This window comes from Haemaphysalis longicornis, unplaced genomic scaffold (genome assembly GCF_048455015.1).
Source record: "Haemaphysalis longicornis isolate Haplotype H1 unplaced genomic scaffold, Haemaphysalis longicornis Haplotype H1 scaffold_4, whole genome shotgun sequence".
NCBI classification, from domain to species: Eukaryota; Metazoa; Arthropoda; class Arachnida; order Ixodida; family Ixodidae; genus Haemaphysalis; species Haemaphysalis longicornis.
The window spans coordinates 168411250-168555428 of record NW_027526361.1 but is presented as its reverse complement, the minus strand read 5'-3'; the positions used below and the strand labels follow the sequence as shown (position 1 = coordinate 168555428).

The 144179-nt window shown below is 48.8% G+C and overlaps 1 protein-coding gene across 1 annotated transcript; it reads left to right on the top strand.

The window, feature by feature from the left end:
- The first annotated feature begins 44943 nt into the window (after window positions 1-44943).
- On the top strand, window positions 44944-138439 carry LOC144179508 (uncharacterized). The gene is made up of 3 exons (XM_077707890.1): window positions 44944-45249; window positions 131719-132683; window positions 135612-138439. Exons 1-3 carry the CDS (start codon window positions 45176-45178, stop codon window positions 136181-136183), a joined length of 1611 nt encoding a protein of 536 aa, XP_077564016.1. The 5' UTR covers window positions 44944-45175; the 3' UTR covers window positions 136184-138439.
- The last annotated feature ends 5740 nt before the right edge of the window (window positions 138440-144179 follow it).

The window sequence follows — 144179 nt, the reverse complement described above, 5'->3', positions numbered from 1 at the left end:
AGAAGGTAAGATAAAGAAGATAAAGAACGTAAGAAAGTAAGAATTCGATAAAGGCAACTGTTTCGTAAAATATTCATATCTCGGAGCGTTTGCTCCACCACTTTTCTTGCTGTTGTAACGTGAGCCTGGGTAGACGAACTCTGACCAAAATTTAACACCACTGCTTAATATTGTTACGGGAAGCGCGAGTCGACGCTGGCGCATAGCTTCATGGGACCCACCGCTGACGACGACGAAACAGTAGGAGACACGGGCTCGTTGCTCGAGCGATCATGCCTGCTTGTAAATAGATCACTCGCCCTGTGGCAACATCTTGTAAATACATCACTTCACCATCGCCCGTGGTTCGTGGCGCCACGTAACATTTTGGTTGGAGGTGCTGGGTTCGTCCCCACTTGGCCCCAGCATTGCAGCATTGCCTCTTCTTAGCTTCTGAAGAAATCGCCTCGAAGCTCTTGGGTCACGTCGGCCGCTCCTGCCTCGGTGAGTCACGAAGGCGCCCATTCCCCAGCCCCGTGTCTGCAGCCACGAGCCGCCGAGACCAGACGAGACGTGATCATCCGCGACCACACATTACGACGATGCCGTTGCCCTGCCCCGTTCTCTGGCGTGTCCCCGGGGGCTTCGGACGTTCCTTCATTCTGTAGGCGGGCACAGCTGTTCAGGGGCCAATGTTCATCAAGCTCACCATTACCCATGGCGGCAAGGACTTCAGTGTATATTGTCATCTCATCTCATCACTGCACCCGTCCAAGTACCTCGACCGGGACGGTCGCCTTACACGAGGGGGTAATGTTACGGGAAGCGCGAGTCGACGCCGGCGCATAGCTCCATGGGACCCACCGCTGACGACGGCGAAACAGTAGGAGACACGGCCTCGTTGCTCGAGTGATCATGCCTGTTTGTAAATAGATCACATCGCTCTATGGCAACATCTTGTAAATACATCACTTCCCCGTCGCCCATGCTTCGTCTCGTCATTGTCCTGGCGCCACGTAACAACATTTTACGCAACTTTTGTTCCCAACAAAACAAACGCAGGGTAAAAGAAGCATATCAAGAGCAAAATTTCAGCCCTTTGAAATCTAGGCACAGGTTTTCCTAGGACCGCAATGCTATGAATTTTGTCAGACACTGAAACTAGCATCAAAGCAAAAAATAAAAACCTTCATGAGAGCCACAGGGCCACGGAGTAAGCGAGGAAAATTAATTTGTATTTTTTTTCCTATCCTTTCAAGATCATGAAATTATGCCGCCCAGAACAGGCAAAGGAATAACAATTGGAACTTCATGTTTTTACAGCAGGGGAATTTTCATCTTTACTGCATATTGACTTCACAATAAGATACCTAACGCCTTAATACCTTATTTAAAACTAGTGAAGCGTCGGTAAAGCCGAAAATGGGGTGAAATAACATACGTCTTTTCTGATACCAGAAGTCGTCTTTTTTTTTTCTTACTGAGGGAACTTCAGCAATTACCCCTGAGCATAATTTTATGTCATGCCCGGCGGGTGAGCTTATACTCTGAAGTTTCATACGTCATTCTCGTGCACCGCGTTAGGTATACAGGGTCTGCCAACTATCATAAACCAAGAGTTAAAAAAGCAACGGCGTTACTAAAAAACGTTGCACAATGTTTCTGGTATAGTGGAGTAGCGGCCAGTAATTTTATTGTTATTGAGATTTTATTAGGTAATTGTAATTAATTATTCAAATTGAGAAGTACTATTCCAGCCGATGAATACATCTACGCCCTTGTAGGTACAAGAGACATCCAACTGTGGTAATTTCAGCGATGTACTACTTGCGTACTAATTTTTTCTGACTCATAAAAAAAATCCCGCGATACACGAAAACTACCACGTGACAGCGTTCCCACCCGCCTCTCAAAGCGGCACCTTCAAATGAGCTGATTGAAAGCAGCTGCTTCGCCTGTCCCACGCCCGAAGAGACATCGCATCACCTTGATAATGGCATGGAAGGACGCAGATTCGATGGCCGCGTGTGGCAGCTAGGGCATAAACTTGGCCGTGATTTCTTCTTTCTTTCGCTTATTTCATTCCGGCTAACTCAGAGGAAGCTTGTTTGATGGCACTGGTTTATGATACGGGATAGAGTTCTTGTATACCTTTCCTAGGAGAGCGGTAAAGAACGCCGTCACGTGGTACTTTTCATAGTTTGCGGGGTTGCTGTGCCAGTCAGAAAAGATGAGTACGCAAATAATGCGCCGCTGGAAATACCGCAGCTAGATGTTCCTTGTGGATACTTACGAGTGCATCATTGTCGCTTTATTGATTGGGGGAGTACTTCTTGGGTTGCATAATTATTATAATTGCCTAAACCTCATTAAAGAAAACGTGGCCACTACTCCATTGTACCAGAAACATTACGACTACGCTTTTTTTGACCAACGTCATTGCTCTTTTTTAAAACCTTGGTGCATGATAGTTGGCACACCCTGTATTTATTGGCTCGCAAGAGGGTGGCATGCGGGCGCACGTATGACATTCTTGACGGCGTTGGACACCTATCGCCTAATCCATCGTCAAATTAGTTACGTTTCTGCTTGAACTGCACCCTAAAATGGCCGTAACTGGGCACAGTCGTGTACCTGGGCACCTTAGTCTATTGAGGCCCCACCCCACTAAACCCCAACTCGTTTCATTTCAGCTCGGGCGGAATCCTTTGCTTTTTCTGGTGCGTAATCCCTACACTGTTAAAACTTTTCCCGTAAATTTATGGTAACAATGACCGCTAACTCTTGATGCCGGTATGTAGTCATCAAACGAAGAAACGCTACTGAAGCTGTAGTTCCAAGTGACGGCACACTTACCGTAACGCCAGTGCAACGGTGAGAAGCCGTACCACACAAGTATAATCTGAAGCCGTACTTGAACCTCACGGCAAAAGTTCCGTACTAGCATTTACAGGCGCCATGCCGTAGCACTAGCCTACGGAAACACCAACGCGGATGGACATGTACGGTTTTAGAGGCGTTAGTTTTAGTTACGTCAATGTTCTGGTATCAAAATGTAATGGCTGTTTTTACCATAAATTTAAGTGGATTGTCAGGTGGAGAAAAATAAAGAACAATCGCAACATGAAAAGAAAATACGGTACGCAAGTGCTAATGAGCAACCCATTTCTGTTACTGCCAGCCAATTCGTACCACCACATCCGCAGCAAAATAAACGAGTTGGTAGTCTACACTTGTACCCACGTTTTCTTTTCACATTGCTATGGTTTTTGTGCTATATCACACCACAATGCTCAGAAAACTTACCTGGCATCCAGCTTATCGGACTTTTGTGTATTTGCGTGCTTGAAAAGAGTGCACAAGACGAAATTATTTTCTATGACTATATTGTAACAGACCAAATATCAAATACAATTCTCATCTTCGAACTATGCGGATGGCTGCAAAAAATAACATTTAGTTGACACACCACAAATTATAAAATAGAATAACCCTCCAGGAATTTTATGTGACTCCCTTTGTCTGATGTAATTGCTGCCATTTTTCTTTAAAGTGAAAAAGGAAAACCTGTAAAGCACAAAACATTTATTCATGATTAGGAGAACTACTACTGGGGGTCCATACTAAGGCACGCATTTATGCCATATACTAAATTAGCGAACCGACATATAATGGAATGTAAAATTTAGCAGTGGCATAGCTAGGTTGTGCAAGAAAATAAACAATGTTCGGTTGCAATGCCCACCATGCAAGTCAAATGATTAAGCAGCCGTGTAAATACTGTTCAAAATCTGACCATAAAAAGAGCAATAAACTGGTCTACTGGAAAAAAGGGCTGAATCAAACAGCACTTCACGCTATCTAGAACAGTAAATAGAAGACTCAATAAGCTATAAAGAATAAGTTGCCGCACAACGTTGCAACAGAAAGTTCGCTTGTCAACAGTTTTGCAAACAACTTTGCCCTGGTACAGGGGTCCATCAGCGAAACACCGCCAATCTTGTGTTTGCAAGATGTCCAGTTTGCATTACAAAGTCTTACAAACCAAGCTACTCACTTCTAGCACAAGGTACATTTTTCTTTCAAATTAAGCAGCAGGGCTATATATTTCAGAGAATATTTTTTTGTTGTTGGGCAGGATTGCATATTACTCTCCATTATGCACCCCAACTACCCTCCAACTACTTTTCGATGGCCTGCGTAGAAAAAAAGGCTAAAAGTATGATAAGTAGCGAAACGGGACCACAAATATTATTCATTTGCTGCTAATCGAAAAAAATCCCGGGCCATCTCCCCTCACGTGAAAACTGAGGAGGGGGAAGCATGCAATGTATAGGTGTATTCAAAGCGTGTAGCTCGCGCGCTGATTGGGTGCTGGAGCAGCGTCGGTGGGAGGAACAACCGCAGGCTTTCTGAGGGGGTGGCGCCTTCTCTTGCTTTGAACCGGATTTAAGCAATTAAATGAGAGACAGACTGGCCGTAAGTTGTCTTCGTGTCACACGCCGCAGCATGCTACGAAGTATGCTACACAGAAGGAAACCAGGCGTTAGAAACAAATTTCGAGGCAAGATTTAACAAATTTCTGTTTTAATGCAATTAAATCCTGATTATTCCTGTATATGAAATTAGTTTAAATTAACTTAGTTTATTTTGAACTGGTTTTATTCAGTATAGACTTGTTTTTTGACCATTGTTTGCCGTCACGCACAACACGAGCTAAACGCCTTCATGCTTTGCTATAGGTATGTCATAGCGTTTGAACCCTTGTTTGTTTTCTAAATCTTTGCCGTGGCTGCTGATCCCCATCTTTGTTGTTATCCGCTTGACATTTGTGTGGTTTATTGAGCCATGGGGATCGACGTAGTTACGTATAGGATCCGCATTGGTGCCTTCAGTAGTAGTCGCAGGATCAAGACTGCTCTTGCTGAGCGCTGTTCTGCAGGGGCCGCCTTACTTTGCGTTCTCTGCCCAAAACCCTCTCTGGCACTGTCAATTTGCTTCGCGCTGCTTCTGCTCTGTTCTGGGGACATCGAGGCCAATCCTGGTCCCAAGATAGATGACGTATGTGCGCTTCTCAGGGAATTCATGGAAACCAGCAAAAAGGAATTTGAGGCCACTGCAATCATTCTTCAAGAAATCAAGAAAGATGTTACCGATATTAGGACCCGAGTCTGCGCTGTTGAAAAAAATCTACCAATCGTACCAGAAATCGGCACTGATGTTAAGGCTGTTAATGATTCCCTGGAAGAAGTTAAAATGACTTTATCACGCACGAATGAAGATCTGGAAGACGTGGTCGATGATTTGAATAACCGGTCACGCCGAAATAACCTACTAATCAAAGGCTTAGCGGAAGTCCAGAAGGAGGACTATGAGGCCAGCGAAACGTTAGTTAAATATTTCTGTTCCACTCACCTAAACATAACCTTGCAACCTGGGGACATTGAACGGGCGCACCGAATCGGGCAGGCCCTTCCTGATTTCACACGTCCGATAATCATTAAGTTCCTCAATTTTAAGACGAAAGACACAATCCGTCGAAATTTGCATCAGCTTAAAGATGTTGAACCGAAAGTATGGCTCAAGGAAGATTTCTCTCCCAAAATACAGTTTGCACGCAAAATGCTGCGCGACTTCGCTAAGCAAAACAAAGGAAAGGATGACCGCTATTCCATACGCTATAACAAACTCAAACTTAAAGGGCACATGTACTACTATGACACTGTTTCCGCACGTGTTTTCCAAGCAGACGAGCCCAAATTTCGTACTCCACAATGACAAAAGGACCGAATTGAACCGGCTAAAAGCACAGTGCATACCCTATCTGTTCTTATCGCAAACTTTCGCAGCATTATAAATAAAGTTGATACTTTGCTGTCAATTACACACACTTGTTCTGCTGATATTATACTAGGAACCGAAACTTGGCTCAGAGATGACATACACAATAGTGAATTATTGCTCCCAGATTACTTTGCAGTTTTCCGTAAAGATAGAACTTCCCGAGGGGGTGGTGTTCTGATAGCAATAAGAGCTGTTTATCAACCTTCACTTGTAAAAATTGATTCCCCCCTTGAATTACTGTGCGTTAGAACCCAGTTCGAGGGCAGCGCGTGTATTATTGCGGTGTGTTATCGTCCTCCTGACAGTAATACGGACTTTGTAAATCACCTGACCGACGTACTTGAAATGATTTACAATAAATTCCCTCAGTGTGGGCTGGTGCTAGGCGGCGATTTCAACTACCCCACCATAAACTGGACCACACCACCTTCACTATCAACACCTGCCCGACCAGAGGTGTCTCGCTTTCTTCACGCGCTAAGATTGTTTCACTTAACCCAGCTGGTAAAAGAACCGACGCGAGGCGAACGCATCCTCGACTTACTTCTAACGAACACTCCCGATAATGCTGTCACACGTGTTATTGATGAGATTAGCGACCATAGAGTGATACATTGTTTACACCCACTTCCTCTTCCTAATAAGAAAACAAAGCTTAAACGTATACTCAATTATAACAAGGTCGATCGCGAGAAAATGAACTGCATGTTAACTGATTTTTCCGCCTCCTTTGAAAACGAGTTTGACTCTCGCACAACTAATGAAAATTGGGTAATCTTCCGTGACTTCCTTAAGAAGGTTGGAAATACGTGTATACCAGAGATTTCCTTCAAATCAAAAGCTAGTGCTCCCTGGTTTACAAAGAAGGTAAAGCAGTGCTTAAACAAAAAGAAAAGAGCATATAAAAAGGCCTCTCAAAGCAACAATGACGATGCTTGGAAAAGATATAAAGAATTAGCTCGTGAATCAGAAAGAACAATCCAAGAAGCAAAAAGTTATTATTTTAATGATACGCTGCCTAATTTGTTGAAATCTGACCCCAAAAAGTTTTGTCGTACAATTAACCCGAAAGATGTCGATGGTGTAGTTACTCTGAAGGATTCAAATGGTCTCACTGTGCCAAATGAATTATGTCCTGATATTCTGAACAAAACATTTAGTGACGTTTTTGTCGAAGAACCACCACTTGATGAGCCCTGCACAGTTTCTAGTTGCACAATAACGCACCCAAGCGAGCCTATAACCGTCACTGTTGCAGGCGTACTCCGCGCTATTGACAGGCTCCCTCTAAACTCCAGTCCTGGACCGGATGGTATCAGTACAAAACTGCTGCAACTAACTTCCCATGTGTCATCGTTCTTGTTGTCCTTAATATTTCAACAATCACTGGATACCGGCTGCCTTCCGGATGATTGGAAGTTTGGTCATGTTATACCCATATTTAAATCTGGTGAGCCATCCTGTCCAAGCAATTACCGCCCGATATCACTCACATCAGTTTGTTGTAAGCTTCTAGAGCATATAATTTACTCTCACTTAATGTGCCACCTTAATGCAAATAATTGTCTTTTCGAAAATCAGCATGGTTTCAGGTACAAGCACTCCTGCCAAACGCAGTTGTTCGAACTAACCACAGATTTGCACGATTTTTTGCACAGATCACTTTACACCGACGCAATATTTATCGACCTGTCTAAAGCATTCGATCGTGTATCCCATAAACGGCTAATTAAGAAAATAAAGAGACTCAAGTTAGATAAAAAAACCAGCCAATGGATTAATGAGTTTCTATGCGGTCGTACTCAGTCAGTACGTATAAATGATAACCTATCTAATTCCTGTCCAGTTATATCAGGGGTTCCGCAAGGATCGGGGTTGGGCTCCTTATTATTTCTTATAGATATTAATGACATAGCCAATAATATTAATTCAACAATACGGCTGTTCGCCGATGACTGTGTGATTTATAGACAAATCTGCGCTGCGGGTGATGTAGCGATTCTGCAAAAAGATTTGAATACCCTCGCGGAATGGTGTCGCGTATGGACAATGGAAATAAATGCAGAAAAAACCAAACTCATGACTTTTTCTTCCCTGTTAAACCCTCCGTCTAACATATATACGCTGCGCAGTAGCATAATTGAACGAAGCCCTGTTTTCAAATACCTCGGTGTCATTTTCACATCTGATTTAAAGTGGAATATGCACATAGACCATATCACTAATAAGGCACTGAAAAAGCTTGGTTTTCTTAAGCACCGTTTATATCTAGCTAATAGTGACACAAGGCTTCAGGCGTACATTTCCATTATCCGAGCTACACTCGACTACGCCTCAGTTATTTGGCACCCTCACACCACCTCCCTTACAGATTGTATCGAATCCATCCAAAATAAGGCGGCCCGTTTCATTTTGCGCACCTACTCTCCTTATGAAAGCGTTTCGGCATTAAAACAGTCACTTAACCTTCCGGATCTGAGCACGCGCCGAAAATTTTTCCGGTTGTCCCTTTTTCATTCTCTCTACTATTGCAGTTCATCTTTTTCAACAACTCAGATTCTTCCCGCCCCTTATGTGTCCACCCGCAATGACCATACATGCAAAGTTGCTCCCATATTTGCCAGGACAAAAAAACATCAAAACTCCCCTCTGGTGTTGGCTATACAGGAGTGGAACGTTCTTCCTCAAAATATTGTCTCTCTCACTAACACTTCTGCTTTCCAATCTGCGTTGGGTGCGTTTTTAAAAATATAAGATATTTTCACATCTATTAGATGTACAAACGTCACTTTTGTCAGCCCTTTGATTTCTTTGCTTTGTTTTTTTTGTTGTTGGTGATGGTGGTGTTGTTTTGAACAGCGAATTTTCTCTAAAACTGACCCCCGCGAGTGCCTGGTTCAGTGGTGTCATGCACTGAAGATGTTAATTGCCATCTTACTCTCTCTCTTTCTCTAATTTGTTTTTGTAAATTGAACCTTTTACACAGATATGTGTCTGACTGCCGTTAGTAGTTTGTATTCCTATGTGTTGAGTTGCGTTGTTTGAATTGCATCCCCCCCTATGTAATGCCCTTTTGGGCCTTTAGGGTATTCAAAATAAAATAAATAAAATAAATAAACTTCATTTACCGTGACGACATGGTACGACGAAAGGAGGCGCCGACAGCCCGAGCCCCTAAGGTGCTCCCCCCCCCTAAAACAACGGTTTTTCGTCAGTGTTTACAAAGGAAGTTACAAATTGTAAGTTTATTTAGAGTATTCAAGGGAACTGAATGATCATAAAACGTGTATTCGTTGAACACAGTTTGCTGCACACACATTCCCGGGCGCATTAAAAACCGTCATACATGCTTGCCACCCCTGTGCATTTACTCTCAAGGGACCCTCGAGCTGCATAGCCATCACGAGCTAAACTGACAGTATAGCTTAAAGTCTTGGACGCGTTTTTTTAAGGCAGGTGACCGATATTTAATAAAGCAACACAAATAATTCAGGTAAGCTTACACTTACGCGCAAGACTTGAATGGCAAAGCTGTTGTAGGTGAGCATTGCCGAACTTATAGTTCGGCGATGCTTATAGTTCGGCAATGCCGAACTTATAGTTCGGCAAGTGTCCGTATCATTGTTTATTTGCGTAATTGCAGTGCTAGTAATCGTCGTCATATGCGTCGAAGAGGTCGTCATCTTCTTCGCGGCGAGTGGTGGATGCAAAGTCATCCTCAGCATTGTAGACTGTGGGGATCCTGGCGCCCGAGCCATTGCGCGGCTCTTTTCCCCCTTTCTCCTTCGTCTCCTTCGAGTTGCTGGCTCGTCTCGGCGCCGCTGTGTAGAGCCGAGCCGTCTTCTAAAACTCCTGCAACCGTTGCGGCGATAGAACACTGTCACGCAGCTGGGGCTCCGCCCTGGTGTTGGAGCTAACCTCACCTCATTGGCCCGTTTGAACGATGCCCGAACACCACCCTCGCCAGGACGCGAACGCGCGCCCTGCGCGGGGGTCCGTTCGGGGAGACGCTCAGGAGGACAGCCGAAGGTGCGTAACTATTTCCTCACCGCCCGGTCGCAGCTCTTTTGCGCCGGCTCTAAGCCCGCTAGCCCTTCCGGCTGCCGGCCCGTGCCTTCGGTTGATCCTCAGTCCGTTCACTCACATAGTAGCCGTACCTGACACTCGACGATCGCGCCGTGCGGTACGCGCCTGGGAACGAAAGGACAGTGTCTTTCTATTGCGAGCCCATCGGCCAGCACCCCAGATTTTGCCCTTATTGCTGAGCCCACCGGTTCAGCGCGCCGAGGACGCGCACACTTGCGCGTGGCGCCAGATCGCCCATCGCCCCTTTTCACCCACGGGGATGTTCAAATGTAACGGAAGGGGTTGGCGCGAATAAACGCCTTCTGATGTACTACACTGGGCTTATTCCTTCGTCGCCCCCTACTACACCTGCCCAACAGAGGCGGTGTTGAGCTGGCGCGACGGCGTCTCAGTTCCGTGAGCGTTCTCAAATAGCTCGAACCCGCGGTGGCTCCTCGCAATGTGCATGAGTGCATGCCTTATGCAATGCTAGGGTGGTGCATATTGTGAGGTAGAGACCACAAGACTTACCCAAGCTCAACTGGCGCAGCTTGCCCTAAGTCGCCCGAGGCTTGAACCATAGCGAAGCTGCAGGATTTCTTTCTACGTCAGCACTGAAGGACACATGACCACGCATTTGTACAAGTTTTCCATTGTTTATTTACACGTTACGTCATTGCTTTGCACTGTTCTGGTAGTAGCCATTGTAATATGCATCGATATCATCGTGTTGCTCATGTCAAGCATTACATGCGCGGTAACACTTGACGAGACAGCTATAGTTTTTTTCGCTAGCGAAACTACGCGAGCCCGGTACACGGCAGTCGCCGCGAGGCACGCGCTCACGAGCGCTCGGAATTTTGTCGCTCCTCGTTCTTTTGCCAATTTTTTTGCTCAAGCCACTGCACGTGACGGGAACTTTCCCCGGTCGCCGCGAGGCACGCGCTTACGAGCACTGGGCATTTCCTTGGTATTTTTTCCTGTTACGGCGAGCTTGGGGCTTGTACAACAGCTCCGCTGTTAAAAGTTGCGTATTGTGCCGGTAAGTAGCGGTGTCCCCTGATGTGTTTTGGGTGTCACTGACTTCTTGGGCCCTATTCTCGACTTTGCCATAGTGTCCCCATATCTTCTTTTGGTTGACTTGGACTCCTGGATCTCTGAATAGCAGTGAATGACCAAATAGGGCCCTTTTTTCTTGAATTTAAGGTGTCGGAAAAACCTGGGAATATAAAAGCGATAACCAGCGCGCACAGTCGCCAGAAAATAGCCAAGTCGCCACACTAGAATTCTAGTCACCACGAGCCTCTCATAGTCGCGATTTTGGCGACTATGAGAGGCAACAGTGTTGCCCGACGTGGCAACACTGTTGCCTGGTTATGTTTTAGTTCCGAAGTTTCTTCCTAGGATTACCGGTATGTTATTAGTAAAATATCTTTTTTGCAGTGCAGTTACACTATACCAATTCGAAAGCGCTTGCCATCAAGGGATAAACGGCATGCCTGCAAAAAAATGCTGGTTAGGTGCAATGAAGCTTTGGTGCCCACCGTAGCTGTATCGTGAATATTTTAGTTCCATGATTAGTGTGCATGCTATGGATATGATGCCATCCAAGGGCGTCCGCAGAAATTTTTGCAAGGGGGGGCATCCATAACTGGGGGGGGGGTACGGTTGGGTAGCACCAAAAATGTGCTATTTGTGGTTTAAAGTACGCATATGAAACAAAAATGATAAACAGCGAATTAGAACCAAACTTGGAGAATATACATTGGATTTTATTACCGAACAAAGAACTAAAGTTAATAACGAAAATGCGAAAAGTTACTGTCCCTTCGTAAATAAAAGTGGTAAGTCTTGCTGCGTGAGGGTGCTCGACTCACGCCAACAGATCACCAGCACACAGCACAATACGTTCACAAACATACAACTGCACTCCGTCAATCTTCCTTGAACAGCAGCTGCAGACGCCTCGGGTTTTTCTGGGCAAATTGCGAGATGACATGTGTGATGAAGTCATTCTTATGTTTCATTACACGCTCTCGGTGCACACTCATCGTACAAAGGCCGTCCAGCCTGTCATTTGTCATTGTAGATCGTAGCCAAGTTTTTACCCTTCTCATTGTGCTGAAGGAGCGTTCGACAGTGCAGGTCGTTACTGGCAAGGCAAGTGCAACCTCAATTGCTTTTGCTACAGCTGGAAAGAATGGCTTGGCCTGAAGCAAAAGTTCGGCGTAAGTTATTTGTGAGGGGTCCCCCGTTTTGTTGCGCCACATTTCGTACCAAGAGATGCCTTCTTCCTTGAAGTTTTCAATGCTGTAAAAGCCTTGGAGTTTTTCAGCGATAGCATGAAATTCAACGCAGCTCAAACACTTCATTTTTGCTGGATGCAGTTGGAGGAGTTTAAAACTCTTCGCATTGCTTTCAGAGAAGCGGCGAGCCAAAGAAGCAGTAAGCGAGTCCAAGTATGGCACATATATTGCCACGCGGTAGTATTCCTCCGGTGACTGAATCCTGTAGTTTTGTCGGTGGGCCTGACGAGAGACTTGTCTTGGCACAGATATCAACACGTTTAGGTGATCGGCTGCCTCACTTGCTGTTTTCATGATGTCAGAAAACTGCTCTTCAGCGTTAGTCCGGTGGCCACCAAAAATATTCTGCAACTCAGTGATGTGGTCGTGTACAGAATGGATGTCCATGGATACGCTCTGCAGAACGTTCGTAACCGGTTCCAGCCGTGCGCTATACTTCGCTACAATGTGCAAGCAGACAATAAAAGATGAACTTCTTGTTGCACAGTAGAGGATGTGAGCGTTTTGCCTAGTTGCAGCGTTCGATGTTGATTCCTTTGACGCGAGCTCTTCGAGTGCTTCGACTATGGCCACGTAATGATGAGAGAAGATCCTAATTGACTTGTATTTTGCAGACCACCTTGTTTCACAGAGCATCGGAATGTTGGGCACTAATTTACTTCGAAGCACGCTCTCACGGAAGAAGTTTATGGTTTGTTTGATAACCCCTATTGTGTTACGTATTTCAGACACTTCATTCAAATCGTTGATAACGAGATTCAGCTTGTGACTTGCGCAATGGAAGAACAGTGCCTTTGGAAGCTCGTTCTGTATTAATCTGTTGACTCCAGCTTCTCTTGCAGCCATTGTAGAGCATCCATCGTACCTTTGTCCAACGAGATTTGAAAGAATCAGCCCGGTGTCCTTTAAAAACTTCACGATCGTAGCAGCGATGCAAGCAGAGTTCAATTGCTCCAGCTCAACAAATCCCATAAACTGCTCTCGAACGTATACGTTAGTTCCCGTCTTGTCAATGAAGCGAATACCTATAGACATCTGCTCTGTTCCTGCAATATCTGCGGTTTCGTCCGCGAGGACGGAAAAAGCAAACGCTGTGTTAGCTTCGGCCACTATGTGCTCTCTCAGGATGTCGCCACAGATTGTGATGATCTCGTTCTGGACTCGTACGGATGTGTACTTAGCATTGCCAGCACCGGATGCGAAGTGTTCCTGAAGACAAATATCTCCAGCTTCTACTCGAAAGTCAAGGAGATCATTGAAGACTCCATTGCCAGACTGCTTCCCGCGAATTGGCATGTCATGCGTTGCGCAAAAGATGATGGTAGACACAATCGGAAATAGTTTCTGGCGGTTCCTTTCAACTTGATCTTGGAGTGCTCTGTTGAGCTGCTGAACAACGGGTAGCTGCTTGCCTGTCATCACATCCATAAAGTTCTGTGAGGCTGCCATTGCCTCCTGGTGCCATTGGGATTTTACGTGATCCCTGCACGCCTCGTGCATTTTTTTTGTAGTTGGTGGAAGCGCGCACGATAAAACTACCTTGGGTACCCCGGTGAACATTCGGCGGAAAAATGACGCAGAAACGACAAAGGGCGCCTTTCAACGTCGCTGAATACGCAAGCCAAGGGGCGTAATCTGCCAGCCATTGGTAGCGAAATGTCCTCTTGTCAGACGTTACATCTTGCTTAAAGTCGTATGTAACATTTGGCGACCATGGGTTAGTCAGAAGGCGTAACTTCAAACAGTCCGAAATGCCCGTGTGTTTACCTTTGCCCAGAAAGTCTCCTAAATCGTGTTCTTGAGACAAGTTAGTTGCTTTCTGGCTACTCTCACCGCAATTCAATCCCAAGGAAGGACAAAGGGAATCATCATGACTTACTACGTCACGGGAGCTCACTGATGACGGAGTCCCTTCCATGGAGTCGACGACCTCAGCTTCTGTCCGCTCATGAAAGTCTCCATCACTCTGGTCAAGTGGTGCAACGCTGTCACATGTCACACTAGATTCTTCGGCTGGGCTGCTGGATAACCCTTCGTCAGACACCCGCTGACGCTTGAAGAAGTGTCGGATATCCGTCACTTAGGCCCGCACAAGGCAAATCTCGCTAGAGAGTTCCTGGTGGTTTATAATATTAGAAAATATACGCTAATTGAGTGGATGAATAAATAGTTATGCGGGAGTTGAAAACAGAAAAGCGCCTCATTTACAGGGAAAACGTATTTACAGGCTAAAGTACACGCTCACAGCTTCGTACATGTCGCTCGATCTCGCTCGCGCACCCACACAGTCGAGCAACCGCACACACACTGCTGGCCACTGTCGTTCTCTCGTCAGCTGTCCTGGTTGTTCCAAGCTCCGTTGACAGCTGGACACTTAAAAACACCGAATCACACAAACACACACAGAGACGCACGTGCAGGGGCTTACTATCGAAGAAACGCCACAATGTGCAGCTCAGAAACACGTTTCCGTGTCGGCTCTTGTAAACGGGTGTTAGAGATGAGGGCCCTTGGGTTGTCTGACTCGTCCAGGCCCGCAGGTCCCGGTTCGGCGTGGTGTCGGACTAGAGACTCGAGATGACTGCTTAGCAGGAAAATGTACAGTAGGTTTATTCACATGGTGACAGTCGAGGCAGGAGTACCAGAATAGCACAAATACAGTCGTTTAAACAGAGTTCGTATTCCCCAGATCCCTAGCTGGGGAATTTAGCTTGACACAAGAATTGTCCAATCAGTTGAGCAGTTGACGGCACTTGATGTACCGCCCACGACATGAGGTGGCGCTGATGCACACGGGCCACTTGGTCGATGGAAAGGGTGAATGTCCACGTCACCGATCATGCCTTGTGCCGGAGTTGCACCACTTTGCGCAAGTCTTGATTTTGGAGGCCCCGTGAGAACGGAATCTCAACTCGCCTCCCAGCATGTGAAGAGGAGTGACCTCCTGCTCTCGCCGACGGTTGGAAACCGAAGAGCTTGGGCACTTGAAACCGCAGCTTTCTTTCGGTGGACCCTTCTATCGTCCGGGTATGAAGGAAAGAAGTGGCCCGCAGCGTCCGGTGAACCGAGGGTAGAAGCCGCAACTTGAAACCGTCGCCGCCGCCGTTGGCGCCAGCGGTTCTTGCCGCCTCGTGCCTCTGGGTGATTCATCCACGTACACCTTGCTAGAGAGCTTGCGAGGAATTTTTCCCAGGCCCGCGTTGGCCGATCTTAACACGGGGTATTGCCCGCCGCAAAGTGGGTGGATGGTCGGAACCGTTTACGCGCAGCCGCCGCTGTGGCGAGGTTCCCCGCTACGGAGAGGCGGCATAAATCTAGAGTTTAGAAAAAGAAAACGTAAAACCTTTCACAACTGTTCGCTATCTTCAATAGCCAGCACAGGCAGTCTGTTTCACTCCCGTGACATGACCTGCAATATTAGTCAGTGTTTAATGAGCAATGTTGACTCGCAGTCCTGAATGGCGTTTCATACGGATACGCTGGACTTGAGTGTGCTATCATTTGAATAGCGTGGATTGTTGGGCTGGTTGGTTCACGTACATAATTTTAAAAACTTTGCGCTAAAGGACCGGACACAGGGGAGAACGTCGGTGTTCTTCTCTCCTCTCCTCTCTTTCGTCCTTCAGGGCAAAGTTATTTTTTACGGGCCAACAAAGATGTGCAGCTTTTTTGTAGTGCATGAAAATATCCGAAACTCCAGGGGGGGCAGTTGCCCCCCCTTGCCCCCCCTTCCGGACGCCCATGATGCCATCCACCATCCCGCCACGTGCCGAACACAGACAGGTGTCAGAACCTGGTGATAGATGACACGCAACCAAAAACTGGCGGGTGCATTTATGAGTATGCCGCCGAGAGTTTTTCCAGTGGACATAAACATTTCTTGGGGCACTAGCCACATAGTTTCCCTGAATGATTTTTTCTTATGCGGCAATAAGGATGTAAAGCTACATTTCGCCTTTTACATGCATGAAAATTAAGAGGAGACAATGGAGCTTGTGCTTTGAAGGTGCGTTAATTGAGGTATAAATTTGTCATTTGTATTTAGCTTCACATTAAACCGTGCCTTTTTTGCAGGATCAAAAAATCTGTGCACATTGAATCTGGATTAGAGAATATGAAGCAAACATCTGATCTCAAGTTTCCTCTTCGGGAACTTTCCTATTATTTCTGGTAACTTCCTGTCATTCGCTGATAAGAGCGCGGTCGCAATAATACAAAATGAAGTGTCGGTTATGTTTTCTCTACGGCATGTAGCTTGTGTTCCGAAATCTGAACGATTGAATACGATAAATGCGCAACTGAAGGTGTAAAAACTGTACCACTGAACAAGCCGAGCCGTCAAAACGAGTAGATATGCCGCAACTATTTTTTGCATAAAATGTCGTATACAGTCACGGTCAATTTCAAGGTGATCGCGGGAGAATCTAATGGCGGGCCTTTGAAGCTGCATAGCGGCCGATTTCAGAATTTGAGGTTAAGGTGGCGCTGCCTTGTTCCCTTCGTGGTCTGTTTCCTGGTGCAGCCATGATGCAACCCGTAACTTCTGCATCTGCTTCTTGGTGCTGCATCTGCGATGGCGCTGCTTGTTTGTTATTCCCATTTGACCGATCACCTTCAAATTGATCGCGACTATGCCACACTAACGAGCTATGGGGCGTTTTGACAAAAAAGGGTTGTATTCTCGGATACGCCAAGATTTCGATGACGTCATATCCGTCACAAAAATGACGCCAGCGCAACGAACACAGGAGAAACGCCAGGAAAAGTTTCATTGACGCGGATGGTGCTGCCCTCTGGGTGAGGTGAAGCGAAGTAGTGCATCATGATGCTAACAAGCGCAACTAAGTAGCAACACCGATGGCCGAATGGCGCGAACGCGGACTGATTTGATGCGAACACAAACGCCAGCGGGGAGCGGAACGCGTTGGCGTGTGCACGGTTCAAGCTACAAATTCTACCTCTCGCGTTGCACAAGCTGAGCTCGTCACAACGCAACCGTCTGCCGTATACGCCACGGAGCAGCCCCGAAATGGTCGCACCTTTCCTGAAGCGACCAGCTAGCAGGACGTCACTGCAGATTTCACGGCGCATCTCCGTTTCGTGCTGTACCGATTACTATGACAGAGGAACCAACCACAGTTTTTATTGCTTTTAGCGACGAGGAAAAATGTAGAACAGGTAATATTTGCACGATTGGCTGCCGAGAGCATCCTTTAGAAAGCATCTTTATTACCCACTGCTGAAATATTTAAAAAATTTATTTCGGAGCCGCAATGATCTTCTTACACGAAGACACCTTCTCACCATGCGGATCTGAGATGTATCCGGTAGGAGAAGGAACGCTACAACTTGATGGAGTTCCTCAAGAAAAAGCTTTCCACTCGAAGATCACCTCATACAAGGCTGGCCAATGAAACTCAGTGCGCACTCGACGCCGGAAACGTAAACACTGCTAAACTCAACGGTCGGCACGGCCGACTCAATACCAGCAGCACGACATCGCATAAATCAACGATGAGCTTACCAACACTATTTCGGCGGATAGATATGATACCGAATTTGGAGCTTCTGCCTTACCAGCAGCAGGCCACCACGACGCTGACCGAAATTCGCTGCAAGTTATTGCCGCTCTGGTGCAAGTTCTCCAAACGTCCTGCAAGCGCCAGTCTTCAGGGAAGTCGTCTCACTCAGACAAGAAAAAAGACAGAGGACACCCACCCTTGCAGGGCGGGAATGAAGACAAAGTACACTTCATTCAACTTGAGAGAACTTGCCTTTCGTAACTCAAATGGCTTAACGGCAGCCACGAAATACGCTGTCTTAACCGAAATGAGCAAGCAATATTGAAAAACTTTCAAATCTTGCGCTACAGGATGCGTTGGGGGCAGTAGCGGCGTAAAAGAGTCAGCACTAAAAACATAGTTTCCAGTGCACGTTAGCATGTTAGCATTCAAGGTATACGATCAAACAGAATGCGCACCCGTGTATACAATCGCCCACCCATGTTTATTTGTGGTGGCCAAGGTCTGTGGCCGCCAGTCGAACGAACAATATTCCCTGACCTCCTCAGCTTCTTTTCTTCTTCCGTATCTTGATTGGAAATAAATTTCCCGCGCAACAGCAGCCACCCTAGGGCTCGGAATCGGCCCCTTTCCCCCGTTAGCGGGGCGCGTTTGCCGCTATGGCCAACGCCGCTGCACACATAGACGGCATTGAGTTCAGCACAACTACGAAATAGAATTTACGACAGCTGATAATCTCAACTTTCAGCAGGCTGCCCTAATTACGGAGACTCCTCTTAGTTAAGCAAACCTAAAGAGGCCCGCAGACGTAGCAGTAGTATTCACAGGTCCAATGTATTATACTTTTCAAGGTTCTAGTAATTTGGTAGGAGCAACTGCAGACATAAAATATTTAACGCAGTATTATCCAAGTAGAACACCAGTATCGGTGTTCGACAGTATCCCTACGGGGTGATAATATACAGCGACAGCTGTTTACGTGCGTATGGAATTCAAACAGAAAGCCCGCAATTGTACTTTGTTTTCGGAAAACTGCTAAATAAGCCACCTTCCAGTGATCAAGTGCACTTCTAGTTCTTTGAGCTCTTGTGTGGGCTCATACAGGATCGGCGCCCGTTCTTAAAGGGACCCTGCAACACTCTTCGTGCAGTGCAAGTAAACCTGCGTGACGTTTAGATTAGACTTTCAGGAACACCCTAGCCAAATATTACACCTGCACGTGAAGCGGTAAGCACGCAAATCGCCGTGAAAGACGCGGAAAAACCAACCGCTCTCTCTCTAATTCTCCTCATTATGCACCCCTGGCATGGCCTCTGCGACGTCAATCGCGCCATGGCAGTACTGGCTGCCTTATTGGCTCTCGCTGGTCAACTTCGCGGTTAAATTCAGGCATTTCCTGTGACGATCAGCCGTCTTCGGCGCTGTGTATGAACCTCTTCTATGTCTGAACCTGTCCGCATGCTTTTGGTGTATCTTTTAAGTGCAATGCACTTCTTAAGCGACCCTGAACCTGCGTCCACCGGCGATGTCCACGCACGTGGAGATGGGCGCGCGCAGCCTGGCCGCTGACATGGCACATACCCACGTGGGGGATTGGCCAGGAATCTCCTCGTCTTCCTTGGCAACGGGGGGAGATGGACGCGCGCTGCCTGGCCGCTGACATGGCACATACCCACGTGGGGGATTGGCCAAGAATCGGGCGTGAGAAGGGCTAATGCACCTGCTTACAGGTGTACTGACACGAAATTTCAAAGCTGAGATCCGCTCTAGCAATCAAGTACAACGACAACACAAATAGGTGTCTGTGAATAAATGCATCTTTCTTTCTTTGTAGTTGTGTGTGTGTGTGTGTGATCTCTCTTTCGCGAACATTACCGAACCGCGCAAATTCAACTCGTGCATTCGCACTTTCACATTCTTCCCCTCGGGGAAATGCGGGGAATTTTTGTTTTGAGTGCGCGCGGAGTTTGAGTGACGAACTAAATATCCCACTTTCAACGAGCCCACTCGACAACAAACGTTTATTGCTCCAAAAACGCTCTACCAGCCTGAGCACTTGCTTGCCAGCAGGCAACCATGCCTGCTTTTTTGTGGCACCAGACCGGAAATAGACCCGTCCACGTTGCGGGGGAAAAGGCGAAACTCCCCGGCCTGTGACATATCAAAGGCCGCCGAACAGAACGCCGCGCGCCGCCCCCCTCTCCGGGAGAGAGCGCGCAGCTTTCGTCGCGTTGTCCGCGGTTGAGTTGAGATGGAAAATTTATGCGTGATTTTTCATCGCGCGTAGTTTCGGTGATAATGAACGGATTTTTATAATTCTTGCGGGAGGAGATTGCTGGGACAATACAAAATACATTATGAGTAGTCGATGGTAAGTGTTGCAGGGTCCCTTTAATTGTAACTGAGGAGGATCTTCGTTCTTGTCCAGCTTGTGTGCCACATAACCTAGGAATAGTAGATAATTGTAACTGAGGAGGATCTTCGTTCTTGTCCAGCTTGTGTGCCACATAACCTAGGAATAGTAGATAGGGCAGTGAAGGCAATATGTTTGATGCGAAAGCATAAACGGCGCCTAAACAGGAAATGTGATGCTTAGCCCTGGCGTGACCTAAAAATACCCCGAAAAATGGCCGACAGAGGGAACAGAATAAAAGCAAAGAAAAGAAAATTAAGCCTGCGTGGGACTCCAACCCGGATCCAACAGAATGCAAGTTCAACGCACATCACCGGCGCCGCCAGCGAGCCTGGGTTTCAGAAGCCAAAAGGCGGCCCTAGTGAACGCTTCAATTTATTGCCTTAAAGACCTCCATGTAGGAGGTATTACCAGAGTCCTCCAATGTTTTACTGGTCACGAAACTGCTCCGTAACTCAAAGGGAGAGCTCACGGCCTCCGCGATGGGCTGCCGGCGGCGCGCCTCCGCGATCAGTTGCCGGCGGCGCGCCGGCGCGCCGCCGGCAGCCCATCGCGGAGCCCGTGGGAGAGCTTCATATGCTGCGTTTGGCCACCGCGCGGTGGCGCCACCCGCTCACTGAGGTGAGAGGGTGGCGCCTCGGGCGGCGTTGCGCTGGCTCGAACGGCGGAGCCGCGGCGAGTAGTGCTTGTTTTCTGCGGGGAAAAGAACGTAACGTGCATCTCGCGCTCTTGTGCTGCGACTTAAGTAGTGCAACGACGATGCCGAACATGTGTTGCGTCCCGGGATGTCGTTCCTTGTACAACGGTACCATAGAAAATGTTTCCTTGTTCTGTTGACCGAGCGACGGGGAGCTGCGTGAGAAATGGAGGCGCGCCATTCCAAACCAAGCAACGGCCGGGAGATTTTAGCTTCGATTATAAGTGTATGACAGTGCGTGGAAATACACTGTGTGTGAGAATGGAAAAAGCAATGTACCCTTTTGAGAGCATCGTGGGCCTAGAATTGTAAAAGGCGAACTTAAAGCCGGTTTTTTGTCATATCAGTCAGGTTGTAGCGGTGCTTTATTACCGGTTTGCAAACTTGTATTATGTGGAGCTCAGGCTCGCGTGTAAAAGAGCTGTGGGACGTCCTGGTGCTTTTACTTTCCATATTTCCGCGAATTGTTTTGTTTGTTTTCATTTGTTTTGTTTTGTTTGTTTTATTTCGTTTGTTTTGTAACCGCGCGTGGCCGATTCGGGTTTCTTATCTGGCGTTTCAACCGTAGCGCCCGTTTCCTCTTTTACAGACGATAGTCTTTCTTGGGCTACTTAAACCCAGAAATTTTGGTCTGTCTGTATGTCTGTCTGTCTGTCCGTCTGTCTGTCTGTGACTCGATTCAGCCACCCGGCCAAAGTAACCCAATACCTACGCAATAGTCTTATATAGTCACAGCTAAATCTACCCGTCTAAGCCCGGTGTAATGTTCATACTTGTCAACATTGTTGAAGAAGAACAAGACATTACGCAAATATAAGACAACAAATTAATATAGAAGTGATATTTGCAGTGTTCCTTTATAAAAAATTATACATGCTTGACTTCTGCAAAATGAAATACTTCATCAACTGCAGAAAAAAAAACTCCCCCGCACCTCCCCGAAGGGAATCGTGCAGAAATGCGAATGCATTGGGTGCACCGATGAGTGTGTTGCGAGTAATGGCGTAATTAATGACGAGAGTGTGAACGTAATCATTTATTCATCAGCACCTGTTTCTGTTATCGTTGTACCTGACGGCCACAATCACTGCCTTGCGATCGCTAAAGTGCACCGTCAAAGCGTCTTTGAGAAGCATACGCGCGTCACAGTTTCGCGTAAAGACCAGATCAATGCAACTCCCGTGAATGGTAGTGGGGCACGTGTCGAAGCCGGCAGAGAGACAATGCATAGAGTGCCTGGTCTGCATGTACTCGACCAGCCACTCGCCACTCTTCTTGCGCACGTCAACGTTGAAGTCGCCAACCAAGACTATGGGGTCAGAGGGTTTGGAGCGCACGCGCACACTTTCCATAGCCGCGTCCAGCTGCGCGGCAACGGCGTCTCGAGCGAGGTTGGGCGCGAGGTACACTGTCACCACAAAGACTCCGTCTCCCGTGCAGGCAAGGGTGTACAAGTCCTTGTACGGAGACGTGTCTCGAACGGGAGACGTGGCAACGGCGTGCGATATCAAGTTCCCTGGGGCGTCTCCTCTCCCCTTGCCCTCCGCTACTCCCGCCCGAGCTACCACCTGCTCCGGTTGCTAGGCGCGCCACAGCTGTTGCTAGGGGCGAGGAGGAGCGCAGAGAGATAACACCTGCGGGCGCACGCCGACGGAGCACGACAACCCCCGACTAAGAAATGCATTCGCATTTACGACGACGACGACGACGAAGGCAGAACTACGAGGCGCGCGCTCACGTGCGCTCACGCTGGGGGAATGCAGGCGCACGCCGGCCAACGGAGCAAGACAACCCCCGGCTAATAAATGCATTCGCATTTAAAAAAATTCACCCCGCCGTCGCCTGCTGTCGCCCGCGCCACTATAGCTTCTGCCGCCATTTTAAGAAATCAACCGGCAACAGTTTCGAAAGGTTCCACTAGATAGGTTCCACGTTCTGCTTGCAACGCACGTGGAGTAGGGAAACGCGGTTCTATAAACGTTGATGTAGGGCCCCTCGATTCACGCGCGTCTTGGCAGCGTTCGCATCGAGACACCCGGTTTGGAGCTGTGGAACGCGGAAAATTTAAAATTATTTAAGCAAACCTTTGGCGTCTTTACCTCGGGAGGAGCGCGACGCAAGAGGAACAACATGAGAGGTGAGCGGGAAAGCGAACGGAGGCATTTACTTGGCAAAAGTGGATAAAGACTATCGCCTTTTGACAACATTTGCTATGAAAGTAGCAGATACGCGGCCAATTTTTTGTCGTACGTCCCGTCGGACAATATTGTTTGATATGGAAAGGGTGCCACCTTGTCGCTAACTTGAATTTTGTTTCTTCGACAATGTTCTCGATCCTATTTCCATGGATCTGAAATTAATAACGTTCCCAGAGTAATGCATGCATAGCAAACGCCGCGGAACTCACTTATCTGTGCACGTCATACTGCGGACTGCTTCTTCGACGTTTGTGTTTCATTCTAGTCTTTTGTAGAGCAGGAACTCGCTAGCTCGCTCCGTTCAGAAAAGCTTGGCGTCGTTCTTGGCTACGTGGCAATATTCTGTTTCCTCCGTGTGCTGCTGATCGCAGCGAAACAAAATAAATTTTTATACGATGGACCACGCTCTTTTGTCTCCCGTCGTAACATTGAAACTGTTTTATTGTTATTTTTTTCGCTTCCTGTTTTTGCAAGGATTGCAAAGCGTGGAATCGGAAAGACACATGGTGCAACATATATCTCTTCGTGTTTTGATCCTTCGCGTTTCTGCAGCGTTTTTAGATGCTCTGAAGTTGTATCCACTCATCGAAAAGACAATACTATTGGGCTATCTCTTTTAACGTTCTGTGCATTCCAGAGCAATCAACAGATTCATAAGCGTAGTCAGAGCGACGCGTACTTCGTTTCTTTCAGTTTTTTTTTATTGTATTATCGATAGGCCCGCAGCAGTCCGTGACTACGCAGCTACCGTATTTGTAGTACTTACAAATTTTGCTTTAAGAAAAGAAGCAATAGAGGTTTAAAAATCCGTAAACACGACGGCGCAGCGCTTGTGCCAGAGCACGCAGAAGCCGTTGCCGTTCGCGGCCGAAGTCTACGGTAATTTACTTCGAAAAATACAACGCCATTCAAGGCAGGTGATATACGCAATGTCTGGACTATTCATCGCTAACTTCTACGAAAAAACAAACACACTTAATCAGCGCGCAGACACCAAAAGCAGCGAGCGTTTGCACGCCAAGAGCTGGCCAATACGACGCACGTGGGGCGGCTGCATGCCCTTCGTGCGGCGGTGACGCCTGGAGTGGCGCCCGCGGTCCCTATATGAAACGAGCGAAGAAGTTTCGTGACCAGTAAAGCATTGAAGGACTCTGGTATTACGTAATGCGCAGATTTTGTAGCAACAAAAGAAGACATAATAATGAGGCACTCTAGGCCAACACTCTAGACACTCTAGGCAGACAAACTACAGAGGCGACACAACTGCGTTTAAATGAACCCTGCAACAATGTTTCCAGTTTTTTTTTTTGAAATCCTAAATCCTTGCAGAACGTAGTCACCCCCCAACACACCGAGTACTTAGATTAGGGGGTCGCAAAGTATCTCAGCCAACAATTACTGCAATATGCTCCTCAGATAACTTGAAAACTTGCTCAAGAGATGTTTTTGTCCTGGTCTTGACGTTCTTCGAGGGCCCGAATTACGTCAGTGGGGCCATCTTTCCTTTTTCCTTCAATGAAAGGGGCACCGTCCAGCCGCTACAGCGCACGCGTGCACTTCGTTAAAGGGACACTGAAGTGAATTTGTCAAGCTTCCGTTTTTGCTTGCACTGCGTAGACTGGCTCAAATTATCACACTTTTCATCGTTTATCCGGTTTACAAATCGGTAATTATTTTACAAAGCGCGAAAGAAGAAAAACTACCATGCGCGGTTTGCGGCGGCCCCACCAACTAAGGCTGTGACGTTGGGAGGAGGGTGCACCATGATTAGACGGTACCCAAGGTTAGCAATCAAACAAGTTTCGGTTTCGGTTTCGGTTCTGTAAAACACAACCGATGGCGTTGTTGGATGGGCATTCTCAATATCTAAGTAATCATCGTACCGCGCTTCTGCCATGTTGTCGGCTGTAAAATGCATAAGATAAGCCTCCCAGAACGGCTTGGAATCGTAGTATTTACTAGCCGAGGCCTACGCAGTGCATGAACGCCCTCCGCGTCTCCGCAGACGCTCAAATGCCATGGGCTTTTCCCCCATATTTGGAGCTTGCCTCACTCATGCCTGTATCGTAAAAAGCGTGTTCGCACCAGGCCAAGGCTCTGTTGATTCTGGCCTGTGCCCACTGCCCGCAAGCAGTCGGTGCTTATGGCAACAGCACGCCAACGCGAACTCGCTAGCGCGCCAGTGCCAGCCTGCGCGTGTTCTGTGAACTAGTTCGTGGAGCAATGAAAATTGCGGCCCAAAAAAAGGTGAACTCAGCATAGAAAACATCGGCCGAAAACGAAAAAGTTAACTTATAAAAAAAATAAGCACGTAACCGCGGAGATTCGAATGTGTGACTTGCAAAACATTTGCAATGACATAGCTAGCGCTCCAAACGACTAGGTCACAGGCGAGCGCTACCGTTTGTGGAAATATAAGGTATATAATGTATAACCAGTTTACACTTTTATTTATAATGTATCACCAGTTTACACTTCTATTTAGTTTTAGCATTCTAAGCAGCTTAGGTGACTATTTGTTGTTTTGCACTAGTGCAGTAAGCATCCCCCAAGTTTCCACAATATCTCACGTCTAGCAATTGCATTTCTTAGACGGCAAAGCGTTCACAGATGCGTAGTCGTGCTGCTGGCCGCTTTGCTTGTTCGCCCAGCGCAAAAGAGGGCTTTTTGCACCCTAGTTTTACGCTGTACGGTACAAATATCAGTTGATTTTATTTCCTTAGTACCTTAGTACCTATATTGACTTCGCTCCCTCTTCTCGCCCTTCAAGAGGCCTTATATTTTCCTACTGGTGTACCAGTCAACGAAGCGTCGCATGTGCGCTTGTGCAGCGCTTGTGTGAAGCGACCTTGACTTGGAGCTAGATACAGTGCAGAAACTAACCAAGTAAAGAAAGGCACATTCTTCCATTCACAAACGTGTCCTGGCCTCGTTTCAACTCAGCGAACGAATTGCGACGACCCGTCGGCGGCCGGCGGACGAAGCGTAGGGCCGACTGACTCGCTCTGAAGGCCGGGGAGCCGTGCTGTAGCGCAGCCAATTGCGAGCTCGGCTCCTCCCGACGTCACACGAAAACGCCACAGAAAATGGGCGAGCGTAAAGAGAGGAGACAGCATTTTCGAATTAATTTTTCTACTAAATAAAATCGCGTAAACGCGCCCAGAGGGGTCGAAACATGGCCTGGGGACTCCGGACTACAATTAGCGCTAGTAATCCCGCAATGTTTACGTATCACTTCAGTGTCCCTTTAACTGGGCGGCACAGCAACTCGGCAGCTGGCCTTTAACCGCGAGAGCCGTCAAAGCGCTGGTGGGTGGTCAACACCGGCGGTGGCCTGTGACGACCAAAGCTGACCGAGCGACCGGTCACCGCTGATTCACCTGCACGAGAAGGAAGCGCTGAGTGAGAGGATAAAGCGTGCAAAAGACCGGGAGGGTACTATGCACCGCTCTCTCGCACGTGTGGGAACCACCGGTGGTCGCTCCGCAAGCGAAAGCCCAACGATAAGTACGGGTGATACCTTGCCAGTCAGCGTGACTGTAGCAGCGCTGTCCGCGGGCTGTACCTGTGAAGTCGCCGGGTCGTGGCAGCGATGAAGACCGCGATGTGCCACCGCAGGCGCCACCAGCAAGAGGTATGCTACGTTGTTTCGGCGGCCAGCGGCCAGCATCGAACTGCAGTAACCAAAAATAGGGGGTTTTACTCCACGAAGCTATGCCTGGGAGGTGAGCCGCCGCAGTGCAGCTCCCCGGATTAATTTTGACCACATGGGGATCTATAAGGAGGCCGCCGTAAAGCTGGCATGTTATCGAACTAGTCCTTGCTGCGAATGCGGAACAGTTCTCAAGGTTGTTTTCACAACATGCACGCTTTGATATTGTTACGTGGTGGCAGTACAAACGACCGAAGTAACGACTGAATACGAAGCGCTAACGTTACATGATGTCGGCTATGACGGTACCAAGCAACACATCGCATCAATGCCCGTAAGTGCAGCTGAGGTACGTCGAAGGCCTTAGGAGATGCGTGATGTACTGGGCGGGGGAGCGCCGTCATCATCTTTAGTTCCGGTCACTGCGGGTAACTTCCCGGCTGGTCGCGGCGGGTCATCGGCTGGAGAAACGGGGCTTGGGACATGGACGTGTCCATGAAGTACTGGGGCTGGGGCGAGCCGACGCAATCCAGGAACACTCAGGAAACGCCCCAGGAGCCAGGAGGAGGAAGACGAGTGAAACTTTATTTTTGTTAAGAAGAAAAGAGAGTTAGGGGCTGCGGCCCTCCGCCCAGGTGGAGTCCCTATTCCGGGACCCCATTGGTCAAGGCCGCCGCTCTCGCCCATCGAACTAGAGCCCTTTGAGACTCCAGCCCCGAGCAATTGAGCAGGGCTGCCTCCCATGCCTCTCTGGTAGTGGAAGGGTTGGGGGAAAACACAGGTTGCTCTAGCATGCCCACATCATGTGGAATGTGTCGGACACCTCCCCACAGTGCAGCCACCGCCCATCTGTTTTAGGGTCGAAGTGCTTTGCTACTGCAGGGCACATAAATGTGTTCGTCTGCAGGCGCCACAGTGTTCGCTCATCGACCTTGTTGAGACCGTTTGCAGGGGCTGGGTAAAGCCGGCGGATACCGCAGTAATGTTTTACAATTTCTCTAAATCGCAGAAGTGGTTTGCTAATCTCCGAGCCGGGAGAGCATGGGTGACACGCCCGGTAGGTAAGCGCTCGGGCAGCCGCGTGCGCGGCCTCGTTACCTCTCAGACCCTGATGCCCCTGAGAACACACAATTTCTTTAGGTGTGGGGTCTACGAACCACAGCACTCGTTTTAAAAATACTGCAGGCCAAGGGTGGTACCGTGCCCGCTAAATAGCTTTCGCAGGCTCGGCGAGAGTCCGTGATTATTGTCCTTGACTTCGGGTCCGAGGCGACGAGAGCTATGGCAATCGCCTCGGCTTGTGTGGAGTTAGGAGCCCGGTAAGAGAGCTCATAGGCTTGCTGGTCCCTGTGAATTACAGCAGCAGTGAAGAACCCTAGAGGCGACGGTCCTGCCACATCAACATAGAACACGCCTACTTCCGTATTTCCTTTCTAGGGTCTTAGCACGTGCTTTTCTCCGGCCTTCGTGAGTGTGTTTTTCCATGTTACGCGGAAATGGATGCACCCAGAGCCTGTGCCGCCACAACTGTGCGAGTTTGCGCGTCTCCTCTGGGGTGCACTCGTGTTTTATTTGTAGGCGATTAAGCAAGTAGCGCCCTGACGCCGTCTGTGCGAGTCTCGTATACTGATTTGTGAGATGAGCCTTTTTCAGCTGTTGATACGAATTGAGCACTCCCAGCGCCGATAACCTGGTGTTGGAGGTAGCAACCAGGAGTACAAGGGCTCGTTTTGTGTCCTTCCTAATGATGACGTGAATGCTATTCTGGTGTTGCTTGGTCGTACGTAGGTAGGGTGCGGAGAAAAGGATCCTACTGGTCACAAAGGCATGGGCGAGCGGGAGCGCGTCCCTGCCCCGCAACCCGCCGCGCTTGATGGATACGCGTTGTATCATCCGTCCGACCTGTTCACCTGTTCGCTTCAGTTTGGAAATGGTGGTCTCTGGGATAAGTTTGTTGTGAAAAAGCAGACCCAGTATCTTGATTTCTTCCACTTCTCTGTTAGAACCACCTGGTAAAGAGATGCAAAGCCTTGTGTTCTCTTTAGGATTGGGTTTGATGTGCAAAAGTTCTGATTTTGTTGGGGCACATTAGAGGCCGCAGTCATTAGCATAGCTTTCGACAATGCTGGCAGCCCTTTGAAGGTGGTCCTCCATTTCCCCGAGGCTGCCTGCTATGCTCCAGATTGTTATGTCATCGGCGTAAAGGGCATGTTGTATGCCCTCTACCCGAGCTTATTTGTGTGGCAGCTACATTATAGCGATGTTAAAGAGTAGCGGAAATAAAACCGCTCCTTGTGGAATACCCTTGTACCCATGTAATATGGACCGTACTCCTCATCTTCGATCCTCAGAAATGCTTGACGTTGGGAGAGGAAATCCCATATAGGCATCAGATGGTTGTCCAATGTTGGGTTCTTTTCAGTGATGCTGTTGGGTTCTTTTCAGTGATGCTGTTGTAAGGCGGTGATCTGTTTTGCCCACTCCGTATAGCTGTCTGTAAAGAGAACAGGTGGAACTTCTTGCAGCCTTAATTCATTCCAGTTGTTTAGTTTGACCTGGCCCCACTTTCTTCTTGCAGCCTTCGCCAAGAGGGTGATCCTAAGGAGGCAGTGATCGCTACCGAGTGTCTCCCCCAGGTTTTCCCATGTAGCGTCTCTACTATTCCTAACTAGGGATAGGTCGGAACACGTGTCGCGAGTTACGGAGTTTCCCGTACGCGTGGGACATGCCGGGTCCGTGAGCAGCGTAAGAAACGTGGAGATTAACTCCGCTAACATGCGTCCCAATGGCCAGCTCGAAGTGGTATCCCCAATGAAGGCTGGGGCGTCAAAATCCCCAACTATCACGAGGGGTGCTTTGTCGGCCGATTTAAGTGTTCGATAGAAGACTTCGTTAAAAGTTATTCGGGGATTGTGTGTGGGCCTGTAAATGTTGAGCACATGTATTGGAGCATCAGGACGTCTAAGTGGAAGGACCTTTACCATACTGTATTCCTGATCGGTTTCCAGATCTATATCGACTTGGACCGCCGTATACGCCTTGTTCACCAGGATGCAAGTCGAAGGGCCCCCCTGGAATGAGCTATACCCTGGAAGTTTAGCATCTGCTCCAGGCTCTTGAAGAGCCATAATACCTGGTGCGGGGGCGAGGGACTGGAGATGTAATTGGAGATGCGACCTTTTTTCCTATTCCGAAATCCTCTACAGTTCCATTAAATGATCGATCACGAATTTCTCATCTGGAGTTTTGCTTCGGGCTTTCCCCTGCGGTCGTTTAGCCATGATTGAAGATTATTGAGATTTAAAGGAGCCATGAAGAGAAAACACAAGTTTGGTTCATTCAAAAAATTGCCTCGTTAGAACCATACTGACGCCACTTTCAACGCAAACTTCGCTCAAATAAGCTACATAATTAGGAAAGAAGGGAATGACCATGCGACCCACTAGCTCATTTCCCGCAACAGAACCTATGATGTCATACTAGAATGCTCTGCAATTGGCGGAGGCCGGCAAAAGTAAACGCAAGTTAGGCAGGTCTTACCAGTATGCATAGTGATATATATTCAATTCAATCCAATTCGAGTTTATTTTTCCGGACGCTGGTGTGGTTTCCGGGTATAAGCTGCCTTAGCAGCTTGACAAAGCCCTGGAAACCACATACAAGGCAATAGCAGCAAGCACAGGAAAGCGTAATGAAATTCTGATTACTTAATCATGTAGAGTAACACAAGAAGCATATCATACACACTGTAGGAAAGTACCACGGACAATGAAGAATGAGGTATGTAAGTTAAAAAGATGTGCAAAGATAACAGTGCATCTACATTCTTCCTACAGGTACAGTATAAGAAGTAACAAATACTAGTAACGCTTTATACCAATCACGAAGAAAAAAATGAAACCTGAACATAAACATTATGAGCAAACACACAAGACATTCCTAAATTACGATGTAACAATTACAAGCACAGGATAGCAAAACCATCAATAGGACCAAAAAAACAACCATGTACTTAAAATACCAGTCCACCTGTGTGAAAAAGCTCAAAAATTATTTTTTGTTATCTATGTTTGTATGTCGATATTTATTGAGTACTAATGGGAGATTATGAGATAACGACTGCTACTTATAATCTGTTCGAAAATGAGGTATATGCCATAAAGCCGGATTACGTGTGTTTATTATGGTGCTGTGATATGTCAGCCCTGCTAGTGATGTTAAGAAGGAAATCGAGGATGTTGATGACAACAGCATTTTCTGCAGTAGACAGAAACAATAAAGACGGTCAATTCTGATAATATTGTATATTGTGAAAAGATGCTGTGTGCTCTGGGTACGTTCAATATTTTTAATATAACACATCATCTTCTTTCGAAGAACGAGAAGCCTGTTTATGTTACGGTGCGTCGTGGTCAAATAAACTAAGCTGCAATAACGTATCGGTGAAAAGAAAAGGGCGTAATATATTTGTAGCTTAGCCTTCAGCGGAAGAAGACCCCTACAGCGAGAGACCACGCCAGTAACCGCGGAAAGTTTCTTAGTTAGATGGTCGATATGTGTATCCCAAGTCAAATGAGAGGACAAGTATCCGCCCAGCACCTTGTGGTCACTAAAAATTTCTATTGGTTGATTATCAAGGAAAACATGTTGGGTTAGGTTATATGTTTTATTCCTTGCTAAAAATATAATTGCTTTAGTTTTTGCAGGATTAATTTTATTCCGTTATTATTTGACCAATCAGAGATATCATTCAGTCCATTGTTGCATTTGTCGAACATGTTATTGATATCCCTTCCGGAGAAAAGTGTGCTATCGTCAGTATATATAACGTAGCGAACATCGGATCCAACGCACACAATGTCATTGATGTAGGTGCCAAATAATAAAGTCTCCAGGATACTCCCTTGCGGAACACCGCAAGTTTTTGGTAAAACAGAGGAAATATGGTTGTTAATGTACACACATTGGTATCTTTCGGTCAGGTCGGATTGAAGTAATGTTAATTGAAGACCTCGAATTCCATAACATGGTAGCTTTTTAAAGAGAATACTGTGATTTAAAGAATCAAAGGCTTTTTTAAAATCAATAAAAACACCAAGTGTAAACAGATTGTTTTGGATATTTCGTAAAATGGTTTCTTTCAAGGTCAATAATGCAGTTTCTGTAAAACGGTATTTCCTAAACCCAAATTGGCATTCCGTTATAATGTTTTTCTTGTCAAAGTACTTTGATATTCGTGCAAAAATAATCTTTTTTAATCCCTTTGAAAATACTGGAAGCATTGATATGGGCCTGTAATTCGATACACTATTCCGGTCACCACCCTTACGGATTACTGACACTCTGGCCCGTTTCATTGTTTTCAGAAAGATTCCTGCTTGCAGTGCCAAGTTAAATATGTGTGATAGCGGGAACGATGAATTATAAGGTGTATTTAACTGGTTTAATTTGAAGACCGACTATATCTATAGCTCTACTATTCCGAACCCCATAAAAGTGGTAAATACTTCTTGTTCATTCGTCGGCTGAATGACAATGCCTTCAACAGAACCGTAATTCAATGTATTAATAGAAAATTAGTCTCCCGAAGAAGCTATGCTTAAGAAGAATTTATTGAAATAGCCTGCGAGCGCTGTGCCACTAAGCTGAAGGTTGTTAGTGTTATGTGCGCTATGTGCGCTATGTTTCACGGGCATGCCCGTGAAACGTAGCGCACATTCCTTTTATGACACTAAACACGGCGGAGTAAACAGTTGCAGTTCCGAACGAACACGCAAACATGTACGCCAATGCGTACGAAACTACCGCCGGCCGAGCTGGACATCTCACCGTCGCGCAGACCAATTTTCGGGTTCGAGGCTCTTCGGAGTCAACGAACCATTCGAGCACGCACAGCCGCGACTTTGCTTGGTATCTTAATCCCTTGACAAGAAGTTGGTGTCATATAGCCAACCAGCAAAGGTAAAAATAGAAACGAGGGGAGTCAGGAACAGCAAGCAGCGACGAGATAGTGCCACTCGTCGCAGAAGTTTCGGAATGGTGGTCGTGCTGGCTTGCTGCTGTCGTTACGAGCTCGTTTTCAGTTTACAACCACTGAAAACTTCAGTTTATTCGAGTACTTTACAATGAAACTTCATTGCTGCGTCCTGAAATGTCCATGTAGTACGAAAAAATTGTCGAGGGAGTGCGACATCCCCGCTTGTGAAGAGATCTCCTTTCAAGCATGGCCCAACGACGAGCTTCAACGAAGCAAGTGGCTACATTTTATGAACTTTGCAAACGGAGAAGACAGGGAGCCAAATGAAGTACAAGTGTGCTCGCTTCATTTCCGACGAAGTGATTACGGCAGGGACCCTTACGTTAGCTCACTCCTGAGAGTCATGCCGCCGCTCGTCGCCGACTCCGCAAATCCCCGTCAAAGTGCTCTGAGCTTGTAAAAAATACCGTATACACCGCGCGTTGGCGCTCGTATCTTTCTGGTCGGAGCAGAGAGCTCGCGCGAATGGCTTTCCATACCCCATATCCGCCAACTGGCATGAGCGATACTGCTACTGAAACTGAACTATTATTAGGCATAATAAAAATACGGCACATACGTACCAGTCTGTTTTCGTCAGTCGCAACGGGGCTGACGAGGCAGCGGGGCCGACGGCTTGGCGTTCGTCTGTTGTGAATAACGTGGAATGCTCGCTTTCCGGTTCATCCGTGTATCCCACAACTCCTGCCGCTCGTGCACTCAGAAGCATTGAGCGTTCAAGTGGTGTGAGGTTGTTCAATGCAAGTCCGAGCTCCTCGAAGAGAGTTTTGTTCTCCGGATCAGGCGATTCCATGACTAGGGCTGCGGGTGTACTAGGTTTTACTAGTATTTTTAAAATGGCCGCCGTCTCGGTTTCGGCACGAGTTCCGGTTCATGTTTGATTCCCGCGTGTGGGTGCTATATGGAGTCGACATACTAAGTATCTGTTTCATGTGCCGGCTCATATGACGCCATTGTGCGTGTCACGAAATGTACAATTTAGCGGGAGATTTAAAAATTTGACTTAAATTGCCTTATACCTCAGTGAATAAAGCATCTTTTGCTTCCGGTAAAGCGCTTGGGGTACCAGCAAACACCTAATCGTTCGAAAAAAACGAACTTTTGTTTTGTCTTCGTGGCTCCTTTAAGAAAAATGGCCTCCTGCCAGGATTAACGCTGTCTCTAACGGAGGCACCAGTAGTTCCGTCGGGGTAGTGGCCGAACTGAATTCCTGCGAGCGTATGGCCGGGCGAGGCACCACCTTACGCCTACGCGAATTCGATCGCGGGGATCATGAGCGGGAGCGATTATCTGAGTTGTGTGCTGACCCAATCCTGAACTGTGCCCATGATTGAGTCAGTTACCGCTAGAATACTGGCGGAGAGACGGCTGGACGAGCGCGACAGAACGCGTTTGGTGCCGCATTACAACAGAAACCGTGATTCCTATTTCGTATGTACTAGCCAGTAGGCGTGAAGCACCGTCAGGACTGATGGAAGAAGGAGACCGAAACTTTGAGGTAGTAAGTACCTCCTGGGAATGTCGTTTAGAATCAGTTTTTTGAGCGGACCTTGGAGAAAAGGACTGGCAACGTTCTTGAGATTCCTCGAGACCACCCGCAACGAACAGAACATTTAGTGAATAGAATATTTCCCGCTAGCTACATTACAGAATCTTCACAAAAATAGGTGAAATCGAAACATGCCCAAATAAAAGCGTTTGCGTCGAATCTCCTTAATTCGAACTTGCTTAAGTCGAAGTTCCTGTTTATTCAAATCGACGCTGCGGTCCCGGCAAAGTTATGTGAATTAAATAGCTTTCGCTAATTAGAACTTATTTTAATTCGAACAAATCGTTGTTCGACTGCACATACCCAATCAATAAATATACCAACCAACAGAAAACAGTGAAAATGAAAAAAAAAATCTTCTTTAATATGGAGGTGTTTTGAAAAGATAATTTAGAATGGTTGGAAAATGTTTTAAATGCAGAGCATTTCTTTTACTCACGATGTTATGCGTCCGTAACTCGGCGTCCGCACCACGGCCGATGCGCCCTCTCCCCCACTCCTCCTCGCTCTCAACAACAGGTGCGGGCGCGCATGCGCGTGCTACGGCGCTGAAAGAGGCGTTGCAGCAGCAGGTGCTATCTCCTCTCCGTCTACTGCGCGCGCTACGAATATACTCGTTGCCCGAGCGAAGGATCCGCGGCCCGAAGTTGACGTTTGGCCGCGGTTTCTCGTGCACGAAGTTCGGCGTCGGCAGCGCGCTTCAGACGCTTGCGTTCGGCGTCGGCATCGCGCCGTCTCGCCGCCTTGTCTTCTCGCCGCCTTGTCTTCTGCCGCCGTCGATGAAGAGGATGGCACGATGTCTTGAACTGGTACTGCAACGCTGACGTTGCCTCGCGTCGCGGTACTGGTTGAAGGTGTTGGTTCCATCGCTTATGAACTTCGACGATGCGCACTGCCCTCCAGAGAGGGATAATAAGAAAGAAAAGAAAAGAAGGAAAAGAATAATAATAATAATAAAGATGCAACCGATTGCCCCGCAGAGAGGTAGGGGTGCAAACGATGGCAATAAATAACACGTTACGTACTTACGTCTCTCGTATCTCTCTCTCCCTCTCTCTCTCTCTCTCTCTCTCTCTCTCTCTCTCTCTCTCTCTCTCTCTCTCTCTCTCTCTATATCTCGTCTCTCTCTCTCTCTCTTTCTATCTCTCTCGTCACGCAACCCAACTACCCAACCCCTACGACAACAACAACTACAACTTCCACCGCCAACTACCACAACCTACGCCACGTGACCACCCCCAACGCTCTGCATTTACTCGTGTCCCTGGCGCTGGGGCATGCGACGGAGGATTTTTTTTATCCATAAATCACAGAAAAAAAAGGAAAAGGAAAAATTTAAGGCGACAGTAACCACTTTTTAAAGAACTGAATTTATATCCGCTCCCTGACATTTATAAAAACACACTAACGAAACGTTTTGAAATCGACGTTAAAAGAAAAAAAAAAACGATTTTCTTACAACTACATCCAGGTTGACCCTAAATAATAGTACACGTGACACACGCTTTCGGGAAAATTAGAACGTACCACACAGCCGAACAAACTACGGGGATCAAATGTTACGCTTTCAATGGCCCCATGTTCTAAATGAATAACCATTTTATTCTTTCCACCTTTTATCTGTAAGTTTGCAGTGCGCGTATCTTTCCAAGGGTTGTGTTTTTTCGCTCGGAAAATCATCCCATAGGCTATTTCGGAAGTTTCCGTTCGATTTTTTTTGCTATCTTCTAGTGCCTCCTGCACAAGTTATACATAATTGCTTTTTGTGTTTGACCTGTATTTTTGACACAGCTACTGGGAACTTTGCAGTGCGCGTATTTTTCGTTTATTTATGCCTATGCCCCAAGTTACTATTTTTCCTTCGTGTTTTCACGGGTATTGTGACGAGCACAGTTGTTCAAGATGTTTTTAATTACTGTTTTCTTTTTCCGTGCTTTCACGTGTATTTTTGTGACGAGTCAAATTTTTCAAAGATGTTTTCAGCATGTTAACGCAGCAGCAGTTTATCAACGATAAGGCAAGACCATTGAAGAGGACGCACCAGCACCGGACTGCGAATCGAATAAGCTCCCGCCAGAACGACATCAACGTACCGGGCGTCACCATGGACCGTTTGAAACGTAAACGTAGTACGCTCCGCGCATCAACCACAAAGGTCATCAACGAGATGAAGTCCATGATGGATGTTAACCCACTACATATCGGTGAGCTCAATGAACAACTCAATATGCTCAAACAGAAAGAGACTGTTCTACCCGACTTGGACAAAGAGATAGAGCAGCATGTGGGAGATGAGGAACTAGCTGAGGAATTTTCCACATCTGAACATTACCGGGACTCAATCGCTCGCATGAACTATCGCTCGGAGGGACAACTTGCGGCCACGTGCCCTTCGGCGATTAGTACAAGGCAGGAGGTCGCTCCATCCTGCGCAATAGTTCACGTTCGACTACCGAAATTGGAGATACAGCCTTTCGACGGAGAATTTATTCACTGGCCGCAATTTTGGAACCAGTTCGAATGTACAATACACAAGAAACCATCGCTTGCCACCGTTGATAAATTCAAGTACGTGAGCAGCTATCTGAAGGGGAAAGCCGGATCCCTCGTTGGCGGCTTTCCGACAACCAACCATGAGCTACCCCATAGCAATCGAACTGCGCTTTGGTGACAAAACCTTGTTAATCAATGCGCATATGAGCAACTTGTTAAATCTATCTAAAGTGGCCTCCTGCGACGACTTCACTGGCCAGATAGAGACCAACATGAAATAACTGAAGAATCTCGGTGTGGACGTAGCGGTCTACGGAATAATGTTGAGGACTCCACTTTTGCAGACTTTGCCCCGTGACCTCGTGCTAAAGCTCAACGAACAAACGTTAAAGGAAGGAAGTACCAGCACGAGAACCGGGTGTTGCACGAGTACCAGCACGAGCTCTCGATGTTGCTTGACCTGTTGGAGCTAGAAGTACGGAGTCTGGAAATTACTTCCATTATTACTGGAGCCGAATTGGACACGCTAGTCGAAACTCAGTCACTCAAGAGGCAAGTCAACGACAGTCTTCAAGGTTCTGCCTCCACGCTGACAAAAAGGTTGTATAGCCATAGATATCTGTTCTGCAACTCGAATGAGCATAACACGAACGACTGTATGGGTCAACTTTCTTTAGAAGAAAAGAAGGCCTTGTTAAAAAAACAGGGTTGTTGCTTTCGCTGCGCTGCTCCCTTTCACCGCGCCAAGGAGTGCAAGAATGCCAGAAGTCTTACATGCCAAAATCGCAAGGGCCGACATATCTCTTCCATGTGCGACCCAACATGGAAACGTCCATTACTAAAAAAAATGACCACTGGGGCTAGTTCATCGGCGGAATCGACAACTACAAAGAGAACAGTTTTTCTTCAGCCGGCTCCCGTATGGGCTAAAGGCACAGCTAATAAACACCTGGTGAGACTGTTGCTCGACGGAGGTAGCCAGCATACCTAAGGGTTTTCGAGGAAGCTTCGGCCGAATGTACTCGCGGAGGAGGAGGGTAGGATATCTTGTTTTGGAAACCCGTCCTTTACTCGCAAACACCGCAAAAGAGTACAGCTGACCCTCCACAGCCAGCACGACCATCGTAGCTTTCAAATTCAGGCAATTGAAGTGCCGGAAATATGCAACGACCTACTTCGGTTGACGGAGCCAACGGCTCTGCACGAACTTGAAGCCAACGAGATGTCCTTCGCTGACGCCTCCTGCTTCGATGTTCACCCTGAACCAGGCCTCAACCTTCTCATTGGCGCGGACTGTTATTGGAAACTCGTGACAGGGAACATTCAGCGGCCTAACGAAAACCTCAATGCTGTGGAAACGGTCTTCGGGTGGACTGTACAAGGCAATGCGACATCCATGTCGCCGACCATCGACTCAGGAAATGTGAAAAGCTTTCACGTGGCAGTTGAAGGCCGCGTATTTACGCAGACGAATGCCTTTTCGTCTGCCTTTTCGTTGACCACAAAAAATTTAAGTGAAGCGAGAACTTTCCAAAGGTCCAACCCTCTTAAAGGCCTTTGACCGTGAAGACATTGACAACTCGGGAGCGGAAAATGCGTCTCAAACAGAAAACGCCAACGGCCTCGGACGAATGACGGCTTGATGCGAGAGGTTCACAGATTGCAGCAACAATCCGAAACCTAGACGCAATGGTTACTTAGTGAAGAAAGCAACTGGAACAGCCGATGTGAATTGGATCCCATGGACGCCAGAAATGCAAGGTTAGTTCTTAAACAACTCCAGCCACTTGATTTTCATAGCTGAGCAGGCTCCCTGGTGGGTAGGCTGTTGGAAAAGATTGATTCAGGCAATCGTGAAAGTTCCGTAAGTCATGATGGACACGTCAACTTATGCATAGTGCCTACATTTACCGGAATGACTTGGAGACGGCCAATTCAGCTACTTTGTTATCTCCAGGCTACAGACGCAAGTGCACAGCGCATTGCAAGCCTAAAGAATTAGCCATGTGAAGCCAACCACATTCCTTATATTTGGCCGGCCGGAGCCTGTTAGAAAATGTGGTCTGGTTGGGAAGACAACGAAATAGAAACAAGAAGCGAGTAGCCACCTAACGGGTAGCACAGCTCGTGACATCATCATCATCCTCAGAATTGGAGAGAATCAACCGTTGGAACATCGCCAATAAACTGCTGCTCCTTTAACCGCCTCTGCCTCCTGGTCTTCAACAGCACCATTCAGATTTCCACGGGAATTTTAGACAATAACAGTTCCTGAAAGACCATAAAACTGCCTCTTGCTGTCCCTGAACTTCAAAAAAACTACGGTACCTAGCAGGGGTTATTAAATGTTTTGGTTCAACGACGTCTACAACAGGCCCGGAGAGTGCAATCCTTGCGAGAGAGTCTGCGGTCCGGCGTTTCACGAACCTCAGTATAACAGTATAAAGAAAAGAAATCACAGTAAACGGCAGGATTCGAACCAGCGTATGGTAGATCAACGGAGTTAGAGTCAGTCATCTTACCCACTCGGCCACGACGGAAAATCAGCGCCCGACAGTCAAACGGCTTACTCACTCGGCTGTGACTGGGAAGAAAAATCGGGGCACCTACTCGGTACAGATCACGTAAAAGGGTACAGGTTGCACCTTCGGCCGCCAAGTTTAAGTGTGCGCGTTTCGTTCGTTCGTTCTGATTTTTCGATTTGTTTTTCGCCGTTCTAACAACAAAGATGGAGTAAGCGTAGTTGCGGCAGCGAAGAATCAAATCGGCTACTATTGTAGACTACAACCGTCGTGATCGTCATGAAGGTTGCGTACAGCATCGGTACCTTCAAGTCTTAAGCAAGCTTATTTCGTTTTTCCCAGTAGCATTGCAGTTCAGCTAACGTTCAGCTAACGGTTATACCAAGCTTCCACTTCAAGCTTTTTTGCAAGGCTTCCTCATCGTGCGGAAAAACTAACCACTAGGTTAAAAACCATACAGTGAAGCTTGAAAGTTTGAATGTCTTGCAGCAAATGTCTTGGATATATAGGTTATGCGGCGCGACAACATGAGGAAAGAATAAGGAAAAGAAAAAGGACCACCATCAACTAAGCTTTATTTATCTGATGCCAATTATAATGTAAAAAACGCACCATGGGAGACCAGTTTAACACCCCATGTAAAAAGCCATGACAGCTGCGGCACGCTTCACGCTTCTAATGTACATAATCAATCTCGGTAGAAAATAGGTCCACTGAGAGCTTGGCACTACATCTGTCTGTTATATTTTGCAATTACATGACATCAAAGACTTGTCGTTCTTGTTTTTCGCCGTACAATTTCAGTATTAAGGTAATGTCAAAAACTGGCATGCATCCAGCCACCTGTCGTGCATTGAGTCTTGCAGTCGAGCTCCAGATTGCCCCCAGTCTAAAAACATTAGATTAGATTAGTTAACTGAAATTAGATAACTTCGATATTCAAATTATTCCTACTCTGAAATGCCTTGGTGTACTGTTCGAGCAACACATGCAGTGAAATGTTCAGGTTGGTTTAGTATTACCGGAAATTTGTCACGTTACTGGTGTTTACTTGAAACTGCGGTTTTGTCGACCAAAAAGTCCAGAGCTCCTAGTATTATCGGCACATGTTTTTATCACATTTACAGTACTGTCAATTGGTATGGGGCATCACCACATAGGAGAATATTGCAAAGTTTTATACGCCCGTTCAAATATCGAACTAGCTTTTGCTGATAGTAGTTCCTAGCAATATACAAATATAGCTTTACCGGTTTTCCCTTCTTTAGTTACGTATTTATGCGGGTCCCTGTATATGCGGTTAGCATGTTTATTGGCTATTTGGCGAATAGTTCTTGCTTTCAAGTGTCACCAATTCATATTCCCATAACCGTCTTTCAGGTGGTTTCTGATAATCGACCTGCAAAATGGCGAGTCGGATTTATGAAATTTTATGACTATTTAATGAACCAAAACCGCTGAGATGTGACAACACACAGCCGGAATACATGGATACTACAAAATTCAGGAATGCACCTTTAATACAAAGTAAACCCCACAATCAACCAGTGAATGAACCAATGAATCAAACAATCAATGAAAGAATCAATCTATCTACCAGTCAGTCAATCAATCAATCAATCAATCAATCTATCCATCAATCAATCAGCACCACGCCAGCTTAGTCGGGCAAATGCAAATGCTGTCCGAAATCACTCTAGCCATGGCTGCAGCACTGAGCGCCGTTGTACGGCGCTCTACACACTGCGTAACCAGTACCATACCTGGAAGAAGAAGAGCACTCGTGACCAAGTGGTCGACTCAGGCCAGACCCACAGGGGTAATTACTTAAATCGTTGCGGCCCATTACCCGATCCTCAGATTTTTCTGAGAATTCTTTTACGTTTGTTTGTAAATAGGAGTGCAGAACACTTGAGGCACAACCACGTGCACTCGAAATTCGGCGTACTCGCGCAACGACGAACGCGTGCGCCAACATGCGCCGCTGCCTTTACGCCGACCCAGGACGCCGCAGAGGACGAGTAACCACGTAGGCGCCGCAACGCGCGCGTGAGCCCAGCGTAATATTATACTGTTTCAGTGGTTTAACAGTATCCCAGCGTGCTCCAATGCGGAGCGCAGTATGGTTAGACCACCCCGGACTCGGCTTTGCGGCGACCAGCTCAACTACGGTTTAATTGAAATGAAACAAATAATGTCCATTCTCCCAAAAGTGCGTATACAGTTAAAACAGAAACAACTAGAACAGTTCGTGGAACATCGAAAAACGTTAAGAATTAGTGTACGCATTACGAGGCACGAGCAGTGGAAGGCCGCGCTGCTTAGCTCCCAACCCGAAGTCCAAACAGCAGTCGTCCGGCTGTCGGGAGACACCGCCAGGGCCCATGGGTTCCTGACCGCCGTGTGAAGGGACAAGAAAACTGCCACTCCCAAACATCTGAATCCGTCTGAACCGAGACGACAAAGTGTTTCATCATCATCAAGAATTCGTATGCTTACATGGCAGGCACAACACTCTCCCGTACATCTGGCGTCAACTTCCTTGCTGCCATAGTTGCTCGTTGCTTCGCGTGCTTCTCCCGTTGTCTGCTCCTCGTATTTTACAAATTACTCAAGTTAGCTTATATATCGAGTAGCCTACTTGTTCCTGACCGCCAGATAACATCACTACGACTGGTCGACGTCAACGGCGTGCGCCCGAACGTTTCTGTGGTTGTCTGGCTGGCTCTCAGTAGGGCGTAACAGGCTCGTAGCAATGTATTCGGCTTACGCCGGGGTTCGCCGGTTTTCTACGAGCTTACGCCGGTTTACGTCATTGCGCGAGTACGTCGGTTTTTCGCGTGCATGTGATTTGGCCTTTAAACGAGGCGCGGCAGCGTTAAACGGCAATTGTGGCCGATAATGTCGTTGTCTTTTATTGTCGTCTGTGGCAGCAAGACAAACGAGACTCCTATTGTTTCCTTAAATTTACATTCCCTAGAAGCAGTCACGCCGCCAACGATGTTCGAGCTGGCGGCTTCCTGGACATTACCTGAGCAGTGTAACGGCGCTGCGGGGCCTTTCTCAGCCGAATAAGAGTACGAAGCCGGAGATCTGCAGAGCTGTGCGGGTCCGCCATCATCAGTCGATGCGGTAGGCATCGCTCATCGCGCAGCGCTGATTGCCTCCATCCAGGGCATGCAATCGGAGCAATGCAAAACCTGTCGATAAACAAGTGTTTTATTGCTTGCAAGGTGGCATCATTCGTGTCTTTAATCCGAACGCTGCGTAGTAAAGGCAACTGCTGACACATGGCCCAGAACAGGCGTTTCCATTTCCGCGGCGCGTGCCCCGAACAATTCATTGCGCTTCGCACCGCGCTGCAGGTGCGCTTTTTTCGGAGCAAAGTAGGCCGCTCTGCGGGGAACGCGTACACGTCTAGCACACATTCGTTCACCCTTCAACTGGTGCATAACTAGCGCATGAAAGATGATGCGGATCCGAAGTGCCGTTCCTGTTTAAACCGAGCGAGCGCTGAAACCTCACACGGCGTGAGCCCCGAGCAGGACGCGAACTCAGAAGACGTGTTTCTGTGTTGTCAGTCTTTATGGCCAGCGCCTCTGCGGGAGATGGCCGCCAAAGTGCCCAAGTCAGCTCTGCTGCTTCAGCAGTTTTCACGGGCGGGGAATCGGCTTTAATGGTTAGAATGGAGACGGATAACGTATACGGCATAAATGCAAATGGTAAGCACTTCAGGCACAGCCACTGATGGTGGGGACAAGGCTGGCACTGTACTGCCCGCTGATTATAATTCGTATCCATGGGAAAACGAGGCAGGCAATGCGCCGCGAGCGAGAAACTGTAGTTAGTGAAGCATCCTGACCGAAAGAGTGCCGAGCCAGAAACTAAGAGGCGGGCGGGCCTTTCTTGACGGCGCTGGCCCTGCGTCCCCTCGTCCAGCGGTGTCTGCTTGCTGATGTATGAGCAGTGCATAGGTGCGGTAGTGTTGGTAGTGTCAAGCTCGAGTGGTGACGTGAGGCGCAACGCCCGTTCCGCGCGCCGCACGGCGGATAAGCGGCCGAACTAAGCGTCCTTTGAAAAGCGTGTGACGCGGAAGACAAAGTTATACAGGCGGCGTTCGTCTGGCCAATCGTCCATTAACCGGCACTGGGGCTGTCAGCGAACACAGTAATTATAATACAGTGCCTCCTTTTCTGGTTTTACTTGTCCACCTCATTTTGCCCGTCTTGCAGCTTGGGTACTTTCGGGCCCAACTATTCATAGATCTTAATACTAATACAGTCGAGTCCACTTATAACGATACCGTTCATAACAATCGGATATAACGATAAACAGCTATGGCCCCGTCAACCTTTGTAATCTTTCTATGGTAAAATAAACCGTTTATTACAATGCTCCAGTGCCACGATATCGGATATAACGATTGAATCCGGTTATATTGTGCACCAAAAGTGCAACAGTGACGACTCTAATGACGCGGTTGCGCAGCCGACTCAGGCAGTGTCTTCGTAGGAGGCCAAAGCGTGACACAGTCCCTCGGGGACTTTGTTTCCGCGAAGGACGTTTACCTCAACTAGGTGAAGCACCTATAGATGCTCTTGGAAAAGATTTGCGGTAGCTTCACACTGGGCAAACAAAGGTGATTGAGTGTAGCTTTTTTTCCGCAAATTTGTAGTAGTACGACCTTGCTGGTATGCGAATAAAATGTATTGAGCTCTGTTCTGCCTTTTTATTTCGGATCCCGCTTATAACAATTATCGGTTATAAGCGGGTTTTCTTTGGCACTTAGCACCTTATAAAATGGGATTTCATTGGCACTTGGATATTGTTATAAGTGGACTAGAATGTATACACTACAGGAAAATCTGGATCTGGAGTCGTGGGCCGCCGTGGGCGCCGCCATTGTAGCTAGCCATGTTCCTCGCCTACTTGGCTTGGTTAGCCACATGCCTTGTTTTTTGTCTCGAAGCAAAAATTAAAAAAAAAAAGGTAACATGTTTGTCTTTTTGAGCCTCTAAATAATCCTTGACAAATACATATTTTCGGAGCTTCAATTTTAAAATGACGAAACAAATTTAAATAATTACCTTCAACAGTAATAGTGTTGCTTTTTTTTGCAGCCAGAGGCAACATCTAAGCCCGACTATAAACCATGCCAAGGACAAGTGGAACGTGCCTACCTGGTACAAGGCGGACCGCTCGCTGAAGCACGGCTCCCCTATACGGTGGCGTCAGATTTCCCTCTAGTACATATTAGTATGAAACTCTATGCAACTGCCAGAGCGCACCGCACATCTGAGTTCAGATAGAATCAAGGCTGCAAAAACTTCGCATCTCCCTACTCCGTCCCGCTTTGAGGGTCAACTACGCCTCTACTTAGCACGCGCACGGAGAGAGAGAAAAATTTGTTTGCCCTTTTGGCAAGGCTTCCTCAATCCAGCGGACACTGGATTTCCTCATTTTTCCAGGGGCCTTGTCAGGCCGGGGGGGTCCCTATGGTGTTCTGGGCAAAGCCTGCCATCGATGACGGCCGCTCTTTCTCTTTGCCGATGTGGCAGCTGTAGTGGCTGCAATGGCACGTGCAGCGGCGGCGAGCGGTGAAAGCGGCGGCGCGACGACCGTAGTGCCGCGCCCCGGTCGTTCGGCCGCTCCGATCCACTCGCCGCATCCCGCGCGGCGGCAGTCTGCGGATAGCGCGACTCGGCGTGGATCGGCCCGTTGCGCCACCGGCAGCACCTCCTCGCCTCCGGCTCGCGGATTACGCCGTCTCGTGGGGCCCGGAACTTGCTCTCTCGCGGGAAACTTGCGGCACGTTGCGCCGCTCGCTCCGGCTGTGCGCGCGGCTTTGTGTGCTCCTCGGAGAGAAGGCTGTGCTCCGCCGGTGTCCGCCAGACAGCGATGCCCCTCCCCTGGCCGGCGCCCAGCAAGAGGCAGACGATGACACCGCGTAGCTTGCTCCCGACAGTGTTCAGGTGAGCGACGCGCTGGGAGTGTCCGGCTTGTCGTGCCGTCTTGTGGCACGCTTCACTTGCAGCTGCACGGGAGCCCACACTTGCGGCTGCCGCTGCACCTTCTGTTTTTCTGGGAAACAACTGGCGGGAAGGAAACTTGTTTCGTGTAATTCCGTGACCGAAGAGCGACGGAAAATGAAGGTGCGGACCACGCGTTTTCGAAACAGAAAACAAAAAACCCTTGCGGAAACGCTGGGGCTCACTTGTTCTGGCATTGCGAAGGAATCGCGATGTGTGCCTCTGCACAAGTAAGGAAATTGAAAAGTTGAGCCTCTCGTGTCGTGATAATACATTTGGCGGTTTACCGGTAGTGTAAAGCACAACACACAGGGCTTTAACGTCGCTTGCATCACGTGGCGATTGTAATGTTGCTGAAGCTTAAATAGTTTTATAGGTCTTTTATCGGTTTCGCGAGCGCACACCCGACAACCATTTGTCCAGTTGGGCCGGTTCGAGTAGCAGTGCTGGGGCCGTGGGGTGAGACGTTCGTCGTGTGGGAAGTGGATACTCCCTGTATTTTTTTTTTGTTCAACCATTCTTTTTCAGCAGGTATGATGGGTAATACAATACGTCCTTCTTCACGAGTACTTCACTCCAGATGTGTCAGGGCAAGTAGCAAGCAGCGCCAATTTTCGGTCATTAACTTTGAAAGGGTCTTTGCCGTTGTGATTGATTGATTGATTGATTGATTGATTGATTGATTGATTGATTGATTGATTGATTGATTGATTGATTGATTGATTGATTGATTGTAGGGTTTAACGCGCCGACGGAACGCAGGTGATGCGCGCCGTAGTGGAGGGCTCAGGATTAATTTTGACCACCTGGGGATATTTGACGTCCGCCAAAATCTCGAACACACGCGCGTTTTTGCTTTTCGCCACCATCATAAAAGCGGCCGCCGCGGCCGGGAATCGAACCCGCATCCTTGTGCTCAGCAGCGCAACGCCTTGACCACTGAGCCACGAAGGCGGGTCTACCGCTGTGATCGACCTCAGCGAAAGGCTGAAAGCAATGCAGGTCTGTGTACTACTGTCTAGCTACTATGGCGGGGATCGTGACCCCTTTTACGAGGACACCGAATCGGCCCTTGACCAGCCAGTACACGACAGTGATTGTGGGTGTTTAATTTGATAACAAAATTGCAGGGGACCTTCTCCCGTGGAGTCTAGCTCTTTCCGCATCCAAGAATGCCTGTAAGAGGGATAGATATACTCCCCTCATGGTTCAAATTATTTCTCAGCTCCCACCTCACCTCTTCCCCGCCACGGCGCGCAAAACCGAACTTTGGACTTCTAAAGGAATAGTGTTGGAATGCTGCCAGCATTGCACCCCGTTTCGGTAGGAAACGATTAGCGTCTTCAAGACGCCCTGGCGAATAACGCCCTTCCCATGTCAGCCGTAACGGCATCGCGACCGTGCGGCTAATGAGGGCGTTACGTTTCGCCAAGGCTCGCAAGCTCACTTATCATCTGCGACGCCCGGCATAAGTCGAATAACTCTTGTAGCCGAATAGGTAGCCGAAAAAGTCGGCTGACATTTCAAAGAAACTGCGGTACGGCGTCCTAGACTTCCGGGCGCACCAGCACGTGCTACCGATATAGAGGGGGCTGCGGTAGTTTATAGTGGCAGCAGTGACAGAGAAAGTTACTGGTACAGAAAAGGTGGAGCAGTGACAGGGAGCGGTCCACGCTGGACGTTTTTTTTTTTCGGTACTCGCAAATAGTGCAACCCTGTGCGTTCCCTTGCCAAAATGGCTACAAATCAACCCGAAAACAGGCCACAAAGTCACAGCATAAATGTAGGCTAGTTGGTTTTAACTGTGTAACATTGCTAAGTAGCGCAGTAACGCGGGACAACAAAGAAGAGACCACACAGGACTAGCGCTGGTACCAGCGGTGGTCCTGTATGGTCCCTTTGTTGTCCCGTGTTACCGCGCTACTTAATCTAGTTTCACGCTGGAAAGACATAAGTACATTGGGTCCGCAATATATATATATATATATATATATATATATATATATATATATATATATATATATATATATATATATATATATATATATATATATATATATATATCTATATACACAGAAAGAAATGTCGGCAGTCTACAACGCCAAAGAAGGTATAGGGGAATGGTTAGACTATTTTTCATCGTTAGTGACGTTACATTATTATTCTTTTTTATTAATTACTTGAGAAAGAAAGAAAGAAAAACACGCAGAGTGGGCGCGTGTAACGAATAAAAAACAAAGTCAAGTTCTTTCTATATCTATATATATATATAAGGTTAGTAGAGACAGAGACAAACGAGCAAGACGTAGAAAATAGAAATAAGTTTGCTGACGTTACAGGGAGAGGACTCCCTTTCTTCTGAAGAAAGGGAGTCCTCTCCCTGAAAGGTCAGTAAACTTATTTTTATTTTCTACGTCTTTCTCGTTTGTCTCTGTCTCTACTAACCTTATTTTTTTCGCGCTCTGTGTGAGTTTTTATCTTTACAGTCTATATATATATATATATATATATATATATATATATATATATATATATATATATATATATATATATATATACACTTCCGGCACGTGCGACTGTGCAGTCGTTAAATTACATTGGCACGTAATGAATTGGCGGATTATCGAGCAGCTTTCTTGTTTCAGTGTACCATTTACCAGATAATTCAATGTAGCAACTAGAGAAATCAGTTTCGTCATGGTTCAGGACTAAAAATACGCACAAAAAAACTGGACCAGGGAAGAGTTTCCCTGTTTCCAACAAACGCAGTTTCACACAAAAAAACAGGTGCCAAGACAGTTGGTAGAAGCCTTCCACATTTCTTCTCAATGATGACTGGGTAAGTAACCCATCGCTGGTCTTGCTAAATAAAACGATTAACCTGCTACCGCCGCACGTGTAACGTGTATGCGCAGTACCCGTGTGCATGTGTGCCCCAAAAAAGTAATGTCACATAGCCTACAAATGTGTGTTTTTTCTGATAACAAGTTTAATTGAAAACTGCGTTGTGTGTGTTCTCTTCCGTATTCCGATTCTTTTTGTGTGCAGTTCCAGTCATGAACCATTTTTAACGAGCCCGGCTTTCCACTCTGCCCCAGTTTTATCAGACAGGGCGACGTAATACAAATACTCGAACAACGTAAATACAAGTACGTAATACACTGTAACCTAAAAAGAAATAAAAGAGGTGATAACGGAACAATGGAAATATCTAAGCATTCAGATAAAACCCCGTTGACTAGCCATGGGAGAAAACAACTTTGTCAAAAAACAACTAGCTGGAGCGTTGGCGGCCGTCACCAAACTCTATGCGTGGAGAATTATTTGGTACACACGGCATGTAATTGTACATGCATCCGCCGCCACCTAGAGTTGCTTCCCGATGTAACAGAAGGGTATACATATTTGGTTCCGCATGAAGCAGAGAGAGAAAAAAAGAGGGAGGTGAGAAATTGAGCATCGAACGGTTGGCTTATTTGGAAATATCGTCAAAAGTCGATCGCCTTCTGCCACCTCTGCCTCCTACCCTTTTATCCTGACAGCCGACTATAATGGATGCAATGGGAGTCTGCTTAGTGGGACTTAATTTTCGAGGGTTCGCAGTGTTTGCACGCCATTTGTTGGAACCTTGTTTTTTCATTGTTCTTGGGATAGTTCAAGAAGGTATCTTTTTTACTACTCTAGAACCCCGCTCTTACGTTCTTCGTACTTACGTACTGCGTTTTGCCAACTGCTACGTTGTTCTTGTGTAGTCCCGGGCCAGCTGACATGAAGTCCCATGTATTGAAATCCTCCCTGTTCCGTCGTGGCTCAGAACACGTTCACGGATGATTCGTTGCAATCTGACACTCCGAGGCCGCCAGGGCAACATGCGGGGACCACCATTTTGACGTTTGACTAGCCTTGGCCAGGTTTGGCTACGAAACTGACTGCATGAAGTCGCACCCGGGCGAGAATTGTCACCACTAGATGGCCCTATGTTACTCTATGCTGTCACCATCATCACTTCGATTGCAACAAAAGTTGGACTTCTGAATTGCGGAAGCGCGTGTTTGCCATAAAGCATCACCGCAAGAATAGCACGCGCTCTCGTCGTCATCGTGCGCTCCAAGCTTTGAGAACACCTCTGAACTTGCAACCGCGAACTTTGTGGTGCCTTTATGGAGTCGCCAGAACGGCAGGCGCTTTCGCTTCTGGAAAAGCTTGACGTACTGAACGCAGAATCCAGCGCGGAAGAGAGTCGACATCGCCAGAGAGCTTGCATTGTCACGCGTGCTATTTCCAGTTATCTCAAAAGCCGTAAACACACATTCTCGAGTTTTTTAAGGTTCGAAAGGCAAAGCTGCAGAGATACTTCGTTGCAAGTAAAAGCTACACTGTTTTAGTTCATTTTCAAAGGTTTCCTCCCTGCTGCGTGTTCGTGGTTGTTACTTTTTGTTTCACCGGTCCGCTGAAAAACTTATGAACGGGGTTCCACTGCATTTGCTTTTACCAATGACAGACAGGCTGCCTTTGAAATGTGAACCTGGTAACGTTTAACAGGCCTGGTAACGTTTTTAATATAACACGAGAACGCTACCTAGAGAGGCGAGTCTGGAGCTGTTGGAGGAAGCAGAGGGCATTAAATGGAATGTAATAGGACTTAGCACAGTTAGGAGGACAGTTAAGCTTTTACAGTGCTCAAATATGGATGCGTCCTATGTTACCATGGTCTAGTAAACAGAAGAGAGCTGGGACTGGGATATCTAGTCAAAAAAGCATAGCCGGCAACATAGACGAATACTATAGCATTACGAGCCGGTAACTGGTCTTGTAATTAGCTCTAATAGAAGGCAGAAATTCAAGGTAGAACATGTCTACGCGCCTACATCCAGCCACCACAACTAGCTAGTTGAACACTTCTATGAAGATGTGGAATAGGCAATGCCTAAATGAAGACACGGTGATGGGAGACACAGTGATGGGAGACTTCAATGCTAAAGTAGGCAAGACGCACATTGGAGAGAAGGCAGTTGGGAACAATGACCAGGCTTGTAGAAATAGCAGGGGGGACCTGCTACTCGAGTTCCCTGAACGGAATATCCCTTGACTGCTATTAAGGAAGTTTAAATGACAATACCTCACAAGTCGCGCTAGAGCCACCCATATGGCTTTCTGAGTCAGTGTCAGTGTCATATGTGTCAGTGTCACGCTATTTCAAGGGCACCCATTAAGAAAAAAAGGCAATCGTCTTTTAAAAGGCGTGCAGAGATATTTATCGCTCGACGAAGGCAAAAGTTCTGAGGCAGGAATAGTAACCTTGGGAAGGATGCTTTTGCAGGCACTGCTGAGGTTGACCAAGCGTCACTAAATAAAGGTCTATAGAGTATAGGCACTGTTTTCTATCATTGCTATGTGCTGCCAGGATTTTCATTTGTGGGTTGGACCACGTGATATTGATTTACATATGGGCGCAGCCATTTTGTTTCTAGGCGCCTCTCCTCTCTCTCTCTCTCCTCTCTCTCTCTCTCTCTCTCTCTCTCTCTCTCTCTCTCTCTGCTGCGCGGACGCTAGAGCGGCTGGTCGCACTCTGCCCGTCACAACCGGCGGCGGTTTCGTTGGGAGAGATGGCAACAATGCAAGCCCAAAATAAAATGGCCCCCAGAAGATTCCGGGGGCCCGAAGTGGTGGTACTCTTAAGCGTAGCTTATTTAGTGACGCTAGATTGAGCTTGATACTTTATTTTTTCCTCAGAGTTTGTAAAAAAACAACGCTGTATGGATCACCAAAAAGCCCGACAAAGACCACAGACCAGTCGAAACGCGAGAGTCATATGTTCACAATAGTCGTTAGATTTAGAAGATACAGCTGTAAAAATTTAAGTGCCGTTCCCCTCCACAAAGAAGGATGAACAGCGAAGTGAGGTGGATGCCGCCCAAAAAGTCAGCAAAAAAGCGTGCTTATTTCTAATTTGCAACTCAGCATACCTCGTTGGTTATTAGCTCGATAAAAACTCGGAAGGCCTAAACTGTTTTTCTAGCGTGTAAGCACGGGGAGTTTTCCACCTTTGGAGAAGCCACCGTATACTGACAGCACACGGTAATTCCACAATATTGAAACATTCACTGCGAATTTAGATGTTAAGAAACGTAAATTAAACTCTTCGTAATGTGAGAGTTCACTTAACGGTTTGCATTAAAATTTGCTTTGAATACTCTCGAATAAACAAGATTTCCGGCGGATTTCTGTAGCCATACTCCCTTCGTAGACGCCCATGTACCGACAGCAGAAAGGAGTTTGTCTAAGGTCTCCAACCTCACCGTGAAGTAATTGAAACAAGTTAGGGAAAACTGGCATCATGTTATAGTCGTCTTAGCGGCAAATTCTTATAAAACCTTCTTCTGGGTAGCTGCATATGGGTGCTCAGTATGCGTGCCGTGTTTATAATGTATGACCAATAGAGCTTAACGAAGAGTGTGTGGTGCCACATAATAATTATTACGTTTATACTCGATTGCACATAATAGTGCTCCCTTTAAGAACTAGGAAGCTTGGTGGGGTTAACCTGCTATAAATCCTAAAGTGTACCAGATATTCCATCTGCTGTATTATTTAGAGGTTATAAGTTCTGGCTCGCCAAGAAACGAAGAAACCATTTCTCTCTAAAAGAAACTGTGCTGCTAGCATAGCCAGCTAAATACTAGGCCGTAGTTTTTGCAGGAAGTGCCGAATGCCTTATGCCCGGTGTTTCCTTACGGGACATTTCAGAAATAGTGTTATTTAATTTATTCCGGGTAATTTTTTGCTACAGCCGAACAGCTAACTGTCGGCTTCATCAGGGGCGCTATTCCAGAAGGCCAGAGTTCCGCCTGTCCCGAGTTTCCAGCTGCTTGGGTTATGAAAGTAGAGATAGTGGAGCATTCGATAACGGAATCGCGCAGAGCACGCCTGGCACATTGCGGCCGCTTACGTTGATAAATTACGGCTTGTGCTATCTTCCGCATTGAGCACCACCTGAAATCGATCTGCAATGAAGTAGCTAACCCCACTGGTACTTTGAAATGGCCAGACTGGCTGGGCATTTACGTCAGACACCGCTAGCGAAGCACCGAAATATAACCGAAGATGCTGCCCGACCTACCCCACAGTCACCGTATCGCGTGCCTTCACACAAGCGGGAAGCTATCTGGACACAAGTCGACGACATGCTCAGTGACGACATTATACAGCCAACAAAAAGCCCCTGGGCTGTGGCGGTCGTACTCGTGAAGAAAAAAGATACCACATTAAGGTTCTGCGTTGACTACCGGTGACTGAACAAAATCACCAAAAAGGACGTGTACCCCCCTCCCACGAATCGACGACGCCCTCGACCACCTCCGCCGCGCAAAAAATTCTCTTCGATGTATTTCAAAACATGCTGCTGGTAAATTAAGTGTACGAGAGAGACCGAGAGAAACTGCATTCGTAACCCCGGAAAGCCTGTACGAGTTCAAGGTGATGCCGTTTGGGCTGCGCACGGCGCCAGCAACATTTCAAAGAGTCATGGACACTGTTCTAGCTGGCCTGAACTGGCACACCTGCCTCGTATACCTCGACGACGTAGTGGTATTCTCCAGGACCTTCGGCGAACACCTCCAAAGATTTGGAGTCTGTACTCGAGGCCATTCGTAGGTCGGGGTTAGCGCTGAAGCTTGAAAACTGCCGTTTCGCGTACGAGCAACTCAACTTTTTGGACCACGTCGTCAACGCCGCGGGAGTCCTACCTGACCCGCCGAAAACGTCGGCAATTGCGAAATTCCCAAGACCGAAAGACAAGAAGGGCGTGCGAATATTTCTCGGACTATGCGCGTAATACCGGCGCTTCGTCGCGAACTTCGCGCGCATTGCAGAGCGACTTACGCGCTTGACGAGAGATGGCACCCCTTTCATCTGGGAAAGTGCCCAAGAGAAGCATTCTGCGAGCTGCAACAACGCCTGCAAAACCCGCTTGTGCTGGCTCATTACGATGAAAACGCCGAAACGAAAATGCATGTGGACGCCATTGATATAGGCTTGGGTGCCGTCCTCGTCCAAAACCAAAGCGGTTGCGAAGAAGTAATCGCCTATGCCAGCGGTGGTCTGACAAAGGAAGAAAAAATCTACTCAGCCTCTGAGAAAGTGTGCCTTGCTATTATACAGGCCGTTTCAAAATTTCACCCATACGTGTATGGAAGACTGTTCAAGGTTGTTACAGACAACCATGCGCTGTGTTGGCTCGCCAATTTGAAGGACCCATCTGGCCGTCTCAGTAGGTGGAGCTTGCGCTTGCAAGGATTCGACGTTACAGCAGTCTATAAATCTGGCAAGAAACGCTCCGACGCCGACTGCCTGTCTCGCGCCCCGTCGACCCACCACCACAACATTCCGACGAAGACAGCGCCTTCTTGACCTAGCCGACCAGCACCTCATCTCCTCCTGACGTCACACGAAAACGCCACAGAACATGGGCGAGGGTGCAGAGAGGAGGACAGCGTTTTCGAATAGATTTTGCTACTAAATATATTCGCGTAAACGCGCTCAGAGTGGTCGAAATATGGCCTATGGACTACGGACTAAAATTTGCGCTAGTAATTAAGCAGTGTTTACACATCACTTCAGTGTCCTTTTAATTCGGTTCGCATTTCTTGTGAGGTAGTTACTCATTTTTGCCTGTGCTGGGGGTAATCTTTGCTTATGTGCAGCATATTACGCATTCTAACACTCTCTCGTTACGTATCTAGGCGTACGTTCGTCGACTCTCGCAACCCCGTGACGGACGAAGGCCAAGCTATGTTCCGTTTCGCATGCACCGAAATCGCTGTTTGATAGAAAAAACACCAGCAAGCGCCATCCTTTACAGGCATCCGCCGTGAGTTCACTTGACTCTGCCATTTACCGGACACAAAGCGGGGCCTGTTATCTGATCCCCTTCGACTCTGCCCGTGACGTTCCCCTTTTGAACGGCGATAACTCGGCGTACTCGCTGGGGCAAAGTTAGACAACTCCGCATATTGTAAATTTTCACATGTACTGCGTTCCTGATTCGGAATAGGTTCTAGTGCGCTGTTGAACGTTTAGTATAGTAGATAAATACAATAAACTTAATTGCCAATAGATGGGAGAGCATGCCTGCGCCAGCCCCCTGCCATACAGCCTTCTCGGCAGCCACAAACCTCCTCCAAGCCTGCCACGAAAGGAACTTTTGCCTGCTCCTAGGACTGCTCCCAAACACAGTTACTTTGTTCCACCTCTTTTTCATAGATTGCCAACTCTCGTAAGAGTAACAAATATCAAGTAAATGGTTAGACTAGGTTTGCCGTCCAACACAAATTTTAAGACCGCTTTCCCCGAACGTCACCGACGTCGCTACCAGTTTATAACCAGACACGCGCAGATCAATTTAGCTGGTTATAAGCAGAGACAAGACAAAAAAAAACCAACGACGTTGCTCTCCATTCTCTCTGGTAGCCAGTGAGAACTTCGGTTCAGCTGGGCGATAAAATGATATATCAGCAAATAATTCAAAAAAGGCATTCGCACATAATTCAAGGCTAATAAAATTAAACAAGGAACGAAGTTAAACTGGCACTCCTTATGCCTAGTTCCCTAAATAATTCATTCACCTGCTATTACCCGTGCTAATGTTGTGCCTGCATTTCCATGTTTTTTTTCATTTGGTGTAAGACATTGTTCTATATGTTTCGCAATTACAGCCAAGTTTGTGTGTGTAAAGGCGTTGTTCGTTTCGAAGAACGAACATTAAGGCAAGCACCAACGGTGGAATCTGGCTGAAAGGGGGGCAATGTTCGTACCGAGAACTCAGAACTCACCACTTGTTCCAGTGAAAATTGCAAAAAGTACTCACCTCTCCGTGTTCCTGGCGCAAATTTCGTGAATTCGGTGTTTTGGTGAGCCACTATTTACGAAGTTGCTCCTTCTGTAAAACTACGTCCCGTGACGTCTTTGTGTGCGTAATCTCTTCCACGAATCTCTCATGGCAAAAGAAACCTCCATTAATGCACATGTTTCAAATCGGCTATATCTTGCTGATAGATATGCCCCATAGATATGCGGAAGTTGTATTTTGCACGTCGAAAAGTTTTAAATGTGTTCGGATGTCTCTGAAAGACGGGCCTTTATACTTGAAAGGTGCATTGCTTAGAATTAGTGTGGCCGGTTGATCGAATTTCAATGAGGTACTCAAGTGCTAGTGTGTAAAGTTCAAAAGTATGCGCTATTGCGTAAAAGGTAATTGCTTAAAATCATGAAGGCAGTTAATATTGTTACGTCCGGGAGGGATTTATTCAGGCAAGAGCGCAGGCTCCGAAGGCAGGGGAACGTCAAGCACCGTTGAGCACGACGCGAGCAGAGATCCGGCTTCTTCTTCCCCTTTTCAGAGAGCCCAGCTTCCGCCTCCTCTTTCTTCTCTTCAGCTGATTCAATTCACTTGGCCAAGCCAATGTTACAGAATTGATTTTCCGTTACACTTCCCCCGTCGCAGACGAAGCCTTCTGAGCGAGTCACTGTGTGGTAAGGGAGTTGTAGCGTTTAAGACGCGCCACATGTACAACTTGGGTCGTCTTCGACGGTCGACCAGTCGTGGTTAGGCGTGACAGCACGTAATTAACTTCGCCAACACGTTTCACAATCACAAAGGGACCAGTGTAATGGGCGAGAAGTTTTTCGCAGAGGCCACGTCGGCGTTGTGGGGTCCAGAGCCAGACTAGATCACCTGGGGCGTAAGAGAAGTACCGGTGACGACGGTCGCTAACGTGCGTAGGCGCGCAAGCCTACGGGCCTCTTTGGCAAGGGAAAGAGTCTTTAAGAGTTCGGTGGACTGTGCGGGGTCCGTAGCGACAACGGAACTCCTAGACTTGCGCCGAAGCCGACGCGTTGCGGGCCTACCACCAGCGCCCCATACCATGCCTCCGCCTGCGGACAGCCGTCTTCCCAACTTACCGCCAACGGCTAGCTGGTATCCCCAACGAGAACCACGAAAATTCTGTGGGTACGCTGAGGAAGACGTTGAAGAATGGCTCACCCATTACAGGCGGGTGAGCCGATACAATCGCTGGGATACCCCTGCTCAGCTCGCTAACGTCGTGTTTTCCCTCGATGAAACAGCGCTCACTTGGTTCGAAAACAACGAAGACAAGTTCACAACTTGAGACCGCTTCGTAGAAGAAATCACCGGTTGCTTCGGCGACCCCGCCGCAAAAAAGAAAAGGGCCGAACAGACGCTACTTCAGCGGGCACAAATTCCTGGCGAGACGTGTACCACCTACATCGAGGAAATATTGAAGCTCTGCCGATTCGTCAACCCGCAAATGTCGGAGGAAGACAAGGTAGGCCACCTCGTGAAAGGAATCCCAGAAGGCAAAAGACGTCTATCATTTTCTTATAGGAAGAGAGAAACTGGAGTCAACAGCCGACGTCATTCAGCAATGCCGCACATTCGGTGCGTTGAAGCTGCGCCGCATTAGCCAAAATTTGGTGGTTTGGCTAACGTGACTACCGTCGCCAGTGTAGACGACTGCCCCCCGTCTGACTTGGCCGACACCATTCACCATATCGTGCGCGAAGAACTGCTGCGACACCAAGAATATCAGGAGAGTGCCGACCGCGGCCTTACGCGCGAAGACTCATTGACAGAACAGGTGCAAACGAACGCTCTTCAGCCCTCCAGCGCCGTTATCAACGACCGAAACTTTGCCTTCCGGATTGATAGTCCTAGGCGGGGTGGTATCCGCGAGTCCGCGGGATATAAACCTCCAGAGCACTTCCTTCGCCGTTCCCAACGCTACCATTGTGCTCCACGTTTCTGCGGCGCGAATGATGAATACCTCACTGACCGCATCCGCGAAGGCCCCGTTTGCTACTTCTGCGGCATTACCGGTCACATCTCCCGCTACTGCCGTTGCCGACGCCAGGCGACAAGGTACGAACCGCCACGCACGTTCTACCGCTCGTAGGCTGACGATTCACGCTACAATGGTCACTGGCCGAGAGGCTCTATTCCTGGAGGACATCCGCCCGCACGTCATAATTCGCCCGCTTCGGAGCGGAGTGTTACACCGCCCACATTCCGCCAGCGACGTTCGCCTTCGCCTCGGCGCAGGTGGCCGCCGCCGGAAAACTAGATGGCGCGACCAATGGAGGTGAGGTCGCTGGGGAAGCTGCGTCTAACATTGCTCTCACCGGACTGCCTTCAACGGATTAACCTTCGCTTGTCCTCATGCTAAAAAACAAAGTTGAAATTGTGGTTGATAATGTTCGAACAATGGCCTTAGTAGATACGGGTGCAACAGTGTCTGTGATGAGCGTTGATTTTAAAAACAGGCTTGGACGTAAGGTGATGTTTGCGTGGGACAAGGTGTTTACATTTCATGGTGTGGGTGGTGAGTGGCTGCACCCACTTGGAGTATGTTCCCTGAATATCTCCTTCGGCGGCCATTTATTCAGAGTAGAGTTTACTGTGCTCCCGCGGACTACACATGACGTCATCTTGGGAATCGACTGTTTGAAGCAGTCTGGTGCTACGGTTGACAATAGAAGCGGAGAAATTTTAAATGCGGAGCATTTCTTAGGCTCGCCTGGTCCTCCGTCGTCCTCCACACGCTCACTGCACATGCGCAACTCTCCTCCTTACACCCACAGCTTCGCGATATTACACTATAAACAAAAGAAATAGTTAGCGGCGCCCGGTTTCGATCCCACTACTCTCTGGCCGCAACAGGAGGTACGCGGTGCTCTTCCCACTACGCTACAAATCCGGGACAGGAGCAAGTGCTACGAACGCGCCTTATGTCCTTGACTCATTCAAACTACGTCAAGAAGCTACTGATACAACGAAGGCACGCGAAGCTGAACGTCAACGGAAACGACGAACTGAAAACTTTAGAGGGGGATGCTGAATTTCCCGTGGGAAAGCTGTGGCGGGAAGCGCCACGTGCCTTGCAGCTCAACCAGCCCCGTCCGCAGCGCCTGTGATGCTGATTGTGGCAGGATGCCCCTAGGGATTGGCCAACCAAAGAATCCATCATGAGATAGGTTCGCGTTCAACCACCGTCGTCATCTTCCCGTAGGGGAACCGCCGAAGAAGAAGAAGAACGAGAAGACAAAGCTGCGAAGAGGAGGGCGTGTACATTGCTCTCAGCCGGTGCACCAATGTCAACAACCTTTACTCACCAAAGCTGACGGAGACTACCGATTCTGCCACAGAGACAACATCGACAAGAACATGATAGACGAGTTTCGGCGCCTCGAGAACCACCGCCTAGTCACCGTAACACAACAGCACTTGCGTGCCTTTGCCACCGGTGTGGACCCGGACGCGGAATTCCCTTTGGCGCTAGTAAAAACCAGATCACTCAACATAACGGCAACACAATGGAACCACACGGAACCGCCACGATGCTTCGCATCCTCATCAGGGTTCCCCACGGGAAGATGGTGTAATTTTTTTATAGACGGCACTGCCTTATCTGCGCTTGTTGAAAACCCTGCTGGCCACCAGACCGCATTGCGCACATTTTGCGTGTTGGAGGACACCATCATGCGAGCACAATATGCCCTATTTGTTCCAGTATGGTCCTCCGGAGCCCCACATCGTAAAATCGACGCTTTAGTGGAGCCTATTGCCCAGAATTGTGCCAAGGAAAACATCGTTGTTCCCCGCGCGGTTGGTAATGTTGTCTATGGTCACTCTATTTTGTGGACTGTTAACTACTCCAGTGAGCCCGTCGTGTTGCCACGAGGTCTCAAACTTGCCCAGGAGATTCTGTATGCGTCCCCTTTAATAGCAGGTTTTAACGAAGAGCTGAACGCATCCGTTAATACTTGCCCAGTGGACTCCTCCAAGTCCTACACATGATAAGCGAGTCACTTCAACCAGATGAACGCTGTGCCCTAGCCGATCTTCTGTCCAAGCATGCAAGTGTTTTCGACTTCTGCCACAAGCAACGGCACTTTCCAATTCCACCAAATCGCACTCACGATTCAATCCATACTGGAGGAGCAGGAGCAATTCGTCAGAAGCCTTACCGCGTTTCCGCACCAGAGCGACGCATAATCAACTAAGAAGTCCAGGAAATCCCAAGAAATGGCGTAATTCGAGAATCATGCAGTCCGTGGACAGCACCTGTCATACTCGTCAAGGAAAAGGTCGGGTCATGGAGATTTTGCGTCTACTATCGACGCCTGAATGCTGTAACAAAGAAAGATGTCTACCCGTTACCCCGAATTGACGACACCATTGATTGTCTTCATTCAGCTTCCTATTTTTCTCCGTTGACTTGAGATGAGGATATTGGCAAATTGCCATGGACCCCAGTGATAAGGAAAAAACTGCTTTCGTAACGCCTGACGGATTGCTTGAATTCAAGGTAATGCCCTTTGGACTTTGCAATGCTCCGGCCACCTTCGAGCGTTTTATGGACAGCGTTTTGCGCGTCCTCAATTGGGAAATCTGCATGTGCTACTTTGACGATGTTGTAATTTTTGGCCGAACCTTCAGTGAGCACAACAGTCGCTTGGTTAGTGTCTTGGACTGCTTGGCAAAGGCTGGTTTAGTCCTCAATTCGAAGAAGTGCCGAGTCGGAGATCGCCAAACGCTTGTGCTGGGCCTCTTGGTCGATAAGGACGATGTCAGACCAGAGCCACGCAAAATCCAAGCAGTCAGTGATTTCAAAGAGCCGCATTATGTCAAGGAGCTACGAAGTTTTCTTGGCCTCTGCTCTTATTTTCGCCGGTTCATACCTGGATTTGCAGACACAGCCTATCCTTTGACATCACTACTACAGCAAAATGTTTCATTCTCCTGGACTTCTGAATGTGACGCCGCGTTTCGCCAGCTCAAGCTCCTTTTGACGTCGGGGCCCATACTGCAACACTTTGACCCCTTGGCTCCTACAGAGGTTCATACCGACGGCAGCGGTATAGGAAAAGGGGCCGTGCTAGTTCAACGCCATGGTCCTAATGAACATGTTATTGCCTACGCCAGTCGGGCACTGAGTAAGTCAGAAAGGAACTACACAGTTACAGAACTTGGAAAGAGAGAGAGAGAGAGAGACAGAGAGAGAGAGAGAGAGAGAGAGAGAGAGAGAGAGACTTTATTGAATGTTCACCTGCAGGAGGGACTAGCAAAGGATCCGCGGAGCCAGCCCGTCTCTCGACGCTGCCTAGGGCGTCCTCGAAGCATTGCCCCGCAGGCGTCCGCCGGTTCGGCGCGCGAGGGGCTTTCGGGGATGTCCCCTCGAGCCCTCCGTCAGTGCCTCCCCGCGCTTCTGCCTGGCGAGAACCGCCTCGAGCTGCTGGACGGCTTGCAGCTGCTCCGTCAGGTCCGACGATGCAACCGCTCGTACGATGGGATCCGGCAGGCGCCGCTGTGGCGCGGCCGCTTCCGTTGGGTAGCGAGAACAGACCCATAGGATGTGGGTCAGAGTTGCTCTGGCACTCGCGCACACACTGCACACGTCACTTTCATAAATGTCCGGGCACACGTGGCGCGCGAGCGCCGGCGTGATTACCGATCTGGTATGCAACTGCCGGAAGAGCACTGCCTGCGCCATCGTCAGTCCCGGGTGGGGTTGCGGCATAGTCTGACGCTTGAGTCGATACCAGCGCAGGACCTCGGCATACTCGACGAGGGGCTCCTGCTGTTCGATGTCCTGGCAGCCGTCATCGCTTTGCGGTTCTCCGTCCCTCGGGGCTGCTGAGCCGGGGGGGATCCCAGTCGTGGTGGTGGGGGGGGGGGCACCGGGCGAGCCGCCGCGCGGTTGGTGAGCGCGCGCGCGGCGGCGTCCGCCGTCTCGTTGCGGTTGGGGTGGCCGCTGCCGTTGTTGCTGCTGCCTGCTTCCCGCGTGTCCGTGTGCGCCGGGAACCACCTCAGGTGGGTGGCCGGCACCGAGTCTCTCACTGCACTAAACTGCACCACGCGCACTGCACTGGTACACACTCTGCTGCGGGTGAAGTTCATGATGGCCGAGCGAGAGTCGCTCAGTATGGTTGTGCATTGCGGGTCCGTTAGCGCGAGCGCGATCGCGACTTCTTCCGCGTGCCGCGCGGACGGCGCGCGGACGCTGCACGCACTGTACCATTCGCCGTTAGTGGCTTTCACCACCACCGCAGCGTTGGTGTTGGGTCTGTCCGGGTATCTGGCCGCGTCCACGAAGAGGGCGCTGGTGTCGTCGGCGTATGTCTTCGTGAGGACCCTGGCCCGGGCGGCCCGGCGTACTTGGTTTCGCTCCAGATTCACGTTCCGAGGTAGCGGGGGGATCTTCAGTCTTCGCAGGGTTTCGGCCGGCAGTGTCCGCGAGTCCGCCGCCCCTGCCGCCCGTTCCCCGAGTCCCAGCCGTTCGAGGATGTGACGGCCGGTCTTCTTGGTCGAGAGGCGCTCGAGCTGGGCCGCGCGCTGGGCCTCGCCGATCTCCTCTAGGGTGTTGTGGATGCGGAGCTCCAGTAGCCGCTCGGTACTGGCGCTGTTCAGGAGGCCCAGCGCTGCCTTGTAGGTCTTCCGTATGGCTGCATTTATCCTGTCTCGTTCTTGCGTCTTCCAGAAATGGAACGCCCCTACGTATGACACGTGGCTAATGGCGAATGATTGGACTAGCCTCAGCAGGCTCACCTACTTCATCCCGTTGTGCCTTGTCGCCACTCGCTTGATGAGGCGGGTGGTGGTTCCGAATTTGGAGTGTCTCGCTGTCGTCTTCACCACGCAGAGATCCGGCTTCTTCTTCCACTTTTCCAGAGAGCCCAGCTTCGGCATCCTCTTTCTTCTCTTCAGCTGATCCAATCCACTTGGCCAAGCCAATGTTTCAGAATTGGCTTACCGTTACAATATGATTTACTGATAGTGTGATGTACTCAACGTCTGCTGTCGCTTTCCTCGTCAATCAGGGGTAGCAAGCCGAATTCGCTGCCGGGCTGACCTAGCAAGCTCGTTTAAGGATTTTCAATCACCTCGCCGACTTGCCTAATTGACGCATGCACGTTACGATCGCATTAGGGAGACACAGGAGGGAATGATACTGGAAAATTTCGGAAACGCATCTCTACCGGGGGCCACTTTTTTATTTTAAGCCTTACAGACCGGACAAAGGCAGCGAAAAAATTTAATCGCTGTTATCAGTGCGGAGAAGATGACCGTCTCTGGAAGATGCCACGGACCCTAGTTGGGCTGTGAAATAAAATAATACTATCTGTATTTACACGCACTGTATCCTCTGATAAAATGTTCTGTCGAGTACTGGAAAGAGGTTCTCCAGCAGGTGCATACGCATTCGTTGTTTTACGCGGCAGACAATCATCCAATATTTCGAAGCTGAAACAGTTGTATTTATTTGCAAAGTTTTTGTTGTGGATATTTTAGGTAAGAACGTTTCAACGTACACAAGCACTTGCAGTATGCATTGTTGTTTCCTGCGTGACGCGCTTTTAAAGACGGCAATATTTTTTGGGCTATATGTAAACCCGAAAACTTCGGTCTCTCTGTCTGTCCCTCTATTCAGCCATCCGGCAAAATTATAAAATAATTGGGAACGAGACGTTTATCTGGGCAAACCCTTTACAAGCTGCTGAATGTGATACCAAACTTTACGCTTGCCAACATTGTTGTCCTATCCTATACTCTGATATATTTTTTAGCCGCAGTTGACCGTGCCTTGCACAAAAAATTGACGACAGGTTAATCTTAAAATTTTTAAATATGTGGACGATTTTTTAGCGGTTTTAAAGAAATTTTACACTCTGAAGCACACAGGATCTGTTGACTTTATTTTAGCCGCTTTTCGGAGCCATCGGAAGGGCTTAAATTTTACGCACGAGATTCCTTTACAGAACTTGTTGCAGTTTTAAATATTAACATCCATTTAGGTACCAAGTATGTCTGCCGGCGATATTCCCCACGGGCACGGAAAGGGCTCCTCCCTTTTGATTCTGCGCACGCCCAGACGGTGAAAATAGCAATCGCTCACTCGTGCCTGGAATCGGCTCTCTCTAAGTCGTGCCCCCACTCTATGCAGGCCAGATTTAATAAGAACATTGAAAGGCTGTTTTCAGCCGGCTTGCCGTGCGCGGCTTTGAACTCAATTGCTGAGGCACTCCTCCAGAAGGTTAAACAAAGCACCTGTAGAAGAGCGCCTGACCCTGCGCAAAAAAAAGGCGAAACCCGATGTGGTGTTTTATGTTCACAGTCGCCCATCACCTCAAAAAGGTGGCCAACAGGCATGGAATCCGATCATGTTCTCGGCGCCACGCAAGCTGGCCCGACTATGCTAGTGCACTTCTTCTAGTGGGCTCAAAAAGCAAGGATGCGACAAGGAGCATGCTAGGCCCTTTGTGGACTGTGCTGTGGGCGTCGTGTATCTAATTCCACTTAAATATGGGAAAGTATATGTTGGCCAGACCTGCCGATGTATCAACGACCGAGCACGGGAACACGAATTGTCGAGAAAAAATAAAGGAAATGCGCATTTGCCCATGCATTGCGATGCCTGCAAGTGTGGGCCACTTCTGGAGAAGATTAAGATTCTCGGTAGGAGAGAGAGAGAGAGGTAAACTTTATTTTGAAGCCTGTGTCCAAAGGACTGCTCGGCTTCTTGGTTAGGTTGCAGGGACTATAGTCCGGGCTATCTATAGTCCTTGCGCGTTTTTAACGTGGTGCACCAGCGTGGTCCAATAGAGCTCTTCAAGCTCCTTAGGGGGTGTGACCCATGCCTCCCAGCAAGTAGGGCGCTTTGTGGCAGGAATTGGTTGCAGGGAAGATCTCAGGGTGCTTTGTATGTTTGGGCATGTCCAGAGGGTGTGTTCATTGTTGGGGTATTGGTCGCAGTGTGAGCATTTTGGTGTGCCTGGAAGCCCGTCTATGTAGTGTTGTATGTGTTTTGTTGGTAGCGTGCCCGAATGAGAACAGCGTCAGGGCGGGCGAATTTTCGGGGGTGGAGGAGGGTGGTTCTCTGATCTCTGACGTCCCGTAAGTACTTTCTACGAGTCTGATGCATTTCTCGGCGGTGCTCTTTTGGGTCATACAAGCGAGGCCAGGGTATTGGGGTGCCCGGATCAAAGAGATCAGCTCGGGCTGAGGCATGGGCCTTCTCATTCCCCTTTACACCTGCGTGCATCCAGGGACCCATATCACAGTGGTATGAAGCTCGGGGTGGTTACTTGTGATGCTGGCGAGTGTGTAGCGCATGTGGGGGTGCATGTGATTCTCCCGTAGATTGAGAATTGCTCATTTTCTGTCCGTGATGATTACCAGTTCTGTTTGATCTTGGTGTGCTTCTATGGCGTTTACAATAGCCTGAAGCTCCAGAGATGTCGACGACGGTGCGGGGGCGTACTTGGCTACTGCGTAGAGGACGTAGGAGCAAAGATGCGCCAGCACGGAACTGTCGGAAACCTTTTATATCTAGCAAAAGGGCCATAATATTATCAGTGATAAGACGGTGGTTCTTTTTAACTCGGAGAAATCCTTTTTCGAGCGTTTCCGTTGATTGACACACATGCGTACTTACGATGCCCTACTGTGGCGCATGCTGCGCATGCTCCAGTTGTTTCTCTATTTACCAGCTCCCGCGGTGATTTAAGTTCATTTGAAAGTTAGCACTTGTCCTGTCTCCTTCCTTGTGTACGTCTTTCGTTTTTTTCCGCTAAACATATTTAAGAATCACGAACCAACTAACCCCCCCCCCCCCCCCTAACAAGCGTTGTTAAATTAGCTGTGCGCGTGGTTCGGCTGTGCCTGCAGATCACAGATGACGCTTCATGGGAGCGGTCATATACGTAGAAGAACTCTAGCGGTCACCGCCACGGGGTCTTCACCGAACTTCAATCGGTCGAATCGTTTTTCTAATCACAGTGACACATGGTCAGCGAAGCCGGAGATGTTGGTTCACTTTCGATGTACTGAGACACCATCGTAATTCAGCGAAACGCGCGGAACAACGTCCATGCCCGTCCGCGTTCATCCGCGTCGTGCCCTGTGTACCTTCCATACTTTGGCGTTACACAGGTGTTGGAAGGCCGGGCTATATATTTTTTTCTACGGCGTTTGATGTTTGTGCTTACGTTTCTCTCTACCACCTGAAAGCAAGCAACACTACTTTGACAGTTTTGTAGTGAGCTTCGAAAAGTGCTCGTGTGAATCGTTGTCATGTTATAGAGATAACTGACGCATACCACGAAGCAACACTTCACACAAAAAACATTTCCTGCGGTATAGTACAGATTGTCATCAAAAGATATCAGCATTGTTTGCTGTAGACCGAACGGTCACTTTGCAGATGGGCCATTCCTGGTAATGCTTGGTAAGTTTCGTAATGCTTGGTGTCGGGCTTTGTGGTGCAACGTCCTTTTGAAAGGAAGTTGCGCCGTCTTCATATGAAAGCGTACGTTTTCTGTGTCCGTCTTTGTGAGAATGCGCAGTGCAACTTCCCTTCAAAAGAATTATCATTGAAGCCACTACAGCCATTTGCGTGACGTTATGTGGTCAACTGTGCGTAGCAAAGCGTCGCCACAAACTGCCCTTGGCAAAAACGCCTTCCTTGTTCGTGTGCTTCCTAAGGGTGACCTAGCAAAGCTCCTCTTCGAAGCACATCGGTCACCAATGCGCGCCTCCACAAAGGACGGGGTAATACCACCCAACGGCCAGCTATAACGGTCAGTGTGGTTCTTCGGCTCCTGTGAAATTCTTATCGACTGCTGAACACAATCAGCAAATATTTTAGCCTGCCTGAAAAGCGCTTCATATATACCACTTGTTTCCTGGCCAAGCTCCGGCATCCTTGAAGCCCCTGCAATACCTCATGAATGACGCCAGAGCAAGGGTTACTCTCCGTGCGTGAGGAGCCGATCGCGGTCAAGGTCGCCAGGATGTCCCGGACCGCTTGACGTGAAACGATAAGGCGGTACCGCTAGCCTGTTCTCTGCGGCAATCTAATCTTGTTCGAGAGCAGATGCTTGTATCAATGTCGACTTTGTGGCGGGGCGTTCGTCATGCGACTGATATGCGCTCCGAAGGCGTTGCTATTCGAAGAAATTCCAACATCCCCGCGTTGACGGAACAGGGAAAGGCGAAATTGCAAGGGTTAAGGCTTGGGCGATTTGGTGCCTAACTATAAACAGGGGAACAGCGCAACAGAGACGAAACACAACAAGAAGAAAGTGACAACCACGAGCGCTGACCCACAACTGTCTTTATTTTTCGGATTGTCACATATACGCTTACAGTACGCTGATCTCTGCTTTTCTTGTATTTTTTGACTGTCAGCGTATATATGTGACATGCCGAAAAATAAAGTGAGTTGTAAGTCAGCGCTCGTGGTTCTCACTTTCTTCTTGTTGTTTGTCGTCTGTGTTGCGCTGTTCCCCTCTTCGAAAGAGGAGACTTTCCCGGCGACGTCCCTGAGCTCCAGGAATCATGATTTGCGTCTTTCGCTTCGCTCTGCCTGCCCTGAACCCCTTCATTGTTGCGAAAACAAAAATGCACTGCCTCCCAGGCGAGAACTAAAAGGGCATGGCCAATTCGAAGTAATGCAGCGGAAGGGGCCGTGTGAAGCGCGTTTTACCGCATAAGAATTCGCCACCACTTGAGTTAAACCAGCTCTCGTTGTGTAAGCATAGCCGGGCTCGTAATGGGCTTCACTCGCCGCCTGGGTCTACTAGCTTTCAGAGAAGTTAGTTGAGTACCTCCAATCAAGCCAACTAAGAAGGCCTGTTGTGGCGTGGTAGTTCAAGCAACAGTATACACTTATTTCATTAAACAGCTCCAAAACGCCTTGTGTCTTCTAGAAATGTGGGAGAGTTTCGGTGTGACCTACATATCACGCACGCATGCGCGCAAGAGCTGCACTGTATATTTGCCGTGGCGGCACTCATTCACCTCTTATTTATACTTTGAGCACTCGACCGTTTCGTGCCCCGTCGCCTCCGAAATTCGGGCCTTCCTAGTAAACTAACGGTGTCGCTAGAAAACAGCTCCTTAAGCCTCTGTCCGTACAAAACGCGTAGAAGCCCATGCACTTACATCAAACGGGTATACCTAATCGCTTACAATCTTTCCGGATAACTATTTATGACAGGTAAATGGAAGTAGACGTACTACCAGGGTCGGATTAAGGTGGAGGCTACGGGGGCTCCAGCCCTGGGCCCCCAGCTATCAGGGGCCCCGATCGACCATTTGAAAAAAAAAGTTCTTCAGTGTGCTTGCTGCCCGCATCAAAAGTTGAAGGTAGGAGCTTCAACCTCACCTTCACAACGAAACTGGCTAACTCGTTACATGCGAGGATGAGCGGGGAGCCCCGAACTTTATGGTTGACAACCTTCGAATTCATGTCAACGTATGTAGTTATTCGTCGTCCTTGTTTTCCCAAGGATTCTTGGACCAAACGCCGTGGGTACACAGGCTGGCGGGGCCCAATAAGCCACGTAAAAAAAGCACCGAGCTCCGCTCTGGTCTTTTCCGGCACCGGTCGTTCCGCTAGTCTTTTCGGTACATGAACCTCTAAGTACGCGGACGTTTCGACGCGTACGCTTTTCGCCATAAGAAAGGGACAGGCATGCGAAAATGAACGAAAACCTCAGGGACATTAAATGTAATTATTGACACCTTAAGCACTATCCGCTGGGCTGAGATATCTGCGTACACAGTTTCCTGCCAGACATTTCAGTGTATTGCGCTTGACAAGGAAGTTCATTGCGAGGACGACCCGTTCTACTAAGCCAGTGGATTATTTGATTTGCATAAGGATGACATCGATTCAATATTTCTCGCTGAAGTGGTTCAGTTTGTTTGCACGAGCTGGAGTGTTACACTTTACCAAACAATCGCGAGTGGTCTTCTCAAAATGATAATGCAAAAAATGTTGTTTCCATTGCTGTATAGTGTATACCGAACTATATATGTAACAAACTAGCAGACTTAACACTGAGTGAGTGAGTGAGTGAGTGAGTGAGTGAGTGAGTGAGTGAGTGAGTGAGTGAGTGAGTGAGTGAGTGAGTGAGTGAGTGATCTTCAAGCACTCGGAGCTGTTGTCGAAGTGCACAGTTTTGAAGTTTTCTTTTATTAGTCATGTATTCAGCTTTGTTAACATATATTTGTATATAAATCCTTTACTTCCCTTCATCAAATCAACATGTCTATTCGTCACTCCGGCCACAATCTCCGAAAATTTCAACACCATCTCCATGTTGAACCACCTGCCAAATCAGCAAGAGCCAGGCGATTGGGTTCCTGATCGACGCCGCACTTCCGGGAAAAATTTCACTGGTTAGAACTAGTGACAATACATACGTCCCGTTGATTTTTATGCGTTTAAAACTAAAGCCTTAAAGGGCTTATAACAAGTGCTTCTTATAGAAAACACTCTTCTGTACTACGGCGTGTGCAGGCAGACGAGGTACTTCGATTATTTGTGAATTTGGGAAGGACCGGCAATCAAACGATACTAACTTTTAGGCCTGATAAAATAAGTTTTATTATACTAGACATCAAGCCAAGAAATTAGTTTCCGGAAACAGTGAAATTATGTATAATTTATCACTGATCACAGTGCATTACATGGGCTTGGAAATTTTAAGCATAATAAAGCTGAACCATTATCATCTTTTTCGCAACCTCATCATTAGGGCCCCAAGTACACAGTAGCCCCGGACCGCAAAGTTTCCTAATCCGGCGCTGCCTACTACTAGAGTCGTCGTCAGGACTTATTCCAATATCAATTTTTGAAAGATATCTAAGTTAGACGTGTGGCTACATAGATAGGAGTCGCAAGAAAGCTTTTTTTTTGTCGCAACGCGTTTTGCGTATACCTTGGCTCTAATAGGCTAAAATGTTTCCTTCGGAAATTCTTTAATATCTCGGGCCAATTCAAGTATAAAGCTAGTTTTTGCTCATATATGTGACGCGTACTACGAAGACATTTTATGGGCAGATCTGAATTTGCAGCCAAAGACGCATTCTTTTCTTACGGATTACTCACTGTGTGTTGTACCGTTGTTAATTTGGGCACTGGCCGGGTACCATACAGCCAGTAGGCGTACAGCCGAGTCACTTCATGCAAACCGGTTGCGAAACGCCCCATAGGCCCCATGTTTCAAAGAGGAGTCCACGGTGGGCCGCCGGCGCTGGGGCAAAGAGAGGCAAGCATGGGGCAACACTCTTAGGCAAAAAGGACTAAAATAGGAACTGAAATACGGCTGTTAGTCTTCGCGGGCAACAGTTATGCGTCAAGGGGAGTATCTCTAGCAGAGTGTGTGCCGTGGGCACAAATGCGGACAAACTGTTTGTCCCCGCCGATCTATAAGGAGTAACGGGAAGACGAAATGCATGCATTTAGTCTCTTTGCTGCGCCGTTAATCCCGTGTAAAAGTGCTGTCGCTGCCCTTGCTTGATCGAGTGCTCGCCTTCTCTGCCTCCTCCAGCCGCGCTGCTCGAGATGAACGCGCCCGCGGGGCCCGCGGGAACCAGACGATTTCGGGGAAGGCGCGAGGCAAAGGATGCTGGGGATTTCCTGTCCCCGACACGTTTCGGCACTTTCCTCCGGCGGGAGCAGCTGCGTTCCAAACGCAGCTTCCGAGTACCTGCTCTTCGCGGAGTCCGCACGCTCCGCGGTGGAGCACGGTGACCGCTCCGGATCTGCCATTGGAATTCAACATTAGTCATACGTTCCTTTGATTCTGGCATGACCAACGTTAGGTACGATCACGCACTGCCTGCTCTTCACCTAGCAGCTCGTAGACGTGTTGATGTATATAGTAGAGAGAGCAATAAAAAACCGCTGCAAAGTCCAACTGTCATGCCAAGCCCAAGGCAGAAGCGGGATTCTTCGTTAACCCCCCACGAGGCCAGGGATTCCCAAGTGCAGTTTCCTCTTTAGTATACTTGCTATGACACTCTATGGCTCACGCACTCGGCTGACGGGGGAGTTCGCATCGACGCACTCTGAGGGCAAGGTGCCACCTGCCACCTCTCGACTTGCAACCTGTCGACAGAAAGTTGAAGTGGCACCCAAGCGCCTGCGGCTGTTTCAGCTACATAAAAGAAAAAAATATTACCCAATTTAATGTTTCCTGATTTGAATATCAACCTTTATTTCATTAAGTTGCGCTATGAAGTGAATATTCTGCAAAAATCATTCTTTCCCCCCAGGTTCCGCGCAAATGTACTTGCCCCTACAGGAAGTCTACACGCCTCATAGGGTGTTCTTTTATGAAACTCTATGACTTGCCCCTCAGCTTAACGCAGCAGAGGTGCTCGCATGACCCGGGCTCTCAAGCGAAGTTTCGCAACTTGCGTATAATGAAGAGTTTGGGGAGTATATTGTACTGCGAAGTAGTAAACTGGGCTGCGGAATGAGTGCGGGCGCCAACCGCAACGTCTAGACATGCGCGTGGAGCCGAAGTGTAGACAGCGAGTAACCGGTCAACTGCTCTAGTTTAGAAGGCCTGGTGCAATTGAGGGCGGGCGGGGCTTCTTTTAACGGCGCTCTCACTTGCGCGTTGACCCCAATGTGCCAGTCGTAGCGAGGCTCGCTTATAAACGACGACACTCTGACACCGCGCCAGGACTCCGCGCTCGCTTTCCGCTGAGCTGCACCGGAGCCTCGGTTGCATGCGACGCGTGCCTCCTGATCGTATCGCGGCTCCGGCCTTGTCGCTGTCGCGTTGCACACCTGCCGTTTTTGTCGCCGTTACTCGTTCAACGTTGATCGGCTCGGCGCGAATACTTGGCTGCGATGCGCGGGATGCTCGAGACACTGAGTCCGCGAACTATTCCTGAGACTCCTTATGCAACTGCGCTTCAACGCTGTTACACAGCGGCTGGCCCACAGGCTGAGTTAGAAATGCGGCCGTTACAGAGAAGTCGACTCAAACAGCGACTCAAACACTGCGTTTGCCGCAGACATTTATGGCAATATGGTACTAAAGTTTGAGTAGTTAAAACGTTTCGTTAAATGCACAAGGATACCCGTATAGTTACAGTTTTAAGTAGTAATTTACCCCCTCACGAATCACTGTCGGCTCCATTAAGACGTTAGGACCTGCTTACTCTCAGTGCTTTCTCTGAGGGAGCGGCTTGTTTATTTCCAGAAGGTTTGTAAAATAGTTGGGGGACGCCGCTTCTTGTTGCGCTCCTCAGTGGGCTGCTGCGCGCGGATGTCTTGTAGATGGTCGCAGTGAATGACTTACCACGGCCAGTGTCGGCCCGCATAAGTGCATGCGAGGGCGCACGTGCCGCCAGCCGAGCTGGTGGACGCCGACGGCGCTTCGAATAACACAAGGCGCTGAACCAGGCCGCGAACACACAAAAAAAAATTCCCCCGCACCTCCCCGAGGGGGATTGTGAGGATGCAGAAATGCGAACGTCGAACGCAATGTCCTCGGGTACCATGCGAGGAAGGCACCGCACAACCTTCGATACGTCGATGGGCACGTTCACCGCCTGTCCCTTGATTCCAAACTGCCCGTTACCTCGAGTCAGCCGCCTGATGCTCATGAAGGGGAGTCGAGGCGCGATGAGCCGCTCTTCGACCGGGTTCAGATCGGGAAGATGCGCCGGCCGAGGAGGATGACGGTAGCCTCTTCGCAGCTCTGTCTTCTTCTCCTTCTTCTTCAGCGGTTCCCCTACGGGAAGATGACGATGGTGGTTGAACGCGAAGCTATCTCGTGATGGATAGTTTGGTTGGCCAATCCATAGGGGCATCCTGCCACAATCATAATCAGACGCGCTGCGCCGCTCTTCGACCGGGTTCAGATCGGGAAGATGCGCCGGCCGAGGAGGATAACGGTAGCCAAAACTCACGCAGCCCTCCTCTTCGCAGCTTTGTCTTCTTCTGCTTCTTCTTCTTCAGCGGTTCCCCTACGGGAAGATGACGATGGTGGTTGAACGCGAAGCTATCTCGTGATGGATTGTTTGGTTGGCCAATCCCTAGGGGCATCATGCCACAATCACCATCAGACGCGCTGCGCACGCCGGCCAAGGGACGCACGACAACCCCCGACTATAATGCATTTCTGCATAAAACCCAGTCGGGTTTTTAGGGGCGAAGCTCCTAAAGCCATGGGTCTGTCCATCCCTTGTGTCTCGTGGTACGTGACCGCCGCATGCTTTCGGAGATGTCGCTAGGTGGGCCGCGTTGCACGCGCAAGAACCGGCTGCAACCGGCAGCGCTAACTCGGCACCGGGAGCGCGAACTTGTCTGTGTTCGCCAACGGAGGCGCGAGCGCACGTGCACTGCAAGGGTGAGATGACGCAAGAGATCACGCCACAAACGCAGACAGTCGTTCTCGGAGATCGAACGAGACGCAAGGACCTTTGCTCGTTTCCTCTCGTCTTGTTCGGGCACAAGTTCGCCCTAAATAAAAGTTCTTTCTTTACCACTGCGTCCCATCCTACGTGACAAATTGTGGTGGAGGTGCGGGGTAGTCCTCGATGGCGCGGGGTCTTTCACCAGGTCTGGGCCTGGGAGCATTGACTCCGAAAATAAAAGTTGATTTGTACAATGTACGCACACAGTCTTACGTCTTTCTTAATGATGTAATGGGCGAACTTTCACGGGAGAGTAACGGTTACCGATGATCTGCCCCTCTCAAGCTTCGCCCCACTTATCATCATTCATTCCGTGGATATGGCGTGATTTTTTTAAAAAGACTGCTTCGTCGCGATAACGCGATAGCAATTTTGTCCCAAACTTGAAACAAATAATGAATACATTAAAGGAAACTTTTGAAGCAGTGGTGACAGCCGAGCCATTTTCTGGCGATCTCTTCATTACGTGACGGTCTCTTGTTCGTGCGACTGCCGGCTGCCGACCTAATCCGCCGCCAAGAAACATGAGTGGCCGTTTGTAGCGTGGCTTCTGGTTTAGAGGGTCCATGACGACAAAATACTAGTTCGATTCATTTAAAAAGGCTGTTTTGTCCCAACGCCAACAATGTCAATATTGCCGATAACTTCAGACAAATATTCGAAATATTAGAACGAACATATTCATCAGTGGCGACCTCACAGCAACGACTTTCCGGCACTCTTTATATAACGCCGCAGAATTTTTGGGGGGGCGATTGACGGCCCCCGACCTCAGCTATCACCAAGAAACGTGACTAGGAAATTGTAGTGCGGTCTCGAGTCCCTTTTGATACGATCACTTGAATGCTAAAGCGCGGGTGAACACGTAAACACGTTTTTAATACCGGTCCATAACACGTCACTCCAGCTCATATTGCGACACTATGGTCTGAAATTTGAATATTGTTCTATATTTTTTTGGTGTTTTCGGTTTAAAAAACATCATTCGCTGCTGCAATTCGCGGCATAATCAGTTACCGAATGAGTGTCAGATAGAACAAAGTTGTACTTTGTCTTCGTGGTCCCTTTAAACATTTTGAGAACTGTTCTGGTTCGCAGATGGCATGTGCGACGCGAGGTCACGACCTTTCTTTCAGTGGCGGGTTGGTATTGTATAGTGAGTGAATAAACTTTATGAAACACGAAGCGCGATCTTCGGGCGCTGTCCTTTGGTGGTGCCTGCTGGCGAGGTGGGCCCTCTCCACCAAGATACGCCGGGCGGCTATAGGCTCAAGCTGTTCAGCAGGCCCACCACTACTGTGGTGTAAGCTTAGGAGGCGGGGGTGTTGTGCGTGGGCATGCAACTATTGTGTGAAAGAGGGTGTCCATTTGTGGGCGTAGCGGTGTAGTGTGTCTGTGAGCGTGCCTGCTGGCCTTTGTGTTCGGATGGTGCTTACTTCGTGTCGGGCGAGTTGTGGACGCTGTGGTGGATCTTTTCGGCAAAATAGTCTGTCGTGGACGGGAATATCTGCATAGTAGAAGCGGGAAGCAGTTCGTGGGGATGTGGAAGTGGATTACATGTCGTGAGGGCTGGTGTGGCCGGGGGACCACATGATGTAGGGTCGTCGTTCATCGTTTCTGTGCCTATTCAGGACGGTTTGTGACTCTCAAACGGTTTATTTACCTTTGCCTACAACAGGTTGCAACTTGTCTCTTTGTCATTCCTTCCATAATTGCGTTTACTCAGACGGCAAAGCCCCATGGTTCCCCACAAGGACAACCATGGGGCAGACCGAAATGGCCGGGTCCGAAACGAATCCTTTTTCACGTTTGTGAATAAAAATATCATTCGTAAAGGACGCAGATCATCAAGGAAAGTGTGAAGGCGTAGACAGAAAGGGTTGGTGCTACAACGCATCCTGATGTTGCCTACAAGGGTGACAGGTTGCTGCGGGACCAACCTATGTGTATCTTCCGCATGCGACCTACTGGAAAGATATCGCCTACCCATTGACAGGTAATGCCCGTGGGTCTCGGTTGAACAAGAATCAGGCACGAATGCTCATCTCATTTTCGTTTCCTCATTCAGTCCTCCAACGCCCTAACTAAAATACACACCAGCGCGGCGGTCGTGTGCTACCATGTTAAATCTTGCTATCCTCAGAGCGCGATTAGCAGCAGCTACCGCTTTGTGGCTGGTGCTTCTGCATCTATCACTACGGGCTTTTTTTTACCGCCCCTATAGAACTAAACAGTGTTTTCCCCTAAGTTATCCAGCGCAATTTGCGTTCCGTCAGTTCTGTACTCCGAATGTCCGAACTGACTTGTGAATTTAAAACCGGACGTTTATCCATGAGGGCATGCGTGTGAGCATACGAGGAGCTTTGAGCATGTGAGGGTCCAGGGCGTCTTTCTACAATAGCCACTACGCCATTCCGCACTTGCAGTCCGGCTGTGAGATATATAGCTTAAGCATACACTGTAGCAGCCATGCACCGTTAAGCAGCACGCCAACTGCGTGGGACTCAGGAACCACAAAACCCATCACGTAACTTGTTAATTCATTTTGACCACGTCTTTCTTGGGCTACTTAAATGGGAAAATTGTAGTCCGTCTGTCTGTCCGTCTGTCTGTCTGTCTGTCTGTCTGTCTGTATGTCAAAGAATAGAGAACCTGCTCGTCTTTCAGGATGTCTGTCCGTCTGTGAGAGAACAGGGCTCCTGCTTGTAAGGCTCCCAGCAGAACAAGAAACAAAAGATAAAGATACGTGCTGCCCAAAAAGGATGGTGCGCGAGCAGTGCGAAAGCTGGAAAATTGAATTGCGTTGCGCATGCCTTCGTTTGATTCATGGGAGAGGAGCAAGATGAGAAAAGAAGAGCGTGACGCGTGCGAGCGGAGGAGGAGTTGCATGGCGGGGGCTACACAAGACTATCGCATTTTGACGGCATTTTCAGGGAAGCAAGCAGGTACACGTCCATTTTTTTTTGTTCCGTATTCTTGCACGCATTTTAGGCGAGCTTTTGAGTCTACCAAAGCTGGTAGCAGGCGGCGCACTTGGCGTTGATTTTGAGGTGCTCGGAACAATGTTTTTTGGCCTACCGGCAGTGAGATAAGAAACATGAGCTCGTTCCGCAGCTATAGTCACCAATTATATCAGTGACGGACCACTGTGTCTGGCGGCGTATTAAGGAACAAATCAAGGGACCGAATTTAAAAGCGAAGCTTCAGTTTCCTCAATGATGCCGTTGTACTCCAATTGGTCCTGGAGGAAAGCCAACTTTCTCTGACATTGATGATTCATGAGCGTGAGTGAAGTGAAATAAAAAAAAAAAACGCTTCCGGTGACCTCAATCCAACCTGAGTCTTTTGCGTATGACAGCAACGTCTATTCGACTGCTCCACTTCGACATGGTCGAAGCGAACTCAGAGCAGCAGGTATACCAATTCGTGCAGTACACCCCGAGCCCAAACGGAGTGCACTCCTATGGGCCTACGGAGTGCACTCCTAATAGTTGCTGTGCGCATTTTAGAAAAGTGGGGCGTACCTCCAGAGCAGCACATATTCGCAGTGTGTGAGTGGCCAACCAAAGAACCCATTACAAGAAAGCTTCGCGTTCAACCATCGCCTTCGTTAGAAGGACGGGTGCATGCTTTTAACATTTTGGCCAGTTTGGTGACACAGTGTTCGCGTCGGCCACAGCTCAGGTTGGAGAGGCGATTCGGTGTGATGGCGTAAGTTGTGGGCACGGCTGGCGACCGTCTCTGCTAAGCATGCCACAAACCACGGGGCGTATAACCAACTTACTGCGCCGGCGCGGCACCTTTCTAAATCGCGATGCTTTCTTTCGTATGCGCCAAATTATCATTATCCTCGTTTCAACACTCCGCTTGCCGCTTGGCTGTGTTACAGATTTGAAGGGGGGGGGGAGGGGATGGCTAGTATCCGGCTGCGTCAGTAGTAATTTGCGGTTGGAAGCGATGACGTTCTAACGTGGACGCTTGATGAGCATGGCTGATAGCGGACGGCTAGCAGTGGCGGAAAAACCGGAAAATGAGCCTAATAACGCTACCGCGCTAAAGGGGTCCTGAAAGAGGTTTTACCAATACGTAGGTGTTCACATTTTGAGGTAAATAAATGTCCTAGTAACCACCTGCTTCAAGAATTTTGTAAAAGCGACAAGTACTAATGTAGTTATAGCAAATAAAAATATCGCATTTTCGCCCGTGCAGCGATTCTCCCTCGTTTCGTCCACCTCGCATCGCGGGATGGTGGCTGCTCAGAACGCCTCGATTCTCGGTGACGTCTGCAAGGGCATCCGGGGGCAGGCGTCGTCTGCTATTGCGGCATTCTCCGCCACAGCATTTCTTGCGACGGGGCCGTCTGACTTTCTTCGTTCTGTTTGGCCCGTTTTTTATAATTTTGTTTATGAATCCTGCACTCCGCTCACGACTGGAAAAACTGATGGAAGGAATGAGGCGGGGATCGTATACGCTTACAAACCACGCCAAAAGAGAACGGCACTGTCGCCGGTGCGTTCGCGCGGCGACGACATTATTGTACATATGGGAGTCTGATGTATGTGAGCGAATCACCAAAGAATCTCCTCAAAATTTGTTAGAGGTAGCACTACATGCGTTCCGAACCGACTTCGGTTTATATATAGCTTAATTGGCCGCTCGTTCGCGCCATTGTCGAGCTTGCTCGTGTTGTGGTAACGCCGTTCAAGAGCGTACACAGGCAGTTGTAGTATTACATTTCGTTATTCCGATCGGTTCTAAACATTTATAACGTAACAAAAAGCAGCCCAAGATTTGCACGGTACGGCAGATAGACTTTTTTTAGGGGTGCATCGTACATTTCATTTCACCCTCCTCTCCTCCTTACTTTCCGGGAAACTTCTACGCGACTCTGTATTTATCGACTTCTAGACAAGTACACTGTAACAGATATTGCGAGTGGTCTCCGAAGAGTAGTGTGCGTTTTTAGGCTGTGCGGGCCTGCCTCTTTGTTCGACTGTACATATCATTACACAAAATAGTTATTGCACCCTCACTTTTTCCTTTGATGGCCTGGAACCGTTTTTTTTCTCCATACAGGCATTCGTTCATTTCTTTACATGCTCATTACTGCAATTGCAGTGTGTGGAGTGTTTGGTTGCCGGCCGCCTCGTATATTCCCTCCCTCTCCACCGCTCCCCGCAAAGCCTACCTTGTGTCCTGTTTAAGTGGATGGGAGGAAACTGTGTTTACTCTATATAAAGACATACCAGTTTCTCAAAATACACACATCAGTATTTCGTCCTCTGAAGTTACCATTGCCGTCTGATATATACAAAACGCGAGTTTAAAACTGAACAAATCCTGCCTATTACTTAAACCACTACAATTCAACCAAAACGTTTTGTTTTTGATTCGCGAATACGATTCGCAAACCATGCCACTTCGAAAGCAGAAAAACGAAAAAACCGACACTGCGCCTGGATTTCGACCCGCGACTTTGATTGAGTGAGCGTGACGCTTTAGCCCACTGCGCTACGGCACTTTTTTTTCTACGTGGTGGTATTTATTGCAGTACATGTCAATGCAGGGAGCAATATTTACAACACTTATGTATAACTATGCACACATACAAATCATGCAAAAGATACAAATGATAACCAAGACTAAACACAATGAACAATTATGCAAACTTGGTTTAAAACGTGGGCAACAGTGAACAACTAATAATGAGGGAATACCAATCAGGGACAGAACCATTTTGATCATAGGCGTTTTTAGGATGAATGATCATTTGGCAGAAGTGTGCTCTGGAAGAAAGCATAGGCTCAGCGTGCCTATCCAGCATTCGCCTTTTCCACGACTATGCAGAGCGATTAAAAAATACAATCATATGGCAGAACACCATCTGCAGGTGATACGAGATGCCCTATACCATGGCGAGTCAATTGAACGTGCTTCTTAAAAGCTCTTTGGAGGACATCACAAAATAGTATCGCATCCTTACAATTTATGAAGCAGTGCTTAATAGTTTCCGGTACATCCCACAGGCGACAGTTCACAGAAGACACAGAAATGTTCCGGTTGTGCAGCCACGTGTTAACAGACAAAGTTTCGCTGCGTACTTTGCTCAAGAAGGTTTTTCTTGAGGAAGAAAGTGGCATTTTACGGACGCGTAAGGGCGCATCTTGTTTTGACAAGTTACAATAAGCAGGTATATACAATGGTGCTGAGAAAAGCAACGGGAGGTGTGATGGAAATGACCTATATAGTACATTAAGATCTACCCTTTGGTGCCACATCCATGCTTTGTTTATAATTTCAAGGATTTCTGACTGGTTAATTGAACATTTCTTGAAAACAGTTTCGAAGTGTGGTTCTATGGAACCACCACCATAGCTGATCTCCAGGAACAGCACTGTTTGAACTGCGACTTCGATTTTGTCCTGCGGGAATAGTGGTCACCGTGCTTTTGTTTTATGCTTTACGCTAAAAAAATTGGTCGATTTCTTATTACCTAATACACCTTCCGTAACTCCTCTCCTCCTCTTAACTGAGCTTATATTTTCTGCGAGCGCTGCTGGTCGCACACGAATATGCAGCTTGCACCTCCGGGAAACGAATTGTCGCCCAAATGAATGGCCAAAACGTCGTAAGCTGAAATGCGAATCGCATTAGCGCTGGTGTTGAGTTGTATGAACTTGATGGGCTTTAGTATGTTTATTACACTCTAGGAATTAACATAACAGAGCAGCATTAATTACGGCACGAATGTTGTCAGAGCGCAGCTGTTTTCGCTTCTCTATCGGTTCCCGACGGCCGTTCCGCAGATCGGCATTCTCGACGTCTTTGGTCAGCGAGCCAGTCACACCACGCGGTCGGCCGACGGTGCTTCTCGCCGTCCACGGCGTGGGACAAGGCTGTCAACCAAGTTCGAACTCTGCGTCGCCGTCACATCGTCGTCGTGTCGGCCTAGCCAACGCGGCGCAAAGAGAAGCGTGGTAATAGAGCACAAACATAAAAATGGACGAACACGATAGCGTTAAGCGTGTTGCAGGAAGTGCTAATTACCCAAAGGCGCCACCGCGACCCGTCGACGCTGAGCAGACGACGCTCCTCTTCGCCGGAAGTGCGAGGAAGAGCCGTCTAATAGCAGGATTTCTGCTTCGTCACGCACGTGGGAGAATCGATGACGTGCGTTCGGGAATATGGCACTGCCCAAAAACACGTAGGAAAGGGCGTAAACAGAGAACAAACTTTTCAACGAAATTGTCAGCTTTTCGCTGCACATCAAAATGTTATTCTTGGCACAGAGGATCTTGACCACCCAACCTCACGATTGCGCTAGTTCATTTAGTGCGCCAAAAAGGCCTTTCAGGACCCCTTTAAAACATAAAACTTCCTGGTTATACCATATCCCCATAAAAAAAAAAAAAAGTTCTTCCACTACACAGGGCAGTCAATGTACGCGCTGCGTAAAACATGCTTGTAACGATTTCCACCGCTTGCATAAGATGCTTTTGCCCTAAGCAGTAAGAAGATATGTACTTATGTATATCTGCACAGCAGAGACAGTATTTTCCATGTTGGCAGCTATTTTATGTCGCATTCGGTTCTTTCTGAACAGGGCGAAGCACTGGACGCGTTGCTCGTATGGAGTCTCTAAATTGGGCGAAAGTGCAGATTGAGTAATTTTTCCTACACGCCCGATTAACCCACACATTAGGAATTTCCCATGTGGATATACATACACCCTTCACGTGCATCCGTGCCCTTCGATTTCAAATTGTGTACATTGTTCGTAGTCTTTACCGAACAACGAAAAAGAACAGAAAATTCTTCCTGAAACGAATAGACTGACAGATAGATGAGCTTTATTATACGGTACGATTGAACACCCTTAGCTCAAACTGCATTTATCACTCCCATTTTCAGTAGGTATTCTGATTTATTTTTACTTACTAGAGAGCACAAAATGCGCATTCGTTCCTTCGGTCATACATCGCGATGCGGTTCCATTACTCCCGCGTGTTTTAGCGCGAGCACTTCCCCACGCTGCAGGCCTTGGGCCCAGAGCACTTTCCCGCCAGCCACCGTGTACCCGAGAGTACCTGCGCACTGTCGCCTTATTATTCCTGTTGTCCCGAGTAAGGAAAAAAATAAAGCAGCGCTGCAACACCAGTTTGGACGCTCGATGGGAAACACTTTGCCAGGAAAGCGGTGCGCAGGCTTCGCCCTCGCTAGCCTAAAGTATTGGGCTTCCCGAGCAGCCCAGCGGAGACATCGTTCGTCACTCTCGCTGACAGTCAATTCCGGCCGATCACCGTAGCGGGGCTGCCGGCGTCCTACTCGCTCGAGGGAGCCGGTCCCCAAGACGCCGGCGGCGGTCATTGATCGAGTACGCGTGACGGCCACAACGAATCTGGCGCCTGCTCGATCCTGCCGGCTCTCCGGAACGACGCGGCAAGGCCACGCTACAGCGCTAGAGCTTCGCCCGCCAGCGGCGGCTGCACGGACACACACCTGCGCGCACGTCTTACGGCGTGTCACTCACCCCTTGGATGCATGGGACAACGAAACGCCAAGGCCGGCCCCCGGCAACGCTCGCAAATCACGCACCGTAACGGCATTCGTAAACAACAGGCGGTTTCGAAGCCGCTTGCCAGCGAGCCGCCTCTGTTTTGATCCCGTTCACACGGCTAGAGTTGAAGTTTGCGCTGCCAACAGCCGCCTTTCAGCTAGTGGCGCGCACAATAAACAACTTCTTTTTGCCTGAGTGAGGAGCAGCTTCGTAGGTGTTGCGGCTTTGCACGCTTTAAAACGAGCGAGCGTTTTTGTGCCAACTCAACTGGAAAACCTGTCACTAACGCAGACGTAGAGGTGCCGTCATAAGAAATTGCAATAAGGATTTGCGAATATCACAAAATATTTATCTTACTGGCTTTATGACAGCCACTACCGCTTTACAGGAACCTTTTTTTCTATTGGGGAGGATTCTTTTAAGCATACACCAATGTAGCCAGGCGGTTTCTGGAAGAAAAAAAGTCCCGTAAATTTACGATACCGTGTTCCAATTATCTTTGACGGCGCCTGTACGTGTCGCACATTCGCAGCGAAGACAACCCTGTAATAATGAAAAGGAACGCAATGTGACAAGAAATTTGAGTCACGGTGTCCACTAGGAACACTGGCGGCTGAAATATCTGTGTTCCTCTGGGCCAAGGCCTGCCGCCGTCGCTATCCGTCATTCGAAAAATAACGAACCCCTTCCCTTAGGAAACAGGGGCGCACGCGAAGCTGGGCCGCAGTGAAAACTAAAATAAAACCGAAACGTGATTACCGCAAAACGAAAATGAAAACACTTATGCAAAAAGCAAAAAGCAATCACCGAAACGAAAACGCAAAACCATCGAGTGACCAAACCGAAACCCCTTCCCTTCTCCGAGCTTTACTTGAACGCAGATGTTTGGCATATGTTATTGTACATCATTCTTCTGCGATTATGGCGAATGTTTACGTCGTTCAATTTCTGCCCGCTCTTCCGCGGAGTGAACTACACGTGGCACACCCATGCCGCTCTAGAATGTCAGCTTCTCGACGAGAGGGAGTGACCATACCGGCGATATGGCGTCATGCGAACGACGGAGCTGGTCGGCTCCCATTGTGGTGTGATATAGGGCGACGCTTATCCGCGAGCGCCCTCGTCAGCGGAGAACGGCGAGCTCCAACAATCTGTCGTAGAGCTCCAACCACGGCAGCGTCAACATTTTATGCCTGGCCAATCCCTCCGTGTGAGTTCGGGCCACACACTTTTATGGTATCTTCATAATCATCATAATCATTCTTAGAGCACGTGAATAAAGTTGGCTTCGCCGCAAGGCGTTTCGGCGAACGCCACCACGGGCGGCTCAAGTCAGCCAATACACGCTTTGCTTAAAAACTGGTGGAGGAAATAGGTGCGTCACATCTGGCCAAAGCAATTGGCAGATACCCGCCTTTATGCCCCTCGAGAGACAGTTATGCCCCTCTAGTGACACCTAGTGACAGTTTGCCCCTCTTTGCTTCTATGCCTCTAGCGGCAATTATGCCTCCAGCTATGCCTCTATGCAGTTATTCCTCTATTGACAGTTATGCCATTCTTGGCCTGCAGTATTTTCTAAATAAATCAAATAAATGCCCCTCTAGAAACACTCGCGACTGAAAATTCTCTAACCCTGTGGGTCATATGGTGCGCTGTTGATCTGCAATCGCCACGGCTGCGCTGTAGAAACACTGTTGGGTAAAATAGTTGTGTTCTGTGCAAGTGTACCAAACGTGCGCGCCATTTTGATTGATAGGCGCTCGCCGAGCTCTCCAGGAAGAGTGGTGGCCTAAACATCTTCGCCAAAGCTAAGCACTAAGGGGGTGGCGTCTCATGATGTATTATTGCTGATCATTCGATGCGCTCTTGTGAATAGCTTTTAGCCACACCTTAGACTTAAGTTTTCGAAGAAAGCGATGCAAATGCAGCCAAAATGCTTACCTCAATCAGCTAAAATACAGTTACAATGCCAATTGCTGATTTAAAAAACACAAACAGCATCTATATTCAGAAAGCCATTGATTAACCAAGACTTACTCAAGAAAATAAAATACAAATGCTCCATGTATCAGAAATTTCATTCCCTGCGTAGACCTAACTCGCTGAAGTGCGGCAGAATCGTCACAATAAGGAAATATACTGTGCCAAAATAAGGTACCTTCAAAACGTTTTCACACAATCATCTAGTAGCCCAGCTCCTGCACGGGAAAAGGTTAACTAATACTGCAACTGAAGAAACCGGTAGCCCACTTACTCAGCTGGCAGATCATGGCAATAAAATCAGACACGCTTAATTATCAAAAGTTTTAACGAGTTCCTATAGTAGGTTTGCACCCTCGTTCTTTCGCAGAATACTACCTGAAATACATAAAAAATCCTGCCCTGATGTTATATATTTCAGTCCCGCCTCTGACCCTCAAGTGTGTTGTAATCCTTATGATTTTCAGGTACGCTCATATAGTTTGTAGCTGCTCTTATAGCAATTTTACTCGCCGGTGTCTTTATCCTCCGTATTATGAGCGGAATCTTCTCTGCAGAGATATAAACTGCCAAGCTCATTGTCATACACAAAAAGGGAGACCGAAATGCGTTATCAAAGCACACACCAATTCCAAAATTGCCATTTCTTCGAAGCGCTTGAAGAACGAATACATCCCCGCTTTACAGTTTTCCCGGGTAAACTCAACTGCTTTACAAAATTCTTGTATGGTTTCTGGAAATGTAGCTCAGCATTACATCAAAAATATTTCATGCTGCAAAATACTGAAAAGAAAAGCTTTGCAGTACGAGGTTTAGTACACTTCTAAAAAGCACTCGATTTACTCAATAGAACTTTGCTCTTATAGAAATGGCAACATTAGAGTATCCGGAAAACGGCGCTGAAAATTATGAAAAATGATTTTCTTCATCGTAATCAGTATTTCCGCAAAGAGAAGATAAAGACTGTGCGTGGTGCGCGGCGTTGCTGGGTGCCGTGATGGCCGGCATGATGTAAATACGTCGCTTCGAATTTAACCATTTTTCCTGCCATTCGTCCTGCGGTGGCGTAAGTAAATGGATCAATAAGTAGCTGGGATCGTTTAAGTAAACCGGCATCGTATCGTGTGCTCAAGGCAGCGTACTCGTTTCATTTTTATTTAACATGTACATTAATGCATCATGTGATTCGATCAATCAGCCAAATGTGTTATCTGCGACGATGATACAAGCTGATATACACATCTTTCTGATATTAATAGCAAAAGCTGTTTGAACGAACGAGGTACTAAAATCTATCATTAATTAGGTTCTTGGTCCTCGTTTAACGGCATAATTAGTAATACAAAGCTAAATCTTTTTAGCGAGAAGCAATGACGTAATACGAGATACTGTCCTTCTTAACGGAAGTCGCATCGAAGTCCCCTACAGATATAAAACTGTAGGCATATATTTCTCTGTGAACGAACCACATAGTCATAAAATTATTGCGCACGTCTGGCGTGCCTTTTCTAAGTCTGGATTTACTTCTTACGAAAATCAAGATTGTAACATATTATTACTGTTCTTGTCCTATTGACGTTATTGCGTTCATGTATGGGGCACAACTTTTTCAGACATCTGAAAAAGTTCTCGTCTTCAAACTAAAATAGATCGCATAATATCTAACGCTCCTTTTTTATCATTCAGCGGCTGTCTAATTTCAAGAGGTTAACCTAGTTAGTACACGGCACACATAAATTACACCCGCCGCGGTGGGTCAGTGGCTAAAGCGTTGTGCTACTGACCACGAGGTCGCGGGTTTGATTCCCGGCCGCGACGGCCGCTTTTCTGATGGATACGAAAAGCAAAAATGCCCATGTCTACGAGATTTCGGTGCACGTTCAACATCCCCAGGTAGTCAAAATTAATCCGGAGCCCTGATCCGGTGTGCCTCATCGCCAGCGTTGCGTCTGCCCGCTAAACCCTACAATCAATCAATACATAATTTACATAATTATCGCCTATGTATGGCTTTGATAAGCATGGCTTAGCGGAAGACCTTTTCTAGGTTTCCTCAATTATTTTATAATGTAGTTGCAAACAACACTCTACAAATTGGCCCCTGTACAATTTTTTGCAGCACAAACTATGGTCGGTGGATGTTGCTCCCCATGGTCTGTAAACTTAATGGCGACATTGACTTGAATACTCTGGCGCCCTTTGATCTCTTATGGATGTACCTCTAATCACAATTTTTTACAGTTTCTACCCGAAGTATTTATTTAGAAACATGGTCGGCGTGAGGGCTGTGCACCTCTTCCAACGAACTTCACATCGTTTCATTTGGTCACTAAAAAGAATTGTCATGCGCAGCGACACATGCATCGATGGCGGTGCAGGCCTCCGTCTCCGAACAAGAATAAATCGTTCAGTCATCTCTTAGTAGCTTGTCTGCGGGGCATGACGAGGTCCTGTCCCGTATTGGTAGGGTCCTGTCCTGTAATGCTACACCAGGTTGACTAGATACTGATATACAAGGGAGCGGTCCTTGTAAGGTTTCCCTTGTCTAGTTAAGCCCCACTGGTTACGGGTGAGGCCATTTCTACCAAACAAAGCTGCATTCCTACAATGGGGGCGCTTCGTTGAGTAACTCCTCCAACAAGATAAAAAAATAATGCACCCCTCCATCTACCGACGACGATGGTGTAACGGGAAGCTTTCTCGTGATGGATTCTTTGGTTGGCCAATCCCACGCGGCGAGTATGTGTCCACTCTGGAGGTACGCACCACTTTTCTAGAACACCCACAGAAACTCCCGGGTGTGCACTCCGTAGGCCTAACGTTTGGGTTTGGGGTGTACCTGCTGCTTGGCGTTCGCTTCAATCATGTCGGAATACAGCAGTCGGATAGACGAAAGCTTCATAAAGCGAGGAACACAGGTTCGATCCCGCTCACCAGAAGCGGTTTTTTTATTTCACTAACCCGCGATCATTTATCATCACCGTCAGAGAAAGTTTGCTTTCCTGCTGGCGGCATTGGGATACAACGGTTAGGACTTAGAACCATTTTATCAGCAAAAAAAGACAGGGACCTAGAGATAAGCAAACAGTATAATCGCTAGACTTTAACTGAACAGCTTTACTCGGAACACGTAATATACGATAGCGCTGACAGACAAGGCTAAAAAGAGAACGAAGTTACAAATGAAAGGAAACAATATACAGTCATAGATGCGTGCCACCCCACAAAACCAAGCTTCGTCACGCTTATGCGCCTTTGCAAGGCGCTTAGCTCTTTTGCCGTAAGAGCGATGAGAGGCACGCTGATACCTCCCTGCGAATAGGCAAGGCCTCACGAATCTTTTTTTTCACTTGGTCGCGCCCGCTGCCTAAAACACGTGTGGCATCAAATGCTGGGACACAACCAGCGGTGTCACAAGACTCACACCACCGCAAGCGGTGTCCTGGTTAACCAGAACAGCGCCTGCTGTGTCCGTCGCTCTGTCCTGTGACCTCGCTGTGTCCGTTACCCAGAGTCGGTCGTCAGGGTCAGGGCGGTGTTATGACTCACCGGCGCCATGTTTGCGCGGGTCAGTCACCCGCCGGTCGACCTCCCCACCGCTTGTCGACGGAAACAAAAGGAGGCCGGCAACGCGGCGGCGGCCACTGATTGACAGCGGCTTTTGAGCGGTGTTGAGTGTTGTTGCCCAAAAGGGATTAAGGAGCCGCCGCTCGTCCCCCGGCCTAAGCAACTGAACGCGTGTGCGCGTGAAAGCCCAGACGGCGACGACCGGACAATGGGACCCAGTGGCGGCGGCAGCACAGCGAAGAAGGCAGTGGCAATGGTCAAGCCATTAACCCTTCCCGGAGTGATTCCACGAACCTTGTTAGCTCCCTGGGAAGTACGTGGGAGAACCCCACCGTGGGAACGCAGCGCGCGGTGGACACCAAAAAGATACGAGGCGCTCGCGCGTCTTCCGTTCTTCCCCTCTACTACAGCAACACCGACTAGATGCTCCTGACGAGTGGCAAGGGTGTGTGTGTGTGCCGTGCATCTGCCGACATACCTGAAAGGCGTGTCCCTACCCGAGGGCGGAGCTTCACAGCGAGGAACTTACACATCACCATTGGTCCGCATTGTTTTGTATGGGGATCCCCAACCTAGGGAAGTAGGGATCGGGGGTCAACAAAAAGGGCGTGCTGCGGCCCGCCAAGCGCTGTCTTCTGTCTTCATCTCGACAATTCACTGTAAAAATGTAAATAAACCCGTTGAGTTTGCGCTAAGCTCTCCCCTAGTCCTGGCTCGACGAAGCGACGGCGACCGGCCCCGCTACCAGCAGACTGCGGTCGCTACAACTCGCTACAAGACGCGACAGCGGGCAAAGAGGGCCTCCCCCTGCTCCTCGCGGGGTTGCGTAGTGGGTGGTAAGTTCCTGCCCGCACCCTCTCGCAACATGTGATGCGCCGTGTTGGAAACCGAGCAGTGCTTGCGCTCGAAGTCGTAACTAGCCGGGCATATCGCACTCCAAACTCTACACCGCAAGGTGACGAGTTTGCGGGGACGTGTTTAAAATGCCTTTATTTCCGTGTTCTCTAGCAACGTGACGGGGCGACAGCAAACGCTGTCCTGCTTGACGAGCTCCCGCCACGCGCAGCTATGAGCAGGGGTTTGCGGAACAGGAAAACGGCAATTCTAGCTTATTTCTCTCCCTGCAGCAGCCCAAAAAGAGTTGCATGCATGCCAGATGTCGCGCAATTACTAAAGTATTGCAGAAATACCGCACACAATACCCCGGGACGCTCTGCGGCAGAGAAAAAACCCAATTGCTCCTTCCGTGGTCCGTAAACTTTTATTGATGGTACGTGCATATTGGCAGCAGATGGTGCGTGACTTTAAACCTCCCACGTGATTGACGTACGATCAATGCACTGCAATTTCAGTGAAACTCTTTTCACAGTATGCAAAATAACTATTGGAGAGATGGTACTGTTGCAAAAAATCGGCATAAATGACAGGTAAATCAGAAAGCACAGGTGAAAATAAACTCTCGGGAACATGGTTGCCCTGATATATCGACAGGTTTTGTTTTGCTGAAAATGCGTTGAAGTCGTATTTTACTGTAGATATCGAACAACCGCCATGATTTATTCGATAATTGGCTGATGTTTCACATGGAACTTGCATGGATGCAAATTGTTTGCCAAAACCACGCGGCAACAACATTTCTGAGAAAAGGGTACGGAGAGTTCAGGCTGGGGAAAGGAGCAGTAGTTCTATTACTGCTGCATTGCTTTCGACACCAATTCATTCCAAGTGGTGTGTTTGTACGAGTTTAGGCCCCAATAAAACCGCAAACCCAGCAGTTGCGTCTCGAAAAATAATGAGAGCGTAAGTGATAAGATACGTGCCATGTGGTAAAATGAAGCGCAAGCGAGACCGAAACCATTGTACGGTAGAAAAACAGGCTCTTCATATCTGCTGTTATGGCCCCTACGCTGTGAGTATGGTCTCGTCAAACAGTTGTAACCCAAGTGTGGTGCGATGAGGTGGGGAAATTGTACTCAGTGCTTGTACCACAATTGTGCCCTTAGTAATAGTGTTTATTGATTCCATAAACAGCATACATATGCGGGTCTGCCAATGCCGCAAGGGCTTGAAGGGCAGATCCTGGCAGCGAGCAAAATGTCATAAACCATACATCAACGGGTAATTGTCACTTTCATGAGGCAAAAATGTGCAGACATACAACAAACAGACAAATCTTTCGATTTCAATAATTTAGAAGAAAAAGGCACTGTTAATCGTTGTAATCGTTGTAATCGTAATGTTAATCGTTAAATAGAATGTCTGTCAAATTGCTTTTAATTTGTCTACGACTATTCATGGAAAAGAAGTCATAAGACTAGAGGGACATAGTAGTCTCGAAACTGTTCACCAAATCGAGTTCTATAGTTCACCAAATCGAAGCAAAATAAAACGATCGCAAGGGCGTACATCCCGCCCTCGCGATCAGTCGTCAGTAAAAGTAATCAGTAATCAGCAAAAGTAGTCAGTCATTGGGACTTTTCTAGGACAGCGGACGCTACACTGTTGTCAACAATCCGGCCAGTGAGCACGTCCAACTCAACGTTGCGAAAGCGACACTAAGCATTGGGGCTTTCAAAGAGCCGCCCCCCTGTTGAGCTGGTGAAACCGCAGGGCCCCAACTCCAGGTCAGTCTGTCCAGCAACTTATTAAAAAGAGAGCCTATTTGAGAAAGGTACTAAAGCACGTCATGGCAGGGATCGGGCTTTTAGCAGAGCGAGGCCTGGCGTTTAGAGGCAATGAATAATCATTTCGTTTGCCCGGAAACGATGTTTTTCCCGGTTTGCCCAGAGAGCGACGGGATCGCATAGTTTGACCCACTCCCTAGCAATCGGACTGCCGTTCCGACAAGAAGTGGAAGATCGCCCCACCAACTTTCTAAGTGTACATGCGATGAGTGTGCCGACATAATAATACTGACTCCAGAAGAGGCACTAAATATTATTGTTAAATTGCAGATTCGATACCACATCCGCATGTGGGCCAGTCATTTGTTGTATTTCGCTGCTGGTTACAGGGAATTGTGCATAAGATATTCATTATATTTCTACAGATTTGATCGCATTCGGTTGTTGGCCAGGCTTTCACCGCGTTACATCTCATTTTCATTGATAACGGTAGGTGTCAGTCCTATTTAATTCAATTCAGTTTATTTATTTTCATCGCATTGATGAGTGTGGGCCCCGGACAAAAAAAAATCCCAGGCCATCTCCACTACCGTGAAACCTGGGTAGGGGCGATGCATGCAGTGTATACGTGTATTCTTGGCGCCTTGGCGTTTTTGCCAACCAAGATGAAACCCTTGAGGGGCACAGGCATACAGCTTTGCTCCAAAACTCCCTTGTCGGTGAAGCACGAAGCTCTCTACTGCTAGGCGTAAACGAGTGTTCCGGTGTTTTTTTTAGTGCGCGTTACGAAGCACTCCAGCGCGAGGCGTAAACGAGTGTCCCGGTGTTTTCTAGTACGCGTTACGTTCTAGCGCAAGGTGTAAACGAGTTGCCCGGTGTTTTAGCACCGTGACTACATGACACGAACGACGATTATGACGACGACGACAGGAGACGCCAACATCCCCAGCTCCTAAGGGGCTTCACCCCTAAAAGCTACTTGATGTCACTTGAGGGGACCCGGTTCTCCCTGGTACATGTCAGGCAATAAAACCACGCGCACAGCGTCCAGTACATCGATTAAAAAATTCAACACACGAAAATTCTCTTGAAAAAATCGTACAAAAAGTATGAATGTACACCAAAGGCCTTGGTAGTAACTTAAAGAGATTAAGATTGATTGATCGTAGGGTTTACCGCGCCGACACAACGCAGGCGATGAGGCGCGCCGTAGTGGAGGGCTCCGGATTAATTTTGACCACCTGGGGATCTTTAACGTCCGCCGAAATCTCGTACACGCGGGCGTTTTTGGATTTCGCCTCCATCAGAATAGCGGCCGCCGCGGCCGTGAATCGAACCCGCGACCTCGTGCTCAGCAGCGCAACGCCTTAGCCACTGAGCCACCGTGGCGGGTTTAAAGAGATTAAGAGCTGTAATACATAAACGTACCATTGTATATAGAAAGGGAACAAGTCACGACTCTGAGGAGGAGGAGCGGGAGTAAACTTTATTTAGGCGAGCCTTAGGTGCTGATGTCTGGGCACCCGCCTTGTGCGGGGTTTACTCTAATCCGGGAGACCGTGAGCGTGGATTGGTGTCATGTAGCAGTACAATCCTCAAGTCTAAGGCAGAAAAGATGTTCGCCGTTTCTGCATAACTCTGAGAAAAAAGAAGAAGGAAACATCAAGCGCGAGCAGCATGGATAAAGCATTTATGTTCACATGACCTACAAGAGAGCTTACCGAATTGCACGTATATTTCTGCGTTCTGTGCACTATGCAAGCAACATTTCAGGGCATAGAAGCTCAGGTTAAGAATAAGAACCTTTTGGATGTTTTGTGTCCTGTTCCGATTGCTCCCTAACTTTAGCTTGAGCGTGGATTGCTGTGATGTAGCAGTACAATCCTAAAGTCTAACTAGAAGAAATGTTCTCTTTCTCTGCATACTCAAAACGTGGGAGCTGTTTTTTGAATATCGCCTATAGCAAAGGGGAGAAGTCCGGTTCTTAAATGCCTGCAGAACACCAGCGTCTCGGTGTATACAGAACGTGGGAAGAAATTGGGGACAATTTCGGATGAGCGGGGGCTTCTCTGGGTATACTGGCACCCTTGGAGGCGGCGACCTGCGACAATCACGCGAGAGAACGGCCTGTCCTGACAGGGCTGTCTAAGCTGGAAACCGCATTAATGGCAACATTGTGGCATGAGATTTTGGAGCGGCATGTCAAAGCGACTGTTGCATCAGAGATATCGTCGAGACCTGGCGACGCCTGTGGACGTGCTAAATTACATGCTGGAGTGTGTAAGTCTGCAGGAGAGAGCTCTTTACCTCAGTTGAGTGCAGGCGTACAAAGAGTGGCCTGGCGATGTTACAAAGTAAAACCATTGAAGAGAAAAAGTGAAGAGGGAAGGAGACATGCGAAAGGTGTAATTCCAAAAGGCGCTTTTTGCCACAGTTGGCCTTGCGCCATATAACTTCAACCATCATCATCAATTTCAATAGGAATTAATGTTGCAGAGGGCGGATGGCAGAATATAATGGTAGTGTTTTGAAGGAGGGTATGAAAGTCGAGAGTCGAGATAACCCGCTACCCTCGATACCAAATGAAGGGAACGATTGGACAGAACACGGCATTTATTTAGATCCATCATTCCGGACAGGAAAGCCCAGAAGATAGATGAAAGGACCGAAACCGAGTCCGGAAAAAAAATGTCTTAACTTGTACAAGTGAGTAGTCGTCTTCTTGAGGAACAAACAATCGAAAGCAGGGTGGCTTGATAGATGGTATGGTAGTAATCTTCAACTTGATTTATGGCTTCTCACTGGAGGTTAGATATGGACTTCCGTGCTCTCTGATTTGGTGGTTTCTCGTTGAGCACCTCCCGTGCATGTATTCCGCTCCCGAATTCCCTCGGAATCGCACCATCTAGGCGTATGTTGCAAATATAGAAAAGCTCATGACTCCCCTCTCTGTCTCCCCTTCCCGACCACACGAAAATGGCTTGGCTGCACCACGATCAATGGAGCACTTTCCCTGTCAAGTCATGGAACAGCCTGTTGCGCTTGTCCTGTATAGTTCCTCTCGCTCTGTAGGTGAATGCAGCACTTGCCCTGGCGGCTCATTGGTTGAGGCGTTGTGCCACAATGTCCCAAAGACGTAAATTCGATGCCACTAAGGCGGCGTTTTTTTGGTGTACGCTATATACAAGAAGGCAAAACTGTCTGACAAAAACTGGGGTGCACCAAGTGGTAGCCCTCCACTACGGCCTGCCCCATATCTGAGGTGTAGCGCTTAGGTCTCTAAATTTACGTCATTACGATACAACTCAGGCCGTGCAAAGGCTAGTTTTATGCTAGAATCAGAAAAACTGAAAAACGCGTACTGGCGTTTAAGCTAAAATCATGCACATCCCAGTTCAACGACGACGATGGCTGATACCGCAGCTTTCTCGTGAGGGATTCCTTGGTTGTCGTCTGGGTTCCAACTTTGACCAATTGACCTTTGACTTTGACTGGCACGCAGTTTGGAATCTTGATCCTAGGGGATTTGACTTCGACCCTTCGCCATTTCATTTCTCACAAAGAAAGCTTCGCGTTGGACCATCGTCCTCGTCAGACGGAGGGGTGTAACATTTTCTAGCGTAATGTTGCACGTCCCTGCACCCCTCTCCGAGTCGAAACTGCTTAGCACGGGTCAGAATGGCGCAATTGCATAGACGTCTTCTTCATAACCCGACGAACCCAGGTTTCATACCGACATTTCTTTTTTACTTCATCATATCATCGTTAGAGAAAGTTGGCTTTACTGTAGTGCGTTTTGTTCTGCGCCGTGACGTCATCAATGAGACGTAAAAAGCTTCGCTCTAATAAGGCGGGCCGGGGCACGAGCTTCAGCACCACTTAAAAAGCTTAGAGACGGCTTCGGCGGTCACAGTCAAATGGAACAGCCTGGCCGAAGGTAGTAAAAGCGAGCGAAGCCGTGTTCCCTCGCGCAGCCGAAAAGAATGAGCAATAAAAGTTGACTGCTGCGAACGCGTAGCGACGTATCATTGCAGCTGCCCACGAGAGTGTGCTACGGAGTCCGGCACGCCATCTGTGCAGCGGCGTCTGCCGAATTGGCCGCCGTGCGATCCCCAGCATTCGTCGCGCTGCCTGCCCTCCATGCTGCCTGCCCGCCGCCCTGTGGTTCATGGCGGTCTCCGCCGGAGCACTTTGCCCTGGCTTGCGTAATCACCGGCCCTTCTGGGAGCGGGGTGCAACAACCTCCTCCCGCAAACAAATGCCGTGTGCGAGGCCGGCGGCGGCGCGTCTCTTGCGGGGGCACTCGGGCGGCATGAAAAACGCCCCCCGCACAGGAAGCAGCCAGTTCTACGCAGCGGAGGACGTGTGCTCCACGGCTGCTCGCATATGCCCCGTCTAATCACACAGAGTGTTTCACTTCACGCAAGCTCAGGCACGCAGGCTTTCCCAACTTCCGAGGCTGCTACGGACGATACGGATCGAAATAACGGTTGAAAGAGGCGCAGAGCGTCCAGCGTCACGGCGTCCTGGTAAAGCTTGGTTGTGGAGACGCCTCACCACATCTTGAAAAAGGAACCTGATCTGATAGTCCCGCACTTTTGATAACATTGGCGCCAAATGTCTGCGCTTGATAGGAGGTCGGAATGGCCTCAAACAGTTTGTAGCCACAACGGTGCAGACGAATTGTGTATGGTTTGCAAGCAAATGTTACCAATGGTCCGCTGGTTTCCAGGAAGAAGGAAGCAGTTTGTAAGAGCATGAGGTTAGGAATGAAACTCTAGGGAATATTTTCACATTCTCACAGAAGATTTAATATTACTCATACCTGTATAAAATTCATGCTCGTCTAAACACGACGATGGTTGAACGCGAAGCTATCTCGTGACGGGTTCTTCGGCTGTCGTCTGAGTTCGGACTGAGTTCTGACCATGTCGAAATGGAGCAATCGGATAGACGCCAGCTTCAAAACGCGAAGTACCCAGGTTCCATTCCGGTCACTGAAGCATTTTTTTGTTTCACTTCACCCACGATCATGCATCATCATCGTCAGAGAAATTTGGCTTTCCTGCAGAGAGTTCTCGCTTTGTAGACGGCATCAGTGAGAACACTACAACTGCGCTTTAAAATCGGATGAAGGCCCGAGTTACAACGTTTTACAGATATACCATTTTAAACAAAAGATGGCGAGGATGGTGCTTCCTCAGTAGTGAACAGAATTGTGCAGAACAGAGCAGATGAACTGGAAAAAGCAGATGAGCCGTCTTTTCTGCTCTAAGAAGACGGTAACGTTTCACAAAGCCGCGATTGAACTACTGTTGTTCCGACGTGCACTAAAAGAGTTGCTCAAAAAACGAAGGTAAACAGAAAAACGGCAAGGCGTAAGCAATGTTGGCACTAAAGTCTTCCACCGTCGAAGACACAGGAGCACGAAGTTGTTGGAGACGACAGCAGGTTCGCAATTATGTCCCGCCTATTTTAATGCGACAACATTAATAGCTCAGTAGGTCGATAATGCGACCCAGGCAATCGGCAGACGCCAGATATATTGCCGATGGTCGAAAAAGAACAAAACTAAAATAATTGAGCTCAAAAGAAACTTTATCGAATTCGGGTCTGGATGCGAATCGAACGGAGGACTTGACTTCCGAAATGACACACCGGTACACCTCCCCCACGCCGCTAAAGACTGATTATTGAATGCAGAACGCATTCATGTGTTAGGGGCGTTTAATGAGGCCCAGGTAAGTATTTGGGTACGCTAATTACAGAAGCAGCGATTGGGTCAGCAGCCATGTATGCTCCCATCTGCACATGGCCTGGCCATGCGAACGCGAGTGCGTGCCTGCCTGCATTTACTTGCGCGGTCACAAGGCATCCGCGTGTGTACGGCGCTTTCTTTTCCACACGCCTGACCACTGGGCTCATCCCTGTGGGAGATGCACGCTTTCCTCGGGGTATTTCCAACCTGAAGCGACGGAGTTACTTATTTGCATGCTGAAAGGAAGCATTTAAGGAAAATCGCGAGCAACGCACCAGTCGGAAAGGATACCTGCGGCGAATGCCCGAGCAGCGTGAAGCTGATATATCCGATAGTGCCGTGCTGAGCGCCCGCGATTTTCTTGCGAAGGCATGTCGCAGCGAGTACCGACACAACTTATGTGACAGCAGAAAACCTTAGCGCTATTGTTGCTGGACAATGTGACACCTAAAATACGGATTTTCCCGCTTTTAGGGGAAACCAACGTGTCGCCGAGGTAGATAACCTTGCGCATATCCCGTGGGAGCTGATGGCAACCATGAGCAAGGAGAAATTCCGTCTTTTCAGGGGCAAGCTCAGGGCCCACATTCGGAAGGATATCATTGAGGCTGCTAGCGGCACCTTGAAGTTCGTCCAACATGTGATCCGGGTCGGAAAAGCGTATATAGCAAACCGAGCGGCACAGTCCCTTTCGAAAGCACGAGCAACGCGGGCCGTGGCTAGGTTGGAAAGCACGGGCCCGAGGATAGAGCCCTGGGGCACGCCGCTACCTAAGAAGTAGGTCCTGCGGCTCTATCCCGGGTACGAGCTGCTAAGACGAATGGGACGGTTATAAAATAAAATTGCGTGCCCAATTTTGGGCGCTATGACTGGATAACATAGAGCAGAAAGCGAGAGAGAGAGAGAGAGAGAGAGAGAGAGAGAGAGAGAGAGAGAGAGAGAGCATAGAACATAGAACATAAACCAGGAAACCTAGAACAGAGAGGGAGAGAGAGAGAGACCAGCGAACAGGTGCCGCTCCAAGGCTGTTGTTACCTTCCAACTTACGCACGCAAACTCAGGGACGCGTGACACAAGTCTTTCTTTCAAGTATTACTAGCGAACTCACAACGATCCCGCATTCAGCGCACGTAAAAGTGCTCCGAGGAATGTTTAGCGTTTTAAAGCGGCAGCTACCGGATGCCCCGCGCTGGAACACTGCCCCTGTTGAATCACTGCGGTGTCACGGCTGTTGGCTGTGTCAGCTTGTTTGGGTGATGACTATCTGCGGGTGGTGTTGCAACAAGTGGATCTCATGTGCGGAAATGCGCTTCAAACAAGTGACGGGAGAAACAAAACCGCCTTCAAGAGACCGGCTGGGTTCGCCCATGTCCTGCGAATGACACGTGACTCAACGTCCGGATGGCTTGGCGTGCGGCGTCGTGCGCGTGCATAGCGTTTGCCCCAGTGACACCCTGAGTTGCAGAGGCCTGTCGAGGGGGCTACTGACCACGCCCGCCGCCACCGGCGCTGCGTGGGCAGTGGCCTAAGTGGCGTGGGGGACACTTCGCTCACGCTGCAGGCACTAAACCGAGTCACAGCACGGATCTGGCATGGCCCTGTGTTGTTTTCGTCGAGTGAGAGGCAGGAATGGTGAAATGACCGAAACTCTGCCAGACGCTGTGATCGCCTTATGTGGCACCGTGTCGCCCACCCCTGCCGCGGGCGGGCTCTCGCCGGCCCTTGCGCAACGGTGAATGTCCGGCCGGCCGTTTCAGGCGAGCCGGTGCGGGGCTCACGCGATACGTATACGAGGGGGCGTCGATAAACGGCGTCCGTGGGCGTTCATGGCGCTACCGCTGCGGCAGCTGTGACGAGATTTGCGCGTTCCTGAGATTTACGCCGGCCCGCCGAAGGCAGTCGCGCCGCGCGTGTTTACTTTCATCCGCTCTTGCACGTATTTTGCGCCGCTCGCCCAGTCTATTTTGGCCGAAAGAGAAGCGCCGTGACGCAGACAAGGCGCCGGTCAAGTGCTCGCGAACGGCGCGCAAGTTTAGCAGCTGTTATAAATAAACGCGTCGGCTTGTCCAGTACCTATTACGTGCATGCGACTTCCCCCAGGCCTACTTTTACGCCGCGGCTTTTCTTTTCTAAGGAATGAAACAAGCGCGGTGACCCCAAAGGCGAGCTGCGAATGCGAAAAAAAAAAATTCTGTTGGGGAGGTCCCGGGAATGGAACCCGGCACCTTTACGGCGTTAAACAGACAACCTAACCACTGGGCCACCCGAAAGGCCCGAGGGGGGGCGGTTGAAACAATAAAGCAAAACGCCGTTCCACTCAATGTGAAAACTGTCGGAAGGGCAGAGCAGTGTATCGCCATAATGAGTGGTGGCCCCGTTATCCGCTCACTGCTACCACCCATCACGCTCTTCGCCGCCCTGTCTCACTCCTCTCTTGATGAATATGCAATTCAAATTTCCCGCCTTCGCCGTTCTAGCGTGCCCCCTGCTTGAAACTCCGCCAGCGGGAGTTCTGTTCTTTTTGTGCTTGCTTTAATTTCGTATGCTTGAGCTGTTCTGCCACATTTCGAACACGTAATTTTTTTTGCCCGGCTGGAGCCTTTCAGCGTCATTTCGAACACGCCTCCGCTTTTGTTTTCTTGCGCGGCCGCTTTTTTCTCTTACTATTGTAAAAACCAACCCAACGAGCGTTCCTAACTGAATGAACGCGGGGGCTGCTGGTTACATACACAGATTTTGCCTGAAATGTACCTGCAGTTTTCTTTGCGCTAAACAACGGGGAGATGTATGACAAGCGCCAGCGGTTCACAAGGTTGGAACGGTTATGACTATTTAAACCGCGTGTTTTTAGAGGCCTCAGCGTGACCCCCTGACGACCGTACACCAGGCTTTAATTGGGTACGTTATCTCGCTGCGCCGCCTGATTCCGGCAGTCGCTTGACATCGACCGTTAGAGAGCTACTACGATAAGGCGAGCCCATAAAGTGCTCTGCACTTAAAACGCCCGTGTGTATGAGGTTTGGGTGCACGTTCAAGATCCCCAGGTGGTCAAAATAAACCTGGAGCCCTTCACTACGTCGCGTCTCATCGCGTGTGTTGTGCCTGCGCGTTAACCCTACAATCAATCAATCAATCAATCAATCAATCAATCAATCAATCAATCAATCAATCAATCAATCAATCAATCAATCAATCAATCAACAAATGGTTTATAGCAGGACCAGCGCATATAACCACATCCGGCGTGTGAGAAGAAAGAAGGAAAGGAAAACGTTAAGAGTGAAAGCGGGAAAACCAAAGACGAAATCCGCCAAGTTCTGCCTGCGCCAGCAAATCGAGCTCTAGCTTTGATAAATCCAGACATAGTCTGCTGACATATTGAACCCCGGAGCATGCTACTTAAGCCGCTCCCGCAATTTCTCTAGTCAAGCCAGAGCGGTGATAATGCAAAACGATTGTCTGGTCCTTCAGAGGATACACGGGTTTCCCGATACACATTTTTTTTGCGAATAGCGGACACCTGGCCGTGAGTTGTAACGCTTGTGAATTTTAAAGCGAGGCTTTCTTACTGGAATCGACGGCGTGCTTTAAAAAATAATTCATTTCCCTATAGACCAGCCGGTCAACCGAAAAGGTCTGATAAGCTCTGTTCACACAGGGAGCGTGCGTAAAAGCGGTTGCTTGATAATTGCTAATAAGGAAAGGTTCAAGATAAAGAGATCATGAAGAAGGGGCACAATAGTGCACCTTTATCTCAGAAACCAGGAATAGGTGTACATTTACATCGTTCCTAGGTGCATCGTTCCTTAGTGTGCGAAAAAGCTTTTCATGAGTTCGTTCTTCGTTTACGATTTGAGTCTTTGAAGATTTGGCGACCCGTTGGACGCACTTTTAGCAAAGGTTGCGATGCACCTTTCATGTGCAGCTTTCCCGCTCATGGCAGTCCTTTGAACAGCGATTACTTTGCAGTTATTTAGCATAATTGAAAGTTATTTTGCGCTGATAATATTGGGGGTGAAAACGTGCTGTGCGCACAGTTTCAAGTCTTGCATGCTTTGCGGCTAGGTTCCTGAGCCATGGAAACGATCCCATAGAAATGAATGGGGAGTAAGATTTGACAGCGAACTGCACATAAAATATTCAGAATCCTGGAATGTTCTTCTAGTGTTTTCATCTCCAAGTTGACTTCTTGCTTTGTGCCAAATATCACTTTCTTGAAAAGTGATTCTGAGAGGTCAGATTTTTGAGAGAAAAAGGTTCCTGAGAGGTCGGAATTTTGAGCGAGAAAGCTGGGTATGGTCACTTTTGTGATGTGATAAAGCTTTCTTGCTTCTCTCAACTTTCTTTATGAAGGGATCGACGGTGATGTTTTAATCTTCTGCTATTTTAAACGGCCGTTCAAACATCTGCCGATTTAGTTCAAGTGGAACTTTGCAGCCAATATCACGCCGACAGTGTACATCGTTATCTCTATGTTTACTAGTGGAGACAGGTCTCCGCAGAAGCGTTGGGCAGCTTAACCTACATAATCCTAAAAGCTTGTTTTGCGCCTTGAACAAGACCATGACGCCAGAACATTGCCGTGATTTCTTAAGGCTGTGCGAAATTATATGAAAGTAGGCAATATAGCTATTTTATCTTTCACGACGGGTACAGGCGCCTGGGGAACTCCTAGGGATATCTTAACGCCCTGTCGGTGCAGCGCTTCCAGACGAGCATACTGAGTCGCGGGTTCGATTCCCGGCCGCGGCGGCCGCTTTTCTAATGGAGGCGAAAAGCAAAAACGCCCGTGCGTACGAGATTTCGGCGCACATTAAAGATCCCCAGGTGGTCAAACCATCCCCAGGTGGTCAAAAGTTGACCATCCCCAGGTGGTCAAAATTAATCCGGAGCCCTCCACTACGGCGCGCCTCATCGCCTGCGTTGCGTCGGCGCGTTAAACCCTACAATCAATCAATCAGACGAGCATACTGGGACTCCGAGGGAGACAAAACAGGTAGCTGGTACAGAACCCGATTCAAGATGAGCGCCGAGTGGAGTCTAAGCAAAGAAGATGGGTGACTCCCCCAGTTAGAACCAGCGATTCGTCGGAGCACATTTAAGCGGGGAACCAAAAAAGTCCTGGAAGAGTCTTATTTTCCACCTCTTCGTTTGATGGCGTCTCAGCGGTTGCTCCTGCAGCTTGTCCGGCTGGGAGAGTCCGCAGCCGGAAAGGCCTTGCTCATGCGTCTCCGCCTAAGGGTGGAATCTCGCATATACGCGGCGCTCAACACTCTCAGCATTCTCAACCAACATCGCTTGGAGCCACCGTGGTCTTTCGAGAGTTTGGAGTGTCAGCTCACCATCCCAGGCATCCGCTCGAAGAGATATACACCAGTGGCGGAAGCGAGAATGTTAGCACTTGAGCACTTGGACCGGTCGTACAGAGATTCTGTTCATGTGTTCACGGACGGATCTGTGGACAGAGAAGCCGATGCCAGCGCAGCGGCCTTTGTGATTCCCGGCATGAACGTTCCCTGGGCGGCTCGCATTGACCAGTTGACGTCATCAACTACGGCAGAGTGCATAGCGATCGAGGCGGCCTTGAAAAAGATCAAATCGCTTCGGGTGCAGCATGCGGTAATTCTAACGGATTCCAAGTCGGCCCTACAGCTCTTGTAGCTTGGATTTCCAGCAGATAAAATTTGCCAACGCTCCCTGCGTCTTATTCAGCAGATACAGGAAAACGGATTTTGCGTTCGCTTCCAGTGGGTCCCTTCCCACGTAGGAGTGCTTGGAAACGAGGCGGCTGCGGACCAGTTGGCTTGTGAAGCGACATCGTGCCCTCGTCTTCTGAAGGTGGCTCCAGATGAACGGCGCATTTTCAAAACAATCATACAAGATCATTTCCGCTCTCTTTTGGCGACCACAACATCGACCTTGTGTCACAAAAGGAATGAAAAGGACAGAGGCAACCTTACTGTTCCGCATCTGGACCAACTCAGCGCCGACACCGGCGTGGCTCCATAAGCTGAACATTATCGCTTTCCCATCTGTGTGGAACGTGTGGTGCTACAGGCGACATCAGTCATTTTATTATGGACTGCCGAGAGCATGCGGAGGAGCGGTTAGCTTTGTTTAAAGAACTGCGAAGGATGGCCGCTCCGCATTCCTCTTTGAACGATTTAATTTTCCCGGAAGGCCATTGGATCACGAGGAGGGACATCTTTCGTTTGATCCTGCAATTTTTACGTGTCACAAGCCTCAGCGAGTTATGGTGAATTCCCGCGCATAGCGGTAAAAAGGTGCTGATCGGGTGAGCAATTGCCGGCATACCACGCAAGGCTAGGTTCCACCCGTCAATAAACATCATCACCACCACCACCACGGGTACAGCGCAAACAAAACTCTGTCAAGAAAGGAAACAGTACGGACGGTTCTTTGAAGAATCTTTTATCTTATCTTTGTATCTTATTTCGTTGTCTTTCCTTTCGTTTTTCCCTTGTTTTCCGCCGGTACAACACACAAGGGGTGAATGGCGTTCGCCTTGTATTATGTACCCGCGCAGATGCCGTTTTTCATTTAAATTTAATTCTCGTCCACGTCATTCGCCAAATCTGCGCACTAGGGCGCTTTGATTGGCCATTGTAGAGTGTCGTGGTGGAGACGCCCTACGGGGACTTCTTAAAGTGTAGTCGAGAGAATGTCGCCTATGCTGAAAGCGGACTAGTAGATGGCGCGGGGCGCTTCCACTTCCGTATCGTATGCACGGTTTCGCCAGCGCTCGCCGTTCTCTGGTAGCATTGTGCGTTCACTGTAAACGTGCCCTAGAAAGCTTCATGTTTACATTGTTTTACCGTGCTTTCAGCCTGCGTTGATGGCGGAAGCTGCTTGTGTTTCGATGTTTTCGGCGAATAAAATTATTCCGATGAAGCGCTCTTGACTCGGACACTGCTGTGTTGTGCCGGGATGCAGTCTGCATTCCGTAACATATTTGCTATCGGAAGTCAGAACGTTGTTTCCCGAGAGATGAAGGCAGAAGGAGCGCCTGGCTTGCAGCGATCAAGCGGGAAAACTAAACTCCCACAAAGAGCGCACAGATTTGTTCTGCCCACTTGATAAAAGGCAAGTAAAGCCCAACGTATGCTTCAATTGCACAGACGCGATGCTCAGACGTTAGTCTAAGGCCCCAATTACAAGGAACACGTCGGAAGCCGTCGTGTTCCACCCATAACAGTAATCGCGGTGACGCTTTAGTTGAATAGCAAAGCTGGCTAACGCCGAAAATACATTGTAAAGGTATTTCTTGTAGTTAGAGGCTTATTGATCAGTGATGTGTACTTTTAGAAGCAACACTCGGGATACGAAAGTATCCGCGCTCCGCTAATTACAGTGGCGCCGTTACATTTGCTGTTTATGATAGAGACGCCTGCGAGTGGGTATTCATCGATGCGAGCAACTGACTAGTAGTTTGTCGTGTTGCCGCCAATGGAAATCGTCGCACTCCACCTAATTTACCTTTCCGTGTGAGCGCGGACTACGTGTAGACAGGTTAACTTGAAAGTATGATTCATGAATAGTGTACTCCCCAGTAAACTATAGTTCTTCTCGTGACTCATTCGCCCTGACGTCATCACATAATGAGTACGTTTTTCAGTCACACTGAACACCTTAGATGACCGATTCCGATCGGCGCCGATCTCTATCAAAACTGCCCGTAGTGACACAGGCGCAGTAAAAAGTGATTTATCGTGATGTTGTGTGCCAAACGTTTTAGGCAGCTAAAAATACGTGTGATAAAGCGTAGGTTCCGTTTATGTGAAGTGGCGTACCGCACACACTCCTTCTTATGTGAAAAAATGGTGTTCATTATTACGACTTTGTTAATAGCGTTGTCCCAGTAGTAGTCATGTTGTCGCTAGACATCGCTCTAAACATATCTTAAGGAATGCGCCAGAAATAATGCAGCAACAAACTCAAACACACCAGGCAAACACCGCCGCTACGGCCGCGACCATTAGACACCATTACCGGAAGTGCCGCACTGGAAGTCTTCTGGGGCGAACCGTTCGCCGCATTCATGTTTGTTTACAAACAGCGAAGGTGTGTATACGAAACTGGCTGACGCCACCGAACGACGTGAACCACTTGCCGGTACAGATTGGCTCCCGCTGTTTACAACAGTCGTAAGGTTTTCGAGGTTGTGGCGTCGTCTGTATGCGTCCCTTCTAGCGGAGCGACAACATAACACGCTCACCTGATTCTGGTCGTGCGCTGCGGAAAACGAAGATCAAAATTGTCCGTTTCTCCCCTTGCTTCGTTGCATATGTCGTCGAAAGACGATATTCTTCGTGCGCCGCTGCCGCGTAACTTTCTAGTCTCTCCCACTCCCGTTCCTCACACTTTTCCTCTGTGTGCTTGCTCTTCCCTTGATGAGTGAAATGAAGACTTTTAGATGCAGAGCATCTGATTTATTCGCCTTCTCCCTCCGGCGTCGTCGTCATCGTCGTCGACGCCGTCGTCGTCGGCGTTGTCCACCCCTCCCCCATTCTCCTCGCCGCGCCAGCTGCGCTCTCCGCCACTCACCCCCTCTCCTCTCCGATAGCGAACACTCTCTCGCGAGGGGCATTGCATTGGATTCGATTGGATTGGCTTGGATTGGCTTGGCTTGGCTTTGGCTTGGCTTGGATTGTATTTGGATTTGATTGGATTAAAGTGGATTGTGTTGGATTGTGTTGCGTCATTGGATTGTGTTGCGTCATTGTGTTGCGCGCTGGGGCCGGTGCATGTGCAGTACTCTGTCTTCCGCGGTTTCCTCTCCTTCGGGCGCGCTGCGCATATAACCGGTGTGCCGTTCTCCGGCGAAGCAACATCCACGCTTGGCTCAAACACCCAGAGCCCACGCCGCTTTACAAGTACGCCAACGTCGTCATCGACTGGGACCGGCTTACGCAGTCCCCTCAACGTTATGCGCTCTATAAAACGCGGCCCCTTCGCCGCTCCGCCTATGCGTCGTATCTACACAGTGGTTCCCGCGAGGGGAGGTGGGAGTTTTTTCAATCCGCCTCTTTCACAACCCCACTGCGCATGCGCAATCCCCTAGCGGCCAAGTCCCTAAGCAGTCCAGTAGGGGCAGCAGACGACATTCCCCACAGCTCCCGCACAAGCGGGAAGGCGTCGTGGTTGTATTTACATCGTTTGATTTTTTGTGTGTGCTCGTTGTGCGCGGAACAATGCCCACAACTTGTGCTGCGTTCCGCTGTAACTCGGAGTGCCGAAAAGGGAACGGTGTCGGCTTCTATCGCTTCCCGTCGGCCGCACGCGATCGGCTACGGCGGCTTGCGTCGCTCGCGCCGGCTCGGGTGATGGGAACTATAGGCTTAGCATCCTGGTGGATATTTGATCGCTGCTATCTGTGCAACTGCGAATGACAATCCGCAACACAACTTTCACTACACTATCATCCCCTTTCTCGCATGTGGAACTCTATTTAAGTTATCACTGCCGTTTGAGCGATCGGTGACCAAGACACCTGCGTAGCCTGTTTCGATGCTTCCGCGCAGGTATCGCCATCTCTCGGCCGCTCGGCGTACCGCGCGCCGCGGTGACCGGTCAGCGTAGGCTTGCATCGCGGCAGATATATCTGATCGCCGCTTTTAAAATAAGCCCTGACAACAATCCCTAGCACAATTTCTCACCACACTAACACCTACTTTCTCGCATGTGGAACTTTTTAGCGATCAGATTGATTCAGAAGAGCAGCGACAAGCGCGGTTGCTACCGTGGTCTGCGCCGGTTCGAGCCGCTGAGTGTGCCGAGCTGGCAGGCGCGGCCGGCGTGTGTGCGGACTGCTTCCGAAGGCAGAAAACGCTTCACGATTGCTTGCTTTATCCATTTCTTGCGAACAAACGTGCAGAATCTACAAATTCAGCTCAGCGATCATCGTAGTTGACCATGGAGCAAAAACAGTGGGCGGAGCGACGCCGACGACGCATCTCATGCGCGCATCGGGCCGTCTCAAATTCACGCGTACGACTAGTCGTGGCGACAGTCGTAACGATCAGTCGCATGCGAATCGCGTGTACCAATCGCACATGTGTCAAGCGCTTAAAGGCATTTTGCGAACTGCCGGCCTTTGTTGAGCTGGCGATCGCACTTCATTCCAGACGACTCCAAGTACTGCTCGCTCTGCTACTCGGACGGCACACGTATATGTACGAGATTTCTCTGCCAGCCCTCATTCAGTGATAAGAAGCCGCCTGGTATTATGTGATGACCAGGGGCTGTCATCTTAAGGCGTTATAACACCAACACAGAAGAAAAACTTCGGCTGCTCCTCGCCGTAATGTGGGATTGCCGTGCATACAACGAGAACGCAGCCGGAGGAAACGCCGGCAAACCCTACAGCTTCAACTTTCGCTAGGCACGCTAGGTGGCAGCACACCGCAATGAAAAAGGCGGATTGAAATCAATTTTTATTTGTGCGCACTCCTCGCCTGCCATCTAATAGGACAGTGAGCGTTAAACTACGCTTGAGCAAACTCGACTCCTCGCCTGCCATCTAATAGGACAGTGAGCGTTAAACTACGCTTGAGCAAACTCGACTCCTCGCCTGCCATCTAATAGGACAGTGAGCGTTAAACTACGCTTGAGCAAACTCGACACGCCTTGTTATGCTTTAGTGCTTGCTTTTGTCTCGCTGTGCGTACGCCTAGCGCGTTGTTAACGGAAACGACGAGACACCGAATAAGGGTCAAACCGACACAGCGCTGACTCACAAGCAAAATCTCCAACTGAACGCAGTGACTTTTTTTAAGGCACGTATATAGAGAAAAGGTTACGAAAGAAAACATCGACTACGGATGATTACAAACAATGCGTACAACAGTACATACAAGGGTTGTCGGTGAAGGATAAAACGCACTTCCAAGGAGGGGCTCAAGTAACGCCCGCATTTTTTTCATTTCCTATAGTAAAAACCAATCCGACGTGTATCCTTAGTTCTTACTTACTGGCAGCAGCAACGGACAGTGCCATAGTAGGCCGATATACCATGGTTTTTACACATATTGGGCCATGCATTACTTCACCGTGGAGTTGTTCACAATTAGAAATTTCCGCCCGCTGTCAATACAAGAATTCCCATCCAAGGCGTGTGGGTATAGAAAACGGACGGAAGTGGCGTTTTATTATAAACATGTCCAAACATGTCGTACTACGTTGGTGTGCTCAAGTGACTGCTTACGGATTGGAAGTTAGTTTTATTGCAGTAGGTGTCGTGGTTAAATAACTATCGGCATCACGTTTGTAAAAAAATACTATGATCTTCTACGTGAGGCGTACGGTTGTAAAAAAACGTGTACTCAGAGAAGCAAAATGGTTCAGCTTTAAAAACGTAGTTAGCACTAGGGAACCAAAGGCTATGTGCACTATTTTGTAAAAGTTCGCATTTGCTTGAGGTATTGCAGCCTGTCGTCCAGCTATACCCACCGTATGGTTCGATTCACCCTTTCGCTGGCGCTTAAAGGGGTCCTGAAATACCTTCCGCCGATGCATGAATGTACATGTACACAAATAAAGCAATGTATTTGCAAACTCCTCCCGCAAGAATTTTGTTAAAGCGATGAGTATTAGCTGAGAAATCGTAAATCAAAAACCGCGCATTATCGTCGCTCCGCGTTTCCTCCTCCTTTCGACTTACTCTCCGCTGTTGACGGCGCGCGAGCCTTGCCTCCCATGATGCTGCGCTCCGCAGCGGTGACGTACTTCCGCTATTGCGCTGCTCAGACTGTCGTGTGCTACGGGCAAGCTTTGTTGACACCATGAATCCTGCACTCCGCTCAAGGCTGGAAAAGCGAACGAAAAATCTGGCCGCATGTATGCGGTGGCCTGGCCTTGCCCTTTCGCGGTGTACGTTGCTGGCGGCACATGACTTTTTTATCGGCGGCGAACTCGCAGCCGCACAGGGAGGGTCCTGCGCTCGTTCCCTTGATGCACCGCGCACTGTTTATCCAAAAAGCGCCGTATCAGATGTGGCCCCGCTGGTGCCGGGTCTTATTTTGGGGCGGTGGTAATTCCTGCCGGCGGCATGTGAAAAAGTCATATTAAACCGATACAGAACGCGTGCACAAAATGCTTCAATCATGTGACCAGTTCAGCTTGGGGCGACGCGTGGTGGAGTGCGGCAACGTTGGCAAAACATGCTCCGCCGCAGCTCTGAGCTTTCTAGCGCTGGAGCGAGCTCCATTTCTTTGACAATTTCAAACATCGGTTGCCTTGGCAACAAGGCACAAACCGCTCCAGGAGTCAGTTACGGTTGCGTGATCCCGGTTCAGCTTCGCGACATGTGGGCACTGCAGGCGTACCACTCACTCCCATTGGGAAGTGCGAGATGCGTTTGGCATTACAGGAGGCGATGGTGTGTGTGTTGTGGACGCCTTTGTTTCGCGATGAAATGCGACGTTGTGCTTCTGCGGGTGGATAGTGCTTCCCATGGTCTGGATTATCTCTCTCGAGCGACGTACGACTCAACCTCGCATGGGGTATGTGCAGTGTGCGTGGCAAAAGCCATCGGCTTGTGCGCCAGAGTTAAGTGACTTGCTGTTCGTCCCCGCAAAGCGCGCGCGAGGTGAGTACCGAATTTACGACGGGCAGGAGGCAACCCCTCTGTAAATCGTGGTTCAGACTTTCAACGCATGTTGTGACGTTTTGTTCGTTAAAAACGCATCTCTGGATTGTTTTGAAGTTGAATAAAATGTATGCGTTAAACCCGGGAATTCGGCTCAGGGCGTTCTCTGCGATTGCACGAAAGAAGTGCCACGGGGCTTCAACGCTTTCTTTATGGAACGTACTCAGGTAACAGAATATCCATGTCGTGTTATGGCCGTGTTGCATTCAATACAAACGGTTAAGCGTTTGTTTTGCACTTGTTTCGTTTGTCGTAAAATGCCCAAGCACTCCGGCACTCCGCTGGCAGATCAGCCGGCGAGCCGACGCTGAGCAGACGACTCCTCTATTTGCCGGAAGTGCCTGAAAAAGCCGCCCAATAGCAGGATGTGTAGCTCATGACGAACATCTGGGAATCGATGATGTAGACATGTAAAGATGGCGGCGTCCAAAAACACGAAGGGAAGGGTGAGAAAAAGCCGCCCGCATCTTCCCACGGGGGGAACTCGAGTAAATGCGTCGCATCTACTCGAGTCAAGCAAAGCGTCACGTCAAGCGTAAGCCATGCAAAGACGTCCTTGACTGAATTCCGAACGCGCGCTCCGCCGCTTATATACGTTGAGGGGACTGCGTAAGCCGGTCCCAGTCGACGACGTTGGCGTACTTGTAAAGCGGCGTGGACTCTAGGTGTTTGAGCCAACCGCGGATGTTGCTTGGCCGGAGAACGGCACACCGGTTATATGCGCAGCGCGCCCGAAGGAGAGGAAACCGCGGAAGAGAGAGTACTGCACATGCGCCGGCCCAAGCGCGTCTGCCGCGGCTATGACGCAACGTGCCGCGGCTATGACGCAACACAATCCAACACAATCCACTTTAATCCAATCCAATCCAATCCAAATCCAATCCAAGCCAAGCCAAGCCAATCCAATCCAATCCAATCCAATCCAATCCAAGCCAATCCAATCGAATCCAATCCAATGCCCCTCGCGAGACAGTGTTCGAATCCAATCCAATGCCCCTCGCGAGAGATGTGTTCGCTTTCGCCTCGACTCGACGCGCATGCGCAGTGAGCGTGCGGACTACGGACGCCAACGCGGGTGACATCGTGAGTTACTGAAATGCTCTGCATTTAAAAAAACGACAAATTTTACAACAAAAGTGTGAGCTTTCCGCTGCGCGTAAAAGAGTAATACTTGGCACAGAGGACGTTGACGACCCAATCTAACGGTTGCGCTAGTTCATTTAGTGTGTTCAAAATGCCTTTCAGGGCCCATTTAAGGCAACGCGCAGACAGGCGGGCCAGCGCACCGTCTATGCCGAGACTGGGAGACTAAGCGCAGGCGAAGCAAACGTTAAACCGTCGCGTAGTCGCATAGTTCGCTTGCTTTGAAGAACAAGCACAGGCGGCCTAGCCGGCGCTGAGTGATCAGGTGCAGGCGAAGCAGCCGTTTCACTCTCTCCTTGACGCGTAATACCGCAGCAGGCACGTTACAACAAGCGAAGCGATCAGAAAAAGAGGCCTAGCTTAATTGCGTTCCGGCGGATGAAGGTCACTCGCAACCTTACCTCGGCGAAATTGGCCCGGCTCACTCAAACTCCCCCCCCCCCCCCCCCGAGGGGGGGGGAGGGGTAGAACACCCGCCTCGCGTGCAGAAAGACCGTGGTTCGAATCCCGGTGCCGGACAATTTCCACCGGATTAAAAAAAATCCGCGTATTGATGGAATTGCACAAAGGGGCTTGGGGTGCGGCCTGACCCCGGCGACCATTGCCGGTAATGCACTCCCTCACCAGAGCAGGATTGGCCACCCTGGGGTAGTAACGGCCACAACCTCCCATGAATACGCCAATTAACCCTCGGCCCTCAGTCCCCAGCGGTTGCGAAGCAACTGACCACGGCGGCGGTCAGACCTGTGACGCAGCAGAGGGTGCTAAGAATCCCTGGATCCGGACAGACCGCCAATGGAATCTGAACCTGGCAACGTTTAACGCGCGAACCTTATCTAGCGAAGCAAGTCTCGAGGTGTTGTTCGAGGAATTAGAGGGCATTAAATGGGATGTAATAGGGCTTAGCGAGGTTAGGAGGGCAGGCGAAGCCTTTACGGTGCTGAAAAATGGACACGTCCTATGTTACCGTGTTCTAGAGGACAGAAGAGAACTGGGAGTGGGATTTCTAGTCAATAAAAGCATAGCTGGCAACATAGACGAATACTATAGCATTAACGAAAGGGCAGCAGGTCTTGTAATTAGGCTCAATATGAGGTACAGGCTCAAGGTGGTGCAGGGCTACGCGCCCACATGCAGCCACGACGACGAAGTAGTGAAACGCTTCTATGAAGATGTGGAATCGGCAATGGCTAAAGTAAAAACACAGTATACCGTAGTTATGGGGGACTTCAATGCTAAAGTAGGCAAGAATTAGGCTGGAGACAAGGCAGTTGAGAACTATGATCTGGGATGTAGAAATAGCAGGGGGGACCTACTAGTTGAGTTTGCAGAACGGAATAACCTACGCATAATGAATACCTTCTTCTGTAAACGGGAGAGTCGGAAGTGGACCTGGATGAGCCCGAATGGGGAGCACAAAAATGAAATAGACTTCATATTATGCGATAACCCTGACGTCGTGCAGGATGTGGAAGTGCTCGGAAGGGTAAGGTGTAGTGACCACCGTATGGTAAGATCTCGAATTAGGCTAGATTTGAGGAGGCACCGAAACAAGCTAGTATGAAAGAAGCCGATAAATGAGCTAACAATAAGACGTTAAGTAGAAGAATTCAGGATCGCGCTGGAGAACCGATATTCCGCCCTTAACGTGGAAGCCGAGCTTACGACACAGAAAGCCAGCGACAACCTTACTCGCATTATCACAGAGTGTGCAGTAGAAGTGGGGGGCGCTATGGCTAGACAGGATACTGGTAAACTTTCACAGCAAACGAAATATCTAATCAGGAAACGGCAAGCTATGAGAATCTCTACCGCAGCTGACAGAATAGAACTAGCCGAGCTCTCGAAGTTAATAAATAAGCGTAAGACAGCTGACATACGGAAGTATAATATGGAGAGGATCGAATACGCTGTAAAGAATAGACGTAGCCTGAAAGCAGTGAAGAGACGTCTTGGCGTGGGCAAAAATCAGATGTATGCACTGAAGGATAAGCAAGGCAATGTCATCACAAATAGGGTTAAAATAGTCACAGTGGCCGAGGAGTTCTATAGGGATCTGTACAGCAGCCGGCACATACAGGATAATGTCGAACGAGACAGTTCAGAGGAGATAGACATCCCACCAGTAACGACCGAAGAAGTAAGGAAGGCTTTGGAAGAAATGAAAGGGGGCAAAGCACCTGGTGAGGATCAGATAGCAGCAGACCTCTTGAAGGATGGCAGAGAAATTGTACTTGAAAAACTGGCAAACCTGTATACGCAATGCCTTATGACCGCAATGGTACCAGAATCTTGGAAGAACGTGAACATCATCCTAATCCATAAGAAAGGCGACACGAAGGACTTGAAAAATTACAGGCCGATCAGCTTACTGTCAGTCGTCTACAAGGTATTTACCAAGGTAATCGCTAACCGAATCTCTGCAACCTTAGATTTCAGTCAACCTAAAAAACAAGCAGGGTTCCTTAAAGGTTATTCAATAATGGACCATATTCACACGATCAATCAGGTGATAGAGAAGTGCGCTGTGTATACTGAACCCCTATATATAGCCTTCATAGATTATGAGAAAGCATTTGACTCGGTAGAAACCCTGGCAGTCATTCAGGCATTATGGAACCAGGGGGCAGATGAGCATTATGTAAGAATACTAGAGGATATCTACAATGGGTCTACAGCTACCATCATCCTCCATAGGGAGAGGAGTAAAATACCTATAAGGAAGGGTGTCATACAAGGAGACACAATCTCTCCAATGTTATTCACAGCATGCTGAAAAGAAGTATTCAGAATGTTGGATTGGGAGCAGGTGGGAGTAAGGGTTAATGGAGAATACCTCAGTAACCACAGATTTGCTGATGACGTTGCCTTGCTAAGTAACTAGGGGGACGAATTGCAAAGCATGCTTTCCGCACTGGGCGAACAAAGTAGAGCCGTGGGCCTGAAAATTTATATGCAGAAAACTAAAGAAATGATCAATAACCTCGGCACAGCACAGCAGTTTGAGATAGGTGGCGAGGCAGTGGAAGTGGTAAGCGAATATATCTACTTAAGCCAAGTTGTGACCCCAGATCCCAACCATGAGGCAGAGATAATTAGAAGGATCAGAATGGGGTGGGGTGCATATGACAGACATTCTCAGATAATGAATAGCAGCCTACCATCGTCGCTGAAGAAGAAAGTGTATGACAGCTGCATCTTACCGGTACTCACCTACGGGGCAGAAAGTTGGAGGCTCACTAAGAGGGTTCAACTTAAATTGAGAACGACTCAGCGGGCAATGGAGCGGAAAATGATAGGTGTAACATTAAGGGACAAGAAGAGAGCGGAGTGGGTCAGGTAGCAAACTGGTGTTAAAGATATATTAGTAGAAATTAAGAAGAAATGGACGTGGGCAGGGTATGTAATGCGAAGGCAAGATTACCGCTGGTCATTAAGGGTAACAGAGTGGATCCCTAGAGAAGGCAAGCGTTGCAGAGGGCGGCAGAAAGTTAGATGGGCAGATGAGATCAAGAAGTTTGCGGGGATAATTTGGTCACAGTTGGCACAGGACCGAGATAATTGGAGAATCATGGGAGAGGCCTTTGCCCTGCAGTGGGCGTAGATAGGCTGGTGATGATGATGATGACTCAAACTCACTCACAGGTTTATTTTTGAATCACCGCTCACTCAAACGCAGACTCGTTGGGGAGCAACACATCTGCGCTCACTCAAACTCAAACAGCGAGCGCAAAACTCAGAACTCACTCGGACTCAGCATTCAAAATGAACGCTGAACTGAAATGGGCCCAAAACTCAAAATGAACTGAAAACTCAAATGTACTCAGCACTCAAAATGAACTCAGAGCTCAAATGGAATCGAAACTCAAACTGGACTCAGAGCTCAGAATGAACTTAGAACTCACTCGGACTCAGGCGTACTCAAACTCTGTCGGGCTCAAACCCACTCAGACTCAATCGGTTAAAACTCACTCAAGCTCAGGCTTCCACACCAGCCACGTGCTCACTCAACTCGAACTCACGCGTGAGTTTGAGTCCAAATGAGTGTGAGTGAGTGGACTCATGAGTCCGCCGTTCTCTGCTTGCAACGCGATGAATGGTCCTGAAAGATGTAGCCTAGTAGAGCTTTGGCTCTAAAAGGGGCGCGCGTCCCAACAGACGTTGTGGGTGCTCTGAGACCGCGGGAAAACTAAATTGAATTTAACAAACATCTACTCCATTCGTCGTGCAAGTTCAGAAAGCGCAGGAGCACAGCCTGCGGGGTGGGAGCTTGGAGAAAGAGAGGTGGTAAGGAAGGAAACACCATCGCGTTTTGTTTCATTCACACAGTTCGTGGAAGGTTGCGGGAGTGGTTGGAAGACGAGAAGTAAAGCGGAAGAAAACACGAGGGGTTGAGCGAGGGAGGAGCGATGTTTGCGTGGCTCTATTAATGAAGAAATATCAGTGGCTGATGAAGCGCGCAGGTACGCGGCCAACCGTTTTCGCTGTCTCACCACCCTCACTCCTTCACGAACCAACCGTTTGAAGGGCCCAGCCATAGTGCGGGGTTGTCCTCTTCGGTGTCGATAAAGAAGCCCGTTCTCGTTCTGCTTAGGGCTGCAGTAAAAAACTAGAGAGAGAGAACAAACTTTTATTTTCCGCAAGAACCTAAGTCCAGGTCCTAATCTGAAAGTTCAATTCTACGGATACACATAGTACTGCAGAATGTCCGTGGAGATGCGGTGCACGTGTTTGTAGATAGCTTCCTGGGCAGCCTGGATGCTTGCTGTCGGCGGGGGAGACAGCCAGAGCTCCCAGGATGGGATGGAGGCTAGGGATGGGGCAAGAGATGGTGGGGTGCAGTCCCAATAAGAATGAAGGGTGGATGGGTAGGAAGAACAGGTGGGACAGGAAGGATGGCCGTGGCGGCGACAGCCTTCGCTGCTGTTGATGTCACACCTCAGAAATTATTCTCTTCGTGACGGTGTATTATTTTAAAGATCCCGCTCGCCTTTTAATCACTCGTTAGAACAAAATCCTGGTATCGGTTTTGGGGAATTTGTGTGGTTAACGTTTGTGGCTAAAAACAATTGCGATATAGTAAAGCGCTGAGCATTTATTGAGAAAACTGTAAAAACACACAACTTACCCCAAACTGAAATTGGTCCTTGTTAGATTTGTTAGGGAAAACACCGTAAAGCATTACTGCGATATAATGAAGAATCTAGGAAACAAATATTTTGGCCCTTGTCCCACTCGCCGATGTGCCAGTTTAAAAAAAAGAACTCATCCATCTACACTAATCAATTTGCACTGTGATAGGAGTGTAGAACCGAAATTTTAAGCCTCTAGCAGCAGCAGTTTAGCTGGGCGTTTACACTACTTGATATTGATAGGCCTATTCAGTCTTTGAGGGCTGCAACCTGAGAAATAGAATTGTTCTTGCTCTTGTAGTAGCGTCTTCGGGCGAAATACTTGCAGTATATTTGTGTTTTTTTGTAACATTTATTCAGCAAAAACTCTCGGTGTGTCAGTCGGCTAGATATATTTTGCGGAGTCAGTAAAAACATGCAATATATTCCGAAGTGTAGATATTCGCCATAGAAGTTTATTACGACGGAACTCTGAAACTCGCTTGTTGAGGTTTTTACGGGGTACTAGTATCGGTAATAACCATGCACTTGGATATACCTACGGGCGAGGGAGATAAATACGAATTTGCGAAAGCACATATCCTCCCTTTCCTTTTAATACTCCTGAAAATGCCGTATGTGCAGCCGTACTATCGGCCGTACGCTGTGATAGAAATGGACTCCCGGAATTTGAAATCCAGCAGTAATCGCAGTGCTTAAAGCGACTCGGCGGCGAGCTTTCCCGCGGAGGCAGTGTGTACTGTGGCAGAGCCAGAAATTGAATACTACCCGAAATTCGGTACACACGTACCCCACATACGAGGCTTGGGCGGCGGCCCGTGGTGTTGAGTCGTGTTTTAACAGACACACAGACAGACAGACAGACAGACAGACAGACAGACAGACAGACAGACAGACAGACAGACAGACAGACAGACAGACAGACAGACAGACAGACAGACAGACAGACAGACAGACAGACAGACGGACGGACGGACGGACGGGACGCGGGTGGGGAAGCAGGCAGGCAGGCTTTTTCGCATTTATAAATACCAATATAGACATAATACCTGAAACCCGGGTTGACCAAATTTTCGTGGGAGCATTTAGCGTTCGGTTGGGTTTGTGTTACCCTATTCCAGTGCTATGGAAGCACAGCCTTGAAGTTCATTCTCTAAAGCCAACAAGGTACCTGCGGCCACTACGTTAGGAAGGCGAAACTCTGCCTTACGTTTGCCTGGCTGTAGTGACGGCGCCCCACTCTTCTGAGGGGCTTGACGAGAAAAGTACGCCACGCGGCCGTTCATGAAAGCCACAGACATCCCGCGTATTCCAGCGGGCGCGGTCTACATAGCCGCAGCCCCCGATGGCGGGTAACGGAAAACACGCAGATCTGGAACACCGATACTATATTTTATCCTCCCAAAAACAAAGGTCAGATCACGGGAATATCAAAATGAACCTGAAGTCACAAGGAATTAATTGGTCACATAAAATTCCTCGAAATACTTAACGATACCTGAACCAAGCACGACACTTGAATGTCTGTGGAGTCAAATAAAATTGTCGATGAACAGCACATCATAAACTTGTTTACATTGGCTTTATTCTCAACACACACGTTGCCAATAAAAGAAACTCGGAAATTCTGAAACACAACACCATGCATCACCGCACCCACCTCGTGCCTTCCTTCTATCTATTGTGACGGTGATAACTGTAGCGCTGTTGTTCGTCTGTTTTCTATTCTCGCTTTCGTACTAATGCCTCCTGCACGTCATGTTTGGTTGACGACATGTTTCGTACGGAATTATTCTGCGCATTTTCCGCCTTTGCGGAGCCAAATCTGTCATAGCATCCCTCTGTGGTTCATACCTTCATGTGACACTTTGTTGTGGCTTACGAGTTTATTAAAAGGACCCTGAAACACCAATTTCAACTTTTTTTCAAATCTTAAATGCCTGCACAACGCCCTCTCTGCACACACCCAGTACTTAGATAGGGGGGTCGCAAAGTACCTCAGCCAAAAATTACTGCTCTATGCCCATCAGGTAACTTGTAAACTCGCTCATTAGAGTTTTGTCTCTTTCCCGGTCTCGATGTTCTTACACCGCTCGAATACGTCGTTAAGGCCATGTAGCGGCTGTTGGCCGGTTTGCCTTCAGTTGCAGCAATGAACGCTTTTCGTAGCAACTTTAAAACTAAAACCACCAAAACAAAGCAGAAATGGAGGGGGTATCTGGTGCGACGAGCAAATCACGCAGTGCCGCCCCGTGATGGCGATAACTAGAACTTTCGCAGTGCTTCCAGACGCGAAGGAAAAAGTGAAAGCGCTTATCGGAATTATTGCAGGGTGCCTTTAATCTAAAATATTGCTTGTCAGCAGGGCGGATTGTCGACGCCTGCATATTTCATTTCCCTGTTCGTTACTGGTGGTGTTGATTGCTCGTAGGACCTCCTCTTCAAATGATATTTCATCCTGACGACTTGTTGGGGGGGTAACTATCCGGCTTAGAGCAGTACTGTATGTTTGACATCACTGTGGTTGATTTTGTGCTAGGGACGACTCTACGTCACCATACAATCCCTTGTATGGTGGGTTCGATAACTGATTGGAGTTGAGTCATGATGACCCTGTTGTCGTCGTCGGACAAAGAATCAGTGCGTCGCACCTGTCGTCGAGTGTGTTCGCGGGTAAGACTAGGAGGAAGGGGCGTGGCAGTTATCTTCTAGGCTGGATGGCGTCGCGTTCAGGAGGCATTCGGAGGATGGCCACGTTTGCCGCAGTTGCAGAATGTTCTTCCTGATAGCGGACAGCGCCGTGACTGGTGCTACCTGGTGCTACAGCGACCACAGGTTGTGAGCATTGTGCCTCGGTGGCTAAATCCTAGGCGGCGCAACGGCTGACTGCCAGCTTCAAGGATGTGTCTGAACTCTCGCGCAGCAAACTTGACTTTTGAATTCCCGAGTATTTTTAGAACAACCTGCCTTGGAATTTATGTCACCTTCCCTGGTGATCTTTAACTTAAATTGTTTTTATTTATTCGAGTGGCCTGGTTAACTGTAAGTGACGAGTCTTGTCCCAACGGGCGTTCCCTGGTTCTATTTGAACCTAGATTTACTGTAAGTCGTTCCCCAAAAAGCGTTCTCTTAAAAAACCAAGACTGCATTGCCGAGTTAGGTTGGGCACTCTAAGGGTGAAATCGATCATAGCTGTGCTCTTTCGTAAAGACTAGCTTCTGAATCGCATTCGATTGGCTCGTTGTAACAACGATTGGTCGAAGCGAGCTGGCAGTCTTTGAACCATGTGGTTCTGTTTGTTGGCGGAGGCACTAAATGTGCGATTGTGTTGCCTTCCGCCCCTGAAAATGTTTTATGGCCAGTGGACGTTAGGAGGGGAAATTTGTCGCTTCCCATGGCCTTCAGGCACGTCTCCAATGCGCAATGTCACGCGCTGAATGGATGGGCCGGCTTCCCCAGTTCGGAACGGTGATGGCGATGCCTGCCATGTTGATCACCGAAATAGCGGCGTACTTGGGAGCGTGACGACGTACACTTGATTTGAAGGAAATACCATGTGTTAGCTGTCCTCATCAAAGCGTTGTTTTCTGTGATTTTTCGCACGTTGAACCGGTGCTCAACTGTGAGCCTAGCCGTTGTGTTTTCCCGTGAGACCGTTAGATGACAGTTCTAACCTCCCATCTGGCTTTCTGTGAATCTTCTGGTGCATGAATTACTTGAAATAACTGGCCTCGTTTTCTCTTGTTGACTTGCTGCTGCTTACTTTTGGATTTCTTACTCTTAGAATGGTTCTATTGTCGACTGGACTATTGCAGTGATGGCTATGACTGCCCTAAAGGGTCCCAGAAGACACGAAGGCGCCACGCTCCAATTCAGAACTGCAGACTTACCCGTTAATTCCAACGGACGCAGTAGACATAGCCGCAGTCCCCTGGTAGAGGATACCTCAAAACACTGAGTTCGTGAAACTCCAACACTGCAGTAGCTTCCGTTACGTTTTTGAAGAGCGGCGCGTCGAGGGGTAGGTACCTGTTACGCTATTCATCGACACAAGTGAAATGTCGCCGCTGCAACGCTCGATTTCTGTACTGACGGACGAAGCCTTTTTTTTACAGCCCTTCTCCTCGCTACGTCCTGGAACAACGCCTGGGTTGACCGCTGGGCATTAAAGCAATGTGTAGTGGAGTGTCCCCAGGACAAACCACAATGTTTTCGCATTCAGGTCATGTAGGCAGACTTAAAGGGTCCATGAAGAGAAGATACAACTTTGTTTAACTTTAAAGAGTCAGACTTTAATACCTCACTCAGCTTCATTCCGTCCACGAAAGACGCTTTTTAACGGATGAAAACGCAAGAAATACTTAAGAACTTTCAAATTTCGCGCCACAATGACGTGTTGTCGGCGCGAGTGACGTCATATGGGCCAGCACTGAAAGCATAATTTTCAGTGGGTTAGGTGCACGTTAGCATTCAAGTGATTCGATCGAACGGAACTAGTAGCCCCACTACAGTAGTCCAGTCATGTGTCCTGGCGGTTAATTAGTTCGACCGCCGTCAATCGCCCAAACAAGATTCTGTAACGTCATAGAAAAGTTGCCGAAAACTGGCTAGCGAGTCGCCACAGCTCCACACGTTGTCTTTAATATCTCCGTAATTTTTTGGAAGTTTGCGATGAAATCGGCATCATTTTTATCAGGACAAAGAAGGCTTCCTAATGACCCAAACTTGCACTTTGTCTTCATGGGTCCTTTAAGGTCATCGAGGAATTTTTTACCCTCTTAGAACCCTTTTGTTCCCATATGGTGAGCGGGGGTGCCCAAAGAGGTCAGTAGCGCAAGAGGTGCCGTATGTCCTTTTTCATAGAGAACACCGAGAACAATGACTAGTCCTCCTAGCCAGTCTTGAACAGAAAACTGCATGTGAAGGCGACGTTTATGGGTAGTCGGTGGTCACCCTGAGTTTGTTTTGGTAGGTCTCGTGGCCTATAATGTTATTCATTCGCTTCACTATGCTCACCCTCCATCTGAAGCACCAAACCGCGTCGTTTGTGGGACTACACCCTTCAGTGTCCATTAAAGCTTTATCTGTATCTAAAAAGCGCGATGCTCCGCCGTGGCAGCGCCACCATTGGCAGCCCGTCGTTCTGTCGCAGAGGCCGGCCGCGGCCTCTCACTGGAGAGGCATTCGCCGTGGCTAACGAAATAATCCAGCGAGCTGAATTTTGCCGTATTGAGACCGAAACATTGCGTTATTGGTGCACATGAGGAAAAAGTGCGCAACGTTTCAAGAGTAAACACGTTTTCACCGCCTCTGCGACATAACTGCATTCTCCGATGTCACTGCGTCCGGAATTCAGATGTACGCCTCGTTTAGAAGGACTCTTACGCACTTAGAATTCATCGGTTTCGCCATTTTTGTTTAAATTTAACGCTGTCTACAGTTAAAGGTTGGTTAGTGCAACTGCTTGAAGCAATAGCCCGTCTGATATTTAAAGCTTGGCAAAACGGAGACTCAACGCGCTCTGGTTCGCTCTTGCGCCCCCCGCACCTATGAACCAACACATGCTTATTTCAGAACAAGGAACGTGCTTATGTTTGGATGAAACTGGCTTACCAAATTGATAGTTGAGATCGACAAGATTCTAAGAGGGAGAGGCGCTTACTACGCCCGGAAGTAACCACGAAAGAGATGGCTGCTGTAGTTTCTATGCTACTAGTTCGCCGCGTGCCCATCACTAAATATGAAATCAGCGCTTTTTTACCGCCATTCCTGTATTTGCTCAGGTGCGTGCACAGGAGCTGTGCTTGCTGTTCTGCTTAGATGCATTTCCTGTAGGCGAAACTAAATGCGATCGACAGATGCCAGGACACCTGACAAGTGCTGTGATCGGGCGCTCTTTTCGCCTGTTACATGAATCAATTTCGGTAGTAACTTTTTTTGATAGATTTATCGATATTGGTGATTGACAAGTAGTTCTGATTTTACTAACATGTTCGGGAACCGCTGCGACAGATGCAAAAATGGGATAAGTTTAAAAAATGTCAGCGGCCGGTGCGGACCCTGAGTTGTTATACAGCACAAAAAAAAAGAAGAATGACAACATTTCAGAGAGAAGTTCCGAATTGTTAACCTAATACGCGCTAATCCTCGTGGTCTGAATCTCATTATCAGGTCGCTAGCTTCAGATGGGGAGGGATTCTAAAAAGCCGCAATGGCTCTAAAAAATTCCCGCACTGAACACGCAGCGACATTGAGGTTCGTAGCCGCCAACAAATTGCTCTCTCATTTCCCTCCTCGGAGTGGGCTACAAGATTCAAAAACATAAAAAATCCTGACAAACAGCAAATACGAGAAACATACTGGAAGTTATAACCGGAGTCACTGCCTTCAACAACCCCATGCGTTTTCTCTAGGTCGATGGGAAAATCGTAGGCGCGTATGACGGACATATTAGGTCCGTCTGTGGCCTTCTAACAACGGAATGAACGACACATACCCTTTTTCAATTTACCAGGTGTCATTCTGTTCAATCGGCACTATGCACACACGCCTTCCGGACACGAACACACGCCTTCCGGACACGAAAACGAACACGAACACAAGACACGAACACAAGTCAGTTAGGCCGTTCATGCGACGCACCCTGTGCATCCGTAGTGCCCTATAGTCATCAAGGGACGGCCGTGCTGAAAGTCGAAAGAACGTCAGTTCCAGACGAGTATTAGTTAGTATTAGAACAGTTCACAACATAACAATTCGTGAGCACATCACGAAATCTCCGTTTCAGCGTAAGCGTACAAAAAAACCTTGTGTTCTTATGATCTAAGGTCGGCCCCGAAGGTGCTGTGGCACTAGCTATGTGCACACCGTCGCGCATAGACCCACGGTAAAATTTCTTTTGCAGTGCGCAGCCAGAAGTGGCGAGGGCCGGAGATGCCGAGTGGAACGCGTTCCGCTCCCCGCAAGCAGACGACGCTCGCTTTCCTAGCGCAACTCGCAACCGCAGCGCTGCGGTGGCGAGAGTCGCGGCCGGCCGCCTTCTCTCCACGGCCGCGGCGGGGAGATACGGAACTGAAACTAAAGCGTGGCAAACTGTTCGCATGGCGACGCAGTGAAACATCCCCCTCGCGAGGGGCACGATCAAATGCAGAGCATTTTCGGGGGCGCACGACGTTAAGTAGTTTGTGTTACGTTAATGTTGTTGCACTTGTGGCAACTGCTGACGAGAGAGCGCTCGTCAGCAGTAAAATTGGCAGCCTCGGCGCACGTTGAGTCTGACGGAGGGGAGAGAGTGTCCTTGAAACGTGCCTGGGCGCGATCGAATGTTGATCGCGCGGATAGCGAAACGTCTGAGCCGGTCATGTCGAGGCGAGCGATGCGGACAACTACGGACGCCAAGAACGGGTGACATCGTGAGTTAAAGAAATGCTCTGTATTTAAAAATTAGCTCCAATCCACGCTGTGAGGAGGTTGGAAAGCAAAGCTGTAAATGACACCCACAACAGTTGCCCATGCGGCGTTCCTTGAATTCACAACGCAAAGATCTACAGAGAAACCAGAGATTTTTCCAGCCCTTACCTGGAACTCGCGGGGCGCCATACTGAACGCAGCAGCGTCGGCCACATCCAGACTAGAGCGGCGGACACGACCGCTGTAGCTCGGCCCGGCGTCGGCAGAAAAAAAGAACGGGGAGGAGCGTCTTTCGAAGGGTGAGACAACGGAACGTAGCCACCCTTATGTGCTAGCTCGGGGCTACACCGCCGCGCGACACAAGCACAAAAACCGAAACAATTCGGCATGTGAGCTTAGTGATTCCCATTTATACAGGTTTAAACTAGTTAGTTTAGAAAGTTTGAGAATTATGAGAAAGCTCGGGGAATTTTTATAATCGCCATTTATCAGCACCAGTTCCCCGTTCACATTTTGTAATACCTCTTAAAGCACAACCGAATTGGAATTCACCAATTCAGAAAACAAAGGCGCGTTCGGGGAAAGCAGTGCGTAAAAGGTAGCGTTTCTCCAGCGGCCAGATGTCGGTATATCGTCTCTACACTTTGTTATCCCATCCTGCAAACCAATCCTTAACGCATCTTTTTCGTAAGACGGCTTCATCTCGTCGGTTCCGGGTTACCCAGGAGGTGCTATCGAACCAGTTAATCAAGGCACGCGGAGAAAGCGCGTAATGGACGCGAAGCTGCGCCAAAACAGGCCCAAAACGACCGGCGCTAAAGCAGGCAACAAAGCCGCCCCGCCGACCCGCCCGCCGGTGTGAGCAGCACCTGCGCACGGGAACGCTGGGTCACCATTCGCCGTGCCACCTGCCTCTGATCCGCGACTGAAAGCCGTCCTCTACCTCTTCAGCCGCGTCGGGAGTTTCTTGTCGCGCACGCCACGAAGGAACCGTTCGCTGGGATAGGTAGGAAGCTTTGCTTTAGAATGGCCGCGTATCTGCTCTTTTAAATGCAGAGCATTTCAGTAACTCACGATGTCACCCGCGTTGACGTCCGTAGTCCGCACCGTCGTTGTCCCTACTATATAAAAAAAATACTATCCGGCGCCAGGTTTCGATCCCTCGACCCTGCGGGCGGAACGCAATGTACATGGTGCTCTACCCACTGCGCCACAAAGCCGACGCAGAATGGGACGCTACGAACGCGCCTTATATCGTTGACTCGTTCAAATTACTGCTGACCAGCGCTCTCTCGTCAGCAGTTGCCACAAGTGCAACAACATTAACGTAACGCAAACTACTTAACGTCGTGCGCCTCCGGAAATGCTCTGCATTTGATCGTGCCCCTCGCGAGGGGGATGTTTCACTGCGTCTTCTCTCGGTCGCGGGACCCGTGGCACCATCTGGCGGAGGCGCGGCACAACTCGTAGCACTTTGAAAAGATGCGGCGCCAGCCAGCTGTGTGTGTGCGTGCCGCACTTGTACAAATGGCGAGTGCATTGGCTGTCCACAGAGCAAAGCATTCGTGCAAGAAAGCCGTTGCAGCCAGTCAGTCAGTCAGTCAGTCAGTCAGTCAGTCAGTCAGTCAGTCAGTCAGTCAGTCAGTCAGTCAGTCAGTCAGTCAGTCAGTTAGTTAACAACTCCGCAAGCATTTGCGTTTCTTGCTTTGTAATTTCCTGTGCTGCGCGAAAATCGCAAAAGTGCATTTTGATTTTCTGCCTTATATTTCTCTAAGGTCTTGTTCTTGTTCAACAATGTTGACAACAATGAACATTAACACCGGACGTAGACGTTTAGATTTTGGCTGTGAGTTTATAAGACTATTGCGCAGCATCTGTGTTTTTTACGAGCTCCCCATGTGGCACAAGCCCACGCGCAAGCCTGGCAGACGCCGGGCGCTCCTCATGACGCGCACCTTCACTAACTTATAAAACAGCGCTATAAACAGGACTACAGAAAGGGCACACGGACAGTGCCCTGTCCGTGTGCCCTTTATGTAGTCCTGTTTATAGCGCTGTTTTATAAGTTAGTTATGTACCAACTGGCCCGCCTTCAATCTGTGTCGCACCTTCACTTGCGCTAGGTCTTTTTTCTTGGTATTTTTTTTCGTTGCAAATGTCGACGAAAGACGATAGTCGACCGGTGCCACTGCCAAGTAAAGGCCTCCCTTCTCTTTCTCGCTCACCGCTCACACTGTTTCTCTTCCGTCTTGTTCCTCCCAAGATAGCACACTAGAGGTTTGCTCAAGTCAATTTAAATTTACCGAGTTCCACGGCTCAAAGTAGGGTGCCTCGATGCCAGCGCTCCGTACAGTAATGACGAGCGTGAATCGAGGCACCCTGCGGCAACGTTTATAAAGCCACGTCATCCTACTCCATGAGCGTTCCAAGCGGAACCTGGAACCAATCTAGTGGAACCTTTCGTTGCTGTGCCGGTTTATTTCTTAAATACCGCCAAGATCTATAGTAGCGCGGGCAACATCAGGCGACGGTTTTCTGCAGTTGATGTAGTATATTTCATTCCGTATCGCAAAATCCATGGTATCTATGAATTTTTTTAATAAAGGAATTCACTGTAAATACCACTTATGTATTTATTTTCTGCCGTACATTCTGTCTTGTTCTTGTTCAACAATGTTGACCAGTATGAACATTCACACTGGACTTCCGGCGTTTAGATTTGGCTGTGCGTATATCAGACTATTGCGCAGATTCTGTTTCACTTTGGCCGGGTAGCTGAATCGAGTTACAGAAAGATAAACAGACAGACAGACAGGCAGGCATAGACACAGTCCAAATTTTCTGCGTTCAAGGAGCCAAAGAAAGACTATCGCCTTTAATTAGGTTTTTTTTTCTCTCTCTCACTGTACCTCTCGACCATGGGCTAAGCGCGGAGGGTCGCGAGAACGCGGTGCCGCGGCAACCGCAAAGCTTTCTAAGCAGTCGTCAGAATGGAGGTCTAAGTTAAAGTTTGCACATGCGGCGAAACAGTCGATAGCGTTGGTGGAAATTGGACTACGAACCTTTATCCGCGCAACTAGTGAAAGCGGCCGTCCAATATTTGGTGCGATGTTAAGTTGAAGCCCGTGTGATCAGAGAGAAGTGGCCGCTTTTGAAGTGTCGCCGTTGACGCGCCCCTACGCATTAGCCCTGTCCTCGCGACGTGCCCTATTAGGCGAGTTGTGCGTAAGTTATTACCCAATGTAGAAAGAGCAGTCGGGAAGAAATATCCTACGCTGGCGTCGAAAGTACGCGGCGCCCCAGCACAGGGTTCCTGTTCTGATACACGCCGTCGGGAATCTGCGCTGTACGTCCGCGGGCTGCAGTCACTTTCCGGGCGGTCTTCCGAATGTTAGTAATACAAAGCTTCTTTCGGCCATTTTCTACATCCCCTGAAAAAAATGCTTGTGTTCACGTTGCTTGGAATTATTTCCTCATTCTGGCATTTTAAATTCTAGTTTCGTTTCTTTGTAGTCTCAAAGAGCAGCAAAAAAAAACAGACTCTTTTGTTGATGTTTCGTGTGCGGTATTCTTTCTACGCTTACGCGGCTGTCTAGCCACTGCTTCCGTTTCTTTCCCAAAACTAGGCTTCCACAGTCGTTGGAGTATGATTACATTGCAGACGCGTTTCTACTATTTCGTGTCATGCCAAGCGCAAAGACTGACGCTTCTTGCAGCCTCGCCATTCGCCGCGTGCCATGTTTGGAGGAGTGCGGCGAAGCATAGCGCTTCTTCCGCTTTGCTTGGTACAATTTAAGAGCCGGGACTCGTTTCCTTTTGAAGTGCTGTAGGGGCGCGCTGTCTGCGTTCGTTGAGCCGAGTTGCGGCAGTTCGCCCCAATGAACCTGGTGAAACCCGTCTGGGAACGTCAAATTCGTGTACACAAGCTACCTACAGTGCCGGGGATGTACACGTAATTAGCAATTTTGAGTAAGTTACTCCTAGTCCTTCTCATATCCTGAAAACGTCTGCTTGAGTGCACCTAATTACGAACTGTTGACATCTCAAGGGGAGCCTGTTAATAAGTTCTCGAAATGAGTTTGCGCATGGAGTAGGGTTATGGACGTTGTGCGTTAGCGTTAGATATGTGTTTAGTCGAGGAACGAAGAAAGCTCGCAAAGAGCGCGTAAAATCAGGCTGAGTAAAAAGTAGGACCCACGAGAAAAACGATAACTACCATGTATATTTATATTTCAGCCAGTAGACTTGCATTTGTTCCAAATGCTGTGATCTTGTTTGAATGGTTCGTTGAAATGTCGCGCGGTTCGGTGGGTCATGCGGCAAAGAGGATGACGAAGGACCGATGTGCGTGCAGCACGAACCGCGTGCAGGGCTTTCGGGCTTTTTGTGAACCTGGCGGAAGAACACGCTCGCTGCTATGAATGCCGCATTATGCGTCGCCTTTCTCGGCCTCCACTAAACGCCGAAGCGACGTTTGACCTATATGAGAGAGAGAGATAGAGAGAGAGAGAGAGAGAGAGAGAGAGAGAGAGAGAGAGAGAGAGAGAGAGAGAGAGAGAGAGAGAGAGAGAGAGAGAGAGAGAGAGAGAGAGTATGTGTTAGGTCATTTATTATCGTTGAAACAGGTACAGATTTTTGAAAGAAAGAAAGTGGCGTGAAACATGCCCGCCGGGTGGGTTCGGATCCCACCCAGCGGGCATTTTTTTTTGTCTGTATGTGTGCGTAGGGATGGCATAAAAGTGTGATGTCTTCGTAATAAAGGCCGCCGAAAGTTGCGGTTTGTGTCGTGCGGGCTCTCTTCACCCTTTGCTTTTTGCGCAGGTGAAGTACAACGCTGTGGGAACTTTAGCGTTCACGCTTTGGCGTAATTACAACTGATACTGTGCCGTATGCATAGCCGTAAGCAAAGTGCGCGGAGTGTGTTTTGTACGACAACGCGTGAAGGGTGTACACGTGTCTTCACACTGTATGCAAGATCTAAACGAGTCGCTGTGGCTGCCTCCGCTGGAGGCAAGGCGACCGCGACGCAGGTAGTGAGCGCCTAAGCAGCCAGGCAGCGAACGGAGCACGGGAACTGTCTAGTGTGCGGCAAATACGACGCTGTCACGGGCAGCGGTTGCATTTTAACTAGAGGTTCACACGAGAGGTGTATGCCCAGCGCGGAGACAGGGGGACAGCGTGAAATGACGGCCCGCACACGAGGCGGGCGCCGCTGAGCGGGCGATAAATACGCCTACTACCGGTGTACCGCTTGGTGCGTAGTCGAAACGCGGCCGAAGAAGCGCTTTGGCCGATCGATGGGGGTCACGTCCCGCGAGGACCGTCTACCACGGCCGAGCTGTAGCGGTGGCCATCCGTCAGCGCACGGCATCCCATTAGCGCGGCCGGCGTTCAGGTGACTCGCTCCCGTCGGGACTGCTCTTCCGCCGCACCTTGTCGGGTGGCGATGCGGTAACGGGGCTCGATATGGATAGACAGGCCAATTGAAGGCTCTTTGCCCGTCGCTGGGTGCTTGCTGCATTCCCCGCGTGGCGTTGTTGGACATTGCACAAACAGGCTCAAGGAGATATTAATGAAAACACCCCGCCGCCCCTTTAATTCACGAGCCAGCGTTCGGGAGGCACTACGGACAATGCAGTATGGAGCGGGACAATCTCCCTGAATGCGTCTATACTGGGCGCCAGAATTAATATAGGAAGCGGTCTTCTGACCTCGCGCTCCGCTTAGCATAGGCGGCATCACACACGCGGATACGAATAAAGTCTAACTGGAGGGTTACAAAGCGACACGCACTTCGCCCCGTCGGTTTGCGTGCCGCTTTGCGCCCTTGTTACACTGTAGCCCTCAGGGATTTATGTCCTTCTGGGACCCTCAAAGTGATAGCCCCAACCCGAGAACACATGCATTTTCATGGCGCTAGTGCTTCGTTCGAAACGACGGCCCTTTTTTAGAGAATTGGGCTTCAGCTGTAAATATGCACACGCAGATACGTCATTCAGGGGGCGGACTTCCGTTGATGCCGCCGTTAATATGATAGCGACAGGTGTGGATTTCAGCACGTGTTAGACTCAATTTGTAATTTTACTGAATGTAAATATCTTTAGTTTAAATTAAATTAAACTTTAAAAAATACCCTATCACTTCTTATAAAGTGATAGGGTACCAACCGGCACCACCACCAACCGGCTTGGCTCTTTATTCAGAAAAAATTAATTTCACAAACCTGGGCGATCAGAATACATTGCTCTGGCATTATCCGCTGGCGGCATCGACAATATTACACGACCGCACAGTGACAGTGAACATCGGGCCCTATGTTACGGTGCGGGTTAGAGATAGCGTTGGAAATTCTTTGGTCGCCTAATCACGCTGACAGCGCCTTTCCATATTCATTGCAAGGCGGCAGTCGTAAATTTCTTGTGTGGAAATATATGCTTCATTTCCGCACGCCCGTGGATACTGCGGACGACCCTCGTAAACGTTGTTTGTAGGCAAAACAAGCACATATCGATAAGAACACAGCACGATAGCGGGCGAGAAAAAAAGGGAATTTTTGCGCTGCACCGCTTTACCGTTAGCCGCGAGGCTAGACTCTTAGGCAAAAAGGACTAACAGATCATCCTTTGGGGGACTAACAGCCTCTGCCACAATCATTAGGCCCTTTGGGGACTAACTGCGAGGGGACGAACGGTTAGTCCCCAACCCGGATGGTCCGTTCCGTTGCTCCCCAAGGACGAACTGCTGAGTCGCAGAAAAAAGAAAAAAACTTTAGCACAACCAGGGATCGAACCATTGACGCCCGGAAATAGACGCAATGAACTCGACGCGCTACCGCTGGACCACGCCGCCTTTTTTAAAGACGATAGTCTTTCTTGGGCTCCTTAAACCCAGAAATTTTGGTCTGTCTGTATGTCTGTATGTCTGTATGTCTGTCCGTCTGTCTGTCTGTGACTCGATTCAGCCACCCGGCCAAAGCAAAACAATGCCTGCCCATTAGTTTTATATAGTCACAGCTAAATCTACCCGTCTATGTCCGGTGTAAGGTTCATACTTGTCAATATTGTTGAAGAAGAACAAGACATTACGCAAATATGAGACAGCAAATCAATACAGAAGTGATATTTGCAGTGTTCCTTTATAAAAAAATCAAACATGCTTGCTTTTGCGAAATTAAATACTTCATCAACTGCAGAAAAAGAATTCACTTCGCCGTCGCCTACTGTCGCCCGCGCCACAATAGCTTCTTGCGCCATTTTAAGAAATCAACCGGCAACAGTTACGCAAGGTTCCACTAGATAGATTAGATGTCCTACTTGCAACGCACGTGGAGTAGGGAAACGCGGTTCTATAAACGTTGAAGTAGGGCGCCTCGATTAACGCGCGTCTCCGCCGTACGGCAGCGTTCGCATCGAGACACCCGGTTTGGAGCAGTGGAACGCGGGAAATTTAAAATGATTTAAGCAAACCTTTGGCGTCTTTACCTTGGGAGGAGCGCGACGCAAGAGGAACAACATGAGAGGTGAGCGGCAAAGCGAAGGGAGGCATTTACTTCGCAATAGCCGATAAAGACTATCGTCTTTTGACGACATTTGCAACGAGAGGAGCAGATACGCGGCCAATTTTTTTTCTTTATTACCGCTTGTCTCAAACGAAAAACTAGGTTACAGTGATTTTATAACATTCGCCACCTTTGCGATAAACACAAGTTTAAAATCTCTTCAGTTGAACAAGGTCATCAAGCATTGCTAACCATTCAGGTGGTTCGCTTAGCGCTTTGTATACCTCACGTATGTTGACCATACTCTCAATGAAATACTCTCTGGCGGGCCGCGCATTGGAATCGGCATGCCTGTCAGCCATCCTTGTGCGCCACAAGCTGTGCAAGCTGATCAACATAAACATGTCGAATGGCACGCCCTGGACCACGCCGCCGGGTGGGAGTCGCAGTAGATAATATTCAAGTGTACAGCGTTTAGTTCTGTGCATAACGCGGCAGACCCATGCCAATTCGAGTCCGAATTTCTATTCGTGCAAGCGAACGTGACCGCGATTTGCGCTTCGCGCTTTGCTAACTTCCGGTACTATTGCTCAGTTTGATTGTAAGTACAGCCTCACAACCATAGTTTTTTTCTCGTAAATAACCATGAACTCGTCGTCGCCTAGTTCAGGTAGGAGCTGGGCGATCGGGCGACTCATTTGTTTCCGCACAAATAGCGCAAACTAGGTGTATTCTTAGTGTTCGATACATATGTTAAGTGCTCTATGTAACGTGTGTGAAAGTTGTCGTCTGTTTGAGTGTTAGAATAGGGAAGCAGGCCATATTTTCCTGCATCGGCGAAACCAAATTCGGTGTTTCTTTAGCCTGAATTCTTCAAGTTCGCGTCGCTAGACGATTGCGACTGGTAAATGCAAGCGGGTTTTACAGCAGTTGCAGCATAGCTTTCGTGCACAAGGAGGGAATTATGTACAGAGCGCAAAAGATAGACGGTTACCTGTAGCGAGCATTTTTATTTTTCAGTTGTCATCAGCAACTAGTACGTTTTTTCTCGCCTGTTAAACATCTACATATTCATTACGCTTAGGAATCCACGTTTGCTATTGTCACTAATTTTTGTGTTACTGTTAACGCGTTTGAAAGCTTTCATTGAACGTTATTACCGCGCACGAATCATATGCAACACAGCTTATGAACATTACCTCACCGAGAAGCGTCTGGTCATCGCGCTTCGCCGCTCGTTGCCATTACCCGGCGGTCTATTAACCCTAGGCGATTTTCTTATAATTAACATCGATATTTTCTCATGTGGCACCATCTAAAGGACCTGCTGACTGCAATGACGTGTGTTTTGGAAATCTAAAAGTGTTCACAGACATATGCGCGAAAGGGCAACGACGATGCCATGAGGTGATTAACGACGCAGCAAAGAGACTAACTGCATGCGTTTCGTCTTCCCGTTACCCTTTAGCGATCGGCGGGGACGAACAGTTAGTCCGCATTTGTGCACACGGCACGTACTCTGCCGCAGATACTCCCCTTCAAGATGAACGGTTTCCCCTGAAGACTAACGGCTGTATTTTAGTCCCTATTTTAGTCCTTTTTGCCTAGAGTGATATATATGCATGTTGTAGTCCAGGATATTACTCTGGCTCATTTCATGTTTAGCTTTTCCGAAATTGTCATCGTACTATGGCATTTGAGGTCTGCTCAGTAAATCGATATTTTTCACCCCGCCTTGATTATTTCTGACTAACCGCTCCCTGATAGGGAGTAAGCGACGGTCACATATGTGGCGATGGGCGACTACCCCACCGCCCATCGCGACCGCGCACCGTGATTTATATTCCGCGTGCGACTCGTGATCGCACGCACAGTTTGACATACTAGAACACAGATGACACGGCCAAAGAAAACGAGCCGCTGGGGAGAGCGAACGAGGGGAGAGCAGTATACAAAGGCACAACGACGCGAGGTGTGCGAAAGAGGAAGAGAGCAAAGTGACAACTGGGCGTCCGGCGTCGCGGGGACATCACCCACGCACATGATTTTTCTGGGCCACAGTCGGCACTTCTCTTTACCTTACCTTGTGCTTTGCACTACCAAATGAAGGGTGAGGTGCAAGCGGTGAGATTACCTGAGAAGCGAGACCGTACTCTGTGGGCGGAACTACCAGCACCTGTGAGACCACTAGAGCAGGGAGCATTAACTCTGGAGGAAATGAAAGGCGAAGACTGCTAAAAGCGGAAGCTGGGCTGCGCATTCAGCAGCAGGCAAAGGCAATTCGATTGCACCTAGAACTTCGGAAACATTCCAGTTTCTCCAATTACCACGCATGGAATTTCGCCGTTTTAGTTGCTTCCTCGTCTTTTGGCATTTTGAAAACAGTTGCAATAAAGGCCACTGTCGTGGGCTTACCGTGTTAAGTGCGATTAAAGGAACAAATAATCGTATCTGGTCACTGTGCAGGCACGGACATAAAGCCACATACACGCAAAACAGGGACGCGGGATTAAGGCATTAAGCACTTAATTTATTGAATGACGTTGTTTCTCTCTTGTGCTTATGCTCACTTTGGGTAGAGGGAGTGTACACGTAGCATTTACGCAACTTTCTAACTAATAACACCTGGGAAGAGGTCACACAACTAGAGTTGCTGTATGAACAAGGGTTCAGAACGTCTGCAAGCGGCTGCTGCTGCGATGCAGATGAAGCGCAGCGCCTCTTTCGGGTTCAGTAAGTGACTGACTTCTTCCTTGTCTCTCCTCACGGCAGGTTCGCCATCGTGCTGTCTTCGTGCGCGGGGGCCGCGTCTCCGCTGGTGCCGAACCTGTGTCGCCTCATGGACCAGCCAATGTACTGTCGTTGTGACGGAGACGACTACGCGGATGACGCCACCGACGTGTCCTGTTACATCACGAGGCCTCTGACGGCCGACCACGTTGTTTTCAAGTCCTTCCAGAACCACCTTTCTCTCGTGTCCCTCACTTTCAACGCTTTCGACCTCAAGTACAAGCTGTCCTTCGTGCCCTCCGAGGCACTCAAGCAGTGCGCGCAGCTGGAACGGCTCAAGTTCACGCAGTCCGACCTGGGCGTGCTGAAAACCCGTGCGTTCTACAACCTCTCCAGGCTCGCCCTGTTGTCCCTAGACTCTAACGCCATCACGGAGCTCGAGCCGGATTCCATTGCCAACATCCCGCGGCTCAAGCGGCTTGAGCTGGGCGACAACAAGCTGACGAAGGTCCCCGCCGGTGCGCTGCGGGAGCTGCCGGCCCTCGCGCAGGTGTTCCTAGAGAGGAACGACATCCGCAGCATCGAGGACGGCGCCTTTGCCGACCTGCGCAACGTGAAGGAGCTGGACCTGAGCGACAACGCGATCGAGACGCTCAGCGCGCGCACCTTCGAGGGCCTGTCGCGCGTGGTGCGGCTGGACCTGTTCCGCAACAAGGTCCGCCGGCTGGAGGCGCGCACCTTCAGCGCGCTCCCGGCGCTGGTGGAGCTGGACCTGAAGTACAACGGCGTGGCCGAGGTGGACCCGCTGGCCTTCGAGGGCCTTCCGCAGCTGAGCGTGCTGTACCTGTCCTACAACCGGCTGCGCATCCTGCCCGCGCACATGTTCCGGGGCGCCCCCAACCTGGTCACCGTGGACCTGTCGCAGAACCAGCTGCTCACGCTTACCTGGAGGAGCGTGCAGGACCTCAGCAAGATCCGATCAGAGGCGTTCGACATGAGCCTCACCGGTGAGCGGCGCAATCAACGTCCCCCCTCGCCTTCTGATCCCGAAGTTAAGCGCAAGCATCGATCAGGGCTGCAGAGCATACTGATAGATGTGTTACAGCCTGCACCACACTAGAGACAGGTCTGCTATCTCGTATAACCATCAAAATATTCATGCCTGATACATCTCAGAACCAGTAAACCAATATTTAGCGGTGTGTTGTATTGTAACAGCCGGTGCTTTACCCAAAGCCGGTGCTTTACCCAATTGTTCGGAACAGAACAGGGCGTTGATGTCGGAGCCTGACTTGGGCTTATTTTCCTATGTGGTTCGACGGCGTGTTCTGTTCTGTGCAATTACATGGGTGCCGTACCTCGTTGTATAATTTATGCTTGGGGTTCACTAGAAGCTTCAAAAAGATCGGTACATAATTTGTTTGAACACCCTGTCGAAGCAGGTTTTTAATAACGTTTTTTACCTAAACACTACGGGGATGGTTGCATATTAAATTTTGACTTCCAATGCCTGCGCGAAGCACCTGGACGGGATTACTGTCGGCCTCATGTTGCCGCGTTGTGGAAGCAATATTGTGGGGGAGAGTAGTCTCGTCTCTGCGGACATGACTGCATCCGCCGATAATAACCTAGCCAAGTTCCGCGGTTTTTGTCAACGCCACCCCTCGTAGCCTTTTCAATACGAGGGGTGCTGAGGGGTGCGTGGCCGCTTCGAGAAAAACTTACATGTGTTCTCCAGTTAACCTTGCGGCTACCTAACTACCTGTGTTGAAGAATCTCAAATGTGAACGGAAAGCAAGAAAAGCGAACTGTATTTACAGTAAGTACATGGCAGCAGAATCTTTAACATGGCGACCGAGAATCTTCGTTCTTCTTTCTCGTCTTCGTCTGTGCCGTCACGCCAAGATTCCCGCTATTTTTCCATGTGCTGACACCCGCACGCGGGCGCCAATTTCAAACAGATCTCAGTTCCTTGCAATAAGAAACAACCTGTAAAGTTTTTGACTCTTCGTGTACAAGAGGGTGTTTAATTTATTCAAGCCATGGCGGCTACATGGAACCGGTAGCGGGAAAGTAGAAGCATCGCATTTCCTGTGCTATTGAATATATTTTATGAGTACTTGGAAACCTTCATAATATGGACGGTCGGTGTGGACATTTTTCCACTTGGGGTGCATAAGTCGTGCCAAGATATTTGTTTACGGGTTGGGATGGGGGTGGGTAATGGCCCATCTTTTCCCGGCGACACAGGGAGGATTTGTTTCGCAACTTTCCAGCTACTGTGAGGCAAGGTGCGGATCAACAAACCGGGGACAGGGAGGAAGTGTCCGAGCAAGTTTACCAGATGTTGCCTGGGGACACTAACGATACAATCACCGACATCGTTCACATATATACAAAATATCAGTGGACATAATAAACTACCCTGAGGAACACCGCACCCATTCTACGTGGGTCAGAAAAAGCTCCATTTTCCTCCACAAATTAGGCACGCTTTGCTGAGGACACCTTAACGAATTTTTTTAACGTTTATTGAAATGTAGAAAAAACACCCGGGGGTGTGCAGACCTTACGGGTTGACATAAGTTAACGTTCACGACGGGTTTGGGTGGGAAATAGCAAGGAAAAATAGTGGGTTGGGATATGGAACGCAGGAGAGTGTCCCACACTGCCTTAGCTAAATTAGGTGGTTAGGAGTGACGCAGGAGACCATTTAAGGAATTTTGTCGTAAGTTCGGGGGAAGGGTGTCTAGGAGAATTCATACCGCTTAAATCGCAGTTGTACAATAGCCGCCATTACCGGCAGTAACACAATGGAACGCGTTGCCTGATGACGTCACCACATGCACTCGTTTTATAGATAAACTAGAGAAAAAAATACTTTTCTCAAGATTAACCTTCAAGTTCTACTGCTGTAACAGATATTTTGTGCAGGATGTGTTGTTCAACTTGTTCAGTCGGTGCTGCTCGACCTATTGATAAATGTATAAAATTATGTAACACTTATTTTGCGATGTTACCACTTTAATCGTTGCCTCGAACTCTGGTGCTTTATTGCTTTTCGGTCTTTGTGTTTTTTTTTTTTGCGTTTTCAACAATATCTACGTTCACTTATATTTCTGTTAAGAAGGTTCTATGACCCCCTGCACCCCTTATGCAATGCCTTGATGCCTTTAAAGGAGTAGTGACACCAAATTTCAAAGCTGAGATAACTATGTAAAATGCTTCCTTTTTATCAGGAAATATCTCCCGGGATGATATCATCTGCTGCTTTCCCCAAACTGCCGACATCGGGCCTCCCGTGACGTGGCCGATGCGCTGGCTGCGGTTGGCGCGCGCTGCTACAACGTGTGTTCACGACATGGTTTTGGGACTGACGTCATGCTGCCCGGGCGCGCGGGGATGATGAATTCCTCGGCCGGTATGGGCGGGCGCGTGCGTTCGCTCGCGCGCGCGTCCAGACCGGCAGCGGTGCGAGAAGAATGGTGATGTCAGGTGCTACCTCCTGTCATGGCGGCCGCTGGGATTTCGTTTTGTCGAAAACGAAACGGACACGAACAAACGACGACGTAAATGATTTTTTTTTTGTGCTGCGATCGACCGCCTAATGTGCCATTCTATGATTAGTGGGCTAATATGCACCCAGAGCAGCGAAAAAAAAAACGTGGCTCGAACGTTTGATGCCACTACTCCTTTAAGGGTATAATAAATCAAATGAAATTGGAATCTGTTTGCAGATGTGATTTTATAAGCTTATGGGCGATGCCGCGGATACAGTAATGGTGAATGGCTTGTAATAACAACAAATTATTTAGTCAAAAGACTTAGGCACCTATCTTATAAAAAGGGCACCTCTCACTTTTCTCTAGTAACAAAACCACGGGAAAGTGAAATGGCCGTGGCTAAAAGTGTTCCCTCTGCTTTCCCTGGCGCAGGCAACGAGTTCATGTGCGACTGCCGCTTGGCGTGGATGCTGTACCTGGAGAATGCCACGCGAAACGAGAAGTTTCGGCGCGAGCTGCGGCACGTCAAGTGCAGCTTCGAGCAGACGCCGCCGGGCAACATGAGCAGCAGCGGCACCAAGGTGGCCAGACTCAGTCTGCGCCAGCTGGGATGCCCCGACGACTACGCGCCGCCCGACCTACCCTCGACGACACGCGCCAAGAAAGTGTCCACTGCTGTCCATACGAACGGCGTCTTCGTTTCTAAAGCGGCTGCTAGCGACGGCGACGCCGCAGCAGAGGGACACGATGCGAACATCGTCGGGCAAGCGCCAGCGCACACTCCGCGGGAGATAGGCATCGGCGACCGGGGAACCTCCAGAGAAACCACGAAGAACGAAATCGAGCTGGCTCTAAGTCAGCGAAAAGCCTCGCCAAGTAAAGCCGTGCTCACGCGTAGCAATGAGCGGAACTCTGCGATCGGGACATCCCACGAAACGTGGAAACAGACATTGCTGAGTGTGTTTATGTCGCTGCACTTGTTGGTGATCCAAAGGACTAGGTGATGCCTACAGTGAACAAGAAATGGAGTTGCGTTGAATGATCATCTTCCTCACCATATTGGAAAACCATTGTGCAGAAATTTGGGACTCTTAGCGCAGAATATTTTGAGTGTAGATATAAATATTGACACCTTCGAAAGAAAGAAGGCGAAGAAAAGCATACTCCCCGAGTAAGGACCGAGCCAATGATTTTCGAATCAGGCTTCCGACTCTTACCAACTCAGCTCTTAAGTGGCTGTTTTCACAGCCTTTGTTTGGGCTCCTTCGCCAGTGTAACGCTTGGTGGTTGTAGACAGCGTCCCTCTGACAACTCCTGGAAAGGGAACATTCTGCCGGCGGTGAATATAGCCGCATGGAATGCCGAGTGGGTAAGGCGCCCTACGCGTAATCGTGAGTTCGTGTGTTCGGTCTCCACTCTGAACGCAGGTTGCATTCTTTTGAATATTTCGGATTTGCCCTTTCTACATGCAAAAATGATGGACGTCTTCTTCAATGCACTCCTTGCTTTTTCTGACTTCCGGCTTTTCTTTGATCATATATATATAAATTATCAGTAAAAAGTTCTACACAAGTGAAGAAGGAGGAAGAGGACGTAGCACCAGGTCTACATACGTCTAGGCAAGTGGGCCGGCCTTCGTCACAGGAGGATACGGTCTTACACTCCTACGTATGTTGCCGGCAGACGAGGAGAGAGGGTGCTGGGTGAGGGAGTGTGTGCACACCATCGGGCTGTGCTCAGGAGACAGAAATTACCCAGACCAGCGAATCCGCAATGCCGTCTTGTGCTCTGGGAGACTCCAACACAAAACAATAAGAAAGTGCACAAAAAGGCGAGGTATAATGATGATGATTATGGTGTATAGTGCATTTCCCTTTGTAACAGAATCGTATTTCACAGTGAACTTAGTTGTAATACCTCTGTGCATTCACCTTGCCGTCAAAAAGAATTGCAAAAACGGGTGGTGTCCCTGGTGACTAGTGCCACAATCAGCAGTCGGGGGCTATACAACTTAACTAAAGGGAGTCAGGAAAGGAAGACAAGTAACCGCACATTTAGGGCCATTTGACGACACGGGCCACGGTTTATGCAGTGCTTTTCAGTGATCGGTAGCAAAAAAATGGGAGGGGCGGGGAATAATATGAAGGTGTGAAGTAAGCCTGTGTGCTCCTGAAGCGCAAGTAGTCCGCGCTGGTATTGTTTGTGACACGTTTGTCCAACTTTTTACACACCTCTTGCGCGTTGTTTGTTCCTTAACTATATATATATATATATATATATATATATATATATATATATATATAGAGAGAGAGAGAGAGAGAGAGAGAGAGAGAGAGAGTTTCTTAGAGCCGGGAGAGGACTTTACTAGGCGGAGGAGTCCAGGCCTCCGTACGAACGAACACACCGGGATGGTATGTGGGGGGGGGGGAGGGGTTTAGGCGGGTAGACGTAATAGAGAGATTGACCCCTTGGATTATATATATATGTAGAAGAAGGTTGAGTTCGCCGGTTCAGTGCACCCCTACCATGTTAATACCTTCTGCAGAAGTGATGAGCGGCTTTAGGTGGAATGGTCGGCCGCTCCGGTAGCGGTAGTTGCGGTGGCGTTTTCTTTCTTTGTGCACTGCAGCCCATGGGACATTAATGGAACGTGCGGCACTGGCGTGGCTTCTAATTAATGCCGCTCGCCTGCTGGCATGTATTCAGAGCTAGAGTGTCAAAAAGGGTTCTGCGGATACCACGTCCACGTTGAAGGAAATGTTTTTCTTATTAAGCGGCTGCGTGCCACATTCCGCATTAAAAACTACCGCGACGGCGTTTTCCGGCCGCAGTGCTTAGGCAGCTGATTCTAGCGTACGGGCGGTAAAGGGCGCACTGACGGGGCACCTCTTCAGCTTGTGGCCATCACGTTTCAGTAGTGTGGTAACACTGGAGAAACTGGTTCGCCGTATGTCTCGTGCCATGAATCGCTCACTCGACAACTGCAGTCATTTCGCGGAGCCAAAAGCAGTGTTGACTTGTCCACATCGAGCCTGTTGTATTTGGTTTTCTTCTCCTTGAAAAACAAAAGGAATTTCGACATCAGAAACTGCAGTCATTTAGTTTGATAGCTTGCAAACGGAAGCAGCGGGTCGGCTGCACCACAAATATTATTCCATTTACGATTGGCGAGTGTGTTTTATTTCCCTGGAAGTTCTTTTGTTGGTGGATGTTGAAGTTTCAACAACATTAAAACATTTCAATAAACGTTTGCCGGTTCATCTCATGGAGTATTTGTTTGAGAGTAGTTCCACAAAATACCTTTCTAATAAGAAAAATACTTTTTAGGGCGACCCTCCAACACTCTTTGGGTAGTGCGTATAAACCTGCGCGACGTTTAGAATACATTGCCATGAATACCTGAGCGAAATATTACACGTGCACTTGAAGATTTGACAGCGCAAATTGTGAAAGACGACGACAAACCAACCGCGCTTCCAAGCAACCAACCACGCTCTCTTCAGTTTTATTCGTTATGAAACCACTGGCCTGGCCCAAAATGACGCTATTTATGCCACGGCCGTAGTACTATTGGCTCTAGCTGTTTAACTTCAAGACTTATTTCTCGGATTTTATGTGACGATGCGCCGTCGTCGGCGCTGTGTACCAGCCTTTTCTATGTCTGAACCTGTCGTTTCTTTTGGGTATTGTTTCTTTTGGATATTGTTTCTTTTGGGTATTGAGCACGCGCGGAGTTTGAGTAACAAACTCAATACTTCCATTTCAACCACAACACTCCACAAGAAACGTTTATTGCTTCTAAACGCCCTATCAGCGTTTGAGACAGGCAGCCATGCCTGCTTTTTTGTTGCAGCATATCGGAAATATACGCCTCAACGTTGTGGAGAAAAGGAGAAAACTCCGTGGCCTGTGATATAACGAAGGCCGGCGAGGAGAATGTCGCAAGCCGGCCCCCTCTCCACGGTCGAGTTGAGAGGGAACGATTATGCGCGATTTCTCATCACGCGTGTTTCGGGGAAGGTGAACAGATTTTCATAATTCGTGCGGGTGGAGATTGCTGGTTCAATAGACTTTACCCGAAAATACTTTCCTGGTAGTCGATGGTAAGTGCTGCAGGGTCCCATTAAAGTAGGCCTTTGAAAGAAATTCAGCACGCTTAACAGGGTCCCATTAAAGTAGGCCTTTCAAAGAAATTCAGCACGCTTAACAGGGTCCGATTAAAGTAGGCCTTTCAAAGAAATTCAGCACGCTTAAGACATCGTAGAACGTGACAGCATTGGTGGGGCCCCCTTTGCTTCGACTTACCATTCATTTGGCAGCGCATCCACCGCACGCCTGGGAAGAGAGAGCGCGCGCCCTACTGCATATCACGCCCTATCGCTGCGTTACAGTACCTCCTAGCGGCGCCCCCGGGGTGACACACTCCGCTCCATCATGCATGCCATCTCTTGGGGTAGCGCCCTACGATCTGGAGGGTTCCAGTCGGCCCCGGAAAGTGGCGCCACGGGATTTTGCGCTCACGGCGGTTCCTCGCTCATGGTCAACGCCGCTCCCCGTTCAAGCCGCATGTGCGATGCCTGTCGTGTCCAGATGCATGAATGCAATGAATGAATAAATTTATTGTCAAGAAAAAAAAGGAGAGGAAGGTCCAATTGCAGGCGGAATTTCTCACACCTAGGGGTGGAGACCGGAACGCCTGCTGCTGTGGGGAACGAGGGAGGATACGTCAGAAAGGTGGATCGGATAGACAAAGGTGAGGTAGACTACAAGATATTAAAATGAAAACACACACACGCACACACAAAACACACACACACTCACACCAAGAGAGTCAGGAAGAAAAAAAACAATAATGATTAGCTGTGGCTTAATTCAGCTATGCCTGGATGTGCGTAACGAGAAGTACGTTAAGTGTTATTGTTTCTGCAGCAACCTGCCCCGCGGCTGGGCCGCGCCCGGAAATGCACGAACAGACTGGGCAGGGCAAAAGAGAGCGTTTATTATCCGGCTTGTGTTTTTATAAGAGCGAAAGGTAAGGGAAGGGGATAGATGGAGATAAGATTAAAGGCGCGCGCATGCGTAGACTAACAGCGCTTGTTTAGCGGTGGCCAACAGTTCATGGCATTGCTTCTTCCTTAGAATCCATAACGCTTCACTGGCTTCTTGATACGTGTGGAACGTCGCAGCTCTGGGGGCGGGTGGTCCGGAAGACCGGGGGCAGTAGCCGTTGGAGCTTCGAGGTCTTGTACGCCGGGTCCGGGCTTATCTGTGGGCTAAGGAGATCCTCTGAAGTCGAAGGTTCTTCGATGCTTTTCCGCCTGAACTGGTCTATTTGCCGGTGAACAAGCCCGTTCTCCGTGTCGACAGACACGATGCGTGCACCCGAGGTTGACCGGACCTTCCCAGGTGTCTATTTGTCACCACGGCCGTAATTGCGAAGGTACACATGATCTCCCGGTACAAAGTTCCACCGGGCGCTGTCAGCAGAGTGGACATCCCCAGTTGCTCGGCTCCTGGGAGGAAAACACATGTCTAGTCGGGTGTGGAGCCTGTAACCCAGCAAAATTTCTGATGGTGAACGTCCTGACGGGAGCGGCGTGTTTCTTTATCGCCACAGGGTTCTAGCCAGCGTCTTTGACAAGTCTGCGTCCCCAAACTTCTTTAGTCCGTATTTGATGGTTCGCACCGCACGTTCGGCCAGTCCATTACTATGTGGATGGTAGGGGGGCGCCCGCACGTGAACGTCCCCGTTCTGTTGCAAGAACTCGTTGAACTCCCACCCGGTGAATGGCGTGCCATTATCATACACTATTGTGTGTGGCAGACCGAATCTACTGAACCGCGTTCGCAGGACATCAACTGTGCTGCGCGAGGTCGCGTGAGCCAAGGGAATGGCGTCAATTCATTTACTGCGAGAGTCACGACGACAAGCAGCATCTTGCTTTGGATCGGCCCCGCGAAGTCGGCATGCAGTGGCGACCATCTTTCATGTGTCTTTGGCCAGCGGATGGGTGCTTGCGCGGGTGGCATGGACAACGCCCGTACCCAATTCTGACTCTGAGGCTAAGCGCTCAATATCGTGGTCCAAGCCAGGCCACCAAAATTGTGACCGTGCAACTGCCTTCATTGCAGAAACTCCTTGATGAGCTCCATGTAATAACTTCAGTAGCTTCTTCCCGGCTTCCGCCTGAACCACAACACGATGGCCCCAGTGCAGTAGGCTATACTGCACGGACAGATCGTGCCGCCTTTTGTGGTAATCCCGCATCTCTGTCCCTTCCTCAGCAGTGCGTTGCGGCCAACCTTCGATGACGTACCTGCACACACTTGACAGTACGTCGTCTGGCTGCGTGAGAGCTTGAAGCTCTTCCACTGGCACCGCAGGCTCGTCCCATTGGTCCACGACGAAAATGTACTCGGCAGTATCCTTGGCGTCCTGCATCTCCTGTTCAAAAGACTGGGGTAACCGGCTTAATGCATCTGCGTTGACCATAATTTTTCCGGGCTTGTACTGCACTTTATACTTGTATGCACCAAGTAGCCCATCTTCGGATTCTGGCTGCTGCCATGACGGGGGTCTGACGGTCATGCCTTAACAGGCCCAGCAACGGCTGATGATCCGTAACAAGAGTGAACTCAGAGTGAACCCGAAACCTAGTAGCACCAAACATCAAGGCCAATGCCTCGCACTCGATCTGAGAGTACTTTGTTTCGGCAGTTGTCAGCGTTCTCGATCGAAACCCTACGGGTCGCTTCTCGCCTTCGGTGTGATAAAAAAGTGCAGCACCAACTCCGTATGGAGGAGCATCAGACTCCAAGAAGAGCTCACGGTTCGTGTCAAAATGAGTAAGTACGGGTGCCGTGCACAACGCATTCTTCACCTAGACAAAGGCTTTTTTTTTCTTGTGCTCCACGTCCGCTTAGAGCCCTTTTCCAGCAGTTTGTACAACGCTGCTAGAATAGTAGACAAAAAAAAGTCGGGCATAAACTTGTTATAAAAGGTTATCATGCCCAGAAATGAGCGTCTCGCCGACGTTCTGTGCAGGGGGGGCTAGCCTGATAGCATCCACATTCTTTTCCATGGGATGCAGTCCGCTCTCGTCGATACGGTGACCGAGATATGTAACCAAGGGCTCGCTAACGCGGCGCGTATCAGCACGAAGCTTAATGCCATGTTCACGAAACCGCTCGAGCACAGCCATAAGATTTCGGTTTTGCCTGTCACCCTCTTCCGCTATCAACACGTCAACTAGGTACGCTTGCACCCCAGGCAAGCCCTTCAGGATTGATTCAATCCGCCTTTGAAATATCGCCGGTGCAGAAGCAATCGCAATCGGGAGGCGGTTGAAGCAAAAGAGGCCCTTGTGGGTGTTTATCACGGCCAATTTGCGAGACTCTTCGTCCAGCGGGATCTGGTTGTAGGCGTCGCGCAAATCCAAAGTGCTGAACCACTCTCCCCCACCTAATTGCGCAAAAATATCCTCGATAAGAGGCAGTGGGTATTGTTCCAGCTCACATACCAAGTTCCACGTAATTTTGAAGTCACCGCAAATGCGAACTGTACCGTCTTTAAGACTGCAACAATGGGCGTAGCCCATTCCGAGTGCGTCACTGGTGATATAATGCCAGCTGCCACGAGTCGATTTAATGCCTCCGCAACGTTATCCAGCAGAGCGTAGGGTACCTTTCTTGCCTTGAACAACTTTGGCGTCACTCCAGGCTTGATGTGAAGGCGCACCGGTTGGCCTTTCATGAGTCCTACGCCCTCCATGTACTATCGTGCCCAATTTGACTCGCAACAGGCGAGCGGCCGCCGCAGCTGCTCCCCGGGAGGCGGTTGCGCCTTGCAGCGAAGCACTCTAGAAGTAAAGGGAGAGGGGTCAGCTGTTCCGATACCCATCGGCATCCCCCGTGCGCACCATTGCTGGCTTCTTTCCTTTGCGTCTGGTATGAATTGTTGCCTCAGAAATTTTCGGGGTGGCTTACCGCATCGCCAGCGATAAGTTTTATCATTGGATGCAATACCCTTATGCGCATTTGCGCTAGCCTTCCAGTTTTGCAATAATAAGGGCGTCGCGAAATATCGATAACTGTCAATCTTCCACACAAGTAAAGATATCTGAAACATTGGCTGACCGCATTTTTTTTTTATTTACTGCTTCTGCCTTTAATTCTGACAATGCCTCACGGTACGAAATGCACTATTATGCTTTCAGCTACGTCACTGATGACCACTGCGCCGCTATGTTCGCCTTACCACAATTCTGGAGTCGCAAGGCTGCGCCAAGCTGAACAACACCGGGCAGCTTCATGCGTTCCGCATTCGAAGCGCGAAAGGCAACTGAGCACACGGGGGATGCCGATGGGTATCGGAAGAGCAGACCCCCTCTTCCTTTACTTCTCGAGTGCTTCGCTGCAAGGCGCCACCGCCTCCCGGGGAGCAGCTGCGGTGGCCGCTCGCCTGTTGCGAGTCAAATTGGGCGCGATAGTACAGGTCGGAGTAGCGGTCTAACACAGCAGGCACTGGCGGAGATCCCGGGCTCGACTCGAGCGGTGGCACAGCTACGTGGAGTACTGCTGCGCCTTGCTCGTGCAGTTTCTGCAACAAATCACGACCGCACAGGAGAGGACCTACGCAGTCCAAGACGATTAGGTTACAATCAACCTCCACTGATTTGTGGCACACACGCATTGACAGTACTCCGAGCACGGGTAGCTTCCCCAAATAGCACGCCAGCTTTATCTTTGGCTCCTGCAGCTTCGGCCATTGATGACGGTGGGCTTTGTAGGTCTCGCTCTAGGAATGAAGCATACGGGCGAGTCGGTATCTACGCCCATCTTCAGCTTTACGCCGTACCACGTGCATGCTTCCTTAATCGGTGGCACAAATGAATTCCTCGAAGTTACGGACCAAAGTTGCGACGCGCTGCTATCACTGTCGTCCGCTTCGACTGTTACATTCAACGCGTTGTCGATCCTTTGGCACATTCGTGCCAAGTG

Bases quoted from the DNA above. Each gene is read 5' to 3' on its own strand.
- LOC144179508 (XM_077707890.1), top strand. From the start codon at position 45,176: ATGCCCCTCCCCTGGCCGGCGCCCAGCAAGAGGCAGACGATGACACCG. The intron at 45,250-131,718 runs GTGAGCGACGCG...TCCTCACGGCAG, and splicing joins TTGCTCCCGACAGTGTTCAG to GTTCGCCATCGTGCTGTCTT. The intron at 132,684-135,611 runs GTGAGCGGCGCA...TCCCTGGCGCAG, and splicing joins GTTCGACATGAGCCTCACCG to GCAACGAGTTCATGTGCGAC.